The following is a 144,179-nucleotide window of genomic DNA, read 5'->3' as shown; positions in this document are numbered from 1 at the left end:
GTTGGTCCATGATGGTTACTGTACAGTGGGAGGTATGTCGGGCCGAGGTGGTCACTGTACAGTGGGAGGTATGTCGGGACGTGAGGGATACTGTAGAGTGGGAGGTATGTCAGGCTGTGACGGTTACTGTACATTGGGGGGTACGTTGGTCCGTGATGGTTACTGCACAGTGGGAGATAGCTTGGTCCCTGATGGTTTCTGTACAGTGGGAGATATGTCTGGCCTAAATGGTTACTGTACAGTGGGAGTTATGTCGGTCCGGGATGGTTACTGTACTTTGGGAGGTACGTTGGTCCATGATGGTTACTGTACAGTGGGACGTGTGTCGGGCCGTGATGGTTACTGTACTGCGGGAGGTATGTCGGTCAGTGATGGTTACTGTACAGTGGGAGGTATGTCGGTCCGTGATGGTTACTGTACTTTGGGAGGTATGTCGGGGCGTGATGGTTACTGTAAAGTGGGAGGTATGTTGGGCCGAGATCATAACTGTACGCTGTGAGGTGTGTCGGGCCGTGATGGTTACTGTACAATGGGAGGAATGTCGCGCCGTGATGGTCACTGTACTTTGGGAGGTATGTCATGCCGTGACCTTTACTGTACAGTGGGAGGTATGTCGGGCTGCGATGGTTACTGTACATTGGGAGGTATGTAGGGCCGTGGTGGTTACTGTGTAGTGGGAGGTATATCAGGCTGTGAAGGTTACTGTACAGAGGGAGGTATGTTGCGCCGTGATGGTTACTGTACAGTGGGAGGTATGTCATGCCGTGACATTTACTGTACAGTGGGAGGTATGTCGGGCTGCGATGGTTACAGTACATTGGGAGATATGTCGGGCCGTGGTGGTTACTGAGCAGTGGGAGGTATATCAGGCTGTGAAGGTTACTGTACAGAGGGAGGTATGTCGGGCTGTGGTGGTTACTGTGCAGTGGGAGGTATATCAGGCTGTGAAGGTTACTGTACAGAGGGAGGTATGTCGGGCCGTGATGGTTACTGTACCGTGGGAGGTATGTCATGCCGTGACATTAACTGTACAGTGTGAGGTATGTCGGGCTGCGATGGCGACAGTACATTGGGAGATATGTCGGTCCGTGGTGGTTACTGTGCAGTGGGAGGTATATCAGGCTGTGAAGGTTACTGTACAGAGGGAGGTATGTCGGGCCGTGATGGTTACGTACAGTGGGTGGTATGTCTGGCTGTTATGGTTACTGTACAGTGGGAGGTATGTCTGACCATGATGGTTACTGTACACTTGGCGGTATGTCGACCGTGATGTTTATTGAACAGTGGGTGGTAAGTCTGGCGGTGATGGTTACTGTACGGTGGGATGTCTGTCGGGCCATGACGGTTCTGTACAGTGGGAGGTATGTCTGGCTGTGATGGTTACTGTACAGTGGGAGGTAAGTCGGGCCGTGGTGGTCACTGTACAGTGGGAGGTATGTCGGGCCGTGAGGGATACTGCAGAGTGGGAGCTATGACAGGTTGTGACGGTTACAGTACAGTGGGGGTTACGTTGGTCCGTGATGGTTACTGCACAGTGGGAGATAGGTTGGTCCCTGATGGTTACTGTACAGTGGGAGATATGTCTGGCCTTGATGGTTACTGTACAGTGGGAGGTATGTCGGTCTGTGATGGTTACTGTACTTTGGGAGGTATGTTGGTCCGTGATGGTTACTGTGCAATGGGAGGTGTGTCGGGCCGTGATGGTTACTGTACTGTGGGAGGTATGACGGTCAGTGATGGTTACTGAACAGTGGGAGGTATGTCGGTCCGTGATGGGTACTGTACTTTGGGAGGTATGTCGGGCCGTGATGGTTACTGTAAAGTGGGAGGTATTTTGGGCCGTGATCGTTACTGTACGCTGTGACGTGTGTCGGGCCATGATGGTTTCTGTCCAGTGGGAGGAATGTCGGTCAGTAATGGCTACTGTACAGTGGGAGGTATGTCGGGCCGTGATGGTTAATTTACAGTAGGAGGTATGTCGGGCCGTGATGGGTACTGTAAAGAGGGAGGTATGTTGCGCCGTGATGGTTACTGAACAGTGGGAGGTATGTCATGCCGTGACATTTACTGTACAGTGTGAGGTTTGTCGGGCTGCGATGGTTTCAGTACATTGGGAGATATGTCGGGCCTTGCTGGTTACTGTGCAGTGGGAGGTATATCAGGCTGTGAAGGTTACTGTACAGAGGGAGGTATGTCGGGCTGTGGTGGTTACTGTACTGTGTGAGGTATGACGGGCCGTGATGGTTACTGTACAGTGGGAGGTATGTCGGGGTGTGATGTTTATTGTACAGTGGAAGGTATGTCGGGCCGTGATGGTTACTGTACAGTGGGAGGTATGTCAGGCTGTGACGATTACTGTACAGTGGGAGATATGTTGGTCCATGATGGTTACTGTACAGTGGGAGGTATGTTGGGCCGAGGTGGTCACTGTACAGTGGGAGGTATGTCGGGCTGCGATGATTACTGTACATTGGGAGGTATGTCGGGCCGTGGTGGTTACTGTGTAGTGGGAGGTATATCAGGCTGTGAAGGTTACTGTACAGAGGGAGGTATGTTGCGCCGTGATGGTTACTGTACAGTGGGAGGTATGTCATGCCGTGACATTTACTGTACAGTGGGAGGTATGTCGGGCTGCGATGGTGACAGTACATTGGGAGATATGTCAGGCCGTGCTGTTTACTGAGCAGTGGGAGGTATATCAGGCTGTGAAGGTTACTGTACAGAGGGAGGTATGTCGGGTTGTGATGGTTACTGTACTGTGTGAGGTATGTCGGGCCGTGATGATTACTGTACAGTGGGAGGTATGTCGGGGTGTGATGGTTATGGTACAGTGGGAGGTATGTTGGGCCGTGATGGTTACTGTACAGTGGGAGGTATGTCGGTCAGTAATGGTTACTGTACAGTGGGAGGTATGTCGGGTCGTGATGGTTAATGTACAGTAGGAGGTATGTCGGGCCGTGATGGTTCCTGTAGAGTTGGAGGTATGTTGCGCCGTGATGGTTGCTGTACAGTGGGAGGTATGTCATGCCTTGACATTTACTGTACAGTGCGAGGTATGTCGGGCTGCGATGGTTACAGTACATTGAGAGATATGTCGGGCCGTGGTGGTTACTGTGCAGTGGGAGGTATATCAGGCTGTGATGGTTACTGTACAGAGGGAGGTATGTCGGGCTGTGATGGTTACTGTACTGTGTGAGGTATGTCGGGCCGTGATGGTTACTGTACAGTGGGAGGTATGTCGGAGTTTGATGGTTATTGTACAGTGGGAGGTATGTCGCGCCGTAATGTTTACTGCACAGTGGGAGGTATGTCAGGCTGTGACGGTTACTGTACAGTGGGAGATATGTTGGTCCATGATGGTTACTGTACAGTGGGAGGAATGTCGGGCCGTTGTGGTCACTGTACAGTGGGAGGTATGCTCGGCTGTGATGTTTATTGAACAGTGGGAGGTAAGTCGGGCCTTGATGGTTACTGTACGGTGGGATGTCTGTCGGGCTATGGCGGTTACTGTACAGTGAGAAGTAAGTCGGGCCGTGATGGTTACTGTACTGTTTGAGACATGTCGGGTCGTGATGGTTACTGTACAGTTGGAGGTATGTCCGGCTGCACAGTGGGAGTTATGTCGGGCCATGACGGTTACTGTACAGTGGGAAGTATGTCGGGCCGTGATGGTTACTGTGCAATGGGGATATGTCGGGCCATGATGGTTACTGTACAGTGGGAAGTATGTCGAGCCGTGATGGTTGCTGTACAGTGGGAGGTATGTCGGGCCGTGATGTTTATTGAACAGTGGGAGGTATGTCGGGCCGTGATGGTTACTGTACGGTGGGATGTCTGGCGGGCCATGACGGTTACTGTACAGTGGGAGGTTTGTCTGGCTGTGATGGTTACTGTACAGTGGGAGGTATGTCAGGCTGTGTCGGTTACTGTACAGTGGGAGGTATGTCAGGCTGTGACGGTTACTGTATAGTGGGGTTACGTTGGTCCGTGATGGTTACTGCAAAGTGTGAGATATGTTGGTCCGTGATGGTTACTGTACAGTTGGAGGTATGTCTGGCTGTAATGGTTACTGTACAGTGTGAGGTATGTCGGGCCATGACGGTTACTGATCAGTGGGAAGTATGTCGGGCCGTGATGGTTACTGTACTATGGGGGGTATGTCGGGCCATGACGGTTACTGTACAGTGGGAGGTATGTCAGGCCGTGATGTTTATTGAACAGTGGGAGGTATGTCTGGCTGTGATGGTTACTGTACAGTGGGAGGTAAGTCGGGCCGTGGTGGTCACTGTACAGTGGGAGATATGTCGGCCCGTGATGGATGTTATACAGTGGGATGTATGTCAGGCTGTGACGGTCACTGTACAGTCGGAGGTATGTCAGGCTGTGACGGTTACTGTCCAGTGGGGGGTACGTTGGTCCGTGATGATTACTGCATAGTGGGAGATAGATTGATCCGTGATGGTTACTGTAGACTGGGAGGTATGTCTGGCCTTGATGGTTACTGTACAGTGGGAGTTATGTCGGGCCGTGGTGGTCACTGTACTGTGGGAGGTATGATGAGCCGTGATCTTTACTGTACAGTGGGAGATGTATCGGGCCGTGATGGTTACTGTACAGTGGGAGGTATGTCGGGCCATGATGGTTACTGTACAGTGGGAGGTATTTCGGTCCATGATAGTTACTGTGCAGAGGGAGGTATGTTGCGCCGTGATGGTTACTGTACAGTGGGATGGATGTCATGCCGTGACATTTACTGTACAGTGGAAGGTATGCCTGGCTGCGATGGTTACTGTGCAGTGGGAGGTATGTCGGGCCGTAGTGGTTACTGTACAGTGGGACGAATGTCGGTCAGTAATGGTTACTGTGCAGTGGGAGGTATGTCGGGCCGTGTTGGTTAATGTACAGTAGGTGGTATGTCGGGCCGTGATGGTTACTGTACAGTGGGAGGTATGTTGCGCAGTGATGGTTACTGTACAGTGGGAGGTATGTCATGCCGTGACATTTACTGTACAGTTTGAGGTATGTCGGGCTGCGATTGTTACAGTACATTGGGAGGTATGTCGGTCCGTGATGGTTACTGTACTTTGGGAGATATGTTGGTCCGTGATGGTTACTGTACTGTGGGAGGTGTGTCGTGCCGTGATCTTTACTGTACAGTGGGAGTTGTGTCGGGCCGTGATGGTTACTGTATAGTTGGAGTTATGTCGGTCAGTGATGGTTACTGTAAATTGGGAGTTATGTCGGGCCGTGATGGTTACTTAACAGTGGGAGGTATGTTGGGCCGTGATCGTTACTGTACGCTGTGACGTGTGTCGGGCCGTGATGGTTTCTGTACAGTGGGAGGAATGTCGGTCAGTAATGGCTACTGTACAGTGGGAGGTATGTCGGGCCGTGATGGTTAATTTACAATAGGAGGTATGTCGGGCCGTGATGGGTACTGTAAAGTTGGAGGTATGTTGCGCCGTGATGGTTACTGTACAGTGGGAGGTATGTCATGCCGTGACATTTACTGTACAGTGTGAGGTTTGTCGGGCTGCGATGGTTTCAGTACATTGGGAGATATGTCGGGCCTTGCTGGTTACTGTGCAGTGGGTGGTATATCAGGCTGTGAAGGTTACTGTACAGAGGGAGGTATGTCGGGCTGTGTTGGTTACTGTACTGTGTGAGGTATGTCGGGCCGTGATGGTTACTGTACAGTGGGAGGTATGTCGGGGTGTGATGTTTTTTGTACAGTGGAAGGTATGTCGGGCCGTGATGGTTACAGTACAGTGGAAGGTATGTCAGGCTGTGACGGTTATTGTACAGTGGGAGATATGTTGGTCCATGATGGTTACTGTACAGTGGGAGGTATGTCGGGCCGAGGTGGTCACTGTACAGTGGGAGGTATGTCGGGACGTGAGGGATACTGTAGAGTGGGAGGTATGTCAGGCTGTGACGGTTACTGTACATTGGGGGGTACGTTGGTCCGTGATGGTTACTGCACAGTGGGAGATAGCTTGGTCCCTGATGGTTTCTGTACAGTGGGAGATATGTCTGGCCTAAATGGTTACTGTACAGTGGGAGTTATGTCGGTCCGGGATGGTTACTGTACTTTGGGAGGTACGTTGGTCCATGATGGTTACTGTACAGTGGGACGTGTGTCGGGCCGTGATGGTTACTGTACTGCGGGAGGTATGTCGGTCAGTGATGGTTACTGTACAGTGGGAGGTATGTCGGTCCGTGATGGTTACTGTACTTTGGGAGGTATGTCGGGGCGTGATGGTTACTGTAAAGTGGGAGGTATGTTGGGCCGAGATCATAACTGTACGCTGTGAGGTGTGTCGGGCCGTGATGGTTACTGTACAATGGGAGGAATGTCGCGCCGTGATGGTCACTGTACTTTGGGAGGTATGTCATGCCGTGACCTTTACTGTACAGTGGGAGGTATGTCGGGCTGCGATGGTTACTGTACATTGGGAGGTATGTAGGGCCGTGGTGGTTACTGTGTAGTGGGAGGTATATCAGGCTGTGAAGGTTACTGTACAGAGGGAGGTATGTTGCGCCGTGATGGTTACTGTACAGTGGGAGGTATGTCATGCCGTGACATTTACTGTACAGTGGGAGGTATGTCGGGCTGCGATGGTTACAGTACATTGGGAGATATGTCGGGCCGTGGTGGTTACTGAGCAGTGGGAGGTATATCAGGCTGTGAAGGTTACTGTACAGAGGGAGGTATGTCGGGCTGTGGTGGTTACTGTGCAGTGGGAGGTATATCAGGCTGTGAAGGTTACTGTACAGAGGGAGGTATGTCGGGCCGTGATGGTTACTGTACCGTGGGAGGTATGTCATGCCGTGACATTAACTGTACAGTGTGAGGTATGTCGGGCTGCGATGGCGACAGTACATTGGGAGATATGTCGGTCCGTGGTGGTTACTGTGCAGTGGGAGGTATATCAGGCTGTGAAGGTTACTGTACAGAGGGAGGTATGTCGGGCCGTGATGGTTACGTACAGTGGGTGGTATGTCTGGCTGTTATGGTTACTGTACAGTGGGAGGTATGTCTGACCATGATGGTTACTGTACACTTGGCGGTATGTCGACCGTGATGTTTATTGAACAGTGGGTGGTAAGTCTGGCGGTGATGGTTACTGTACGGTGGGATGTCTGTCGGGCCATGACGGTTCTGTACAGTGGGAGGTATGTCTGGCTGTGATGGTTACTGTACAGTGGGAGGTAAGTCGGGCCGTGGTGGTCACTGTACAGTGGGAGGTATGTCGGGCCGTGAGGGATACTGCAGAGTGGGAGCTATGACAGGTTGTGACGGTTACAGTACAGTGGGGGTTACGTTGGTCCGTGATGGTTACTGCACAGTGGGAGATAGGTTGGTCCCTGATGGTTACTGTACAGTGGGAGATATGTCTGGCCTTGATGGTTACTGTACAGTGGGAGGTATGTCGGTCTGTGATGGTTACTGTACTTTGGGAGGTATGTTGGTCCGTGATGGTTACTGTGCAATGGGAGGTGTGTCGGGCCGTGATGGTTACTGTACTGTGGGAGGTATGACGGTCAGTGATGGTTACTGAACAGTGGGAGGTATGTCGGTCCGTGATGGGTACTGTACTTTGGGAGGTATGTCGGGCCGTGATGGTTACTGTAAAGTGGGAGGTATTTTGGGCCGTGATCGTTACTGTACGCTGTGACGTGTGTCGGGCCATGATGGTTTCTGTCCAGTGGGAGGAATGTCGGTCAGTAATGGCTACTGTACAGTGGGAGGTATGTCGGGCCGTGATGGTTAATTTACAGTAGGAGGTATGTCGGGCCGTGATGGGTACTGTAAAGAGGGAGGTATGTTGCGCCGTGATGGTTACTGAACAGTGGGAGGTATGTCATGCCGTGACATTTACTGTACAGTGTGAGGTTTGTCGGGCTGCGATGGTTTCAGTACATTGGGAGATATGTCGGGCCTTGCTGGTTACTGTGCAGTGGGAGGTATATCAGGCTGTGAAGGTTACTGTACAGAGGGAGGTATGTCGGGCTGTGGTGGTTACTGTACTGTGTGAGGTATGACGGGCCGTGATGGTTACTGTACAGTGGGAGGTATGTCGGGGTGTGATGTTTATTGTACAGTGGAAGGTATGTCGGGCCGTGATGGTTACTGTACAGTGGGAGGTATGTCAGGCTGTGACGATTACTGTACAGTGGGAGATATGTTGGTCCATGATGGTTACTGTACAGTGGGAGGTATGTTGGGCCGAGGTGGTCACTGTACAGTGGGAGGTATGTCGGGCTGCGATGATTACTGTACATTGGGAGGTATGTCGGGCCGTGGTGGTTACTGTGTAGTGGGAGGTATATCAGGCTGTGAAGGTTACTGTACAGAGGGAGGTATGTTGCGCCGTGATGGTTACTGTACAGTGGGAGGTATGTCATGCCGTGACATTTACTGTACAGTGGGAGGTATGTCGGGCTGCGATGGTGACAGTACATTGGGAGATATGTCAGGCCGTGCTGTTTACTGAGCAGTGGGAGGTATATCAGGCTGTGAAGGTTACTGTACAGAGGGAGGTATGTCGGGTTGTGATGGTTACTGTACTGTGTGAGGTATGTCGGGCCGTGATGATTACTGTACAGTGGGAGGTATGTCGGGGTGTGATGGTTATGGTACAGTGGGAGGTATGTTGGGCCGTGATGGTTACTGTACAGTGGGAGGTATGTCGGTCAGTAATGGTTACTGTACAGTGGGAGGTATGTCGGGTCGTGATGGTTAATGTACAGTAGGAGGTATGTCGGGCCGTGATGGTTCCTGTAGAGTTGGAGGTATGTTGCGCCGTGATGGTTGCTGTACAGTGGGAGGTATGTCATGCCTTGACATTTACTGTACAGTGCGAGGTATGTCGGGCTGCGATGGTTACAGTACATTGAGAGATATGTCGGGCCGTGGTGGTTACTGTGCAGTGGGAGGTATATCAGGCTGTGATGGTTACTGTACAGAGGGAGGTATGTCGGGCTGTGATGGTTACTGTACTGTGTGAGGTATGTCGGGCCGTGATGGTTACTGTACAGTGGGAGGTATGTCGGAGTTTGATGGTTATTGTACAGTGGGAGGTATGTCGCGCCGTAATGTTTACTGCACAGTGGGAGGTATGTCAGGCTGTGACGGTTACTGTACAGTGGGAGATATGTTGGTCCATGATGGTTACTGTACAGTGGGAGGAATGTCGGGCCGTGGTGGTCACTGTACAGTGGGAGGTATGCTCGGCTGTGATGTTTATTGAACAGTGGGAGGTAAGTCGGGCCTTGATGGTTACTGTACGGTGGGATGTCTGTCGGGCTATGGCGGTTACTGTACAGTGAGAAGTAAGTCGGGCCGTGATGGTTACTGTACTGTTTGAGACATGTCGGGTCGTGATGGTTACTGTACAGTTGGAGGTATGTCCGGCTGCACAGTGGGAGTTATGTCGGGCCATGACGGTTACTGTACAGTGGGAAGTATGTCGGGCCGTGATGGTTACTGTGCAATGGGGATATGTCGGGCCATGATGGTTACTGTACAGTGGGAAGTATGTCGAGCCGTGATGGTTGCTGTACAGTGGGAGGTATGTCGGGCCGTGATGTTTATTGAACAGTGGGAGGTATGTCGGGCCGTGATGGTTACTGTACGGTGGGATGTCTGGCGGGCCATGACGGTTACTGTACAGTGGGAGGTTTGTCTGGCTGTGATGGTTACTGTACAGTGGGAGGTATGTCAGGCTGTGTCGGTTACTGTACAGTGGGAGGTATGTCAGGCTGTGACGGTTACTGTATAGTGGGGTTACGTTGGTCCGTGATGGTTACTGCAAAGTGTGAGATATGTTGGTCCGTGATGGTTACTGTACAGTTGGAGGTATGTCTGGCTGTAATGGTTACTGTACAGTGTGAGGTATGTCGGGCCATGACGGTTACTGATCAGTGGGAAGTATGTCGGGCCGTGATGGTTACTGTACTATGGGGGGTATGTCGGGCCATGACGGTTACTGTACAGTGGGAGGTATGTCAGGCCGTGATGTTTATTGAACAGTGGGAGGTATGTCTGGCTGTGATGGTTACTGTACAGTGGGAGGTAAGTCGGGCCGTGGTGGTCACTGTACAGTGGGAGATATGTCGGCCCGTGATGGATGTTATACAGTGGGATGTATGTCAGGCTGTGACGGTCACTGTACAGTCGGAGGTATGTCAGGCTGTGACGGTTACTGTCCAGTGGGGGGTACGTTGGTCCGTGATGATTACTGCATAGTGGGAGATAGATTGATCCGTGATGGTTACTGTAGACTGGGAGGTATGTCTGGCCTTGATGGTTACTGTACAGTGGGAGTTATGTCGGGCCGTGGTGGTCACTGTACTGTGGGAGGTATGATGAGCCGTGATCTTTACTGTACAGTGGGAGATGTATCGGGCCGTGATGGTTACTGTACAGTGGGAGGTATGTCGGGCCATGATGGTTACTGTACAGTGGGAGGTATTTCGGTCCATGATAGTTACTGTGCAGAGGGAGGTATGTTGCGCCGTGATGGTTACTGTACAGTGGGATGGATGTCATGCCGTGACATTTACTGTACAGTGGAAGGTATGCCTGGCTGCGATGGTTACTGTGCAGTGGGAGGTATGTCGGGCCGTAGTGGTTACTGTACAGTGGGACGAATGTCGGTCAGTAATGGTTACTGTGCAGTGGGAGGTATGTCGGGCCGTGTTGGTTAATGTACAGTAGGTGGTATGTCGGGCCGTGATGGTTACTGTACAGTGGGAGGTATGTTGCGCAGTGATGGTTACTGTACAGTGGGAGGTATGTCATGCCGTGACATTTACTGTACAGTTTGAGGTATGTCGGGCTGCGATTGTTACAGTACATTGGGAGGTATGTCGGGCCGTGATGGTTACTGTACAGTGGGAGGTATGTCGGTCCGTCGTGGTCACTGTATAGTGGGAGGAATGTCGCGCCTTGATGGTTACTGTACAGTGGGAGGTATGTCGGACCGTGATGGTTACTGTACAGTTGGAGGTATGTTGCGCCGTGACATTTACTGTACAGTGGGAGGTTTGTCGGGCTGCGATGGTTACTGTACATTGGGAGGTATGTCGGGCCGTGGTGGTTACTGTGGAGTGGGAGGTATGTCAGGCTGTGATGGTTACTGTTCTGTGAGAGTTATGCCGGGCTCTGGTGGTTACAGTACGGAGGGATGTATGTCTGGCTGTATTGGTTACTGTACAGTGGGAGGTATGTCGGGCCGTGATGGTTACCGTACAGTGGTTGGTATGTCTGGCTGTTATGGTTACTGTACAGTGGGAGGTATGTCTGACCATGATGGTTACTGTACACAGGGCGGTATGTCGACCGTGATGTTTATTGAACAGTGGGTGGTAAGTCTGGCGGTGATGGTTACTGTACGGTGGGATGTCTGTCGGGACATGATGGTTCTGTACAGTGGGAGGTATGTCTGGCTGTGATGGTTACTGTCCAGTGGGACGTAAGTCGGGCCGTGAGGGATACTGCAGAGTGGGAGGTATGACAGGTTGTGACGGTTACTGTACAGTGGGGGGTACGTTGGTCCGTGATGGTTACTGCACAGTGGGAGATAGGTTGGTCCCTGATGGTCACTGTACAGTGGGAGACATGTCTGGCCTTGATGGTTACTGTACAGTGGGAGGTATGTCGGTCCGTGATGGTTACTGTACAGTGGGAGGTGTGTCGGGCCGTGATGGTTACTGTACTGTGGGAGGTATGACGGTCAGTGATGGTTACTGTACAGTGGGAGGTATGTCGGTCCGTGATGGTTACTGTACAGAGGGAGGTATGTCGGGCCGTGATGGTTACTTAAAAGTGGGAGGTATGTTGGGCCGTGATCGTTACTGTACGCTGTGACGTGTGTCGGGCCGTGATGGTTTCTGTACAGTGGGAGGAATGTCGGTCAGTAATGGCTACTGTACAGTGGGAGGTATGTCGGGCCGTGATGGTTAATTTACAGTAGGAGGTATGTCGGGCCGTGATGTGCACTGTAAAGTTGGAGGTATGTTGCGCCGTGATGGTTACTGTACATTTGGAGGTATGTCATGCCGTGACATTTACTGTACAGTGTGAGGTTTGTCGGGCTGCGATGGTTTCAGTACATTGGGAGATATGTCGGGCCTTGCTGGTTACTGTGCAGTGGGTGGTATATCAGGCTGTGAAGGTTACTGTACAGAGGGAGGTATGTCGGGCTGTGTTGGTTACTGTACTGTGTGAGGTATGTCGGGCCGTGATGGTTACAGTACAGTGGGAGGTATGTCAGGCTGTGACGGTTATTGTACAGTGGGAGATATGTTGGTCCATGATGGTTACTGAGCAGTGGGAGGTATGTCGGGCCGAGGTGGTCACTGTACAGTGGGAGGTATGTCGGGACGTGAGGGATACTGTAGAGTGGGAGGTATGTCAGGCTGTGACGGTTACTGTACATTGGGGGGTACGTTGGTCCGTGATGGTTACTGCACAGGGGGAGCTAGCTTGGTCCCTGATGGTTTCTGTACAGTGGGAGATATGTCTGGCCTAAATGGTTACTGTACAGTGGGAGTTATGTCGGTCCGGGATGGTTACTGTACTTTGGGAGGTACGTTGGTCCATGATGGTTACTGTACAGTGGGACGTGTGTCGGGCCGTGATGGTTACTGTACTGCGGGAGGTATGTCGGTCAGTGATGGTTACTGTACAGTGGGAGGTATGTCGGTCCGTGATGGTTACTGTACTTTGGGAGGTATGTCGGGGCGTGATGGTTACTGTAAAGTGGGAGGTATGTTGTGCCGAGATCATAACTGTACGCTGTGAGGTGTGTCGGGCCGTGATGGTTACTGTACTTTGGGAGGTATGTCATGCCGTGACCTTTACTGTACAGTGGGAGGTATGTCGGGCTGCGATGGTTACTGTACATTGGGAGGTATGTCGGGCCGTGGTGGTTACTGTGTAGTGGGAGGTATATCAGGCTGTGAAGGTTACTGTACAGAGGGAGGTATGTTGCGCCGTGATGGTTACTGTACAGTGGGAGGTATGTCATGCCGTGACATTTACTGTACAGTGGGAGGTATGTCGGCTGCGATTGTTACAGTACATTGGGAGATATGTCGGGCCGTGGTGGTTACTGAGCAGTGGGAGGTATATCAGGCTGTGAAGGTTACTGTACAGAGGGAGGTATGTCAGGCTGTGATGATTACTGTACAGTGGGAGGTATGTCGGGGTGTGATTGTTATTGTACAGTGGGAGGTATGTCGGGCCGTGCTGGTTACTGTACAGTGGGAGGTGTGTCAGGCTGTGACAGTTACTGAACAATGGGAGATATGTTGGTACATAATGGTTACTGTACAGTGGGAGGTATGTCGGTCCGTGGTGGTCACTGTATAGTGGGAGGTGTGCTGGGCCGTGATCTTTACTGTATAGTTGGAGTTATGTCGGTCAGTGATGGTTAATGTAAATTGGGAGTTATGTCGGGCCATGATGGTTACTGTACAGTGGGAGGAATGTCGGTCAGTAATGGTTACTGTACAGTGGGAGGTATGTCGGACCGTGATGGTTACTGTACAGTTGGAGGTATGTTGCGCCGTGATGGTCACTGTACAGTGAGAGGTATGTCATGCCGTGACATTTACTGTACAGTGGGAGGTTTGTCGGGCTGCGATGGTTACTGTACATTGGGAGGTATGTCGGGCCGTGGTGGTTACTGTGCAGTGGGAGGTATGTCAGGCTGTGAAGGTTACTGTACAGTGGGAGGTATGTCGGGCTGTGATGGTTTCTGTATTGTGAGAGTTATGCCGGGCCCTGATGGTTACAGTACGGAGGGATGTATGTCTGGCTGTATTGGTTACTGTACAGTGGGAGGTATGTCGGTCCGTGATGGTTACGTACAGTGGGTGGTATGTCTGACCATGATGGTTACTGTAAACCTGGCGGTATGTCGACCGTGATGTTTATTGAACAGTGGGTGGTAAGTCAGGCGGTGATGGTTACTGTACGGTGGGATGTCTGTCGGGCCATGACGGTTCTGTACACTGGGAGGTATGTCTGGCTGTGATGGTTACTGTACAGTGGGAGGTAAGTCGGGCCGTGGTGGTCACTGTACAGTGGGAGGTATGTCGGGCCGTGTGGGATACTGCAGAGTGGGAGGTATGACAGGTTGTGACGGTTACAGTACAGTGGGGGGTACGTTGGTCCGTGATGGTTACTGCTCAGTGGGAGATAGGTTGGTCCCTGATGGTTACTGTACAGTGTGAGATATGTCTGGCCTTGATGGTTACTGTACAGTGGGAGGTATGTCGGTCTGTGATGGTTACTGTGCTTTGGGAGGTATGTTGGTCCGTGATGGTTACTGTGCAGTGGGAGGTGTGTCGGGCCGTGATGGTTACTGTACTGTGGGAGGTATGACGGTCAGTGATGGTTACTGTACAGTGGGAGGTATGTCGGTCCGTGATGGGTACTGTACTTTGGGAGGTATGTCGGGCCGTGATGGTTACTGTAAAGTGGGAGATATGTTGGGCCGTGATCGTTACTGTACGCTGTGACGTGTGTCGGGCCGTGATGGTTTCTGTCCAGTGGGAGGAATGTCGGTCAGTAATGGCTACTGTACAGTGGGAGGTATGTCGGGCCGTGATGGTTAATTTACAGTAGGAGGTATGTCGGGCCGTGATGGGTACTGTAAAGAGGGAGGTATGTTGCGCCGTGATGGTTACTGTACAGTGGGAGGTATGTCATGCCGTGACATTTACTGTACAGTGTGAGGTTTGTCGGGCTGCGATGGTTTCAGTACATTGGGAGATATGTCGGGCCTTGCTGGTTACTGTGCAGTGGGAGGTATATCAGGCTGTGAAGGTTACTGTACAGAGGGAGGTATGTCGGGCTGTGGTGGTTACTGTACTGTGTGAGGTATGACGGGCCGTGATGGTTACTGTACAGTGGGAGGTATGTCGGGGTGTGATGTTTATTGTACAGTGGAAGGTATGTCGGGCCGTGATGGTTACTGTACAGTGGGAGGTATGTCAGGCTGTGACGATTACTGTACAGTGGGAGATATGTTGGTCCATGATGGTTACTGTACAGTGGGAGGTATGTCGGGCCGAGGTGGTCACTGTACAGTGGGAGGTATGTCGGGACGTGAGGGATACTGTAGAGTGGGAGGTATGTCAGGCTGTGACGGTTACTGTACAGTGGGGTGTACGTTGGTCCGTGATGGTTACTGCACAGTGGGAGATAGCTTGGTCCCTGATGGTTTCTGTACAGTGGGAGATATGTCTGGCCTAAATGGTTACTGTACAGTGGGAGTTATGTCGGTCCGTGATGGTTACTGTACTTTGGGAGGTACGTTGGTCCATGATGGTTACTGTACAGTGGGACGTGTGTCGGGCCGTGATGGTTACTGTACTGCGGGAGGTATGTCGGTCAGTGATGGTTACTGTACAGTGGGAGGTATGTCGGTCCGTGATGGTTACTGTACTTTGGGAGGTATGTCGGGTGTGATGGTGACTGTAAAGTGGGAGGTATGTTGGGCCGAGATCGTAACTATACGCTGTGAGGTGTGTCGGGCCGTGATGGTTACTGTACAATGGGAGGAATGTCGCGCCGTGATGGTCACTGTACTTTGGGAGGTATGTCATGCCGTGACATTTACTGTAGAGTGGGAGGTATGTCGGGCTGCGATGATTACTGTACATTGGGAGGTATGTCGGGCCGTGGTGGTTACTGTGTAGTGGGAGTTATATCAGGCTGTGAAGGTTACTGTACAGAGGGAGGTATGTTGCGCCGTGATGGTTACTGTACAGTGGGAGGTATGTCATGCCGTGACATTTACTGTACAGTGGGAGGTATGTCGGGCTGCGATGGTGACAGTACATTGGGAGATATGTCAGGCCGTGGTGGTTACTGAGCAGTGGGAGGTATATCAGGCTGAGAAGGTTACTGTACAGAGGGAGGTATGTCGGGCCGTGTGGGATACTGCAGAGTGGGAGGTATGCCAGGTTGTGACGGTTACAGTACAGTGGGGGGTACGTTGGTCCGTGATGGTTACTGCACAGTGGGAGATAGGTTGGTCCCTGATGGTTACTGTACAGTGTGAGATATGTCTGGCCTTGATGGTTACTGTACAGTGGGAGGTATGTCGGTCTGTGATGGTTACTGTACTTTGGGAGGTATGTTGGTCCGTGATGGTTACTGTGCAGTGGGAGGTGTGTCGGGCCGTGATGGTTACTGTACTGTGGGAGGTATGACGGTCAGTGATGGTTACTGTACAGTGGGAGGTATGTCGGTCCGTGATGGGTACTGTACTTTGGGAGGTATGTCGGGCCGTGATGGTTACTGTAAAGTGGGAGGTATGTTGGGCCGTGATCGTTACTGTACGCTGTGACGTGTGTCGGGCCGTGATGGTTTCTGTCCAGTGGGAGGAATGTCGGTCAGTAATGGCTACTGTACAGTGGGAGGTATGTCGGGCCGTGATGGTTAATTTACAGTAGGAGGTATGTCATGCCGTGACATTTACTGTACAGTGTGAGGTTTGTCGGGCTGCGATGGTTTCAGTACATTGGGAGATATGTCGGGCCTTGCTGGTTACTGTGCAGTGGGAGGTATATCAAGCTGTGAAGGTTACTGTACAGAGGGAGGTATGTCGGGCTGTGGTGGTTACTGTACTGTGTGAGGTATGACGGGCCGTGATGGTTACTGTACAGTGGGAGGTATGTCGGGGTGTGATGTTTATTGTACAGTGGAAGGTATGTCGGGCCGTGATGGTTACTGTACAGTGGGAGGTATGTCAGGCTGTGACGATTACTGTACAGTGGGAGCTATGTTGGTCCATGATGGTTACTGTACAGTGGGAGGTATGTCGGGCCGAGGTGGTCACTGTACAGTGGGAGGTATGTCGGGACGTGAGGGATACTGTAGAGTGGGAGGTATGTCAGGCTGTGACGGTTACTGTACAGTGGGGTGTACGTTGGTCCGTGATGGTTACTGCACAGTGGGAGATAGCTTGGTCCCTGATGGTTTCTGTACAGTGGGAGATATGTCTGGCCTAAATGGTTACTGTACAGTGGGAGTTATGTCGGTCCGTGATGGTTACTGTACTTTGGGAGGTACGTTGGTCCATGATGGTTACTGTACAGTGGGACGTGTGTCGGGCCGTGATGGTTACTGTACTGCGGGAGGTATGTCGGTCAGTGATGGTTACTGTACAGTGGGAGGTATGTCGGTCCGTGATGGTTACTGTACTTTGGGAGGTATGTCGGGCGTGATGGTGACTGTAAAGTGGGAGGTATGTTGGGCCGAGATCGTAACTATACGCTGTGAGGTGTGTCGGGCCGTGATGGTTACTGTACAATGGGAGGAATGTCGCGCCGTGATGGTCACTGTACTTTGGGAGGTATGTCATGCCGTGACATTTACTGTAGAGTGGGAGGTATGTCGGGCTGCGATGATTACTGTACATTGGGAGGTATGTCGGGCCGTGGTGGTTACTGTGTAGTGGGAGGTATATCAGGCTGTGAAGGTTACTGTACAGAGGGAGGTATGTTGCGCCGTGATGGTTACTGTACAGTGGGAGGTATGTCATGCCGTGACATTTACTGTACAGTGGGAGGTATGTCGGGCTGCGATGGTGACAGTACATTGGGAGATATGTCAGGCCGTGGTGGTTACTGAGCAGTGGGAGGTATATCAGGCTGAGAAGGTTACTGTACAGAGGGAGGTATGTCGGGCTGTGATGGTTACTGTACTGTGTGAGGTATGTCGGGCCGTGATGATTACTGTACAGTGGGAGGTATGTCGGGGTGTGATGGTTATGGTACAGTGGGAGGTATGTTGGGCCGTGATGGTTACTGTACAGTGGGAGGTATGTCGGTCAGTAATGGTTACTGTACAGTGGGAGGTATGTCGGGTCGTGATGGTTCCTGTAGAGTTGGAGGTATGTTGCGCCGTGATGGTTACTGTACAGTGGGAGGTATGTCATGCCTTGACATTTACTGTACAGTGCGAGGTATGTCGGGCTGCGATGGTTACAGTACATTGGGAGATATGTCGGGCCGTGGTGGTTACTATGCAGTGGGAGGTATATCAGGCTGTGATGGTTACTGTACAGAGGGAGGTATGTCGGGCTGTGATGGTTACTGTACTGTGTGAGGTATGCCGGGCCGTGATGGTTACTGTACAGTGGGAGGTATGTCGGAGTTTGATGGTTATTGTACAGTGGGAGGTATGTCGCGCCGTAATGGTTACTGTACAGTGGGAGGTATGTCAGACTGTGACGGTTACTGTACAGTGGGAGATATGTTGGTCCATGATGGTTACTGTACAGTGGGAGGAATGTCGGGCCGTGGTGGTCACTGTACAGTGGGAGGTATGCTCGGCTGTGATGTTTATTGAACAGTGGGAGGTAAGTCGGGCCGTGATGGTTACTGTACGGTGGGATGTCTGTCGGGCCATGGCGGTTACTGTACAGTGAGAAGTATGTCGGGCCGTGATGGTTACTGTACTGTTTGAGACATGTCGGGTCGCGATGGTTACTGTACAGTTGGAGGTATGTCCGGCTGTACAGTGGGAGTTATGTCGGGCCATGACGGTTACTGTACAGTGGGAAGTATGTCGAGCCGTGATGGTTGCTGTACAGTGGGAGGTATGTCGGGCCGTGATGTTTATTGAACAGTGGGAGGTAAGTCGGGCCGTGATGGTTACTGTACGGTGGGATGTCTGGCGGGCCATGACGGTTACTGTACAGTGGGAGGTTTGTCTGGCTGTGATGGTTACTGTACAGTGGGAGGTATGTCAGGCTGTGTCGGTTACTGTACAGTGGGAGGTATGTCAGGCTGTGACGGTTACTGTATAGTGGGGTTACGTTGGTCCGTGATGGTTACTGCAAAGTGGGAGATATGTTGGTCCGTGATTGTTACTGTACAGTGGGAGGTATGTCGGGCCGTGATGATTTCTGTAAAGTGGGAGGTATGTCAGGCTGTGACCGTTACTGTACAGTGGGAGGTACGTTGGTCCGTGATGGTTATTGCACAGTGGGAGATATGTTGTTCCGTGATGGTTACTGTACAGTGGGACATATGTCTGGCCTTGATGGTTACTGTACAGTGGGCGGTACGTCGGTGCGTGATGGTTACTGTACAGTGGGAGGTATGTCGGTCCGTGATGGTTACTGTACAGTGGGAGGTATGTCCGGCCGTGGTGGTCACTGTACAGTGGGAGGTATGCTGGGCAGTGATCTTTCCGGTACAGTGGGAGTTGTGTCGGGCTGGGATTGTTACTGTTCAGTGGGAGGTATGTCGGTCAGTAATGGTTACCGTACAGTGGAAGGTTTGTCGGACTGTGATGGTTACTGTACAGTGGGAGGTATGTCGGGCCGTGATGGCTACTGTGCAGTGGAAGGTTTGTTGCGCCGTGATGGTTACTGTAAATTGGGAGGTATGTCGGGCCGTAGTGGTTACTGTGCAGTGGGAGGTATGTCAGGCTGTGAAGGTTACTGTACAGTTGGAGGTATGTCGGGCTGTGATGGTTACTGTACTGTGTGAGTTATGTCGGGCCGTGATGGTTACAGTACAGAGGCATGTATGTCTGGCTGTATTGGTTACTGTACAGTGGGAGGTATGTCGGGCTGTGATGGATACTGTACAGTTGGAGGTATGTCTGGCTGTAATGGTTACTGTGCTGTGGGAGGTATGTCGGGCCATGATGGATATTGTACAGAGGGCGGTGTGTCGGGCCGTGATGTTTATTGAACAGTGGGAGGATGTCGGGCCATGATGGTTACTGTACGGTTGGATGTCTGTCCATCCATGACGTTTACTGTACAGTGAGATGTATGTATGGCTGTGATGGTTACTGTACAGTGGAAGCTAAGTCGGGCCGTGGCGGTCACTGTACAGTTAGAGATATGTCGGGCCGTGAGGGATACTGTACATTGGGAGGTATGTCAGGCTGTGACGGTTACTGTACAGTGGGATGTATGTCGGGCTGTGATGGTTACTGTACTGTGTGAGGTATGTCGGACCGTGATGGTTACAGTACAGATGATGTATGTCTGGCAGTATTGGTTACTGTACAGTGGGAGGCATGTCGGGCCGTGATGGTTACTGTACAGTTGGAGGTATGTCTGGCTGTAATGGTTACTGTACAGTGTGAGGTATGTCGGGCCATGACGGTTACTGATCAGTGGGAAGTATGTCGGGCCGAGATGGTTACTGTACTATGGGGGGTATGTCGGGCCATGACGGTTACTGTACAGTGGGAGGTATGTCAGGCCGTGATATTTATTGAACAGTGGGAGGTATGTCTGGCTGTGATGGTTACTGTACAGTGGGAGGTAAGTCGGGCCGTGGTGGTCACTGTACAGTGGGAGATATGTCGGCCCGTGATGGATGTTATACAGTGGGATGTATGTCAGGCTGTGACGGTCACTGTACAGTCGGAGGTATGTCAGGCTGTGACGGTTACTGTCCAGTGGGGGGTACGTTGGTCCGTGATGGTTACTGCATAGTGGGAGATAGATTGGTCCGTGATGGTTACTGTAGACTGGGAGGTATGTCTGGCCTTGATGGTTACTGTACAGTGGGAGTTATGTCGGGCCGTGGTGGTTACTGTACTGTGGGAGGTATGATGAGCCGTGATCTTTACTGTACAGTGGGAGATGTATCGGGCCGTGATGGTTACTGTACAGTGGGAGGTATGTCGGGCCATGATGGTTACTGTACAGTGGGAGGTATTTCGGTCCATGATAGTTACTGTGCAGAGGGAGGTATGTTGCGCCGTGATGGTTACTGTACAGTGGGATGTATGTCATGCCGTGACATTTACTGTACAGTGGAAGGTATGCCTGGCTGCGATGGTTACTGTGCATTGTGAGGTATGTCGGGCCGCAGTGGTTACTATACAGTGGGACGAATGTCGGTCAGTAATGGTTACTGTACAGTGGGAGGTATGTCGGGCCGTGTTGGTTAATGTACAGTAGGTGGTATGTCGGGCCGTGATGGTTACTGTACAGTGGGAGGTATGTCAGGCTGTGACGGTTACTGTACAGTGGGAGATATGTTGGTCCATGATGGTTACTGTACAGTGGGAGGTATGTCGGGCCCTGGTAGTCACTGTATAGTGGGAGGTATGCTGTGACGTGATCTTTACTGTACAGTGGGAGTTGTGTCGGGCCGTGATGATTACTGTATAGTGGGAGGTATGTCGGTCAGTGATGGTTACTGTACATTGGGAGGTGTGTCGGGCCGTGATGGTTACTGTGCAGTGGGAGGTATGTTGCCCCATAATGGTTACTGTACAGTGGGAGGTATGTCATGCCGTGACAGTTACTGCACAGTGGGAGGTATGTCTGGCTGCGGTGGTTACTGTACATTGGGAGGTATGTCTGGCCGTAGTGGTTACTGTGCAGTGGGTGGCATGTCGGGCCGTGATGGTTACTGTACAGTTGGAGGTATGTCTGGCTCTAATGTTTACTGTGCAGTGGGAGGTATGTGTGGCCATGATGGTTACTGTGCACAGGGCGGTATGTCGGGCCGTGATGTTTATTGAACAGTGGGAGGTTAGTCGGGCCGTGATTGTTTCCTGTACGGTGGAATGTCTGTCGGGCCATGACAGTTCTGTACAGTTGGAGGTATGTCTGGTTGTGATGGTTACTGTACAATGGGAGGTAAGTAGGGCCGTGTTGGTCACTGTACAGTGGGAGGTATGTCAGGCCATGAGGGATACTGTACAGTGGAATGTATGTCAGGCTGTGACGGTTACTGTACAGTGGGGGGTATGTCTGGCTGTATTGGTTACTGTACAGTGGGAGGCATGTCGGGCCGTGATGGTTACTGTACAGTTGGAAGTATGTCTGGCTGTAATGGTTACTGTACAGTGGGAGTTATGTCGGGCCATGACGGTTACTGTACAGTGGGAAGTATGTCGGGCCGTGATGGTTACTGTACAGTGGGGATATGTCGGGCCATGACGGTTACTGTACAGTGGGAAGTATGTCGGGCCGTGATGGTTACTGTACAGTGGGGATATGTCGGGCCATGACGGTTAGTTTACAGTGGGAAGTATGTCGGTCCGTGATGGTTGCTGTACAGTGGGAGGTATGTCGGGCCGTGATGTTTATTGAACAGTAGGAGGTAAGTCGGGCCGTGATGGTTACTGTACAGTGGGAGGTAAGTCGCGCCGTGGTGGTCACTGTCCAGTCGGAGGAATGTCGGGCCGTGATGGTTACTGTACAGTGGGAGGTAAGTCGCGCCGTGGTGGTCACTGTCCAGTCGGAGGAATGTCGGGCCGTGATGGTTACTGTAAAGTGGGAGGTATGTCAGGCTGTGTCGGTTACTGTACAATGGGAGGTATGTCAGGCTGTGACGGTTACTGTATAGTGGGGTTACGTTGGTCCGTGATAGTTACTGTACAGTGGGAGGTATGTCGGGCCGTGATGGTTACTGCACAGTGGGAGGTATGTCGGGCCGTGATGGTTACTGTAGAGTGGGAGGTATGTCAGGCTGTGACCGTTATTGTACAGTGGTAGGTACGTTGGTCCGTGATTGTTACTGCACAGTGGGAGATATGTTGTTCCGTGATGGTTACTGTACAGTGGGACGTATGTCTGGCCTTGATGGTTAGGGTACAGTGGGAGGTATGTCGGTGCGTGATGGTTACTGTATTTTGGGAGGTATGTCGGTCCGTGATGGTTACTGTACACTGGGAGGTATGTCGGGCCGTGGTTGTTACTGTACAGTGGGAGGTATGCTGGGCGGTGATCTTTCCTGTACAGTGGGAGTTGTGTCGGGCTGGGATTGTTACTGTACAGTGGGAGGTATGTCGGTCCGTGATGGTTACCGTACAATGGGATCTCTGTCGGGCTGTGATGGTTACTGTACAGTGGGTGGTATTTCGGGCCATGATGTTTACTGTACAGTGGGAGGTATGTCGGTCAGTGATGGTTACTCTACAGTGTGAGGTATGTCGTTCTGTGATGGATGCTGTACAGTGCAAGGTATGTCGGTCCGTGATGATTACTGTACAGTGTGAGGTGTGTCGGGATGTGATGGTTACTGTACAGTGGGAGTTATGTCGGGACATGATGGTGACTGTACAGTGGGAGGTATGTCGGGCTGCAATGGTTACTGTTAAGTGGGAGGTATGTCTGGCTGTGATGGTTACTGTACAGTGGGAGGTAAGTCGGGCCGTGGTGGTCACTGTACAGTGGGAGATATGTCGGCCCGTGATGGATGTTATACAGTGGGATGTATGTCAGGCTGTGACGGTCACTGTACAGTCGGAGGTATGTCAGGCTGTGACGGTTACTGTCCAGTGGGGGGTACGTTGGTCCGTGATGGTTACTGCATAGTGGGAGATAGATTGGTCCGTGATGGTTACTGTAGACTGGGAGGTATGTCTGGCCTTGATGGTTACTGTACAGTGGGAGTTATGTCGGGCCGTGGTGGTCACTGTACTGTGGGAGGTATGATGAGCCGTGATCTTTACTGTACAGTGGGAGATGTATCGGGCCGTGATGGTTACTGTACAGTGGGAGGTATGTCGGGCCATGATGGTTACTGTACAGTGGGAGGTATTTCGGTCCATGATAGTTACTGTGCAGAGGGAGGTATGTTGCGCCGTGATGGTTACTGTACAGTGGGATGTATGTCATGCCGTGACATTTACTGTACAGTGGAAGGTATGCCTGGCTGCGATGGTTACTGTGCATTGTGAGGTATGTCGGGCCGCAGTGGTTACTATACAGTGGGACGAATGTCGGTCAGTAATGGTTACTGTACAGTGGGAGGTATGTCGGGCCGTGTTGGTTAATGTACAGTAGGTGGTATGTCGGGCCGTGATGGTTACTGTACAGTGGGAGGTATGTTGCGCAGTGATGGTTACTGTACAGTGGGAGATATGTTGGTCCATGATGGTTACTGTACAGTGGGAGGTATGTCGGGCCCTGGTAGTCACTGTATAGTGGGAGGTATGCTGTGACGTGATCTTTACTGTACAGTGGGAGTTGTGTCGGGCCGTGATGGTTACTGTATAGTGGGAGGTATGTCGGTCAGTGATGGTTACTGTACATTGGGAGGTGTGTCGGGCCGTGATGGTTACTGTGCAGTGGGAGGTATGTTGCCCCATAATGATTACTGTACAGTGGGAGGTATGTCATGCCGTGACAGTTACTGCACAGTGGGAGGTATGTCTGGCTGCGGTGGTTACTGTACATTGGGAGGTATGTCTGGCCGTAGTGGTTACTGTGCAGTGGGTGGCATGTCGGGCCGTGATGGTTACTGTACAGTTGGAGGTATGTCTGGCTCTAATGTTTACTGTGCAGTGGGAGGTATGTGTGGCCATGATGGTTACTGTGCACAGGGCGGTATGTCGGGCCGTGATGTTTATTGAACAGTGGGAGGTTAGTCGGACCGTGATTGTTTCCTGTACGGTGGAATGTCTGTCGGGCCATGACAGTTCTGTACAGTTGGAGGTATGTCTGGTTGTGATGGTTACTGTACAATGGGAGGTAAGTAGGGCCGTGTTGGTCACTGTACAGTGGGAGGTATGTCAGGCCATGAGGGATACTGTACAGTGGAATGTATGTCAGGCTGTGACGGTTACTGTACAGTGGGGGGTATGTCTGGCTGTATTGGTTACTGTACAGTGGGAGGCATGTCGGGCCGTGATGGTTACTGTACAGTTGGAAGTATGTCTGGCTGTAATGGTTACTGTACAGTGGGAGTTATGTCGGGCCATGACGGTTACTGTACAGTGGGAAGTATGTCGGGCCGTGATGGTTACTGTACAGTGGGGATATGTCGGGCCATGACGGTTACTGTACAGTGGGAAGTATGTCGGGCCGTGATGGTTACTGTACAGTGGGGATATGTCGGGCCATGACGGTTAGTTTACAGTGGGAAGTATGTCGGTCCGTGATGGTTGCTGTACAGTGGGAGGTATGTCGGGCCGTGATGTTTATTGAACAGTAGGAGGTAAGTCGGGCCGTGATGGTTACTGTACAGTGGGAGGTAAGTCGCGCCGTGGTGGTCACTGTCCAGTCGGAGGAATGTCGGGCCGTGATGGTTACTGTAAAGTGGGAGGTATGTCAGGCTGTGTCGGTTACTGTACAATGGGAGGTATGTCAGGCTGTGACGGTTACTGTATTGTGGGGTTACGTTGGTCCGTGATGGTTACTGTACAATGGGAGGTATGTCGGGCCGTGATGGTTACTGCACAGTGGGAGGTATGTCGGGCCGTGATGGTTACTGTAGAGTGGGAGGTATGTTGTTCCGTGATGGTTACTGTACAGTGGGACGTATGTCTGGCCTTGATGGTTAGGGTACAGTGGGAGGTATGTCGGTGCGTGATGGTTACTGTATTTTGGGAGGTATGTCGGTCCGTGATGGTTACTGTACACTGGGAGGTATGTCGGGCCGTGGTGGTTACTGTACAGTGGGAGGTATGCTGGGCGGTGATCTTTCCTGTACAGTGGGAGTTGTGTCGGGCTGGGATTGTTACTGTACAGTGGGAGGTATGTCGGTCCGTGATGGTTACCGTACAATGGGATCTCTGTCGGGCTGTGATGGTTACTGTACAGTGGGTGGTATTTCGGGCCATGATGTTTACTGTACAGTGGGAGGTATGTCGGTCAGTGATGGTTACTCTACAGTGTGAGGTATGTCGTTCTGTGATGGATGCTGTACAGTGCAAGGTATGTCGGTCCGTGATGATTACTGTACAGTGTGAGGTGTGTCGGGATGTGATGGTTACTGTACAGTGGGAGTTATGTCGGGACATGATGGTGACTGTACAGTGGGAGGTATGTCGGGCTGCAATGGTTACTCTTAAGTGGGAGGTATGTCGGGCCATGATGGTTACTGTACAGTGGGAGGTATGTCGGTCCGTGATGGTTGCTGTACAGTGGGAGGTATGTCGGGCCGTGATGTTTATTTAACAGTAGGAGGTAAGTCGGGCCGTGATGGTTACTGTACGGTGGGAGGTAAGTCGGGCCGTGGTGGTCACTGTCCAGTCGGAGGAATGTCGGGCCGTGATGGTTACTGTAAAGTGGGAGGTATGTCAGGCTGTGTCGGTTACTGTACAGTGGGAGTTGTGTCGGGCTGGGATTGTTACTGTACAGTGGGAGGTATGTCGGTCCGTGATGGTTACCGTACAATGGGATCTCTGTCTGGCTGTGATGGTTATTGTACAGTGGGTGGTATTTCGGGCCATGATGTTTACAGTACAGTGGGAGGTATGTCGGTCAGTGATGGTTACTCTACAGTGTGAGGTATGTCGATCCGTGATGGTTACTGTACAGTGGGAGGTATGTCGGGCCGTGATGCTTTCTGTACAGTGGGAGGTATGTCGTGCCGTGAAATGTACAGCACAGTGGGAGGTATGTCGGGCCGTGATGGTTACTGTAGAGTGGGAGGTACGTTGGTCCGTGATGGTTATTGCACAGTGGGAGATATGTTGTTCCGTGATGGTTACTGTACAGTGGGACGTATGTCTGGCCTTGATGGTTACTGTACAGTGGGCGGTACGTCGGTGCGTGATGGTTACTGTACAGTGGGAGGTATGTCGGTCCGTGATGGTTACTGTACAGTGGGAGGTATGTCCGGCCGTGGTGGTCACTGTACAGTGGGAGGTATGCTGGGCAGTGATCTTTCCGGTACAGTGGGAGTTGTGTCGGGCTGGGATTGTTACTGTTCAGTGGGAGGTATGTCGGTCAGTAATGGTTACCGTACAGTGGAAGGTTTGTCGGACTGTGATGGTTACTGTACAGTGGGAGGTATGTCGGGCCGTGATGGCTACTGTGCAGTGGAAGGTTTGTTGCGCCGTGATGGTTACTGTACAGTGGGAGGTATGTCTGGCTGCGATGGTTACTGTAAATTGGGAGGTATGTCGGGCCGTAGTGGTTACTGTGCAGTGGGAGGTATGTCAGGCTGTGAAGGTTACTGTACAGTTGGAGGTATGTCGGGCTGTGATGGTTACTGTACTGTGTGAGTTATGTCGGACCGTGATGGTTACAGTACAGAGGCATGTATGTCTGGCTGTATTGGTTATTGTACAGTGGGAGGTATGTCGGGCTGTGATGGATACTGTACAGTTGGAGGTATGTCTGGCTGTAATGGTTACTGTGCTGTGGGAGGTATGTCGGGCCATGATGGATATTGTACAGAGGGCGGTGTGTCGGGCCGTGATGTTTATTGAACAGTGGGAGGATGTCGGGCCATGATGGTTACTGTACGGTTGGATGTCTGTCCATCCATGACGTTTACTGTACAGTGAGATGTATGTATGGCTGTGATGGTTACTGTACAGTGGAAGCTAAGTCGGGCCGTGGCGGTCACTGTACAGTTAGAGGTATGTCGGGCCGTGAGGGATACTGTACATTGGGAGGTATGTCAGGTTGTGACGGTTACTGTACAGTGGGATGTATGTCGGGCTGTGATGGTTACTGTATTGTGTGAGGTATGTCGGACCGTGATGGTTACAGTACAGATGATGTATGTCTGGCAGTATTGGTTACTGTACAGTGGGAGGTATGTCGGGCCGTGATGGTTACTGTACAGTTGGAGGTATGTCTGGCTGTAATGGTTACTGCACAGTGTGAGGTATGTCGGGCCATGACGGTTACTGATCAGTGGGAAGTATGTCGGGCCGTGATGGTTACTGTACTATGGGGGGTATGTCGGGCCATGACGGTTACTGTACAGTGGGAGGTATGTCAGGCCGTGATGTTTATTGAACAGTGGGAGGTATGTCTGGCTGTGATGGTTACTGTACAGTGGGAGGTAAGTCGGGCAGTGGTGGTCACTGTACAGTGGGAGATATGTCGGCCCGTGATGGATGTTATACAGTGGGATGTATGTCAGGCTGTGACGGTCACTGTACAGTCGGAGGTATGTCAGGCTGTGACGGTTACTGTCCAGTGGGGGGTACGTTGGTCCGTGATGGTTATTGCATAGTGGGAGATAGATTGGTCCGTGATGGTTACTGTAGACTGGGAGGTATGTCTGGCCTTGATGGTTACTGTACAGTGGGAGTTATGTCGGGCCGTGGTGGTCACTGTACTGTGGGAGGTATGATGAGCCGTGATCTTTACTGTACAGTGGGAGATGTATCGGGCCGTGATGGTTACTGTACAGTGGGAGGTATGTCGGGCCATGATGGTTACTGTACAGTGGGAGGTATTTCGGTCCATGATAGTTACTGTGCAGAGGGAGGTATGTTGCGCCGTGATGGTTACTGTACAGTGGGATGTATGTCATGCCGTGACATTTACTGTACAGTGGAAGGTATGCCTGGCTGCGATGGTTACTGTGCATTGTGAGGTATGTCGGGACGTAGTGGTTACTATACAGTGGGACGAATGTCGGTCAGTAATGGTTACTGTACAGTGGGAGGTATGTCGGGCCGTGTTGGTTAATGTACAGTAGGTGGTATGTCGGGCCGTGATGGTTACTGTACAGTGGGAGGTATGTTGCGCAGTGATGGTTACTGTACAGTGGGAGGTATGTCATGCCGTGACATTTACTGTACAGTTTGAGGTATGTCGGGCTGCGATTGTTACAGTACATTGGGAGATATGTCGGGGTGTGATGGTTATTGTACAGTGGGAGGTATGTCGGGCCGTGATGGTTACTGTACAGTGGGAGGTATGTCAGGCTGTGACGGTTACTGTACAGTGGGAGATATGTTGGTCCATGATGGTTACTGTACAGTGGGAGGTATGTCGGGCCCTAGTAGTCACTGTATAGTGGGAGGTATGCTGTGACGTGATCTTTACTGTACAGTGGGAGTTGTGTCGGGCCGTGATGGTTACTGTATAGTGGGAGGTGTGTCGGGCCGTGATGGTTACTGTGCAGTGGGAGGTATGTTGCCCCATAATGGTTACTGTACAGTGGGAGGTATGTCATGCCGTGACAGTTACTGCACAGTGGGAGGTATGTCTGGCTGCGGTGGTTACTGTACATTGGGAGGTATGTCTGGCCGTAGTGGTTACTGTGCAGTGGGTGGCATGTCGGGCCGTGATGGTTACTGTACAGTTGGAGGTATGTCTGGCTCTAATGTTTACTGTGCAGTGGGAGGTATGTGTGGCCATGATGGTTACTGTGCACAGGGCGGTATGTCGGGCCGTGGTGTTTATTGAACAGTGGGAGGTTAGTCGGGCCGTGATTGTTTCCTGTACGGTGGAATGTCTGTCGGGCCATGACAGTTCTGTACAGTTGGAGGTATGTCTGGTTGTGATGGTTACTGTACAATGGGAGGTAAGTAGGGCCGTGTTGGTCACTGTACAGTGGGAGGTATGTCAGGCCATGAGGGATACTGTACAGTGGAATGTATGTCAGGCTGTGACGGTTACTGTACAGTGGGGGGTATGTCTGGCTGTATTGGTTACTGTACAGTGGGAGGCATGTCGGGCCGTGATGGTTACTGTACAGTTGGAAGTATGTCTGGCTGTAATGGTTACTGTACAGTGGGAGTTATGTCGGGCCATGACGGTTACTGTACAGTGGGAAGTATGTCGGGCCGTGATGGTTACTGTACAGTGGGGATATGTCGGGCCATGACGGTTACTGTACAGTGGGAAGTATGTCGGGCCGTGATGGTTACTGTACAGTGGGGATATGTCGGGCCATGACGGTTAGTTTACAGTGGGAAGTATGTCGGTCCGTGATGGTTGCTGTACAGTGGGAGGTATGTCGGGCCGTGATGTTTATTGAACAGTAGGAGGTAAGTCGGGCCGTGATGGTTACTGTACAGTGGGAGGTAAGTCGCGCCGTGGTGGTCACTGTCCAGTCGGAGGAATGTCGGGCCGTGATGGTTACTGTAAAGTGGGAGGTATGTCAGGCTGTGTCGGTTACTGTACAGTGGGAGGTATGTCAGGCTGTGACGGTTACTGTATAGTGGGGTTACGTTGGTCCGTGATGGTTACTGTACAGTGGGACGTATGTCTGGCCTTGATGGTTAGGGTACAGTGGGAGGTATGTCGGTGCGTGATGGTTACTGTATTTTGGGAGGTATGTCGGTCCGTGATGGTTACTGTACACTGGGAGGTATGTCGGGCCGTGGTGGTTACTGTACAGTGGGAGGTATGCTGGGCGGTGATCTTTCCTGTACAGTGGGAGTTGTGTCGGGCTGGGATTGTTACTGTACAGTGGGAGGTATGTCGGTCCGTGATGGTTACCGTACAATGGGATCTCTGTCGGGCTGTGATGGTTACTGTACAGTGGGTGGTATTTCGGGCCATGATGTTTACTGTACAGTGGGAGGTATGTCGGTCAGTGATGGTTACTCTACAGTGTGAGGTATGTCGTTCTGTGATGGATGCTGTACAGTGCAAGGTATGTCGGTCCGTGATGATTACTGTACAGTGTGAGGTATGTCGGGACATGATGGTGACTGTACAGTGGGAGGTATGTCGGGCTGCAATGGTTACTGTTAAGTGGGAGGTATGTCGGGCCATGATGGTTACTGTACAGTGGGAGGTATGTCGGGCCGTGATGTTTATTTAACAGTAGGAGGTAAGTCGGGCCGTGATGGTTACTGTACGGTGGGAGGTAAGTCGGGCCGTGGTGGTCACTGTCCAGTCGGAGGAATGTCGGGCCGTGATGGTTACTGTAAAGTGGGAGGTATGTCAGGCTGTGTCGGTTACTGTACAGTGGGAGTTGTGTCGGGCTGGGATTGTTACTGTACAGTGGGAGGTATGTCGGTCCGTGATGGTTACCGTACAATGGGATCTCTGTCTGGCTGTGATGGTTATTGTACAGTGGGTGGTATTTCGGGCCATGATGTTTACTGTACAGTGGGAGGTATGTCGGTCAGTGATGGTTACTATACAGTGTGAGGTATGTCGATCCGTGATGGTTACTGTACAGTGGGAGGTATGTCGGGCCGTGATGCTTACTGTACAGTGGGAGGTATGTCGTGCCGTGAAATGTACAGCACAGTGGGAGGTATGTCGGGCCGTGGTGGTTACTGTAGAGTGGGAGGTATGGCGGGCCGTGTTGGTTACTGTACAGTGCGAGGTATGTCGTGCCGTGATGTTTACTGAACAGCGGGAGTTATGTCGGGCCGTGATGGTTACAGAACAGTGGGAGGTATGTCGGGCCGTGTTGGTTACTGTACAGTGTGAGGTGTGTCGGGATGTGATGGTTACTGTACAGTGGGAGTTTTGTCGGGACATGATGGTGACTGTACAGTGGGAGGTATGTCGGGCCGCAATGGTTACTGTTAAGTGGGAGGTATGTCGGGCCGTGATGGTTACCGTACAGTGGGATGTATGTCGGGCCGTGATGTTTACTGTACAGTGGGAGGTATGTCGGTCAGTAATGGTTACTGTACAGTGGGAGGTATGGCGTTCTGTGATGGTTGCTGTACAGTGGGAGGTATGTCAATCCGTGATGGTTACTCTACAGTGTGAGGTATGTCGATCCGTGATGGTTACTGTACAGTGGGAGGTATGTCGGGCCGTGATGCTTACTGTACAGTGGGAGGTAAGTCGTGCCGTGAAATGTACAGCACAGTGGGAGGTATGTCGGGCCGTCGTGGTTACTGTACAGTGGGAGGTATGGCGGGCCGTGATGTTTACTGAACAGCGGGAGTTATGTCGGGCCGTGATGGTTACAGAACAGTGGGAGGTATGTCAGGCCGTGTTGGTTACTGTACAGTGTGAGGTGTGTCGGGATGTGATGGTTACTGTACAGTGGGAGTTTTGTCGGGACATGATGGTGACTGTACAGTGGGAGGTATGTCGGGCCGCAATGGTTACTGTTAAGTGGGAGGTATGTCGGGCCGTGATGGTTACCGTACAGTGGGATGTATGTCGGGCCGTGATGTTTACTGTACAGTGGGAGGTATGTCGGTCAGTAATGGTTACTGTACAGTGGGAGGTATGGCGTTCTGTGATGGTTGCTGTACAGTGGGAGGTATGTCGATCCGTGATGGTTACTGTACAGTGGGAGGTTTGTCGGGACGTGATGCTTACTGTAGAGTGAGAGGTATGTCCGGCCGTGATGGTTTCTGCACAGTGGGATGTGTGTCGGGCCGTGATGGTTACTGTACAGTGGGAGGTATGTTGGGCCGTGATGGTAACTGTACAGTGGGAGGTATATCGGGCCGTGATGGTTACTGTACAGTGGGAGGTTTGTCGATCCGTGATGGTTACTGTACAGTGGGAGGTATGTCTGGCCGTCATGGTTACTGTACAGTGGAATGTATGTCGGGCTGTGATGGTTACTGTACAGTGGGTGGTATGTCGGGCCGTAATGTTTACTGTACAGTGGGAGGTATGTCGGTCAGTGATGTTTACTGTACAGTGTTGGTATGTCGTTCTATGATGGGTGCTGTACAGTGGGAGGTATGTCGATCCGTGATGGTTACTGTACAATGGGAGGTGTGTTGGGGCGTGATGGTTACTGTAGAGTGGGAGGTACGTCTGGCCGTGATGTTTAATGAACAGTGGGATGTATGTCGTGCCGTGATGGTTACTGTACAGTGCAAGGTATGTCGGTCCGTGATGATTACTGTACAGTGGGAGGTATGTCGTGCTGTGACGGTTACTGTACAGTGGGAGATATGTCCGACCATGATGGTTACTGTCCAGTGGGAGGTATGTCGTGACTTCATGGTTACTGTATAGTGGGAGGTATATCGGGCGTGATGGTTACTGTACAGTGGGAAGTATATCGGGCCATGATCGTTACTTAACTGTTGGAGGTATGTTGTACCGTGATGGTTACTGTGCAGTGGGAGCTATATCAGGCTGTCACGGTTTCTGTACAAGTGGTATGTCGGGCCGTGATGGTTGCTGTCCAGTGGGAGGTTTGTCTGGGGTGGATTGTTACTGTACAGTGGGAGGTACGTTATGCCGTGACGGTTACTGTACAGTGAGAGGTAAGTTGTGCCATGATGTTTACTGTACAGTTGTGTGTATGTCGGGTGTGAATGTTCAAACTGTATGAGTGGTACAGCGACTAATTCTGCTGCTCCCGATGGCCCATTGCACCTCATGGAAGTATCGTTAATCGTTGCTCAATCCGTTTAAATTCTGTCCTATTCATTACCTAGCCGGATACATATCATGGTGAGGATGGTCGGTAAAATGTGAGGAAAACCCTTGCTCTCCATAAGGACTGTGCCGTGACCATTCTTACCGATATATGAAATGGAGAGGTGTATCTTCAGCATGCAGATCAGTGATGGTGTGGTCAATTAAATGTTTCCCTTTTATTGATTCACCATAATCTGCTGCAGATCAGTCTAACAACATCAGAATTCAGCATCAATGCTGAGCACTGAACTGACTATACACCAAAGAGCTGTCCCCCTCTGCCTGGCTGTGTCCTGTCAGTGGGACAGACTCTACCAGAGAAGATGGTGATGTTGCCTGGGACATCGCTCTCAATCCTGCTTTACAGACAATATCTGACTGTTGCTTGATTCGTCCGTGGGAAATATACAGGTCACTTTTACGTTTTGTATTATGAAGAGTTAATATCACTTTATTTCTTACATATATTAAAATAAACCAAATATCTTTGTTTTTCAGTTCAAAATAATTGAAGTGAACAATAATTGTATTACCAGAGTACACTGCTAACAAATTCAGTAACTGTAGTAAACAGCCGATTCATGTTCAGGTCAGTGAACACACCAACTTGCGGGCAGCAATGCTGTTGAAAATGACTTTGAGGAAAAGCCTGAATTCAGACACAGTGTTACTGGCCCTAACCACGACCTCCAAAACACTGGCCATCTTCAAAATCTGTCTAGCGAGCTTCCACACTGGAGCTGGGCAGTAACTCACACAATCCCGCACAATAGACTGGTTAGAGACATACTGGAACAATAGGGAGATGAGTGTGGGGCAGGCTGGTCAATGCACTAGCCACGCGTTCAACATTTGTACAATGACCTGTAAACAACCATGTCTTGCAAGTATATCACTTCTTGTGTGCCACCTAAACTCTGTCATTCTGCACCTTGGACCCGATCCTGAATGAAGGTGTTATAAAGGTGATGGGTTCCTGCAGCACATGACATTTTACATTGAATCCCTCATAACCATATCCAGTGAATGTTAGCTCCACAATGTCAGTGTCCAAACAGAATTGTACAGCTCCATTGATGGCCAGTATGATCCATGCCCAATGTCTTTGTGAGTGACTTGAGCTGGAAATTTGCTAAGTAAATGTTTGCAGCATTGTTCTAACCATTAACAGCAAAGTCTCTTCACTGAAGTTCCGACAGCCTTTCATAATACCAACGTTTAGATTGTCCAATAAGCACAAAATCCCTCATTTATTCCATTCACCTTTGTAACAACAACATGATGAAAACAGTGCACAACTCACAGTAAGGAGCATTGAAATGACGAGTCTCATGCCCACACCCAAGACCACATTATTATTAAGACCAAGGACTTTGAAAATATAGAATTATTTTCCTATTTATTAATATTGTGAACTAATAGTCGACTCTCGTGCTCCTCAGATGCTGCCTGACCGGCTGTGCTTTTCCAGATCCACATTTTTTGACTCTGATCTCCAGCATCTGCAGTCCTCCCTTTCTCCCTGTTAATGCTGACTCATAATAATTTTCATGGAAACGATATCACTTTGTGTTTAAACATGTTCCAGTCAGATATGAGTACAATTTGAATTGCTTCTGTCTATCTCAGAGCTCAGTAATGTGGGATGTGAATGTCAATATCTATGTGATGCTCGGTATGTAGGCCATGCCTCTGAAAGACTGACAGGTTATCCCTTCAGCAGTTCACAGCAAGCAAGTTACGGAATGAACCGAGCCAGCCTGAGCTCACAAAACACAAAGTATAGTGTCCAGCATTGGGCATGTTTGGACAATATTTTTCATTTTAATTTATTCATAGAATATGATTGGGCCAGTATTTATTGTCCATCCCTTGTTGCCCTTGAGGCGGTAGGGATGGGCTGCTGCACTGAACCACTGCAGTTAGACTTCAAATACCATTCGGGAAGGACCTTGAAATAGTGACACTGAAGAAACAGCAATATACTTCCCAATCAGGATAGTGGGTGGCTTGGATCGGAACGTGAACATGGTGGGGGTCCCATATATCTGCTTCCCTTGTCCATCCTGATGGTTGTGGTTTCGGAGGTACGTTGTAAGGAACCTTGTCAAATTTCTGCAGAGCACCGTGTAGATGGCAGGCATTGCTGCTACTGAGTGCCAGTGGATGAGGAGTGAAGGTGCACTCACACAGCCAAATGGGGCGTATTTCATCACACACACACATTCAACATGTGTTTTATAGTTGGTGGGCAGGCTTTCAAAAATCATGAGGTATGTTATTGATTACTTACAGAGTGGAAACAGGCCCTGCGCCCAACAAGTCCACACTGACCCTTCGAACAGCAGCACATCCAGACTCATCACCTACACCTAACACTACGGGCAATTTAGCATGGCCAATTCACCTAACTTCACATCTTTGGACTGTGGGAGGAAACCCACACAGACACAATGAGAATGTGCAAACTTCACACAGACAGTTGCCTGACGCTGAAATTGAACCCGGGTCTCCGGAGTTGTAAGGCAGCAGTGCTAACTGCTGTGCCACCGTATTCATAGCTCCTGACATATTCTTGTAGCCATTTAATTTACATAGGTCGAAAAGTGTAGCGCTGGAAAAGCACAACAAGTCAGGCAGCATCTGAGGTACAGGATAATCGACGTTTTAGCATAAGCCCTTCACAGGAATGGTTAATGAAATAATACGGTCAGTCCAGTTCTGGATAACAGTAATCCCCGGGATATTGCTAGTTGGGTGTTCAGTGATGGTGGTGGCATTGACCGTTAGAGGATACGGTTCAGTTCTCTGTTGTTAGAGGTAATTGTTTTCTGGCACGTGTGTAATGGAATTGATATTGTCACTGTTAAGCACACACCTGCATATTTCCAGGTCCTGTTGCATTTAGATAAGGATTACTTCATTATCTGAGTAAATCACGAATGGTGTTGAACATTGTCCAATCATTGGCAGGCATCCCCACTTGTGACTTTAATGGATACGGAGGGCCAATTATGATTGGGCCTAAGGTAGAGAACACACTTATAAATCACTGATACTGTCCTAAGTGCTAAGATGCTGGCTACTAGTTCCACCTGCTTCAGAGTGTTTAACAACGTATCTGAACAGAATAATGTTACAGTTTCTTCCCCAATGAGCTGAGCGAGGACTTGGTTAGCTCAATCAGTTGGACAACTAGTTATTAATGCCATCAGTGTGGGTTGATTTCCTTCACTGACTGGTGTGACTAAAGGACTGTCCTACTCAACCTCTCCCTTACTTGAGGCATGATGATTGTCCAGTTGAACTACCACCAGTCGTCTCTGTCTAAGGAGAGAGCAGCCCTATCATCCTGTAGGAGTATGGTGTATTACATTTCCATGTTTGATCTACGGGCTTACGCAAACATCAACACAGGGGGACTGCTGTGGAGCTGAGATAGCTGCTCTCCACCAACCCCAGCCACCTTCCTTCGTACCAGGTATAATTTCAGCCAGTGCAAATGATTCCTATTTGCTCCAATTTTGCCGTTAATCCTGGATAAGACACTTGGTCAAGTGCAGTTATGATGGTGGTAAAAGTGCAGTCACTGTCGCCTTACCTCGAGAATTCAGCTGTGTATTTCCTTGTTGTACATCGTTAAACCAAGGCTTCAATGTGCCCCAGGGATGAGAGGCCCTGGCAGAGCCCAAGCTGAATTTGAGTGAGCAGGTTGGTGCGAAGGAAGTGCTGCTTGATCCTACGGTAGATTCCAATAACATTGCAACACTTTATTAATATTAGGCATTAGAGTAATGGGGCAGTCATTGATTGTCTGATGATTTGTCTGTGTGTATAAAGAACACATCCGGATAATTTCCCACATTGTCAGGTAGATCTCAGTGCTGTATCCCAGCAGGAACCGCTTGAATGGAATGTTCTCAGGGCCCACAGCCACTTGGAGATACCACACAGAATGAATTCAATTAGCTGAAGACTGACATCTGGAGGAAACTAAAATAAATAATCCCATCCATCCTTCTGTCTGAACATTGTTGTGGACGTTTCACCCTTATCTTTTCTATTGTTGTGCTGGGCCCTTCCATCACTGAAGAAGGTGATATTTGTGGATCCTCCTCCTTCTGTGAGTTGTTTGATGGACCACACAATTCACGCTGACTGCATGTGACAGGATTGCAGAGGTGAGGTCGGATGTGTTGTTTAGATCTGTCTGTCACTAGCTGTTTATGATATTTGGTGAGTAAATAGTCCTGTTTGGTAATGTGACCTCATTGTGAGGTGTACCTGGTGCTGCCCTTGGCAGACCCTCTTGTAGTCTCCATTGAACAAAGGTTTATCCACAGGCCTGATGGTCAGGGTAAAGTGGAGCATATACCAAGCAGTGACAGTGAAAATTGTGCTGGAGTACAATTCTTCTGCTGTTAGTAATGACCCGAATCACCTCACACAGGCCAGTGCTGAGTTCTGGATCTCTTCAAAATCTGTTCCGTGTAGCATGGTGATAGTATCTCTCACATGTGCGCTCATGCGTACACACACACACACACACACACACACACACACACACACACACACACACACACACACACACACACACACACACACACACACACACACACACACACACACACACACACACACACACACACACACACACACACACACACACACACACACACACACACAAAAGTGGGACTTTGTGTCCAGAAATACTGTGTGCAGAGTCACCATTCACAATATGGTCATCGATCACTGTGTCTGCCACCAGTAGATTTCTTCCTCTCAGTTCTTCCCACCCCCCCGACCCAGTGCAGACCCAGTCTCGCAGCTATGTCCTTTTTTGACCTGACCATCTTTATCAGCAATTCTGCTGTGGAACCCATCTTGGTGGTGGTTTTGAAATGGCCCATCCCGTATGCATTCTCCAGCTCTGTTACTCTCTCAGGGCTTCCTGCAAGTGTTGTTCAATGTGGGGGGTGGGAGGCACTGATCCACCAGCTGAGATAAGGGAGTCAGCAGGAGGTTTCCGTGTCAGTGTTTGATCTGACACTGTGAGGCTGAGGGAGGAGAGTCAGCAGGAGGTTTCCGTGTGAGTGTTTAATCTGATACCGTCTGATTTTGTTATGTCATATTGTTGCTTGAGCAGTCTGTAGGACACCTCTCCCAAGTCTAGCTCTAGCCCCAGATATAATGAAGGAGGGGTTTCCAGGGTCTGTAGGGCTTTTTGTTTTTGTCACTGTCAATTGAAGGGTCTCTTCTGTCTGTATGACTCTCTATGACTCTTGTGATTGGACGCTCCAAGGTCTCACTCCTTCATTTCCTCCCAGTGCGTTGTCTATTCCACAGATTTCTACAATATTTTGTCTGTTAAGTCATTGCCTAATACTGTTTGTAAACGATCTACGTGTATCTCTGTATCTTTCCCTGTCATCTCCATCAGCCGCTACATCCATCTGTATCTCAGTCACCCTCCGTATCTCCACAATTTATATCTCATACTCCAGCCTCATCTATCACTGTGAATTCCACCTGCCCCTACACCCCTCCCTATCTCTCTAATCTCCACCGGCTACTATCTCCCCATATCTTGTGAATGAATTTAACAATATCTCACAAACCTCTTCTAGCATACACAGGCCACGCTATCTCTTGACCACCTCTAGCCTTGCTTTCCCATCTCTGCAACATCTCCAGCTTTGCTTTCCCATCTCTGTAACATTTCCAGCCTTGCTTTCCCATCTCTGTAACATTTCCAGCCTTGCTTTCCCATCTCCGTAACATTTCCAGCCTTGCTTTCCTATTTCTGTAACATCCCCAGCCTTGCTTTCCTATTTCTGTAACATCTCCAGCCTTGCTTTCCTATTTCTGTAACATCTCCAGCCTTGCTAACCTATCTCTGTAACATCATCAGCCTTGCCTTCCTATTTCTGTAACATCTCCAGCCTTGCTGTCCTATCTCTGTAACATCTCCAGACTTGCTTTCCTCTCTCTGTAACATCGCCAGCGTTCCTTTCCGACACATCTCATTAAATTGATTATATATCTGCTTCTGTTTTTTGTCTCGTTCTGTGGGCGGCACTTTGGCACAGTGGTTAGCACTTCTGCCTCACAACGCCAGAGACCCGGGTCAAATTCCCGCCTCAGGAAACTGTCAGTGTGGAGTTTGCACATTCTCCCCGTGTCTGCGTGGGTTTGCTCCCACAATCCAAAGATGTGCAGGTTAGGTGATTTGGCCATGCTTAATTGCCCATAGTGTTAGCTGAAGGGGTAAATGTAGAGGAATTAGTCTGTGTAGGTTACTCTTGGGAGGGTCTGTGTGGACCTTTTGGGCCGAAGTGCTTTTTTCCACACTGTGAGCTAAAATTTCCTCAGCAGTGTGTCTGTCATTGTTTTGATCCGAACCTCGACTCACAAAGCCTCATTTGAAGACCCTTCCAAGAGATCAGAGTCGAAAAGTAGTGCTTGGAAAGCACAACAGGCCAGGCAGCATCCGAGGGGCAGAAGACTCGATGTTTGGGCCATAAGCTCTTCAGCTGGAAGGCATTGGTACATTCCTTTATTTTTTCATTCCATGATTCACAGAATGTTGGAAACCGTTCTTACTCAGGAAGGCAGCACTGTATATTGCACTGAAATGGAAAACAGTCAATCAGTTGGTTGGACAGGGTGCAGACAAGTTGAAGGGAAGTATACACTGACTGAAAGAATTACAAACATAAGGATAGATAAATCCCCTGGCCAGATGGGTTTATCCTAAGTTACTCCAGGAAGTAACGGGATAGATTCGTGGGCGGCACGGTGGCACAGTGGCACAGTGGTTAACGCTGCTACCTCACAGTGCCAGAGACCCGGGTTCGATTCCTGCCTCAGAAGACTGACTGTGTGGAGTTTGCACGTTCTCCCCGTGTCTGCGTGGGTTGCCTCTGGGCGCTCCGGTTTCCTCCCACAGTCCAAAAATGTGATTTGCCATGCTAAATGGGCTGTAGTGTTAAATGTAGGTGAATGGGTCTGGGTGGGTGCACGTCGGCGGGTCAGTGTGGACTTGTTGGGCCGAAGGTCCTGATTCCACACTGTAAGTAATCTAAAAAAATTGGCGTGCCTTTGCTGATGATCTTTGCGTCCTCAGTATCCACTGGAGCAATCCCAGCTAGATGATTGGAGGGTGACAAATGTTATTCCCTTGTTCAGGAAAGGGAATAGGGATAACTCTGGGAATGACCGAACAGTCAGTCTTACGTCAGTAGTGGGCAAAATATTGCAGATGGTTCTGAGAGACAGGATTTAGAATTACTTTTAAAAAAATGATAGTCTGATAAGAGATAGTCAGCATGGCTTTGTGAGGGGCAGATCATCCCTCAGAAACCTTATTGAATTCTTTGAAGATGTAAAAAAAAACATGTTGATGAATGTAGACCAGTAGATGTGGTGAACAAGAATTTTACCAAGGCGTTTGATAAGGTTCCCCATTGTAGGCTCATTCAGAAGGTGCGGAAGCATGGGGCGCAGGGAAATTTGGCTGTCTGGATACAGGCGTGGCTGTCCCATAGAAGACAGAAGATGGAAAGTATACATCCTGGAACTCAGTGAGCAGTCGTGTTACACAGGGATCGGCTCTGGGACTTGTGGTCTTCGTGATTTTTATAAATGACTTTGATGAGGAAGTGGACGAGTAGGTTAGTACGTTTGCCGATGACACAAAGGTTGGTGGGGTTGTGGATAGTGTGGAAGGCAATTGTAGGTTGCAACAGGATATTGACAGGATGCAGAGTTGGGCTAATGAGTGGCAGATAGAGTTCAAACTTAAAAAGTGTGAACGATTTATATTGGAAGGTTGCATTTGCATAAAGAATACAGGTTTAAAGGCAGAACTCTTGGCAGCATGAAGTGACAGAGGGATCTTTGTGTCATTGTCCGTCGATCTCTCAAAGTTGCCACACAAGTTGATAGGGTTGCTCAGAAGGAGTACGGTGTGTTGTATTTCATTATCAGGGGGATTGAGTTTAAGAGCAGCGAGGTTATTTCTTAGCTCTATAAAGCTGTGGTTCAACCACACTTGGAATATTGTGTTCAGTTCTGGTTGCCTCATTATAGGAAACAAGTGGAAGCCTCAGAGAGTGTGCCGAGGAGACTTACCAAGGTGCTGCCTGGACTGGAGGGCATGTCTTACAAAGAAAGGTTAAGCGGCTAGGACTTTCCTCCAGTGGTGGTAGTAGAGTCAGATACATTAGGGATATTTAAGAAGACTCTTGGATAGGCACACAAAAGGTAGCGCATTGAAGGTTATGTAGGTTAGTCTGACTTTAGAGTGGGATAAAAGGCTGGCAAAACATTGAGGGCTGAAGTGCCTGCTGTACTGTTCAGTTTTCCAAGTTTCACTCAGCTTGTGGATTCTCATCATTTGGTGAATGTATTGAGGGAGTGAGGTGTGTGAGGTCAGGAAGCTGGGGAGGGGCGTTAGACCAACATTTCCAGTTTTAGGGTAATTGTTACATTCACCTGAGTGTCAGCACAATATGTGTGGTTAGCAAGACCAGACAAAGTCCATCAAGTTCAGTTATCAAAACGATTTTTGGTTTGCCGTTTGCTCCTGTTTTCTTCAGATACATTCTTCTGGGTGACCTATGAATTAGTATCTGGCCATCCACAGACGTGTATAATTTTATTTTGATACTGTTGAATGTGAAGGTACATTTATTGGATATAGTTTCAGAGGGATCACTGTGAGACACAAAATGCTGCAATAGACTGTCAATTGTGAGTATTTTCACCCAGAGTCTTGGCAAATGTATGGAGTCTGGGGCAAATATATGGAGTCTGGGGGACATGCCAGATGTCATCACCATAAGTAACCTGTGCGGTGTGATTCTGACACTCCATGTCCATACATCTGCCCCATGGGCCAGGCTCTGACTGAGGATGGATTTGTTACACCTGGTTTCTGTTCAGTCATGGGTATCTAATTTAGACAGCATTTGTAGCTACACTGAGAGCAGTGATAGCCTGCTGGCTAGTTTCCTCCTGCTCAGGGTGGATTCCAAATGATTCTCTGTGAGGGAATTTTTGAATGACTGCCCTGACCCCGGTTGGAAACTCTCTTCACAGATTCAGGGCCAGGCCAGTGTCTCACTGAGTGCTACATGCAACTGTGAGGTCCACTTGCACTGTACCCGGATTCACCCCTTTGAAATCCTTTTTTATTCATGTTCATGATGTAAAGTGATGGGTTTACTATCGCGAACAATGATCAGGAGTTTGTCATGATTGTAAATTGGGTAATAATAAGATATGTGCTGCAATTATTCAACTGAACAATAACTGCATCATCTCTGAAAACAATACAATTGATTCTATATTGATGGAACTAAAATATAAACACTGAACAACCTTTTCTGATACAAAAGTAAAGAATGCAGATTTTGTTTTGTATCTAAAAAGAACACCTTGTCTGACTATTTTGCTGATCACAATTACACTTTGAATCTCAGTATTCAAATGCATACATTGGCGCTGTATCATTTGCAAAGTGGTTGACCTCTGACTGATTGAATATTCAGAGTGAGCAAATGATTGAACAATCAAATAGAATTATAACTCTTACACATTTAAATATAATCACTCGATTTAATTTCTCACCTGAAATGTGTGAGTTTCAGCTACTTGCCAACAATTCTATTAGTTTTAAAATAATGATGGAAAAGGATAGACTAGATCTAAATGTTGAAGTTCTAAGTTGGAAAAGAACAATTTTGACGGTATTAGGTAAGATCTTTCAAAAGCTGATGCGGCAAATGTTCGTAGGTAAGTGGACGGCTAGAAAATGGGAAGCCTTCAGAAATTAGATAGCCGGAGTCCAGAGACAGTATATTCTTGTTATGGTGAAAGGAAAGGCTGATAGGTATAGAGAATGCTGAATGACTAAAGAAATTGAGGTCTGGTTAAGAATAAAAAGGAAGCATATGACAAATACAGGCAGGGCAGACTGAGTGAATCCTTAGGAGAGTATAAAGGCAGGAGGAGTATACTAAAGAGGGAAATCAGGAATGGAAAAAGGGGACATGAGATAGCTTTGGCAAATAGTTAAGGAGAATCCAAAAGAATTTTACAAGTACATTGAGAACAAAAGTGTCAATAGGGAGAGAATAGAGCCCTCAAAGGTCAGCAAGGTGCCTTTGTGTGGAGCCGCAGGAGATGGGAGAGACACTAAACGAGTATTTTGTATCAGTGTTAACTTAGGAGAAGGACATGGGAGATGTAGATATACAGAGAAATAGATGGTGATATCTTGAAAAATGTTCAGATTACAGAGGAAGAAGTGCTGGAAGTTTTGAAACGCATGAACGTAGAAAAATCCCCAGGACCTGATCGATCAGGTGAAACTTGAAAAGGTTCAGAAAAGATTTACATGCATGTTGCCAAGGTTGAAGGGTTTGAGCTATAGCTGGAGGTTGAACAAGCTGGGGCTGTTTTCCCTGGAACGTTGGAGAGTTATGGGTGACCTTATAGAGGTTTATAAAATCACGAGGGGCGTGGATAGGGTAAATAGACAAGGTCTTTTCCCTGGGGTGGGGGAGTCCAGAACTAGAGGGCATCTGTTTCGGTTGGGAAGGGAAAAATGTAAAAAAGATGTAAGGGGCAACGTTTTCACTCAGAGAGTTGTACGTGTGTGGAATGAACTGCCAGAGGAAGTGGTGGCAGTTAGTACAATTACAACATTTAGACGGCACCTGGATGGTTATATGAAAGTGTTTAGAGGGATATGCGCTGAGTGCTGGCAGGTGGGACTAGATTGGGTTGGGATATCTGGTCGGCATGGACAAGTTGGACCGAAGGTCTGTTTCCATGCTCTTTGACCCCGTGAATGTAATTTATAAATGTCAATAATTTGACATGCACTATCAAATAAATAAATCGTTCATATTAGTAAATTGTAGCATGCAATAAGTTGAAAACTTGTATTTTTAGAATGAATGATAAAGAACAAAGAACATTCCAACACAGGAACAGACCCTTCGGCCGTCCTGGACTGTGCTGATCCATATCTTCCTATTTTCTATGCCTGCCACCTATTTTCTAAGGGTCTGTATCCCTCTGCTCCCTGCCCATTCATATTTCTGTCTAAATACATCTTAGATAACACTATCGTTCCTGCCTTTACCATCTCTGCTGACCACACGTTCCAGGCTGCCACCGCACTGTGTGTAAAGATCTTCCCCATATATCTGCCCTAAACCTTCCCCCTCTCACTTTGGACTCATGACCCCGAGTAATTGAGTTCCTCAATCTGGGGGAAAAGCTTCTTACTATCCACCCTGTGTATATCCGTCTTGATTTTGTAGACCTCAATCTTCATCTTTCTAATGAAAGTAGTCCTAATCTACTCAAACTTTCTTCATAACCAGCACCGTCCAACCCAGGCAGGATCCTGCTGAACCTACACTGTACCCTATTCAACGCATCCACATCCTTTTGTTAATGTGGTGACCAGAACTATATGCAGTATTCCAAATGCGGCCAAACCAAAATCCTATGCAACTGTAACATGACCTGCCAGCCCTTGTACTCAACACCTGATCCAATGAAGGAAAGCATGCCATATGCCGCCTTGACCACTTTACTGACCTGTGTTGGCATCTTCAGGAAACAATGGACCCAACCACCCAGATCTTGCTGTACGTCAATTTTCCCTAGGACTTTTCCTTTTACTGTATAACCCACTCTTGAACTGGATCTTTCAAAATGCATCACCTCGCATTTGCACAGATTGTACCTCCATCTGCCATTTCTGTGCCCATCTCTCCAATCGATCTATATTCTGCTGTATTCTCTGACAGTCCCCTTCACTATCTGCTACTCCAACAATCTTGGTGTCACCTGCAAACTTGTTAATCAGGCAACCAATACCTTCTTCCAAATCATTGATTATATATCACAAACTACAGTGGTCCCAACACAGATAACTGTTGCACACCACTGGTCATAGGTCTCCATTTTGAGAAATACCCTTCCACTACTATTCTCTGTCTCCTGTTGCACAGCCAGTTCTCTATCCATCTAGATAGAACACCCTGGACCCCATGCGACTTCACCTTCTCCATCAGCCGACCTTGGGGAACCTAATAAAATGCCTTTCTCAAGTCCCTCAGTATCTTCTCCAGCAGCTTCCCTACCACTGATGTCAGGCGCGCCGGTTGACAATTACCTGGATTATCCCCGCTATCCTTCTTAAACAAGGGGACAGTATAAGCAATTCTCCAGTCCTCCGGGACCTCACCCATGTTCAATCATCCTGCAAAGATGTATGTTAAAGCCCCAGTTATTTCCACAATCCCTCAGCTACTGTGGTTGATCCCATCCGCATTTGAGGGCTTATCTACCTGAATGCCTTTCAAAGTATCCAAACCTTCCTCCCTCTTTATGTCGACTTGACGCAGAGTACTCAGACATCTATCCCTAACCTCAACATCCGTCATGTCCCTCTCCTTGGTGAATACAGATGCAAAGTACTCGCTAAGAATCTCACCCATTGTCTCTGACTCCATGCATAACTTTCTTCCTTTGTCCTTGTGTGGGCCAAACATTTCTCTCGTTATCCTGTTGCTCCTTATATATGAAAATAACTCTTTGGGATTTTCCTCAACCCTGTTTGCTAAAGATATCTCACGACGACTTTTGGCCCTCTTATATCCTCGATATTTACTGTGAAATGTGGCTAGTGAAAAGAAAATAAACATTTGTTCGTACAAGTGGGAACTCAAAGCTTTTCAAAGTGTTTTGAGACAAAGTATGTTTGAAATCTGTCTCAGTGCAAATAAAAAGCAAGAGAAGAAACCTCTTGGGAAGGGTAATTTTCAGCCACTGTCCCCACAAAGTACTTCTGAGGTAGAAAAGAGTTGGGGGTTGTAACAAGGGCACAACAGTAACTATGGGTGGTTTGAACATACAAATTGGGTCAATTAATCAACTTGATAGTGATATCCTTGAATAAAGATCCACAGAGTGTATGAGAGATTATTTCTGAGAGCAGGACGTCTTGGAACCAACCAGGGAATGGGACGACACTGTGGATCAGTGGTTAGCACAGCACCAGGGTCCCAGGTTCGATTCCAGCCTCGGGAGACTGTCTGCACGTAGTTTGCACATTCTCCCCCTGTCTGCGTGGGTTTCCTCTCACAGTCCAAAGATGTTCAGGTCAGGCGAATTGGCCATACTAAATTACCCATAGAGTTAGGTACATTACTCAGAGGGAAATGGGACTAGGTGGGTTACTCTTTGATGTGGACTTGTTGGGCCGAATGGCCTGTTTCCATACTATAGGACATCTAATCTAATATACATTTGATATTATGTAACAAGGAAGGATTGGTGGATGAGCTTTGCCTTGGAAGGAGTAACCACAACATGCTGGAGTTTCACATTCAGATTGAAAGTGTGAAGACTGAGTCATACATGAGAGTTTTAGTGTTAGGTAATGATAATTATACTGGCCTAAGGAAGGATTTGGCTGTGGTGGTCTGGGGGGAGAAAAGAACAGACAAAGGCAGGACAGCTGAAGAAATTTGGCAAATGATTAGGGAGATACTAAAGACCGAAGAGGAATTGCATTACGGAGAAAAAACATCCATATCTTGACAAGGAAGTCAAGGATAACATGAAGGCAAATCCCAGGGCATATCGTACTGCACAAATTAGTCACCCTGTGGAGGATTGGGCAAGTCAATGGCCTCGTGGTATTATTCTTATGTGATAAACCCCAGATAATGTTCGAGTGACTTGGGTTCAAATCCTGCCACAGCAAGTGGTGGAGCATGACTTCAAATCTGGAATTAAGAGACCGATGGTGGTTATGAATCGATTGCCAAGAAAAACTCACCTGGTTCACTTATGTCCTTTTGGGAAGGAAACTGCCATTCTACCATAGATTCACAACTCTCAGGCTGAAGACGTTTCTCCTTATCTCCGTTCTAAAGATGTTCTCTTGACTCTCAGGCTATGTCCTTGAGTCTTTTCTCTCCTAACAGTGGAACTATCTTCCCAACGTCTACTCTGGCCAGGCAACCAGTATTCTGTATGCTTCAATTAGATCCACCTTCACCCTTAAAAACTGCAGCGAGTATAGACCCAGAGACCTCATATGTTGAGCTTGTAATTCCTAGGACCATTCTTATGAAGCTCCTCTGAACACGTTCTGGGGTGGTACATCCTTCCTGGGTTATGGGGTCCAAAACGATACACAATGCACCAAATGTGGTCTGACCAGTGTCTTCTTGAGCCGCGGAAATCCATCCATTCAAGTGATCGCAAAAGAAATGTCATCACTGTATTTGCCTTTCTGACTAGGCAGGCCACCTGAAATAATAATCTTACGATGGACAATAATAAATTTACCATGGAGTTACAAAATGAACAATGATTAAAGCATGCTAAGAAGTAGAACCCAGCCTTGACCAAAGTTGCTGTGCTCATCCACATGCTGCAGAATCCAGACAGGCTGCAGCTGCCCAGAGATGGTTTGCAAACAAGCCTGACAGCTACAGACTCTTTAATACACACCTGAAGTTTGACCTGAATGGGACAATGGATTGCTGCCTTTGAGCCATCAATGTGACAACCCCAGGTTGCCTCTGATTGATCAGGTAAATGAACCTGATCATTCCATTGGCACATTCTCCACACCCTCCAAAAAGGCGTAAAGACTTGGGAGGATCAGAGTCACCGAAATACCGCTTAGAGAATGGTAACTCGAGAATAACCACTGGAAGAGAAGACACCTACAAGACCATCAGACTAACAAGAAGACTTCACCATGTGGAATCCGGTCAACTTCTGGTGGGGTGTTATGTGATTATCCAAAGTTAAGTTAAACAATAAGATAGATTTCAGTGTCTTTCATTACATTATAATACGTTTTATTGTTCTAATATTAATTGTGTTCAATAAACAAATATCATTGTTCATAAGAGTTGACTCAGTTCTTTTGCTGAATATACGATTTCAAATACATTGTGTGGCAGATACCGCACTTTCCTAAGTACTGACACAACCTGCACATTTACGTTGAGACAATCCTGACTGGAACTCGCAAAACTCTGCACTTCAGACTTCTGAAGTTTCTCCCCAGTTATAAAGTAGTCCATGCCTCTCTTCTTCCTACTAAAGTGCATCACCTCGCACTTGACAAAGGGTAATCCATCTGCCACGTCTTTGCCCACTCTCCTACCCTGTCTAACTCCTTCTGCAGCCTCCCTGCCATCTAAATGATACCTGTCCCTCTATCTACCTTTGCATCATTTAACCTCAGTTCCTTCATCTAATTGTTAATGTACAAAGTAAAAAGTTGTGGTTCCCTTGCAGAATACCAGCTGTCATTGGCTGCTATGCTGAGAAGGACCCTTTTATTCCCACTCTCTACCTTCTGCCAGACAGTCAAGCTTCTGTACACACTAGTCTCTTGTCTCTGATACCATGGGCCCTTATCTTACTCAGCAGCCTCCTGTGAAGCACCTGGACAACGTCCTTCTTGAAGTCCAGGCACATAGTATCCATTAGCTCTCCTTGGTCTAACCTGCTTGTTACATCCTCAAAGCATTCTAACAGCTTCATTAGCAAGACCTCCCCTTGATGAAACCATACTGACCTCGCCCTACTTTACCATGCACTGGCAATTATTCAGAAATCTCATCCTTCACAATGGATTCCAGGAACTTACCCACGACCGAGGTTAGGCTAATCGGTTTGAAATTTTCTGTCTTTTGCCTTATTCCCCTTTTAAACAAGATGTCAGCGAGATCCAAGACGGCGGTGACCCAGTAGGTTTGAGTCTGCAGAACTCTGCCCAAGACTCAGGCAAAGTGGGATACCCACCCTCATCTCACCTGCTAAATTGCTAAAATAGTTTTTGCCCAGCATTCTTGGCCATTCTACATCAAACTTTAGCAGTCTGATTCTTTTTAAAATGACCAAAGGTGAAGGCTCTTGCAGTTCACAACAGCCAGGGACTTCTCCCCCACTACCCCTTAGCATCAGAGAGGGGGGCGTGACCTGCAGAGGTGATCCTAATCTCGGAGTTTCTTCAAATCTGAGAGAAGATTGATGAGTCCATTGAAGAGACCAGTCCAGGTGGGACTCGATCTCGGTCATGTTGCAGAAACATAACGGAGAGATCGAGAAACTCGGGCAGCATGTCGGGGTGGGGCGAGGCGACGGGCCGCAGCCTCCGACACCACTGCTGAGTCATCCATGGGTCCGGTCTGGGCTCTGGAACATTGAGTCCCGACCTTAGATGAACATATTGATGACCTCGAAAATCGAGGTCATCGGAAAAATGTTCGGTTGCTGGGCCTTCCCGAACGGGAGGAGGAAAGGCAGCTTGTTGATTTCCTGGAGCAATGGCTCCCACAGTTGCTGAAACTGGAGTCGGAGCTGGGCTGGTTGCCGGTTGAGCGGGCCCGTCGGGTTGCTGTGCGCCAGCCCGTGTCGGACCAGCGCCCCCGCCAGGTCTTAGTTCAATTTCAACATTAGCGGGAAAGACAGATGCTGCTAGAGTCCACCAGCGGGTTGGGGAAGGATCCCCATGCCAAGATATACAGGGGCTCCAGGATAATGTTGTTCTCTGCCTGTGGTCCGCAAGAGGAAGGCATTTCAATAGACGAAGAAGCGTCTGAGGGATTTAAATATTCAATATTCTATGCGATATCTGGCAATGCTATGCTGCAGTCATGGAGGATCTGTAGATGACTTCAGATCACCGGAAAAAGTAAAAGAATTCCTGGATGCTCTCAAATAGACTGCAGGATTTGAACTGTATGGATAATGACTTTATTTTGCCCCTCTTTTCTTCTTTTTTTTTCCCTCCTGCTTTCTTCCTTTTTTCTCTTCTCTATCTTTCCGTGGTGGTGGGGGAGGGGGAGTGCTAATTCCTTATCCTTTCTATGGACTCTTATCTATAGCTCGTGCAGTTTATTTGATTATTGGGGGACGTTTCTGAGTGCTTTTTTATTTGTTTGAGTATTACTTGCATGGATTGTAATTTTACATATTTTCATCTTGTGTTGTTTTGCTAAGTGTATCGAGGTGTTGGTGTGGGGGGTCGCCCACCTTTAACTTCTGTCTTATAAGATGTTGGAATTTATTTACTCTACTTTGTAATGCCTGAGCCGAGGGCAGGCCTCTGGCTGAGAGATGTTATGGTGGGATTATTGGAAGGTAGTAATGCCCCTTGTGAACAATGGGGAAAGTCTCCTTTCAAATATGTTTTATGTTATTTGTTTTTAGGAATGGTTCTTAGTTGTGTTGATTTAGCTGTTTTAAAGAGTGTTTTATGTGTAAATCATTTTTGGTTTTATCCATTGTCTTTTGGTGGGGTTCTACCTCCTGGGGGGTCTTGGACTTGCTTGGACGATTATGGCGAGTCATTCGTTTAGGTGGTGCACCTGGAATGTCAAGGCGAGGCTCTCACCAATCGAAAGGAAAAAGATATTGTCAAATCTTAAAAAAAGAAAGGGTGGATGTAACCCTTCTACAGGAGACACATCTACTTGATAAGGAGCATTCGAAGCTTCAGGAGGGTGGACTTGGCCAGGTGTTCTTTTCATCTTTCAGCTCAAAACGTAGGGCAGTTTCCAATCTTACTGGGAAGAATCTTCCCTTCCAAATGGTAAGCCAGATAAAAGATGAGTCTGGTTGATATATATTAAGTAAAGCCCTAATATATGGGGAGGAATATGGGATTTTGAATCTCGATTGCCCGCCGGTGCACCATTTAAATTTGTAATGGAAGTGATCTCTAAATCGATGGCTCTTGGGGTGCGCCACACAATTATAGGGGGAGATTTTAATTGTATCATCGACCCAGGGGTGGACAGAATAGTTAAGAGCTCTGTGGGCATATCTATGAGACTTAGGCAGTTGGTGGATCTGAGTAGGGAGTTGGGACTGGTAGATGTGTGGAGGTGTCTTCACCTTGAGGGTAGGGACTTTACTTTTTATTCTAACCCACACAAGTGCCATACCAGAATCGATATGTGTCTGTCCACCCGACACTTTTGAACTCAATATTGTTTTGTAAAGTAGGTAATATAACTATTTCCAACCATGCTGCAATATATATGGAGGTTAAGAATCGTGATGATGAGATAGCTTCCCTGCATTGGCGTATGGACCCTTTCCTATTGAAGGATAGTAAGTTCATAAAATATTTCTGGCAGGAATTTAAAACGTTCTGGGATATCAACTCAGGCACGTCCAGTAACCCTACCGTGATGTGGGAGGCTGGTAACGCGTACGTGCGAGACTTGGTTATCTCATATTCTGTGACCCCGAAAAGACAAAAGGGAGAACAGCATCTGCTCGAGGCTCGCCTGAAGGCGGGTGAGACAGCGTATGTGGATAGACCCTCCATTACTAAACTACAGCTGATCACAGCCCTTAGGGCAACTTTGCATACCACACTTACTCAAACAGCAAAGAGGGAGATATTATTTGCGAAGCAGAGATTATTTGAATACGGTGACAAGCCTGGCAGGTATTTTGCATACCTTGCCAGAAAGAAAAAGGCTCCCCAAGCCATTACGTCTATTAGAAAGAGTGCTGGTACCATGACTTGTGATCGTGAAATGAGCAATGCAGCCTTTAGAAAATTCTGTTTCAAATTGTATAGGTCAAAGGGCTGTGAGGATAGAACGTGGAAGATAGAGTCTTTTTTAAAAAGGGATCTGGCCTTCCCGGGCCTAACCTCACAGCGGGTGTTGTTCTTGAATGTCCACCAGCAACCCAGGAAATACAGGAGGCGGGAAGGCAGCTCCAGAGTGGCAAAGCGCCCGGACCAGATGGATTCTAGGCTGAGTTCTTTAAAGAATTTATTGGAGAATTGGCCGGGCCACTTATAAATATATATAATTATTTACATGTTCTGGACTGCGTCTTCCCTTCTCTGAGAGAAGCAAATATTTCTCTCATTCTTAAGAAGGGAAAGGCCCCAGATGACTGCTCTTCATATAGACCTATATCCTTGTTGAATGTGGATTTTAAAGTTCTCACAAAAATGTTGGCATTAAGACTTGAGAGGGTTTTACCATTCGTTATAAAAGAGAACCTGATGGAGTTTATGAAGAGTCGCAGATCAACTAATAACATTAGAAGTGTCTTAAATATGAGATAAGCCTGCCAGCAGGGAGCGATACTGGGATTAGTTATCTTCCTAGAGGCAGAGAAGGCATTTTATTGGGTAGAATGGTCATATCTCTTTTAAGCGCTGGAACGGTTTCGTGTTGGAGAGGTCTTTACTAAATGGGTTACAGTATTATATAACGATCCCAAAGCAGCGGTTTAAATTCGGATAGCGTTAGCGTTGGGAGAGGTTGTCGACAGGGATGCCCTCTCTCACCATTATTATTTACGCTAGTGATTGAGCTGTTGGCAGAAACTATATGAGCCGACCCTAATACAATGGTTCCTAAGATTAAATCGGGTAAGCAAAACATTACTCTCTTTATAGATGGTGTCCTCCTTTTCTTAAATGATCCATTGACACCTGTGCCGTGCTTAATTCAAGTGGTCAACTTATTTGGTATGTTCTCAGGTTATAAAATCAATTTAATGAAATCGGAGGCCATACTGCTGTGAGTTCTTGCCAGTATATCAAATTTTACGGATGGATGCCGTTTCCCCTTTCGGTGGTCACTGGGAATTTTTTTTTACTTCGGTATTTTTAATACTCCGGCATTTGGTCAGCTATATAAAGCCAATTATACACATTTATTTGAGAAAAATATGATAGGACCTTCAACGCTGGGAAGATCTCCCGATATCCTGGTTCGATAGAATAGCTTTGGTCAACATGAACATCCTACCTGGCCTTTTATACGCTATGAGAATGCTCCCCTTCATGCTGCCAAAACAGGCGCTGCGTAAGCTTTATGGTTGGCTCGGCTCCTTTATTTGGAGTCATAGACGGCCCTTTATTAAATTAGAAAAGCTACAGCTTCCACAAGTAAGGGGGGGGGGGGGGGGCGGCTGGATTTTCCTGATTTTAGGAGGTACCAATTGAGCGCTCTATTATCTTACATAGCTGATTGGGTCTCTTGTGAACTACAATCAATCTGGTTACATATTGAAGCCTCCCTAGCAAAATATTCCCTGATCAATCTACTATTTATGGACAAGAGGAGAGTTATTACGGATCATTGTAAACATTCTATTGTATTAAATCCAATCAAAGCCTAGAGGATAATGCGACAGGATGAGGGTAAACTACAAAAAACCTCCCTTATACTCCTATCGAGGGAACGTTGGCATTCCATCCAGGGCTGAGTGATGCTGTATTCAGAACCTGGGAGCCCAGAGGTATCTACTGTTTGGGAGACCTGTTCGATGGGGATGTCATGATGTCCTTCGAATAGCTGCGTCAGAAGTTTGGGCTGCATAGGAAAGATCTTTTTCGATATTTTCAAACAAGAGATTTTTAACAAAAGAAGACCATATTGATAATTAATCCTTATAAATCGAATAGGGAAAGGAGAGTGCTTCGGCCGATGGGTCCGCCCGCGGTCAGTACTCTCTACCACTAACTATTTAATAAGGTATCGAAGGACATGGAACATTTATATAAAACCTAGAGTCAAGAATTGGGGATGGAAATTTCCTTAGACGTGTGGGAGGGCATCTGGGAAAACGCCAGGAAGATCTCTGTCTGTAACAGAACTCACAATATCCAATTGAAGATACTTCATTGGCCTCAGATGGCACCTGAGTGACTTGCAAAGTTCAATGCAGAAGCATCTTCAATGTGTCCCATATGCAAAATAGTAGTTGGTAATCTCACGCATTGTCTGTGGACCGGCCATAAGATCTGCAGGTAGTGGAGCAGGGTAGCGAATGCCTTGGCAAAGATTTTGGTTACCGAAATTGGGTTGGACCCAGTGTCTCTACTTTTGAGCTCCCCAAATTTCCCCTCTTTGGAAGTACACGGGAGGAAATTATTCACTATCCTTTCCTTTTGTTCGACGAAAGATATTTTATTGAATTGGGTATCCGAAGGTTCCCCAGGAGCTTCAAATTGGCACAGGATAGTCATGAAATATATTCCCCTCGACTTCCTTGTGAATATGATGCACGAAAAAACGTAATTATTTCATACAACATGAACTACATGTTGTATAAAATATTTTGAACTACATTTACAGATATATAAGCCACATTGTTCAGGGCCTTTGCTTAGCCATGGGAATGGTTCTGGCTGGTTCAGGGGCTCCCGGGAGGAGGAATCCCATGTAACTACGGGTTCTGGTACGACTTAATATAAATTGATTTTGAATATGTATCTAGTTATGTATTTACTAATTTATTTGCTTTTCTCTGCTTGTCTATTGTTAGTAATGCAGGCTATCCTATTCCATGTTTTGATAGTTTGTAGAATGGATTAATAGTTTTTTACAAATTCTATATTGGGGTTGTTATTATATTGTAAAGCAGAATACACTAATTTGTACTGTTTTTGTAATTTTGTAAAATATTTCAAAAGTCTTCTGTTTTCAATAAAAATATCTACTAAAAAACAGGGTGTCACGTTCGCAATTTTCTCATCTTCTGGGACCCTCCCTGATTCTAGAATTAAAAGATCACTATTAATGCCTCCATCCAGTTTATTTATTCATTTAGTTTTTCGAGCAATTTCTCCTAATCTGCTCTGCCTCCTCACTCTCTTGAATATTTGGGATATCATTCATATCATCCGCCATGAAATCTGACGTGAAATAATTATTTAGTTTCTCATCTATTATTTGTTCCACATAACTATCTCTCCCGCGTCATTTTCCAGTGCCTCAATAACCACTTGTACTTCTCTCTTTTGCCCTTTATATATCTAAAGAAACTCTTACAGTCGCCCTTTCTATCATTGACTAGCTTAATCTCATATTTAATCTTCCCCCTCCTTATTTCTTATTTTGTTGCCCTCGGTTCGTTCTTGAAAGCTTCCCAATCCTTTGGTTTCCCACTGCCATTTGCCATGTTATCTACTTTCTCTTTATCTTTTACCCGAGCCATCAATTCCCCAGTCATCCATGATTGCCTCATCCTCCCTGTACAATGCATCTTTTACCTCGGGATGCTGTGACTCCTAAATTGCTCCGAGAAACTTCCGCCATTACTATTCCAGTGTTATTCCTGCTAGATTCCTCTCCCAGTCAATTCTACTCAGATCCTCCCTCATGCCTTTGCAGTTGCCTTTATTCAGCGGTAATATTAACTCCGGTTCTGCCTTCTCCCTCTCAAATTGAAGATTAGGTTCAATATTATTATGATCACTGCCTTCAAAGAGTTCCTTCACCTTAAGCTTCCTTATCAAGCCTGCCTCATTGCACAACACTAAATCCAGTATTAGCCGTTCCCTTGTTGCCTGCACCATAATCTGGATTAGTGGTGCTGGAAGAGCACAGCAGTTCAGGCAGCATCCAAGGAGCCTGCACCATAAGCTGCTCCAAAAGTCCATCTAGTAGACATTCCACAAATTCCTTTTTCTTTCAAACCACTACCAGTGATTTTCCCAGTCCACCTGCATATTGAAATCCCCCCAATCCCTGTAACTTTGCCGTTCCCACACGTTTTTTTTTCATCTCGTGTTCTGTCTTGCGCCCCGGCTGCTTACTACGATTCGTGGGCCTGTACATAACTCCAACTACGGTTTTGCACCTTTGTGGTTCCTCAATTCTGCCCACACACATTCCACACTATCAGATTATATTTCGAGTAATGGGAACTGAGTGATGGGACTGCAAAATACTTCAGCATTGCCACAAATTTATAGCTAAGGCATTGAGTAAAAATATTTCATTGTCATTTTCTTTGAAATGTCACGACAGTGTATTTCTTTGGCCAAATATTCTGTCTGTATTATGGAAGAATATAAACCATTGAAAATGTGACAGAGGGAAGATATGACGAGGACATGAGTTTATAAAGAGATTAAGGTGGGTCAAGAGAACAGCAAAATATTGGTGTATGGAGCACAGTTGGAAAATATGCCTGTGCTCAAACTGGTTTGAGGATTGAATGGAAACGCCGGGTATTATTTCAATGGAGAGATTGGCTTGAGGTACAGAGGAACTGAGGAACCGGCACCTGAATTACAAAATGAAACCTTTAGGTGTACATCAATTTTTTAGTTAGGTAAGTTAAATGTTGAAAGTTTCGGAATCAGAATACATATAAAAGTAGGGAATATTTTCTACAGATCTACAAGGTAGTAGTTTAACCACATTGAAAGTGCTATGACCACAATGATATGAAATTCAACCCCGAGAAGATTCATTCAGCTGGCTCTTGTGAGGAGCGTGAACTTCAGGAGGAAATCTTGAACTGACGGGGCCTGGATCTGCTGGGGTTTAGGTGAACAACATGCGATCTTGTTTAACGCCAGAGTATTCTAAGTAGTCTTTACAAGTTGAATTCTGAAACAATATTTCAGCTTGTGGGAGAGATTACCATGAGTGGATGGATTATGAAACTGAAGAATATCTCAGAATATTTGGTGTAATCGTCTCAAAGTGTTGTGACTTTGTGGAACTCTCTTCACAGAGAGCGATGGCGGATAAGACATTGAATATTCCTAAGGCAGAGGCAGGCAGATTCTTGAGTAAGATTGACGCACTAACATTGTAAGACCAAAGGAGGAATGTGTGATTGAGGTCACAATCAGATCATCCACGACCTTATCGCATTTCTGTTGTCTTTAGATACTGAAAAAAAGTTTTGCACGTTTCTCATGAACATGTAGATTTTTCCTTTCAGATTATTGGGCACAGCTTTCCATATGTGACTCTTAAACGGCACTCAAAAGCACTCAGGAAAGATTTATGATGCAGTAGAGCAGTCAGGAAAATAGGGCAAAGGAAAAGCCTCGCTTGAAACTGCTTTAGAAATCAGATTGGGTCGAATGGATAACTTTAATAATGCAGATTCCTTTCAGTTGTTCTTGTGAGGTGCGTTTCATTGGCAAGGCCAGCATTCTGTTGCCTGAGTTTAGTTTCTGATCAGAATATGGTGATAGACTCCAGGGGATCTTGTGGTGCAGGAACACTCACAAGAATGTTACAAAGAGTGAAGTGGGTTTCTTAACAATTTGATCGTGAAGGGAGAATAATATAGCTTCAAATCCTGTGTGCCTTTGGAGATTGTATTTCTCACTATTTACTGCTCACAAGCTATGGAAATAGTGAGGCCACATTCTCTGTTTCCAACAATTAAAGTGATAGAGTCATACAGCATACAAACCAGCCCTTCAGCCCAAAACAAATACATCAGCCAGAAAATACCAAACTACATTATTCCCAGTTACCTGAAGATCTATAGACTACTATTCCCTGGCATTTTGCGTTTAAATGTAGCGTTACCTTCTATCTGCCACCTGCGCTTTTTTGTTCTTCCAAAATATGCACGAAATGATTGCATGGAAATAGATCACACAACTTCAAAGGCAGCGACAAACTCATCAGATCAATAAAATGTCCTTGTTGTTTAATAATTATTAGAAAATCGGATTGTCTTTTTAGTCATTTGGGATTTTAATGGAGCTAGACCAACATTAATTGCCCTTGACAAGTTCCAGTCCAGTTGACATTGGTCCATCCAAGTGGCTGGTGGGATGGAGTACCAGCAGTGCATCTCATGTGCTGGTTTAGCTGGGAGTAAATATTACTGGTAGTGGATGGAATATTAAACAAGCCGCCACGCTGTGATAAACAGCTCTCAGGATAACAGACCCTTTGTCAATACGAATATATGGGAAGGAATTTATTAGTCTTCAGAGAAATAACAACCTTACACGAGAAGTCTATATAATGATGAAGCAAAGTGTGTTTCTATGTTATTGGTGATCTTAAAATAATCGCGTCAAACAGCTGGAATAATGTTGATGCTGTGTTGGACGATTCTTGCACTGAGCATGTGAATTATCCTGGATGATTTCAGAGATGGCTGGGCTGTCCTAGGTTGAGTAAGTGCTGATACTCCATGGGATGATGCTTGTTTGTGGTCTCGCCACTTACTGAGCGCAATTTGATGGAATAAACCAACAAGTCCAATTGATTGCTGCTTCAGAATATATCTGAGCTTTCATGGCTGCCACCACATGGAATCATGTAATAAAGACAAGGCCCATCGATTCTGCATCATGCAGTTTTGTTACAAGTGTTTTATAAAGTTTGTGAGCTTTCCTTCCTTATCCACCTTCCCAGGCAATGCATTTTGACACATATCATGCTCTGGGTTCAAAACAGATTTCACAAATCCTCTCTTAGTATCTTCTCTTTCACTTCAAACATATTTCCCTTATTTTTGACCCTTTGACTAAGGGGAATAGCTGTTGTCTGTTCACTCATCCCATACTTCTCATATTATAATACACCTCTGTCAGGTTCACCCCTCATCCTTCTTTGCTGCAAAAGCAAATCTCACCTATCTTCATGGTTTGAATTCTCTCTTGTCTTTTTACATCTTCCAAAGGGCAACGTATCACATAATTCAGTGTTACCTTTTATCAGTCATTGATATGACCATCTGACAATCTGTTTGTACCCTCCTGTAACCAACACGTCCATGCCCACTGTGATCCACGCGGCTAATCATTGTGTCATCTACAACATTGTTTATCATCCTCCAACATCCCACCCCACCATCTCCCACATTTTTATCATCAAAATTTCTGAATTTCTGAAACAAACCTTGATTTTCTTCATGTTCTACAGATGTTGTTGCAGAATTTGGAATTCCAGTCTTTTGTTTTTTCCTATTTTGGTAAATTACAGCGTGAATCAGTTGTGGTCTTTTGTGAGGGAGCCACAAACAGTATTTTGGACATGGAGCTGAATTCTGCTTTTATACTCCGACCCTCTACATGTATTTTTCTTGGCCATCATTAAACTTGGACTAGCTTTTGGAACCTTGGCCTGCAACATTTCTATTTTACGTGGGTCTATAGTTTATTCTTTCCAACATTCGCTGCAATAGTCAGAGCTGAAAGAACTTTTTAATCTGCAGAATGAACACAGGCTCATTCATTAATTTTGTTTCAAAGAACTAGAGCAATGATGATAAAGATTGAATTAAATTCTGGATTATAAACACACTATCGAAGATCAATTCACGTTCTCATTTCTACGTTGAATTGGAAGCAAATTAAAAGAACAAACACCCACTGTTCCGAATATTGTTTGAAAAGTGATGTCATGTTGATATAATGCATTAAAGAAGAGCACGCATCAATTTTCTATTGAATATTGCAAGAACATTGTTCAAACAAACAGTGTTCTTGTCTTTTGCTCCTTATTCTTTCAACTGATCTTCCTGTGTAATTCGAGGTGAGATCAGAGTGACTTCTCTTTCAATCGAAGCAGGACTTGTCTCAGGGTGGAATCAAGGACCCTGAGCTATACTGTGATTAATGGTAATTAGAGAACATTCTGCCCTGGGAATGGGAACAGTAGAAAAATCAATCTCTGCAGGGTATCTTCCAAGTTGCATGGCATCCTGACTAGGGACTAATTTGCTGTTCCTTCAGAATATTTGTTAAAAATCTTGGAGTGCCCCTGCAAACAGCTCTGTCTGGATCTGCATCACTTCGGATTGAAGAGGTAAAACATGGCAACTCTGTGTCGTTTATTGCAGAGCCATTGGGGATGACAAATAAAGTCTGCCATTGCTAATGCCTTCCCAAACCCTGAATGAATATGTCTTGTTAAAAATACAAAGATATTTTATGTTTTCATAATTATATGTAAACTCTCAGAAAGGTAAGAACTTGCTGGATGAGTACGATGCCAGTGACATCAGGAGCATGATAAGACAGTGATAACAATTCGGATCAGTACTTCAATCAGTTACTTTCAGTGGATTGATCATGTGATGTCATGACCACCAAGTTCAACATTTTGATAATCCATTATGACAGAGGCAATAAATTATCGGTATTTAGAGAGCTGTCAAGCACAGAGTTTTTCATTTTTCATTCATAAACCATAACCAAATATTTGAGTGTCAACAGAAATGGCAGCTTCACTTTTCCCTTTCAGATCAGACAAATATCCAAAGACCAAAAGAGTAACTAAGTTGAAAGTGCAGGAAAACATTTGCAGGTTCTGAGAAGAGAGAAAACATAATTAACTTTTTGAGTCTAATGTGAGTTTTTCAGAAGAGGATCATATCAGACTCAATGTGCTGCATCTGTGTCTACCTTCAGATCCTGACTCATCTGTGAGGATTTGTCACTGTTTACTGTTTGTGTTTCAAATTTACATTTTCCCCAGCATTCCCAAGCACAATGACTCATTCATGGGACATGGGTGTTGTTGGCTCGGCCAACATTTATTTCTCTTTCCGAGTTGCTCTTGTGAAGGTGTTGGGGAACTGCCTTTCTGAACCCATGCACTTCGATGTGCGTCGGCTGCCAGTGCTCAGGTCTGTCTGGTTTCACTTCTTTGAGAACTTGTAGTATTATAACTGAATGGCTGTCTTGGCCATTGCAAAGGGCTTTTGAGAGTCTGCCATTGCTGACGGCCTGGAATCACATGTAAGTCAGACCAGTGAAGATAGCATATTTCCTTCTCTGATGGACACTAGTGAGCCAGGGCTCTTTTTAGTTTTGACAACCATCAATCTTTCAATAGATTGATAATTCCAAATATTTTATTGATTCCAAGTTCCACCATCTGCTGTGGTGGGTTTGAAGTCCGGGTTTGAGTCATTGTGTGATGTACTTAGCAGGCTGAATGACATCAATCTATTCCTGCGAAAATCCTTAGAGGGCAGAATGGTGTCATTATAACGATGCTGACTGGCTGAATGGGATCTTCCTTTATCTCTGTAATATTACTGAGTGCCTGAGAGAACAACACATGGGTTAGAAGCAACAGGTGGCCATTCAGACCCATCGATCCTGCTGCACCATTCAGAATGTGTATTGTTGATGTGATTGTAACTAAACAACCCTCCCCTGTCTGTTCACAATAAACATGGATTGTCTTGTTCATCAAAGTTCTATGGAAATCAACCTTGAGTGTTTTCAGTAACCCAGTCTTTATATGCTACTTCGGCATGAGAACACCACAGATCACAGAAAGGAGCATCCCTGTCTCAGTCTGTGATGAGAAGGTCCTTATTCTTAAAATGTGTTACCCTCAAACCAATCAACACAAGAAGATGATAATTAGGAACAAATATTGACCATTCAGTCCCCCAAACCTGTCCACATTCCCAAAACCTCTCCTAAATCACTTACCAATTTGGGTCTCCACTGAACTTGTGGGAAGACAATCCCAGGCACCAAAAGATCATATCAGCATGAGACACTGGTGCAGAATTAGGCAATTCAGCCAATCTACTCTGCCATGGCATTTGAGCACGGCTGAAACGTTTATCAACCCCATTCTCCTATCTTCTCCGACTGACCATTGATCGCTTATAAATAAAAAATATATTAATAAAAAAAACAAAAAACATTTTAAAAATATAAAAAATATATTAATAAAAAATATAAAAATATATATATAACGTGGGGGGGGGGGGTGTTCGTCTGTTTGTGTGCAAATGTCTATCCACGTGGTATCTCTGTGTGCATGTGTTATGTGTGTTAGTGTCAGTATCTAAGTTTGTGTGCAACTCTGTCTGCATCTTTTTGCAATGTTTTTGAAAAAAATATTGAAATTGGAATCAGTCTTCTTCCTCCTCTCTCTCTCTCTGTCCCTGTTGTTCATAAATTTCATGGAATCCCTACAGTGTGGAAACAGGCCCTGCGGCCTAACACACCCACACTGACCCTTCGAAGAGAAACGCACCCAGACCCATCCCCCTACTATCCTACGTTTATGCATGACTAATGTCCCTAATCTACACATCTCCCGGCACTGTGGGCAATTTAGCTTGGCCAATTCACCTAACCTGCACTTCTTTGGACTGTGGGAGGAAACCGGAGCACCCAGAGAAAGCCCACGTAGACACGGGGATAATGGGCAAACTCCACACAGTTCCCGAGGGTTAAGTTGAACCTGGGTACCTGGCGCTGTGTGATAGCAGTGAGAACCAATGAGTTTTATGATGAGATTCATCCAATAGTACCCTCAGTTGGCCTTCCCGCAACACTACATCAGTGGTAGAGTTTTTTTTAAACTCTCTGATAAGATAACAAATTATTTCCTGTCGATCTCTGAAGTTGCATTGCTGTTTGTTTTTCAAATGATATCTTTGGACACACAGATCTGTTTCATTAATACTGAGCGATATTACTGCTCGGCCTTTTCAATACTTTCTCACATAATTTTTAAGCATTGCAAGACACAGAATGAGAAAAAAGTTCTTCTTATCTCCGGACAAAATGGTTCACTCAGAGGTGAGCATTTCCATTCTGACAGTCCCAATCGTATTTTCAACCCTCCACCTACCAGCATTGTGTGTGTGTGTGTGTGTGTGTGTGTGTGTGTGTTGATGGTGCTGTGAGCTGCTGCCCTCTCTCCCGCCCACACTGAATCCTCGAGGGTCATCACATTTTGCCACTGTCACTGCAGTTGGGTGCAGAGGTCAGATTGTGCCATTCTAAGCACCACAGAGTCTGTCAGACCTGCACCCACATTTAGATACTCACAGAGTTGTGTGTGTTGATTGAAAAGCACAGCTGTTCGGGCAGCATCCAAATGTCAGAAAATCGCGGTTTCGGGCCAGAGCCCTTCATCAGGAAGTGTAAATCCTGGAAATGTGGTCTTACCAGAGCCTTAGAAAGCCTCAAAATCCCCACCTTTACATTGTAGTCCTCTCGAGATGAATGATAACATCGTATTTGCCTTCTTAACTAATGACTCAACTTGCAAGTTTATCTTCGGCGAATCCTGGAATTGGAATCCCAAGTCTCTTTGAATTCAGATTTCTGAATTTTCTTCCCATTTGGTAAATAGTCCATGCCAGTATTCTTCATACCATAGTGCATGACCCCACACTCTCCCACATTGTATTCCATCTGCTACTTCTTTTCCCATTCTTATAAACTGTCTAAATCTTCATGCAGGCTCCCTGGCTCCTCAATACTCCATGTCCTTCCACCTATCTTTGCATCATCTGCAAACGTCGCCAGATTGCCCTCAGTTCTGCCGTCCACATCATTAACCTACAAAATGAAATGTTGTGGGCCCAACACTGACCCTTGTGGAACACTACTAGTCACCAGCTGCCATTCTGAGAAGGACCATTTTATCCCCACTGCGCCTCCTGCCAGAAAGCCAACCTTTTATCCATGTTAGTACCTTGGCCGCTAACATCATGGGTCCTTATCTTATTCTGCAGCCTCCTGTGTCGTACCTTCTTAGAGGCCTACTGGATGTCTACATTGTTAACTCCATTGGATTCCCTTGATCTAAACTGCTTGTTACCTCATCAAAGAATTCTCATTAGCTTGAGGGCAAGGTGGTTATTGAAATAGGGAGCAATCAGAAGATCAGGGTTATTCCTACACAGTGGAAGTGTTCCTCAAAGCAGTCTCTGGTCTCCCCAGTGTAAAGTAGACTAAATATTGATCAGCAATGACAGGAGACTGGATTGAAAGAGTACAAGTGAAGTGTTGCTTCACCTGGGAGTTGTGTTTGGGGCCTTAGACAGTGCGGAGGGAAGAGGTGAATGTGCAAGTGTTGCAGCTTCTGCAATTGCATGGGAAGGTGCCATGCGGGATTGGGCAAGTGTTCGGGTGATGGAGCGTGTCACAGAGGGAATTGTCCCTGTGAAATGCTGACAGTGGATGGGAGGGGAAGTTGTGTTTGAAGGTGCTCTCTTGCTGGAAGTGGTGGAAGTGGTGGAGGATGATTCTGTGAATGTGGATTCCAGTACAGTAGGAAGTGAGGACAAGGGGAAGTCAATCTTTGTTCTGGGAAGGAGGGGAAGGAATGAGGGCAGAAGTGAGCGAGATAGGGCAGTCATAGCTCAAGGATCAGTCCATCAGAGTGAGGGAATTTCTTATTTGAGTGAAAAGGTGGTCATGAAGGAAGCTTCCCACTGGAATATGGCATCACCAAACAGAAATGACAGAACCAGAGAAACTGGGAGAATAGCGTCACTCTCAGCTGGTCATATGTTCAACCGCATACGGAGGTTCCTCCTGAATGATTGAAAACAGCCAAGCATTTCAATTGCAGATGTATGTCTGGTGTAAAACGGCATGTGAAAATGGACCCAGGTGAATGTCAGTAGATGTGTGGGGGAGACATTTAAGTGGATATTTCATAACTCTCAGCAATGATTGACTCTGGTCAAATAGAAGATGATATGAAGATGTGAAGAAGAATGCAACCCCCCATCCCCCGTCTCCCACCCACCCACCCCCCTCCCCCACGCCCCCACCATAATGCACAAAGCTTGTGAAGGAAACTTATCAATCACAAATAAAACAATTTAGATTGGGGAGCTTTAGCTTCGTCCAGATTTGAGAAGTTTATTTTAAGAATCAGAAGCAGTTTGGATAAAGTAAAATATAAAGAACAATATTGCAAACACTGGCAGAAATATGAAAAACGGTCATGAGGTGTGTGTGTGAGACCCTTGAAGAAAGGCAGGAAGGTATATATGGGACACCTGGAGGATGTGACTGGGGAACTGGTTTCAGGGAACAGGCGGAGATTTTAAAACAATATTTTACATTGTTCCTCAGAGTAAGTCAATAATATAATCAAAACCATAGTCGGATGAAAGTTATTGAACTGTCTCTAACAAAATAATTTTTTTTAACAAACAGATAAGAAAAAGGATAGACATATCATCAGTAATTCGTAGCTGGTTTTAAAAGAAGTGGTAACAGAATGACTGGGGGCACTGTGCGAAATATTCCATAACTCTCTGGATTACAGGAATGTTCCAGTGAAACAGGCGAAACTCCAATGTGGCGCCTGTCTTCAAGAAAGGAGGGAGTCTTCAAGTGTTTAGGTACTCCCTTTGTCTGAATGGTGCGGTATGTTTGAGGGGATGAATGGTCTCATGATGTACTTTCATTTGAGGGATTTAAAAAAAAAATCTTGTCCTTCCACTGATGTATTACAAACTGGGGGACAAACATTTGCCTGAACCTGGAAATTATTTGGGAAATTATCTGAAACATTGTAAAAAATGACGTTATCCAGAGAATTCTAATTACAGCATTTTCCAGAAGAATTTATAACCATGTAGGAGTATTGCATGAGCGAGAGAGTGAGTAGGTGCTGCATGCCGTAGTGAGAGTGGTGGAGCGTGAACAGATATACAGTGGGTGTGAGGGAGCAGAAAGAATATGGTTACCCTTATACCTATGGGGGAAGGGGGGATATTATTGATGCTTGTCCTGCTTTGCTTCAGACCACAGATACTGCACTGAGCTGGGTGGTGAGCTCAGGCCATGCTCGGTTTGCCTGGTGGTGTGGCCCACTCTGAAAAGGGAATGGTCCTCTTCTGTACCAGCCCATCCACCAGGACCTCCGAGTCCCTGTCGACAAACCGTCGTGTAATTGCACCTTAAATGCCATGCTCAGGGGGAATTGTGCAGGGCAGCTCTGAACTGAGAAAGCTCAAACCTGTGCTTATTAGCCTTTTAGAAATGTCACCAGTGCTCACTTGATAAACTCTGAACATTGTTCTATCCTGGATGGATTGCTGAGCAGTAGACTAGCAGTATACTGGTCTACGCAGTGTTTATGATCAACAGATATCTCATTTTGCCTTGTATGTGTCCAGGCAGGATCTGCGAGGAGAAATGAGTATCCTATATAACTCCTGACATAACTATCACTCCTCCAGCTCTGCCAATTCTGTAGTCAAACCCCATATTTCTGTAACATGTCGTCCATTAAGTAATTGCCCAAGCAAAACACGAACATCTGTCCCTCTGTTATGGACCAGAGCAGATCCCCTCAAAGTACATGGAGAAGGTAGTCTCGACCCGAATGTTTTTTTTTATTGTAAAGCTAAATGTCAGGTACAGTGTTTCAGATACAAATAGATTGGTCAAAATATTCAACGTTAAGCAAAACATAATCTATTCAAACACAGTAGACAAATTATAACGAAAACAAGAGGATCTTGGAATAGCATAATTCTTTTGCAAAACTAAACAGAATAATAGGTTATTTAACTAACAGTACCTGATCGAATATAATAACATCCTAGAAACACACATTTGTCTAAAAACAAATTCAGGAAACAGATTGTCTCACATGCAGTTCTCCAATCCAGGAGGAAAGAACATAAAAAAAAACAATTTGAAAGAAATCTCATCGAGAGAGTGTCACAGCGGGAGAGATTTACTGCCTTCCAACCCTGCTGAGACATCATCAATAACTGGCGAAGTGGAAAACTAAGAATCGCGGCTGCAAGGACCACAAGGAATGGGCTGTTTCTCCACCGTCTATGGCACTGTAGGGGCCTCTCAAAAGTGCCTAACTCCACTTAAGACGTTAAATGATGGTCAGATAAATGTCAAAGTTAAACATAAATAAATAAACCGAAAGACCTGCTGATCAGACACAGACAGCGTTACATGCCCAGAAATTCTTACCCTGCCAAAAGAAAGTAGAATCATTGAGCTTGTGAAGAGAAAGCATCATCTCCCTCCCTCACCTCAAACTTTACAACTGGAGATGTACCATTCACCCAACAATCATCGATGTCAACAATCCATCCAGTCCACGTATTATTGCGGTATGTCAGGGTTGTCATGAAATGGGTTAACTGGAGCTGTTTGTTCAGTGACTGTGATTAATACCAGACTTCCTGGATCTAACTGGGTCACTGGAGGCTTTCCCCCTTCCATAATTAGGGCCTTCTTTCAACTTGTTATGCTATAGTATTTGGGGCAGAATCAACCTCAACAAGATTTGAATCAGCAGCTGCAGGGAGAGGGAGAGATCAGAAGCTGAGAACATTAGGCTGGAATGATCCAACAATGGATCAGAATTTGAGATCATTAGACTGGAATGTTCCAACAAAGGATCAGGATCTGGGAACATTAGACTGGAATGTTCCAACAATTGACATGAGTTTATCCTATGCTCTGCCCTCGTTTTCTATGGATTGGGCATGGTTCGAGTTGCAGAAAGAAGAAGTACTGTTGATTATTCAGGCAGGTTACTATCCCATCCTCGCTGTCGTTGGTGTTTTGGTAAGCCTATCTCAGACAATTCTACAAATGATGGTGAAGACTATTGTTACTTCGGTTATTTATATTTAGCAAATGTATAAACTTTCAGTCATAAACTCCACTTCCTTTTCATGCATTTCAAAATCTTTATGAACATCTAAGAAGGAACTACACTGTTCAGAACTTTGAGTCCCCTTTTTACTAGAAACTGTTTTACCATTCTGGATTCTCTCTTTCATTAATACGGTCACAATCCACCTCTATAATATCCCCAGTCTCCACCTCTGCCTCAATGCTGTTGCTGAATAAGCTTGTCATCTACCCCTTTGTTAACTTCAGACTTTATGGCTTTACTTCTCTTCTGACCTCCCTTCCCCATTATAAATATTTTGACCACAAACTTGTTCTTGTCTCCACAGTTACTTCACAGCAGGACACTGTATCTGAGTAATAATATCACTGACTGTGTGATTCAGAGGCACAGGCTATGACTCTAAAAGCATTGTTTCAAATCCTACCACAGCTGATGACAGAACATAAATTCGAATGACAAAAATTGGAATGAAACCTAAATTCACTCATGGCAACTATAAACCGCCATACTACTTTTTCCTCATTTTCCTGATAATCTTTGGTAAAGAACCTTAAGATTTTTTCCCAGTCTGGACTAAGTGCGAATTCAGACCCACAACAATGTGGTTGGCTCCATATTTTCTTGACAAATGGCCTCACAGTCAAGAACAATTAGTGATGGACAACAAATGCTGCGTTACCAGTAATGCTGGCATCCTGAGAAACGACAACAGTAAAAGTGAAATAAACAAAGGAACTATGGATACTGGAGATCTGACATAAAATTCTTCAGCATCTGGAAGTGTTGGAGAATCTCAACAGGCATGTCTCTCTGTCGGAATAAACACAGAAAACGTTTCGAGTTCAGTGACCCAATCAAAACTTAATGCAACTGGGAAATAATATTATTTATAACAGGGATGGTTAGAACGGTGAGTGGGAGGTTTGTGTTGAATGGATGGTGAAACGTTCAGCAAAAGTGAGATAGAGCAAGAGAGAGGTAAAGCAAGCAGAAGGATTGCTGATGATGAGCTGGAAGGAAAATAGAATGGGAAGTTATTCTAACATTTCGCCTTTTCCGATATTCCTGAATATCACGTCACTTCGGGATGTCCCTGTTTAAAATGAGTTATGTTGCCTCTATCTCTCTTCTCTGAGTGGGGTGATCAAATTCATCAGCAATACTAGTTGCTGAGTTACAGAGAAACCTCTGTCAAGTGCAGCATTGTCAACTGCTTCTTTAGACAGATGAACTGTTACTATGGGACTGTGTGGAGACGTAACAGCTTTCTTAGCTCGGAAGAGAAACTGAGGAGACGGAGGCATTTTCAACACTGAATAGGCGCACCATGGGTATGGGGAATTGACTTGCTGCTGTCATTAGAAAGTCAGTGGAGTTTCTGTGGATTGGTTTCTCGGGTTTGTATCGTCAGCTGCTGCGTTCATTCAGACAGGCCCGATTGTCTGGTGACCCCACTCTGGACATTGCATTTACAGAGTGTTTGGATGCATGGAAAACAAATGGAGCCGAGGCTACACAGAAGGGAAGCTCTGTAAACAGGATCGGGCTGGGCACTGCACTATCCTCCATGGGATTTCCAGGAACATTTTTCTAAGCTGGACCCAATCCGAGCGTAAAGGGCGAAACCAGTTTGTTTCAAAAATGAAGTGGTCACTGAGCTGTACCCCCTCATTCAGTATAACCTGTAGCTTCACACCAGGTACAGGACTGTGCTGACTCTCACCATGAAGTGTACTGGATTGATTCTGAAACTTTCCAGGCTGGAGTGGGTAATATATCCACCATCTCTGAAGTGCCGTCCTCCGATGTATTGCTAGCTGTCAGAAACCATCTGCCTGCTGAGCGGAATACATTGTTTCCATCACTACAGGGGAAGGTACAGAAACTAACTTTCAGAATTACTAGTGAACGGGGAAACTGGTAAAAATGAGAAACTGCAGGAAATTAGAATTAATGAAGTGTATGTTTTTTGAAAATCTAATTGAATTGAAGTTTCATAAGTTGCTGAATCTGATGAGCTGCATCCCAGAGTATTGCGGAGGTCGCAACAGAGCTCGTGAAAGAACTGCTCTCTTTCCAGTTTTCAAAATGTCCACATTTTTATATTGTCTTACTGGTTCGATGTTGGAAAAACAATAAATTCAGACTCAATTTGCTTTCAGTGACAGAGAGAGTGAAGGAAAGAGAGAGTTGCGTGCAATTGTGAGAGTGGTGGAGCATGCGCCTTGTTCGGGGGTAGGTGCTATGACAGATATGGCAAAAGTGAGGACTGTAGATGCTGGAAACAAGATTTTCATCAGAGTGGTGATGGAAAAGCACAGCTGGTCAGGCAGCATCCGAGGAGCAGGAAAATCGGCGTTTCAGGCATAAGCCCTTCATCAGGAATATAACAGATATACAGTGAGTGTGAGGGAGTAGAGAGAATTTGGACACACTTGTCCTGGCAGAGCGGGGAAGGTTATTAATGCTTGTCTTGTATTGATGGGCATTTCTTCTTATCATCTCAGCGTCGGGTTGAGCCTCCCCAATGTCTTGTCCACGTCTATCACTAATAACACCACAGAGCACATCCCTCAGCTTCTTCAGAATCAGTTTGCGTCGATCTTGTAAACAACGAGGAACACACATTGGTGCCTTACATATCTAAACCAAAACTGGTGTGCAAATTTTGATCATCCTATGCTCTGGAAATTAGATATGCAAATATTGTCGGTGTTGCAGTAATACTGGATGATCGAAAATTGCATCTAAACTGCGTTAACTAAATGATTGCTAATGCTGTGAAAAATAAGTTTCATAAGTGTATATGAGGTAGGATGAAGAATATGTTGTGAATCAAAATGAGAGCAGGTGATTTCGGGCGTGGTGTTGTGTAGTCGCAAGGGCTAATTAATAATCTTGCTCTTAAGCAGCTTTTGAGGAATAGTGACATTAATATGTTGCATTTTACACGGCGTCTGCATGCAATATATAATTTTTGAACATTACACTCAATTATCAAGGAAGCCTGGATACGAGAGGGTCAAGTGAATTAGAAAAATACAATATGACATTTAGTGTGAGCCAAATAATGGTTGTTATTGATAGAAATACTGCAATGTCTGAAAAATAACCCTGTCACGAACTTACAAACCTCAAAGAAAGGGAAGTTGACTCAATGATGGTGAATGTAAGAAATTAAAGATTGCATTAAATCAAAGAAAGCAGTTTCAGGAGAATTCCAGGTATTGTGGAAACCTGAACATTCTGAGAGATTTAGGTTTCCGAAAATAAGGAAGGAGAAAGTGTTAGGGAAATCAAAAAGAACATGAATACAAACAAACAGGAAACACACAGACTGCTTACACTTACAATTCATATACTAAAGAAAACAAAAGCAAGGTCAAATGTAGAAATTTGTAAGGTATAGGAGAATTTATTGTGGGGAAAAAGGAAAAGGGCAGGGACACTAACCAGTTACTTCACATCTGTCTTCATGGAGAAAGCTCCAGGAAATCTCTGAGGTACAGCAAGTTGTCACATGGGAATTGTGGAACTAAAGACATAAAGTCAATTCATATCAGCAACAAGGTAGTACTTGAAAGTGTAACTAGATTGATCATTGCTAAGTCTGATAGGCCAGATATTCTTCATATCAAAATGTCAGAAATAAAGCAGCATATTAATTGAACTGTTGGTGACTGTGTTTTCTTTTCCTGTAGATCCTGTACAGGCCATACGCCATTGTAGATAACAGGGCCATTGTAAACATGATCCAACTATATACGCAGGCAAGCAGAGATAATGCAGATGACTGCAAACCAATTAATTTTACATCTGTAGGGAAACAGTTGGAATCTACTATATAAGATGTGATATTGGGCATTTAGAAATGAACAGCAACATTGCAAAGAATCACTATTTATTTCTGACAGAGAAATTATACCCGACAAACTTCGAAATTGTTTGAAGTTGTTTCTAGCAGCAGAGACAATGGACAATCAGTGCAAGAGATGCATTTGGATTTTCAGACGTCTTTCTGTAAGAACTCACACACTGAGTTCGTAAATACAATTAACGTGAATAGTATTTGGAAGAATACATGTAATTAGAAAATTAAAGTTAGGTTGGCCTTCGTTTAAGGGAATCTGAATATAGATGTAAAGACATCATTAAGCAGTTGCATGGAGTGTTGGTGAGAGTATACTTGGACAATTATGTACAGTTTTGGTGAACCACCGTAAGAAAGAGTATACTAATCACAGAGGACGTGCAATGGATATTCTTAATGTGGCAGGTTAGGTGAATTGGCGATACTAAATTGCCCGTAGTGTTAGTTGAAGGGGTAAAATGTCGGAGGATTGGACAGGGTCGGTGTGGACTTGTTGGGCTGAACGGCCTGTTTCCACACTGTAAGTAATCTCAGCTCATCAAAGATGGGCTCAGAGAGGGTCATCACCAGAAGAAGAGACAGAGCGCTACGGGAAGACAGGAGGGCAGAACCTCTCAAACAGGAAACCACGAACCCTCTCAGGTGACTGGTTAAAGGCCACCCACCACCAGATGAAAACTAGGAGGTACCCACCATCCCACAGCTACAGGTAACTGGGAGCATCAACCCTCTTCTGATCTGAGCTGAGGATGAAGGAAACTATTGTCCTCTCATGTCAAAGCCAGATTTGAGGAAGATCCTTTGGTTCTCTCCCTGCAATAAACAGTTTTTGATTGAATTACAGTACACTCCGTGCCTGTGTCCAGTCTGCCTCCAGAGTCTTTGTCCCTCGCTGGGAAATCTCGCTCCTACAATAAGCAAAGACATACAGATCAGAGGGCAAATTAAAAACAGACTGAGGCGTACAGGCTACACTGTTGTGGTTCTGTTCGCCGAGCTGGGAATTTGTGTTGCAGACGTTTCGTCCCCTGTCTAGGTGACATCCTCAGTGCTTGGGAGCCTCCTGTGAAGCGCTTCTGTGATCTTTCCTCCGGCATTTATAGTGATTTGTATCTGCCGCTTCCGGTTGTCAGTTCCAGCTGTCCGCTGCAGTGGCCGGTATATTGGGTCCAGGTCGATGCACTTATTGATTAAATCTGTGGATGAGTGCCATGCCTCAAGGAATTCCCTGGGTGTTCTCTGTTTGGTTTGTCCTATAATAGTAGTGTTATCCCAGTCGAACTCATGTTGCCTGTCATCTGCATGTGTGGCTACTATGGATAGCTGGTCGTGTCGATTCGTGGCTAGTTGGTGTTCACTGATACGGATCTTAAGCTGTCTTCCTGTTTATCCTATTTAGTGCTTAGTGCAGTCCTTGCATGGGATTTTGTACACTACATTGGTTTTGCTCATGCTGGGTATCGGGTCCTTCGTCCTGGTGAGTTGTTGTCTGAGAGTGGCTGTTGGTTTGTGTGCTGTTATGAGTCCTAGTGGTCGCAGTAGACTGGCTGTCAGTTCGGAAATGCTCTTGATGTATGGTAGTGTGGCAAGTCCTTTGGCATGTCCTCGTTCCATTGTCTTTCCCTTAGGCATCTGCTGATGAAATTGTGCGGTTATCCGTTTTTGGTGAATACATTGTAGAGGTGTTCTTCTTACTCTTTTTGCAGTTCTGGTGTACTGCAGTGTGTTGTGGCCCTTTTGAATAGTGTCTTGATGCAACATATTTTGTGTGTGTTGGGGTGGTTGCTTTCGTAGTTTAGAACTTGGTCTGTGTGTGTGGCTTTCCTGTATACCTTTGTGGTGAATTCTCCATTAGGTGTTCTCTGTACCATCATGTCTATGAATGGGAGTTGGTTGTCCTTTTCTTCCTCTCCAGTGAATAGGATTCCTGTGAGTGTGGCATTGATGAACCGGTGTGAGTTCTCTATTTCTTATTTTTATTGATTACAAAGGTGTCATCCACATATCTGACCCAGAGTTTGGGTTGAATTTACAGTAAGACTGTTTGTTCTAATCTTTGCATTACCGCTTCTGCTATGAGTCCAGAGATGGGTGAGCCCATGGGTGTGCCTACAAAAGGCGAAAAGACAAATGGCATGCAATAGGCAAGATCAACGTGATTAGGATCAGCACTGTCTGAAGTCAGAGATTCCATTCCTCAGTTTAATAATGGTTGGGAAGATTCTGTTCATGAGCCGCTAGTTTGTGAGTTTAATCTTCTGTACTGTCTGCCTGATGGAAGAAATTTGTAGGTGATCCAGTCAGCGATGAGTCTTTGGTTGCCAGTCTTTCGTGGCAGCGAGCCGTGTAGATGGAGTCAATGGACGTGAGGTTGGCTTCCTTCATGGCAAGGTCTGTGCACACAATCTTCTGTCATTTCTCTTACTGTCCTGGGCTGGGCTGTTGCCACACAAGGCCAATATGCACCCGGATGGTTTGCTCTCAGTGGTGCATTTGTAGAAATTGGTGAGGATCCTTGTGGGCATTCCAAATGTCCTGAGCTGACAGAGAACGAAGAGGCGTTGTTGTGCCATCTCGACTGTCACAACTAACTGGGAAGTCCAGGACAGGATGTCGGTTATCGTCACTCTGAGGAACTTAATGCTGTCCACGAGATGGGGGCATGTTCTCCTCCTTTCTTTCTGAAGTCATTGATCAGTTGGTGAGTTCTGTCGATGTTGAAGGAGAGGTTGGTCTCAGTGCAGCACATCACAAAGTCCTCTATTTCCGTTCTGTATTTTGACTTGCCATCATTACATATCTGTCCTTATGGTGTCATCAGTGAACATGTAGATGGCGTTCGTTCAAAATTTGGCAATACATTCGAGGGTGTACAGGGAGTATAGTAGGGGGCGGAGGAAACATCCTTTGGGATTTCAGTGTTGAATGTTATCATGGAAGAGACACACTTACCTATTTTCACTGATTGTGCACTGTGGGTCAGAAAGCTGAGGAGCCAATTTCAGAGGGCGGAGCCGAGACTAATGTCAGGGAGTTTTGTGATCAGTCTGAAGGGAATAATGGTGTTGAACGTGAACCTATAGTCAATGAGCAGGAATCTGACGTGGGTGTCCTTGTTGTCCAGATGTTCCAGGGATATGGCACCCGCTATGGACCCATTCCACTGGTAGGAAAATTGTAAGGGATCGAGGCAGGCTGGGAGACTGGAACTGATGTGGGCCATGACTAGACTCTCGAAGCACGTCATGCCCCCGCCCCTCAGTCTCCTGCACTCTAAAGAGAAATGTCCCAGCTTATCCAACCTCTCCCCATGACTCAGACTATTGAGTCCTGGCTACATCCCTGTAAAGTTCCAGTTTAATACCATCCTTCCTATAGCAAGGTGACCAAAACTGAATGCAATGTTGAACTTGGAATTATTTGCAACCATAAGTTTTACTCTGCTGCCAATGTTTATGCTGCTGTGATATTGTTTTATTATTTGTGTTATTCTGAAATCATATTGTTCATTAAATCTTCTGATGGCAATCCCCTCGTGCGAACGTCCTCCTGACTGCTTGAATTTGAATCAATCTATTTTGTTTGGGCAGATATTTTGAGGCCGCTGCATATTAGAGAACAGGATGAGATGATGGATGTTTGTGCACTGTGTATCCTTTACTGGACCAGCTTGTCTCTCCAGACACCTAAAGCTTTTATTGTGGGTCAGAGTACCTCAGAATTGTTGCATCACAGAAGGAAGCTATTCAGCCATTGTCCGTCCGTGAACATAGAACATTACAGCTCAGTACCTGCAACATCCTTCAGCACTACCCATAGCTCCACTGACTTTACTGCGAACCGTAAATTTACTAACTCATCGTTCCATTCCCTCATTAAGGTCATTTTCAAAAAGACAAACAACAGTCGCTCCCAAACAGACTTTTACAGTATACCACGAGTGACTGAACTCGAAGATGAACATTCCCCATCAACTACCGCCCTCTGTCTTCTGTCAGCTAGCCATTTTCTGATCCAAACAGCTAAATCACCCTCAATTCCAAGTCTCCGTATTTTCTGGGATAAAGTAAGGACTACAGATGTCTGAGATCAGAGTCGAAAGTGTGGAGCTGGAAAATCCTAGCAGTTCAGGCAGCATCCGAGGAGCTAGGAGAAAGTGCAGACTGCAGATGATGGAGATCAGAACACTGTTTCCTGATGAAAGGCTTACAAATGAAGCATCGACTCTCCTACTCCTTGGACGCTGCCTCACCTGTTCTGCTTTTCCAACACCACGCTCGCCATATTTTCTGCAATAGCCTAACATGGGGGACTTATCAAATGTTTTACTGAAATGCTTATAACCCACTTTACCCTCGTCCACCTGTTTGGTCACTTTCTCAATGAACTCAGTAAGATTTGTCAAGCATGACATACCCTTCACAAAACCTTGTTGATTATTCCAAATCAATTGATTCCTTACTAGTTGATAATAAATCCTATCTCTTATAATCCTTTCCAACAATTTTCCCATAACCAAAGTAAGCCTGGTATATAATTACCAGAGTTGGCTCTTCTCCATTTCTTGAACAAAGGGACAACATTTGCTATCGTCCAGTCTTCTGGCACTATTTCTGTAGACAATGGCGATATAAAGATTCAAACCAATGTTCTGTAACCTCCTCCCTAATTTCTCAGAGAATCCTAGAATTAATTCCATCTGGCCAAGGGGACTTATCTATCTTCACACTCTCCAGAATTGCTAACATCTCCACCTCAATCCCATCTACTCTAATAGCCTTTACTCCATACAGGCCTCGACAGCATTGTATTTCCATTGTGAATACTGATTCAAATACTTATTTAGTGCCTGTCCTATCTCCTTGGACTCTACACACAACTTCACACTACTGTCCTTGATTGGCCCTAATCTTAATTTGGTCATTCGTGACATACTGATAGAAAGCTTGAGGGTTTCCCTGGTTCCTACTTGCCAAAGACTTCTCATGCTCTCTCTTGGCGATTCTTATCTCTTTCTTTCTGTCCTTCCAGGATAACTTGTAACCCTCAAGCATCCGATCTGAGCCTTCACGTTTCATCTTTATATCAACTTCCTTCTTCCTCTTGACAAGAGATTCAACGTCTTCAGCAAACCACAGCAGTCTCACTCGACCACTTCCTTCCTTCCTGACTTGCATTAATTTATCAAAGACACACAGTAGCTCCACATTTAAATTGTGCCCATCTCCTGCAGTTTCCTTCCCATCCTATGTATCCTAAAACCTTTCCTAATCGCATCATTTTTGCCTTTCCCCCAGATATAACTCCTGCCCTGTGGTATACGCCTGTCCCTTTCCATCGCTAAGATAAACATAACTGAATTGTGGTCACTATCAGCCAAGTATTCATCTACCTACAAATCTAATACCTGGTCTGGTTCATTACCCAGTACCAAATCCAATTTGGCCTTGTACCTTGTTGGCCTATGTCCATATTGTGTCAAGAAACCATTCTGCATACATTGGACAAAAATTGACCATATAAAGTAATTGAGCTGTAGCGTTTCCAGTCAAAATTTGGAAAGTTAAACTCCTCCATAACAACTACTGATATTTTCGCTCCTATCCAGTATCATTTTTGTAATCCTTACTCTACATCTCTGGAACTTTTCAGAGGGCAGTAAAGAACTTACAACAGGGTGACCTCTCCATCTTTGTTTCTAACCTCTTCCCATACTAACTCAGTAGATGAGTCCTTATTGAACATCCTTTCTGCCAAAGTAATATTGTATTTGATTAACAATGCCACCCTCCCCCCAGGCCACTTTTAGTACCTTCCTTGTTCTTAATGAAGCATCTAAACCCCGGACCCTGCAACGATCAGTCCTTTCCCTGCTCTATCCATTTCTCCAAAATGGCCACAACATTTGAGAAAAGATTTGTAGCTCGGGTGCTCGTTGTTGTGGTTCTGTTCGCCGAGCTGGGAATTAGTGTTGCAGACGTTTCGTCCCCTGTTCTAGATGACATCCTCAGAGCTTGGGAGCCTCCGGTGAAGCGCTTCCGTGATGTTTCCTCCGGCATTTATAGTGGTTTGTCTCTGCCGCTTCCGGTTGTCAGTTCAAGCTGTCAGCTGCAGTGACCGGTATATTGGGTCCAGGTCGATGTGCTTATTGATTGAATCTGTGGATGAGTGCCATGCCTCGAGGAATTCCCTGGCTGTTCTTTGTTTGGCTTGTCCTATAATAGTTGTGTTGTCCTAGTCGAAAATCATGCTGTACAACTGCACAATTTGGAAACAGAGAGTGATTGTAAGGATGATAAACGAGGGTGAGTTGGATACATCAGAGGACAGCATGAGGGGAGATAGACAGAAACAGACAGAAAATGCAAGTTTTATTTAGAAATTCTCACGGACGGCAAGGCCTTTGTCTAGTGCCATTCCCTGTGAGCACTGTGCGGGTATTGGCTGTGCTCCCAGAGCATTTATCTTCGATAATATCACAGAGCTGAGTTGCTGACAGTTAAACAGAGTCCGAAAGGCAAAGTGATTTTTTTTTTACAGTGAGAAGGTAGTTTAATTTAAACAGACTGGGTGAACAGCAGAAGGAACTGAGAATCCTGCTTGATACTGAGATACTGCCCCAGAGAATCTCAATGAGATGGATCCCTGACAGAGGGGAAATCAGCATCTCAGCTGTGGGCAAAATAATGATTGATAAAGATTGCATACTACTTCCGTGGTTTTAAAATACACATTTCAATTTATGTAGCTCAATATCATGAGTGTATCTAATCTCTTTGTACTTTCCATCGTTTGGTATGGACAGAACATCATTTTGACCTGTATTTTGTGTTCAATTCCTTACTCCTCATTCCTTACTTTAAATGTATCTTTGAATTTGTTCTTCATAAGAGTTATAAAGAGTAACATTCCAATACTGATGATTGGAGAACATTATTGTCCCTCCCTCCAGTCTGAACTGCCATGTCCCCAATTCACTCTGTTTTCTATGTCATCCACAATGCCATAATCACACTGTAATTAAACTCCAGTAAATGATACTTCGTCACATTTCACTAACATAGATAACATCAATAGCACAGGCCTCATCTATCCCTCAGAACCTGGAATAACAATCTGAATTGCATTAGTCACGTACAATTCTCTGTTAACATATCCATGCCGTTTGTCTGTTATAACCCCACGTTTCTCAGACACACATTCCCTTCAGATCATGCACTATAAAAATTGTCGCCATGTTTTATTGAAATTATAATGCTCGGTCAGTAGTTCCAAGATGTATGTTTCCATTTATAAACAGAGAAGCATGTTTACGTTCTGATAAACTTATGGCATTACTCCTGCATCCAAGGAATATTGATCGTTATTCTCAATTGATCTACCAGCCTCAAGATTTGTTCCATCAGTCACCCACACAAATCCCATCCAGAATGCAAAAGTTTGATTCATTGTTTTGAATTTTAATAAAACAATATTGAATTAAAAAGCGTTGGCTGGAGTTATTTGTTCAGTGACTGTGATTGATGTCCGTCTCCGTGGATCAAAAATGTGTCACTGGAGGGTTTGCCTCTTCTATTAATTAAGGATTCGGTTCAATGTGTTATCCCAGTATGGGCGGGAGAATCAACGACTGGATTAACAGGGATCAGCAGCTCGAGAGCAGGGGGAGGAGAGATCAGAATCTGAGAACATTAGACTGGAATGTACCAACAGACAGAAGTTTATCCTTGGGTCTTTACTTCCTTTCACCAATCAAAGGTATCCTTTGGACTATTCAAGGTGGTTACTATCCCATCCTCGTTGTAGTTGGTGTTCCTGGTAAGTCATTCTATCTGACCATTAAACTGAGTTGAACTGAATTGCTGTTCACATTCAAATTTTAGAATTTGTAAGTCATCATTTTCCGATACAGTCAAAAATGTTTTTCCTTACAAATTATAACGAGCAAATTACTATTCCCAACTTACTCAACAATCTGCGAGGAGAAACCAGACTGTTCTGAAACTCAATGATCGTTTTTTCTCCATTCAGACTTACATTTCTACATATTCTCCCCACTCACCAAACCTGCCTAAGACCACTGTCAGGATGTTTCAGTCTCCTTCTCAGCCTCAATGCAACTGCTGAATAATTCACCATTTGTGCCTTTGGTAAATCCAGATTTAACTGTTTCAAGTCCCTTCTGACTATGCTAACATTACAAAATATTTGCATTTGAGATGGTTAATTTGTCCTCTCCACAGAAACTGTCAGACAGACAGACAGTGCTTGGTGGTCAAGTCATTGACTTATAATCGGCACAGAATAATAATCTTTTGGTGGCTCGTGAAGGAAGTTGATGAAATGCAAATAAAATCATCACCACTTGTTTTAAACAGAAGCCTATCTGTTTGCCTCATGTCCTGTAGAGAAGGCAATGGGTCATCCTTCCCTGGTCAGGTCTCTGTGTGCTGCAAACCCACTTCGGTGTGTTTTACTCTGTACTGTCCTGTGGAACAGCTGAACTAGCTACTCAGTTCAGGATCAGCATAACATACTGGTCTGACCAGGGCTGCACACATCCCGTGAGGGCAGAACAAAAGAAAAGATCGCTCCCTTCCTCTGCCTGATTTCCATGTCCCTGCAAGTCATTTCCACTCAGGTAGGTGAGCATTCCCTGTTTCGAGTGAATTCTTTCTCATATAGTCTCCCTCCGAGACTGATATTCTTTGGCGATGGCTTTATTGATGCTGACGTACAGACGTAAGGAAGGTCTAAATTCCACATTATTGGCAGTGTAGAGAGAAGTAATGGCTTTTTACAGCACAGGCAACAAGCTTAGACAGCTAAGTAAGGAAACAGAATTATTGTGATCAACCCTGAGAGAGTTGTTGAGATAGTATTTGGGGTATTGCGAACAGACTTTCTCTCTTTTATAAGGAATAATCTTCTTGGCAGAAAGAGTATAAAGGAGTTTCACCAGACTAATTGTTGGATGATTGTACCATCGAGATTGCATGAGGATTAATCTGTAGCGCTTTGAGGGAATAAGTGGTCATTGCATTGAACCATCAGGGGATGTACAGTCACTCATTATTTTCCAAACAGACACGGATACGGTGATAAATTCCATGGCTTATTTATTACTACGTTTGCATGATCGTCGATAATTTAAAAGCCCCTGGGAACGTCCCTCTCACCCACGCCACTCCCAATTTCGATTGAGAGAAAGAGAGAGGGTAATGGCTTTTTACAACACAGGAAACAAGCTGAGACAGCAAAGTAAGGGAACAGTCTTTGAGTAATCTCTCCCCACATTACTAACGTCATGTAACTCATAATCACGACAGGAGCCAAAATACCTTCATGCTAAAACATTTAACAATTACCATCAGCTTCTGACCTCCATGGAGAACATGGGTCTGTCTTCAGAGATAGAAGATCCTCTTTGAGACTTGGTACAAAACATTTGGCTTCCTTCCTCACTGCCGGCAAAACATATTAAAGTATCATGTGTTCCACAGACAATGGAGCCACGAGGAATATCGTGAGCCGTCTATGTGTGCATTCTCTGCTCCATTGGTTTTTCACGGTGGAGCATCAATGACACCCATATGTTTCTGTATAAATGTCTTAAGGGCTGAATGGCCCCCTCCTGCTCCCATAGGACAGTATCAAGGGTCTGATTGGGCTCTGCCTGTTCCTGTTTAACAGCTCAATGTAAAGACCAGAGCCCTCCTCTTCCTGGGGAACAGGCAGCACGATTGAATAGACTGTCTCTTCCTGTTCAGTCGTTTCGATGGGCTGAATGGCTTCCACATATCCATGTAACCAGCTTGAGGTGCTGAATGAGCTCCTCTTTTAACTGTGGAAATGTGCAGTGTCTGACCCTGCTGTTACATAAATGTTACCGACACTTTAACAGCACAAACCCTACTGTTGTCCAGGTCTTGCTGCACATGGATTCAGAGATTTATTCAGGAGCTGAGGAGGGACAAAATGTTCTGAGCATTGTGTGATCTTCAGTGATCACCCTGCCTCTGATCTTATGATGGATGGGGAATGAGTGGTGCCAGGGGTGTGGGCGCGTAGACGTTGACGAAGGAGCCGAAGATGTTTCTGCTGAGGAAGTGAACCTGAGGATCTCCTGAACAGATGTCCTGGGACTGACAGGATTGTCAGCCAACCGCCCACAAACATCTTCTTTTGTGCTCTGAAAGACCCCAACCAGTAGGGAGGGAACACCTCATTCCCATTAAAGTCAAATAAGTAGATGGTCCCGTTGACACCCTCAGTCAACTACTGCCTTGATATTAAGGCCATTCACTCTTTCCTGAGCCCCTGTGTTCACCTCTTGTTCATATCAATAGGTGCCGGGGTCTGTGTGGGGAGTCTTTTCCTCTCACAGAGGGATATCAATGTCTGAAATTATCTGGACTTAGAGAGTGAAGGGAGCTTAATCATAAAAGTAGTTAAAGAGGAAGTAGATGTATTTTTGACCTGTCAGAGAGCTGGCGGGTGTGATGGATTGGGTATTAAAGAGGGGTTAATGTTAACAGTAGATCAGCCATGATCGTATACAATGGCTTGACCGTCCGAATTACCTGAGCCTGTTCCTTATGTTTATATTTTCTTTAATTACAATGTTAATAGTTGTAATGTTCCTCGACGTTCTGTGATTGAATGTTGCAATCAGAGAGAGCAACGCAGTTTTGAGTCATCTCTGGATGAGGTTAGGGGATTTATTCATAATGAATCTTGGTCTAGACAATTAGCAACAAATGAAGCACAAGTTGCAGAGAGGAGGCACTTTGTGAAGAGACCAGAGGCGTCTTTCGAACCCAGACTAGATTTCCAAATAACATTTTACAACACTCACCAAACCGTGTGTGACAGTCTGGAGGGATTGAATGAGATCCTGTGTTACTGTGGACCAAGTATTTGGAGGACGTGGCCTCCATCTGCTCCTGTACAGAGGCTGTGAGGGACTGAATACAAGATAGTAACATGGGATGTGGAGCAAGAGTGGGTCATCAGACACTGTGTCACTGCTCCACCACGCAGTATGATCTGATTATGGTCTGAGCAGCACTTTTCTGTCTGTGTACCATTTTCCTACTCTCATTTATCTATCAAATTTTGAAGATAAACAATTTTGAATAAATGGAAATATCCCGTCATCACAAACATCCGAGAGCGGCGGGAGCTGGGCGGAAGTGAAGGCATAGCGCAAAGCCGGTCGGGAAGGTAAGTAATTGGTATTTCACAACTTACCTCGATGCCAATGGTCTTTGGCTATTTTAGTGGGTTTGTTCTAGACCCCAGGTCCTACAAAGTAGGGCCTCCCTCCCTCCCTCCCTCCTCCTCTAACCTAAATTAAAAGTCCACAGACTTGCTCCAAAAAGAGGACCCAAGGAAGTTCCAGTGGATTGAAGTGTGAGGATTTAGCTCAGGAGTCTTTGACAAGGAGGTTGAGTGAAGTGAATACGCCACAGTTGAAGAGGGTGAGACCTGACTGCCCAGCTGGTTCAGTGTGCTACGTGCTTGATGTGGGAGGTCAACGACTCTGGTGTGTCTGGCTCATATAGTGTGGAAAGTGTGTGCACGTTCAGCGACTGACAGAGCATATTGCAGCACAGATGAAAGAACTCGAGAACCTTATGCTCATCCGAGAGAACGAGATCTTTCTGGACAAGACCTTCAACGAGGTTATTACACCAATCGTACCAGAGAAGAGCAGACAATGAGGAAGGCAGAGAGGAGACAGGTGCAAGAGACCCCGGGGGAAGTACCTGTCAGGAACAAGTTGAATCTTTTGGAAAGAGTAGAGATAGATGACACTGCCAGTCCGCGAGGCAGCTAGGTCTGTCAATCAAAAGTTGGCGTGGAGGCAGAGCAGAAGAGTCGGACATCGCACAGAGCGATGGTAATGGAGGACTTCATAGTGAGAGGAACTGACCGGGGTTTTGTGGCAGCAGACGGCACATAAGGATTGTGTGCTGCCTTCCTGGTGCCAGGGTTAATGGCATCACTGACAGAGTGCAGGAAATCCTCAAGGATGAGGGTGAAGAGCCAGAGGTGGTGGTACATGTCGGCACAAATAATGTCGGGAAGAAGAGGAGGAACATACTACAGCGGGACTTCGGAGAACTAGGGAGAAGGCTGAAAAGCAGGACGTCCAAGGTGGTTATCTCCGGTTTGCTTCCAGTTCCTCGGGCTGGTGAGGCCAGAAACAGGGAGATAATAGACTTGAACGTGTGGCTGGTGAACTGGTGCAGGAAGCAAAGATTTAAATTCTTGGTTCACTGAGGTGTTTTTTGGTAAGACTAAATTCTAAAAGAGAGACGGTTTGCACCTTAATAGGTTCGGGACCAGCATTCTGGCAGGCAGGTTTGCTACTGCAACACAGCTACGTTTAAACTAGGTAGCGGGGGTGAGGGGACACACTGGATGTTTAAGAAGGAAATTGGAGGGAAAGTTAGAACCAGTGAAGTCAAGAAAGATAACTGTATCAATGAGGCAGAAAACTCGGAAATGGATCATGCTGTAAGGTTGAGTGAAATAAGAGTTGATGGGACGGGTGAGGCCAGTAGCAAATTAAAACTACTATATATGAATGCACGAAGCATGGATGGATGAGCTTGAGGGTCTTTTGGAAATTGGCATCTACGGCATTGTGGGGATAACTGAGAAGCGGCTTCAAGTAGATAGGGCCTGGGAAATGAATATTCAAGGCTACACGTGCTATCGTAAGGACAGACAGACGGGCAGAGGGGGTGGCGTGGCCATGTTGGTAATGGATGATATTCTGTCCCTTGCGCGAGGGGACCTAGAATCAGGGGATGTAGAGTCAGTGTGGATAGAGCTGAGAAATACTAAGGCTAAAAAAGAACCTCTTGGGAATTTTCTACAGACCTCCAAACAGTAGTGCGGATGTCAGATGCAAGTTAAGTCAGGAGCTGAAATTGGCCTGTCGCAAAGATGTTACTACATTTGTTATGGGGGATTTCAACATGCAGATAGACTGGAAGAATCAGGATGGTATTGGACCTCAAGAAAGAGACATTGTGGAGTGCCTCAGAGATGGATTCTTAGAACAGCTGTTGCTGGAGCCGACCAGGGAGAAGGCAATTCTAGATCTGGTATTGTGCAACGAACCAGAATTGATCAGGGACCTCGAAGTGAAGGAGCCATTGGGAAGTAGTGACCATAATACAATAAGCGTGGGCCGGCACGGTAGCACAGTGGTTAGCACTGCTGCCTCACAGCGCCAGAGACCCGGGTACAATTCCCGCCTCAGGTGACTGACTGTGTGGATTTTGCATGTTCTCCCCGTGTCTGCGTGGGTTTCCTCCGGGTGCTCCGGTTTGCTCCCACAGTCCAAAGATGTGTTGGTCAGGTGAATTGGCCATGCTAAATTGCCCGTAGTGTTAGGTAAGGGGTAAATGTAGGGACATGGGTGGGTTACGCTTCGGCGAGTCGGTGTGGACTTGTTGGGCCGAAGAGCCTGTATCCACACTGTAATGTAATGTAATCCAATCTAATCTAATCAAAAAGCTTCAATCTGCAATTTGAGCAGGAGAGGGTACAATCGGAAGTGACAATATTTCTGTTGAATAAAGGGAACTATGGAGCTATGAGGGAGGAGCTGGCCAAAGTTCAATGGTGAAATACCTTAGCAGGGATGACAGTGGAGGAACAATGGCGGATATTTCGGTGTATAATGCAGAAGTTGCAGAAACAGTTCATTCCAAAAAGGAAAAAAAAGATCCTAGGAGGAGGCATGGGTGGCCTGGCTGACGAGGGAAGTTAAGAAACATATAAAGTTAAAAGAGAAAAAGTATAACATAACAAAGATAAGTGGGAAAACGGAGGACTGGGAAGCTTTTAAAAAACAACAGAGCATTAGTAAGAAGGAAATAAGCAGAGAAAACATGAGCTACGAAGGTAAACTGGCCAATGTTATAAAGGAGGATAGTAAAAGTTTTTTTTTTAGGTGTGTGAAAGGCAAAAACAAAATGGTTAAATCTAAAATTGGGCCCTTGAAGACAGAAACAGGGGAATATATTACGGGTAACAAAGAAATGACAGAAGAATTGAATTGGTACTTCAGATCTGTGTTCACTGGGGAAAATACAAGAAATCTCCCTGAGGTAACAGTGGCTGAAGGAGCTGAACTGAAGGGAATTTATATTTGCCAGGAATTGGTGTTGGGGAGACTGTCAGGCCTGAAGGTTGATAAGTCCCCGGGGCCTGATGGTCTACATCCCAGGGTACTGAAGGAAGTGGCTCGAAAAATCGTGGATGCGTTGGTGATTATTTTCCAGAGTTCGATAGATTCGGGATCAGTTCCTGCGGATTGGAGGGTGGCTAATGTTGTACCACTTTTTAAGAAAGGTGGAAGAGAGAAAACAGGAAATTATAGACCAGTTAGTCTGACCTCAGTGGTGGGAACGATTATGGAGTCTATTATAAAGGCTGAAATTTGAGGATGTAACTCTGAAGCTGGATGAGGGAGATCCAGTAGATTTAGTGTACCAGGACTTTCAGAAAGCTTTTGATAAAGTCACACATAGGAGGTTAGTGAGCAAAATTAGGGCGCATGGTATTGGGTGCAAAGTACTAACTTGGATTGAAAATTGGTTGGCTGACAGGAAACAAAGAGTAGTGATAAACGGTTCCATTTCAGAATGGCAGACAATGACCAGTGGCGTACTGCAGGGATCAGTACTGGGACCGCAGCTTTTTACAATATATGTTAATGATATAGAAGATGGTATTAGTAACAACATTAGTTGTGGGCGGCACGGTGGCACAGTGGTTAGCACTGCTGCCTCACACCGCCTGAGACACGGGTTCAATTCCCGCCTTAGGCGACTGACTGTGTGGAGTTTGCACGTTCTCCCCATGTCTGCGTGGGTCTTCCGGTTTCCTCCCACAGTCCAAAGATGTGCAGGTCAGGTGAATTGGGCATGCTAAATTGCCCGTAGTGTTAGGTAAGGGGTAAATGTAGGGGTATGGGTGGGTTACGCTTCGGCGGGTCGGTGTAGACTTGTTGGGCAGAAGGGCCTGTTTCCACACTGTTATGTAATGTAATCTAGCAAATTTGCTGATGGTACTGAGCTGGGTGGCAGGGTGAAATGTGATGAGGATGTTAGGAGATTACAGGGTGACCTGGACAGGTTAGGTGAGTGGGCAGAGGCATGGCAGATGCAGTTTAATGTGGATAAATGTATGGTTATCAACTTTGGTGGCAAGAGCAGGAAGGCAGATTACTACCTAAATGGAATCACTTTAGGTTAATGGGCAGTACAGAGAGATCTGGGTGTTCTTGTACACCAGTCAATGAAGGTAATCATGCAGGTATAGCAGATAGTGAAGAAGGCTAATAGTATGCCGGCCTTCATAACAAGAGGGATTGAGTATAGAAGCAAAGAGGTTCTTCTGCAGCTGTACAGGGCCGTGCTGAGACCATACCTGGAGTACTGTGTGCAGATCTGGTCTCCAATATTGAGGAAAGACATTTTGGCTATTGAGGGAGTGCAGCGTAGGTTCACAAGGTCAATTCCTGGAATGGTGGGATTACATTACACTGAAAGACTGGAGCGACTGGGCGTGTATATCCTTGAGTTTAGAAGACTGAGAGGGGATCTGATTGAGACATATAAGATTATTAAAGGATTGGACACTCTGGAGGCAGGAAACATGTTTCCACTGATGGGTGAGTGCCGAACCAGAGGACACAGCTTAAAATTCGGGTTAGACCATTTAGTACAGAGATGAGGAGAAACTTCTTCACCCAGAGAGTGGTGGCTGTGTGGAATGCTCTGCCCCAGAGGGCAGTGGAGGCCCAGTCTCTGGATTCATTTAAGAAAGAGTTGGATAGAGCTCTCAAGGATTGTGGAATCAAGGGTTATGGAGATAAGGCAGGAACAGAATACTGATTAAGGATGATCAGCCATGATCATATTGAATAGTGGTGCAGGCTCGAAGGGCATAATGACCTACTCCTGCACCTATTGTCTATTGTATTGCCTATTGATTGTATTCTGACCAATGTTCGAGGGTCACTAATGTATTTTCCCACGCCTGTACTGTTGAAAGCAAATTTTAAATGCAACCAGTTGAGTGCTGCAGCCAATGAAATAGGTATCAGACTGGGTAATTTTCTAGAAAAATGTGACACACAGAAAGTTGAACTCTGAAGGAACCGTAAAATGATCGAGTGTCCCAAATGTTTCTCTCTTTTGAAGTTATTCTGCTCACACAAATGTCTGGGAATGCGGATTTCGTCCCGGAACTCTTGGATGTGGCTGAACTCCCTTTCCTTCGGGCAGTGGAAAGATTCCTATGAATCCTCATCAGGAATCCACCACGAGTCGTAAAGATGACTCAGGGATTTTCTGCTCATACACCTTGTTTTCAGGCAGAACAAAGAAAGAGAGAGAGAGAGACCAATTGGCTGCTGCTTCTGAGGCAGGGAATATTTTTCTCCCTTTCTGTGTGAAAAAAATACTATAATGTCAACTGAATACCAAACTGGACCATGTGCGATCTACATGAACATTCTCTGGAATAGATGATAATAGACTGTATGCTGTATGCAGCATCATTGCTGTGGTTGTGCACAGTGCCTTTCATTAGCAAATGAAAACGTGCCCGCTTTATAATTTGATGACGTCTTTACATGTTTATGCGTAATTTTTATAAATGGGTTGATATCTTCATAATATCTGTGTTTCTATCAACAAATCACATTCATTAAAAATTCTCTAACTTTAGTCTCCTGAACAAGAGAAAATATGTATCCAGCTGAAACACTTCTCCGAAAATCATGCTTCAATAAGATTTCTCATCTAAGACCTTAGCAGATAATCCCCGATAACAAAAGGCATTCATTTCAGGAATTAGTAAAGGGAAGCATCTTTGAACACCTTCGAAAGGAATTACATCTTTTTTTTTAGTTTAGAGGATCAAAACTGCACCCAGTGTATCTGAAGTGGTCACAGCAATGCCCTGTACAGATGCAGTAAACCATTCCTGATTAAACTCAATACCTGTTGCTACAAACAGCATCATTCCACTTCCCTTTCAAATCACTTGCTACATCTGCGACATGCTTCATATGATTCAAGTACCAGGAATATGAAAAACATCTGCATCACAGAGTTCTGCGATCTCTCTCCATTTAAATTGTTTCCTACTGTTCTATCCTTCCTACCACAATAGATAACTCACGTTATATTATTTCTTCTGAAGGTTTGCTCACTAACCTTCCCTGTCTATAATCACAATGCAGATTCACTACATTCATTTGAAGATATGTTGAATGATCATCTTGGTGTACAAGGCAATTCAGCTTTCATCCATTCAGTCCCTTCATCCAGATATTTGACATAGATTATTGATCATTGATGACCCCAAAGTGATCTCTGAGGCAAAACTAGTTACAGTTTTGTAAAAAATATGCATTTATCTCTACTGTCTATTATCTGTTAGCGACAACATCCCTGTTCCTATGCAGCAGTTCAGGCGGGTTGAATGGCCTCCTCCTGGGCTGCGTAATGTACTCAACGAGCTTCTTTCTATATTCCTGTGTAACTCCTTTGAGGGGCAGAATGGTCTCCTCCCATCTCATTGTAACGATCCTGTGTGGCTGAATGGGGTGGTCCCCTACCCTGTAACAGACTCGAGGGGTGGATTAAGGAAACTGCACATAGGGTAGGGGCAACAGTTTATCTCTGTAACAGCATCGAGGGCTGGATTGAAGGAACAACATGTTGGTTAGGGGCGGCAGTTGCCCATTCGGCTGCACATTCAGAGTGGTCATGCCTGATCCGAGTTTGCCTGACCATCCGTCTCCTGTCTGTTCTCAATAAACGTTGACTCCTTTTTTCCAGCAAACATCAGTCGAGCTCAGCCTTGAATATCTTTAATAACCGAGTCTTCACTGCTCCCTGAGAATGAGTATACCACAGGTAGCACAACACTTAAAGGGAAAGTGACATCCTTATTTCATTGTGGGACCAATTATTTTAAAACTGTGTTAACCTCACATCAACTCACTGCCCCATTACGGATATAAGGATACAAAACTAGGAATAGACAGAAACCATTCCGCCCTCCAACTCTGTCCCACATTACCACTGACTCTTTCTAATCAAATATGTATCAAATCCAGCCTCTGCTGCTGTCTCAGGAAGAGAATACCTGATAGCATTACACCACACAAGCGTTAAAGAAAGAAACACAATTAGGCCATTTGGCCCATCAAGTCTGACATGCCATTCAATCATTTCTTATAAGTTCCTCAACATCAATCCCTTACTTTCTCCCGAGAATCCTTGATCTCCTCATAAATCAAAAACTTCTTTATTTGTGTCTTAATGATACTAGTATCTGTCTTTGTGTGTGTGTATGTCCATGTGCTTGTTATCTGTGTATTTTTGTGACTACGTCTGTCTCTCTGTGTATCAGACTGTGTGGTTCTATCTGTGTTTCTGTCTATTTGTATGTGACGGTATATGTCTCTGTGTGATTCATTGTGTGTGTATGCCTATTTCCTTTTATGCATTATGCATGTTAGTATATTGTGGTGTTTCCCAATACTTCTGTGTATTTCAATGCCTACATCTCTGTGCAATGGGATATCTGATTTTTTTTTGCGAGTGAGAGAGATGAGGTTGGAACTGACAGTGGGTTTAAATTGAGAATTGCTCTTTACTGTATATTGCTCCTTACTCGGTTGGTGGGACGTGGATGTTTCAGAACCTCCACACAAAACCTCCTGGTCCTCTCTAGCTCTTTCCAGGATGCTCCCCACATGTCAGGGTAAGGGGATGAGGGAACGGATATCGGGCACTCCCCCACCCGGCTTGGTCCTTGCTGTCCAATTCCAGGCTGTTTCTCCTGGAATGGGAGAAGAGGATGGAAGCAATGAGGGTGGTAGTGGGTGTCTCTGGTGTTAGTGCTGGAAGGTAAGGGTGAGGTGTCCGGAGGGAGTCTGACCAGTGTTGTATCCATGCAGTGTTTTTAGTGTGCGGGGCTATTGTGTCAGTGACAGAAATAGTGGGGGAAGGAAGGTGCTGAATGCAATAGTGACAGTGGTCGTGCCTGAGCCTTATTTGGAGATAGAGTGTGAACCTTGTTCGGGAGGTAGGTGCTATTACAGATATACAGTGAGTGTGAGGGAGCAGAGAGAATACGATGACTCTTATCCTGGCAGAGCGGAGAGGATATTGATGCTTGCTGACCAATTCTTCAGAACATCTAAGCGTCGAGGTGAGCCTCCCCAAACGTCTTGTCCAAGTCTATCACAAATAACTTCTCAGACCCTGTCCCTCAGATTCCACAGAACCAGTTTGGTGGATCTTACAAATATCAAGGCGAAGTAAACATTAGTGTATTATATATCGAGACCAAAACTGTGACGCAAATACTTAGCATCATATGCTCTTGAAATTGGATATGCACGTATATGCAAGACGAAGCAATGACATAGTGATATTATTGCTGGTATCTTAGCCCAAAGACCCAGCTAATGTTCTGAGTACCCGAGTTCGAATCCTGCCATGGCAGATGATGAAATGTGAATTCAATAAGTATCTTGGATCAAGGGTTTATGATGACCAGGAATCCATTATCGATTGTTGGAAAATCTCATCTGGTTCACTGATGTCCTTTAGGGAAGGATACAGATTTTCTTACCTGGTCTGGCTTGCATGTGACTCCAGACACAAAGCAACGCTGTTCACTCTTAACTTTCTCTGCAATGGGCAATAAATGTTGGTTATAAATGGGATACCCTCATCCTGTGAATGAGTAACAAATAATCGTGGGTGCTGCAGTAATACTGGATGGTGTCAAGTTGCATCGAAACTGCGTTCCCTAAGTGACTGCTCATGTTGTGAAAAATAAATTCCATAAGTGTATATCAGGTAGTTGGAGAGTATGTTGTGAAACAAACTAGAGAGCAGGTTATTTCGGATTTGGTGTTGTGTGGACAGGAGAACTAATTACTAACCGTGCGCTGAAGCAGCTTTGAGGAATTGTGACGCAATATAGAAATTTTGAACATTATAGTTAAACATCGAGGAAGCCTGGAGGCTAGAGGTTCAAGTTAGTCCCATTGACTTGTAAAAGTAAAATATAACATTCAGTGAGAGACAAGCAATGGTTGTTTGAGGCATAGAGTTCTTTAGCACAAAGGTATTCCCTTCGGCTCAACGTCCATTCCGAACAAAATATTCATTCACACTAATTTCATTTTATTTTCATGATATTTCCCGGTATCCTTCCAATCCTTTCCTACCCAAGTATTTGTCCAAATGCCTCTTAAATGTTGTTAATGTACGCACCTCAACCACTTTCACTGGCAGCTCATTCCATATGCGTACTACCCTGTGTGTAATAAAAATGCTCCTCAGGTTCCCTTTTATTCTTTCTCCTCTGACCTTAAGCTGATGCCCTCGAGTCTGGGATTGCACAACCCTGGGGAGAAAAGACTGAGTGCATTCACTCTGCTCATGCCTCCCATGATCTTATACATTCTATCAGACCCCCATCAGTCTCATACACCCTAAAGTTAAAAATTTCTAGCTTGTCCAACCTCTCCTTAAAATCCAGACCATAGAGTCCTTGGGAACATCCGTGTAAATTTGTTGTGCACTCTTTCCAGTTTAATAACACCCTTTCTACAGCAAAGTGAACAAATCTGAGCACAACGCTACAAGTATGGCCTCACCACCATCCTGTATAACTGCAACATAACTCCACAACTTCGATATTCAATGCCCAGACTGATGAAGGTCAGTGTGCCAAAAGCCTTCTTCACAGCTCTATCTATCTCTGAATCAACTTTCAGAGAACAGTGCATCTGAATTCCAGGGTCCGTCTGTTCCACTACAACCCTTAAGGCCCAACCATTCACCATGAAACTCCGACCTTTAATTGACTTTTCAAAATGCAAGATCTCACATTTGCCCACATTCAACTCCATTTTCCATTTCTTGGCGCACGTCCCAACTGATCAAGGTCCTGCTGCAATTTCTGATAATTTTCCTTACTGTCCACGAGACCACATTATTTCGTGTCATCTGCAATCTTACTAATCATGCCTTGTACATTTAAAACTAAATCATTATACATATAACAAGCAGTAATGGTCCCAGTCCCGACCACTGAGGCACACCATTAGTGACAGGCCTTCAGTCCGACAAGAATCCTTTCCACTATTACTCTCTGCTCCCTACCATCAAGACAATTTTGTGTCTAATTTGCTATGTTCCCACTCCATTCCACGCAATCTACCCTTCCAGGGAAGCCTTCTTGAAGGCCTTACTAAAATCAATTTGACCACGTTTCCCACCCTGCCTTCGTCAACATTGCTGCCCACTTCATCAAAGAACGCTAATAAATTTGTCAGCCATTATCTCCCACAAAGCCGTGCTGACTGCTACTAATCACACCCTGCCTTTCCAAATGTATGTTTATCTGATCTCTCAGAATCTTCTCAAGTATCTTGCCCACTACAGATGTCCGGTTTACTGGCCTATAGTTCCCAGGTTTTGTCTTTGTAGCCCTTCATGAATAAGGGCACAGCATTCCCTGTCCTCCAGTCATCTGGGACCTCCCCATATCCTGCGATGATGTAAAGATATCTGCCAGACCCCCACAATTTCTTCTCTATCCTCTTACAATGTTCTTCGATATATCTGGTTTATAGAAATACTGCAAAGTCTGAAACAAAAGTCAATTTCTTTAAGGTACAAACACCCAAGAGTGAGAAAGTGACTTAATGATGGTTAACATAAAAAAGTAAAGATTATATTAATCATAAGAAGTGACTTCAGAAGAAGTCCAGACATTGTGGAAACCTGAGAAATCTGAGAAATTTACAATCCAGAAAAGGAGGGACATGAAACTGATAAGGAAATCAAAAAGCAAACATGCACGCTAACAAACAGGAACTCAAAGACTGCTTCAATCTACGATCTATATTTCAAAGGAAACAAAATAAAAGGAAGGTCAAATGTGGAAATCCGTAATCGGGAGATGAGATATTATTGTGAAGAACAGGGAAATGGCCGAGAAATGATCAGTTACTTTGCATCTGTCTTCATGCTGGAAGAGCCAGAAAATACCCAGAAATACGAAGTAATCATTTCGGCCTTCAGGAGCAAAAGGCATAAAGTCAATTCATATCAGTAACAAGGTAGTACTGGAACATGGAGCTAGATTGGACATTGCTAAGTCTGACGAAACATATGTACTTCCTATCAAAATGTCAGAAATAAATTAGCAATAGAAATATTAATTGCACTGTCGATGATTGTGTTCTAATTTCCTATACATTCCAAACAGGCTGGAAAGCCATTGTAGATAAATGGAAGATAATAAATGTGATCCAAGCATGGTAGGTAGATGAATGGAATGGATACAGGCGTCTAGAAAGGGAAAAAGTGATAGTGTGAATAAATGCAGCGCAATTAACTTGACATCTGTAGAGACTCTTTTGGAATCTATGAGACAGGATGCGATATTGGATATTTAGAAACTAACAGCAACATTGGAGAGAATCAGTATACATTTTTGAAACGAAATCATACTTAATAGCTTTGGAATTATGTAATTGGAAAGTTGAAGGTGGGTTCACCATCAATTAATGGCGTCAGAATATCGATGCAATAAAAGGCTGAAGTAGTTTCATAGTGTAATGGTGAGACTGTACCTGGAAAATTGTGTACAGAGTTGGTGAGACTGTACCTAGGTGATTGTTTACAGGGTTGGTGAGACTGTACCTAGACTATTGTGCACAGGGTTGGTGAGACTGTACCTGGAGTATTGTGTACAGGGTTGGTGAGACTGTACCTGGACTATTGTGTACAGGGTTGTTGAGACTGCGCCTGGACTATTGTGTACAGGGTGGGTGAGACTGTCCTTAGAGTATTGTGTACAGGGTTGGTGAGACTGTCCTTAGAGTATTGTGTACAGGGTTGGTGAGACTGTAGCTGGACCATTGTGTACCGCGCTGGTGAGACTGTCCCTGGAGTATTGCGTACAGAGTTGGTGAGACTGTAACTGGGCGATTGTTTACAGGGTTGGTGAGACTGTCCCTGGACTATTGTGTACAGGGTTGGTGAGACTGTACCTGGAGTATTGTGCACAGGTTTTGTGAGACTGCACCTGGACTATTGTGTACAGGGTTGGTGAGACTGTCCCTGGAGTATTGTGTAGGGTTGGTGAGACTGTACCTGGACTATTGTGTACAGGGTTGGTGAGACTGTACCTGGACTATTGTGTACAGGGTTGATGAGACTGTACCTGGACTATTGTGTACAAAGTTGGTAAACCTGTACGGAGAGTATTGTGCACAGTTTTGGTGACCTAATCTGAGAAAGAATATAATGACCACAGAGGAAGTGCAATGGACATTCTCCAGGTTCGTCCCTCAGATGGTGAGATTGTCTGATGCAGCAACTCGGCCTGTGTACTCTTCGGTTTCAAAGAATGAGAGGTGATCACAGTGAAATTTTGGATACTTACGAAACGTATGACAAGGAGGAAATAAATAGAATGGTTCTCTGGCTGTCTACTGTACATTTAAGGCAAAAAATAGCAGGATAAGGGACAGGCCATTTAAGACTGCAATAAGGAAGAAATTCATCACTCGGAGAGGACTGACTAATACAGGGGCATGGAAACCTGCTGGCTGGCAAGGTTAGGGAGAATCCCTAGGTAATCAACAAGTGTGTCAAGTGGAACAGAATAGCCAGGGAATAGGTAGGAGTCATTAGTGACTTGCCAAGTTGCATCTAAATCAACTTTAGTGGTGGGAGTAAGAGGGTGGTGGTAGAAGCCTGTTGGTGTGACTGGAGACCCGTGGCTAATGGTGCACCACAGGGATCAATGTTGTGTCCCTTTTCATTTGTGATTCGGAGATGCCAGTGTTGGACTGGAGTGGACAAAGTTAAAAATCACACACTACCAGGTTTATTCCGAGGCACGAGCTTTCAAAGCGCACAACTACCTGATGAAGTAGCAGCGCTTCGAAATCTGGTGCCTCCAAATAAACCTGTTGGGCTATAACCTGGTGTTGTGTGATCTATAACCTTATTATTTGTCATATTCATAAATGGTGTATCTGCAAATATGGACGAGGAGTGGGGAGAGTGTGATAACTAAGTTTGTGTTTGATACAACGATTGACCGGTTGGTTGGCAGTGAGGAGAAAGGTCTTATGTTCCAGGAAGATACAGATGGACAGATCAGTAGCAGATGGAATGAACCCTGATAAATATGAGGTGATGCACTTTGGAAGAAGGAAGCAGACAGCGGAATACTCAGTGAATGGCAGCGCACTAGGGAGCTCAGAGGGAGCTTCTCCACACATCGCTGAATGTGACTGGACAGGTTAATACACAAGTTGACAAAGCAAAGGGTAGCGTAAGCATATCATTTAATCATCGAGGCACAGATTATAAGAGCTATGCAGAACTTTGTTTAGGCCAAGATGGAATACTGTGTGTAGTTCTGGGAGCCACATTACAGGAAGGATGTGATTGCACTGGAGGGTATTGCAGAGGAGATTCACCAGAATGTTCCCTGGGATGGAGCATATCAGCTATGGACGGAGGCTGGATAAGCTCGGGTTGTTTAGTTTGGAGCAGAGAAGGCTGAGAGGGATGTGATTCAGAAGGAAACGATTATGAGGAACATGGACAGGGAGAACAAGGGGGAGCACATTCTGTAGGGGACTTGAGAATCGTTTTTTACCGAGGTGGATTTGGGCTCTGGAATGTACGACCGGAGGGAGTTGTCACGGGTAACCTCACAGCTATTACAAAGTACTTGGACGACCTCTTGAAGTGTCATAACATTCCCAGCTATGGGGCTCGTGGGACGAATATAGACCGTGCTGTATTTATGACGGTGCAGAGTCTATGCTTCTATGAGTGCATGGTTGTGCAAGGTCAATCATTGAAAAGCTTAAGGCAGGAATCGATGGGTTTCAGAACACTCTATATGCACAAGGGTGATAAGAGTGAACTTGTAATAACTTCATAAAGTACGTCAATGGCAAAATTAAGGGGAAAAAACGTTCAGCTTCTTTCCAGTCTGAATCCAGAGAATGGAGAATGTAGAAGAGGGAAATGGCAGAACTATGCAGCAAATATTTTAGTTATGTCCTCACAGAAGAAAACAACGAGGAAAGTTTAATCTGGTGAGAGAGAAAAAGGGGATAGAATAAAATTAGCAAATAAACGTTATGGAGAATGTATTTTAACTGAGAGTAATGGGCTGAGACAAATACAACAGGGATTTATCAAATGGGAAACATATTTGAGAAACAGACTTTTAGCAAAACTATGGAGAAGCAATCAATGCAATACGATTGGATTTTCAGAAAGAGTTTTGACAAAGCCCCAAGCGTACTATGCAAATTCGAATCCTATGGGACTGGGGCTAACAGAAGGGCATGGTTTTACAATTGTAGACCTAACAGAAAATAGTGAGCAGGAATAAATCAAGTTTTGTTTAGAGCAGAGTACTCGGGCATATAGTAGGATTCAGTACTTGGATCCTAGCCATTTTAAATACACACCAAACGTTTGTTAGAGGGAATCAAATGCAATCAGAATTTTTCATCATCCCTCTTATAGAATCAGAGTGTCGTGAAGAACGGAAACAGACCCGTTCGTCCAATCTGTTCACTCCGATCAGATATCAAATCTGATCCAGTCCCATTTGCCAGCATTTGGCCAATATCCCTCCTCTTTCAGATACTTTTTAGATGTGTGATTTTTCCCGCCTTGACCACTTCCTCTGATAGCACTTTCTGGACACACACCACTCTCTGTGTGAAACATTTACCTTCAGGTCCCTTCTAAATCATTCGCCCTCTCCCCTCCAACCTATGCTCTCCTGTTCTGTACCCGCCCTATCCTGGAGAGCAGAGCGTGGCTGTTCAGAATATCCATGCCCCTGATGATTTTATAAACCTCTATAATGTCACCCCTCAACCTCTGACACTCCACGTGGAAGCACTCAACCTAATCAACCTCTCCCTAAAGCTCAAACCTCCAGTCCTGGAAAATCCGTGTAAGTCATTTCTACAGAAAACCGATTTGTACACAGTATTCTTAAAGTGTCCTCACCAACATCCTGTACAGATACAACATGCCACCACAACTCCTATACTCAATGCTCTGACTGATTAAGGCAAATGTGCCAAATGTGTTCTGTCCCACTCTGTCTACCTGCGACTCCACATTCAAGGAACAATGCACCGGCAGTCCAAGGTCCCTTTGTTCCACAACTCTCCCCAGGACCTTACCATTAAGTACATAATTTCTGCCCTGATTTGCCTTCCCAAAATGCAAAACCTCGTATTTATCTAAATTAAACTTCATCTCTCACTCCTTGCCCCTTTGTCCCATCTATTTGTGGTCTCGTTGTACTCTGAGATAATTGACAACACCACCTTTCTGATGTCATCTGTAACCTTACTAACTATGGCCCCAATATTCACATCTAAATCCTTTACATAAATGATGAAATGCAGTGAACTCAGTCCTGATTCTTGCAGCACACTGCTGCTCACAAGCCTCCAGTCTGAAAAATATTCCTCTTCCTTCAAGCCATTTATTACTAGCTCATTCTGTATCCCATGTGACTGAAACTTACTAATCTGTCTACCAATCAGAATGAAATACTAGCTATGAAGAGAGACTGAGCAGATTAGGTTTATTGTCACTAGAAAAAAGGAGATTGAGGTGGGGACCTGATTAAGGTTTGCAAAATCAAGAAGGGTATAGACAGGGTGGACAGAGACAAGCTTTTTTCCCAGGGTGAAGGATTCAATAACGAGAGTTCGTGCTTTCAAACTGAGAGGTGGAAAGTTTAAGGGGATACACGCTGTAAGTACTTCACACAGAGGGTGGTGGACGTTTGGAACACGTTGCTAGCAGAGGTGGTAGAGGCAGGCACGGTAGATTCATTTAACATGCGTCTGGACAGATGCATGATTGGGGGGGGGGGAGCAGAGGGATACAAATGCTTTGGAATTGACTGACAGATTTAGATAGTACATTTGGATCGGCTCAGGCTTGGAGGGCGACGGGCCTGTTCCTGGGCTGTAAATTTTCTTTGTTCTTTATTCTTTAAGTGAACACCTTGCTGAAGACCATATAGACAATGTCTACCAAACTGCCTTCATCAATCTTCTTTGTTACCTCTTCAAAAAACTTAACCAAATTGATGAGACATGATTTCCCATGCAGAAAGCCACGTTGTCTACCCCGATCAGCCCTTGCCTTCCCAAATATATGTAAATGCTATCCCTCAGAATCCCCTCCAATAACTTACCCACCACTGACATCAGGCTCACCCGTCTATAGTTCCCCGGCTTTTGGGGTCACTGTTTCCTTTTCTAGTCCCACCCCTCCATTGCTCACAACAAAAGTTAAATGTAACCAGGTTTGTGATATGGCCGATGATATCTGTCTCAGACTGGATCAGGGTCAGTTTTAGGAACAAGTCCGGCTCGTTTCTTTAATCTGCTAAAACAACACGTTTATGATTCAGAGCAATGTCACTCAATCTATGATGGAAAGATGGCAAACTGTTTGGGTATTGCAAATAGAAAATCAATATTTCCCTTTCTAAAAACACACACACATTCACACACACACACACACACACACACACACACACACACACACACACACACACACACACACACACACACACACACACACACACACACACACACACACACACACACACACACACACACACACACACACACACACACACACACACACACACACACACACACAATCTCTGCAATTTTAACTTGAAAGAAATTTGTCCAGATATTATTGGAACTCATGACAAAAGGAAAGATTGTGAGATTGTCCAAAATGTTATTCTGCTTCTGAAGATATTGCTAGCAATGGGATTTCATCCTGGGAGAGTTTGGATTTGGTTGAATTCTCTTTGCTTTAGGCAGTGAGTAGATTCCAGTGAATTCTAGTCAGGGATAACCCAAAGGGTAGCACGACGGTTAGCACTGCTGCCTCACAGCAGCAGGGACTTAGGGTCGATTCCAGCCTTGGGTGACTGTCTATGTGGAGTTTGCACATTCTCCCTTGTCTGTGTGAGCTTCTAATGGGTGATCCAGTTTCCTCCCACAGCTCAAACTGTGTAGGTTCGCTGGAGAGGTCATGCTAATTTGTCTGTAGTGTTCAGGGATTTCTAGGTTAGGTGCATTAGTCAGGGGTAAACATAGGGGAATGGGTTGGGAAGGTTGGTATGGACTTGTTGGGCCGAAGGGCCTGTTTCAACACTGTAGGGATTCTATAAAAATAAGAATGGTAACGATGACTGTAGAGGTTTTTTTTAGCTCGCACACATTGCTGTGATGAGGAACAATGAAGGAGAGAGAGTGTAATAGGCCATTCCTTCTCGGGCAGATTACATTTTCAACCTCTCTGAGCTGAATCACACAATAATGTCATCCTCTCCCAAACTGGATCATGTGAGGTCTCCTTGTACATTGTCCAAACTACGTCTCTATCGCATTCCCTGTTCCATGTAGGTGCATCATTGCTGTGTCATACACAGAGCCATACCCTTAGCAGAAAATGGTCTCGATTTGAAATATGTTTACATGGCCCTGTGTCATTAAAAATTAAAATGTTTCATTTATTCAAAACACTTATGTTAAAATGAATGCATTTTTTAAAGAAATACAGAAATTGCTGTAAAATCTAGGCAGGTTTGTCAGTACCCAGATTCCTTTTACATGCTGTAGTTGTACCAGCCTCCACCAGTTTCTCTGGCAGCTCATTCCATATGCACACCACCCTTTGTGTGAAAAGGTGCCCTTTAGGCCTCATCAAAACCTTTCCCCTCTCACTTTCAAACAATGCCCTCTTGTTTTGGATGCCCCTAACCTAGGGAAAAAACACTGACTACTCACCCTATCCATGACCATTCTGATTTTGTAAACTTTTATTGCTGCAAAATGTGACCCCAATCAACACGAATAGCTGTGCTTTCACTCATCCTGGGCCTAAATTCTGAACCTCAATGCTGACACTTCTTCCTTCTCCATCAAGTCACAATTCAAAATCCATTTTAATCAGTTTGTTCAGATGTATCACGAGATACATCTGTGAGCTTTACACCAAGACCTTTGTGCCCGGAGGTAGGGACACTAGCACCACTCAGCAATACCCATAAATCTGTAATAGTATACTTCTGTGTGTTTGTTCATCAGCCTGTTCTGACACATGATGTGATATACCTCTGCAACAGGCAGGACTTGAATCCAGGCGTTCCAGTCCAGAGCTTGGAACACTATCACACAAGTTTAGGAATTGGAATCAAATCCAGAGATCTGGCTCAGAGGCAGGGACAGTACCCACCACACTTCCATACCCAGATTTTGAGTCATACTTTAGTGCCCACTTTCAGCTCGGTGTGGATTTATTATAATCAGGTTACTATTATTGAATTACAAAAAACACTTTGTATTATTAAACAAATGCAAGATATTTGTCTCAACTGTGGGATATTGAGTGTGCGTGCTATTCTATCGAAATTAACTATGACCATCTTTAATTGCTATTATCTGTAGTCTGCAATATTAGGGAAAGAAATCCTGCAGATACACTCTGCTCAATGAAGGGTCTCAAATAGACATTTTTTACTGAACACCATTGACGAAGGAAGAGCTTAATTTCTGGTCCCAAAACACCGATCATTCTTACCCACCTCTAACGTGTGACTGCCTCTTCCTAAAACCATGAAATGATACCAAGCCGCTGATTACAGTCCAGCCTCTCCTCCCCATGACTGTGTCTGCAATTTGTCCCACCTCCCCCTTACCACACAAGACAAACCAAGCTCAGGGTCTTTGTGAAAATCAAGGCCGGAGTGTGCAGGCCTTCTGGAGAGGGGGAGGGAATTTTTAAACTGAAGGGGGAGGGGGAGGTTGCACTAATATCACACACTGGGCTGAGGGGTGGCAGATGGAGTTTAGTTTGGATTAATGTGAGGTATGGGATTTGGTAAATCAAACAAGAGCAGGACCTATATAATTAAAAGTAGGACCTTTGGCAGTGTTGTACAACAGAGACCTAGGCCGTCAGGTATAATTCTTTAAAATTTGCATCTCATATAGCTAGTGTGGTTAAGAGGGTGTTTAACACTCTTGTCTTCATTGATCAGACCTTTGAGTATCGGAATTGGGACGTCATGTTGTGGTTGTACAGGACATTGGAATGCTGTGTCCAGTCTGGTCACCTTGCCTGCTCATTCCATAGGCACACCACTCTCTGGGTGAAAAAGCTACCACTTATGTCGCTTTTAAATGTTCCCCTCTCACATTAAGCCTATTTCCTATAGTTGTGGTCTCCATTATCCTCATAATATACCTTGACTATTCACTTTGATATTATTGACCTTGATATTATTAAGCTGGAGAGGGTCCAGAAGAGATTATCCAGGATGTTGCTGGGAATGTAGGGAGTGAGCTATGAGGAGAGGCTGGGTAGGCTGGAACTTTTTTCACTGGAGAGCATGAGATTAAGGGGAAACCTTACAGAGGTTTATAAAATAATGAGGGGTATAGATAAGCTGAAGGGCTGATGTCTTTTCCCTAGAGGTAGGGATTCAAAACTGAGGGATATTTAAAGGTGCGAGGAAAAAGATTTACAAAAGTCAGGAGAGGTAATCATTTTAGACAGAATCTGGCTTGTGTGTGGAATAAACTTCCAGAGGAAGTGGTGAAAGCAGGGACAGTTACAACGTTTAAAGGACATTTAGATCAGTACATGGATAAGACATCAGTTTGGATGGTGCTGTGAGCAGCTGCCGTCTCCCTCCCCCTCTCTGAATGAATCCCTGTTGGTTTTCACCCTCTGCCAATGCCTGTGCAGTGGCGTGTGGAGGCCAGCAGAGGGTAGCAATGCAGTGTAATTGATGTGAGGGGTAAAGTGTACAGGGTGACAGAGAGAGAGAGAGAGAGAGAGAGAGAAACAGAGAGACAGAGACAGAGACAGCGAGAGACAGAGAGAGAGAGAGGCAGAGACAGAGTGAAGGTGCTGCATGCCACAGTGAGAGTGGTGGAGTATGAGCCTTGCTCAGGGTTAGGGGTGCTATAACAGATATACAGTGAGTGTGAGTGAGCAGAGAGAATACAGTGAGCCTTATCCTGACAGAGTGGGGAAGGTTATTGATACTTGTCCTGTATTGATGGACATTTCTTCAGACCATAGATACTGCACTGAGCTGGGTGGGGAGCTCAGACCATGCTCGGTGGGTCTGGTGGTGTGGCACCCTCTGGGAAGAGAATGGTTCCTCTCTGTACTAGCCCATCCACCAGGATCTCCGTGCCATGTCGTCAAACTGTGATGCAATTGCCCCTTATCTGCCATGCTTGGGATAAATTGTGCAGGGCAGCTCCAAACTGAGAAAGTTCAACTGTGTGCCCATTGGCCTTTTAAAGATAGCACCAGTGTCATGGATCATGGAATATCCAGGGGTATCCGGGCAATGGTGTGGATGATCCCTCTGTCACGGTCAATGAAAATGGCACTGAGACAAATTATTGTTAGATTTAGCCCAATGAGTCAAAGACTCTGCTGACCCTACGCCTGGATACAAAGCTGCAGAATAAATGCTCATCCAAAATTCTGCATCATCTGAACTCCCACCAATATCCTGTTCACCTACCATTCCTGGAAACACTGGCTTATGTTACAGGATGCTGTTAAAATGTTTTCATTTCAGCGTTCTGAAACCTGGGAACACATCCTTCCATAACCCTGTCTCTCAGTCTCCACCTCCCTGTCTATTTCCCATAGCCCTCCCATTTGTTATTGTTTAAACTGATTCCCCCTCCATCTCTGTCTCTCTATGGCAGTGATGTTCACACCCACAGCACCCCCTTGTCAGGGCACAATGGAGAGATGGAGCTGGAAATGGATGGGAGGGTAACTGCTACTGGGTTACAGATCAATGCACTGGGATGGTGTACACAGTCCTACATGCAGGGAGGTTAACTGCTCCTCAGTTACAGATCAATGCACTGGGGTGGGGTTCACAGCTCTACATGCAGGGAGGATAACTGCTCGTGGTTTACAGTTCAATGTAGTGGGGCGGTGTAGACAGTCCTACATGCTGGGAGGGTAACTGCTTCTGGTTGACAGATTAATTCACGGATGATCACTGCATAGTTTGCTGTGCTGTTCAGATTGTATGGTTAAGGTTTATAGACACTGCAATGATGTGATCTGAGCAGCTCCCCATGCTGGATGGATATTTGTTTCAGGTTCACACATTAGTGCCCTGCTGTGGTCTGCACAGCTCTCAGTGATGGACAGATATGTCGCCTGTGCACAGTACATCATGTCGGTGGGGTGGATGGGGGGGTTGAAGGAAATCCCCGGAACGTTCTGTCTCCAACATTCTATAACTGACTCCCACCAGAACGTTCTGTCTCCAACCTTGTATAACTGACACCCACCGGAACGTTCTGTCCCCGACATTCTATAACTGACATTCCCCGGAGGGTTCTGTCCCCGACATTCTATAACTGACATTCCCCGGAACGTTCTGTCCCCAACATTCTATAACTGACACCCACCAGAACGTTCTGTCCCCGACATTCTATAACTGCCATTCCCTGGAATGTTCTGTCCCCGACATTCTATAACTGACATTCCCCGGAGCGTTCTGTCCCCAACATTCTATAACTGACACCCACCAGAACGTTCTGTCCCCGACATTCTATAACTGCCATTCCCTGGAATGTTCTGTTCCCGACATTCTATAACTGACATTCCCCGGAGCGTTCTGTCCCTGACATTCTATAACTGGCATTCCCCGGAACGTTCTGTCCCCAACATTCTATAACTGACATCCCCCGGAACGTTCTGTCCCGGACATTCTATAACTGCCATTCCCCGGAACGTTCTGTCCCAGACATTCTATAACTGACATTCCCTGGAACGTTCTGTCCCCAACATTCTATAACTGACACCCAACGGAACGTTGTGTCCCCAACATTCCAAAACTGACATTTCTGTCAGTAATTCCAACCTTCCCATTTGTGATTCCTGCTCCAATTATTTTAATAAATCCCTGAATACAGGGACACATTTGAAAATCTAACTGGGTCCCCAATCAAACGGGTCCCTTTGCCTCCAGGCTGATGGATAATGGGTTTGTTTTCCTTCCTCACAGTTAACGTAGTGACCATCTACGTCCTGCTTTATAAAGATTGTGGACTGTCTCCATGTGTCAGACGTTACCTGGGGGCCATGGCAGCAGCGGGTCTCCTGGTCATTATCCTCGATCAGATCCTGAGACACATTCCCATTGTTTATCCGGAACAGTTTTATTTCCTGAGGGACTCCATCCCCGTGTGCAATATCCACGCCATCCTGCTTTATGCAGCCACTGACTGCTCTGTCTGGTTCACCGTCACTTTCACCTTTGATCGGTTTGTGGCCATTTGTTGCCAGAAGCTGAAAAGTAAATATTGCAGTGAGAAAACAGCGGCTGTGGTTCTGGAAGCAGTGACTGTGCTGAGCTGGTTAAAGAACATTTCCTGGTATTTTATGCTCACGGCTCGGTATTGGGTGGCGAACTTCCCCTGGTTTTGTGATGTAACAGATGCTGTTGTATCCTCCATTGTCTGGGTCACAATCGAGTCCCTCCACCACACTCTAACCCCGGGGGTCCCATTTCTCCTGATTCTGCTGCTCAATGTTCTCACCGTCAGACACATTGTAATGACCAGCAGAGCCCGCAGGAGACTCCGCGCTTACACCAGTGGGGGCGCTCAGTCTGACACTGAAATGAGAAACCGAAAAAAAATCCATCATTTTACTGTTTGTGATCTCGGTCAATTTCATCCTGTTATGGTCAATGTTCATGCTGTATTCTATATGGTACCGGATGGATGATATTGTGTATACCCCTCTGTATCTCCATCCCTTTGTGCAGGAATTGGGCTTCATGCTGCAGCTCCTCAGTTGTTGCACAAACACCGTGATTTATGCCGTGACCCAGACTAAGTTCAGGAAGCAGCTGAAGAATGTGCTGAAATATCCCTTCACCCAAAATCCATCCATCAATCAAATTCCCTCATTAATCAGTCCATCCTGAATTTTCTCATTTCCGTTCAGTGTTTCAGCGATGGAGCAGCCTGTCGCTGTGGTAACAGACTGAGGGTAGCTCTGGGTTGTCCATCCTTATCCCACATGGGGGTTACAGGGAAACATTTCAATGTTTCTCACAACTCAGAGGCCAGTGAGAAAAGGCACCATCCCACCGACTGTATCAATCATTTCCATTTGTAACCAATAAAAATGTTGATTAACGCGTGCCGAGCAGCAGAGTGACTGATGTTGTTGTGTGTCTTTGTGTTGGAGAACCTGAGCTGCAGAGAGACAGACTCAGCCCCAAGTCCTGGTCTTCAGGGAAGGGGAGGGCACCGCGCCCTGAGCTCAGGTGCTGGGTTTATCTCCCTCTGCACCCCTCCTACTCCAACCTGGCCTCCCCATTTCCTCTCCCCGACTCTTTCTCATCACTTCTCCCCCTCTCCCTCACTTTCTGCACACTGTCTCTTTCTCACCACCTCTTCCTTTCACGCTCTCGTCCCCACTCAGAGTCCCCACAACCCCGATTTCTCCACCATGCCTCCACTATTGTTTCTCCTTTACCCGCCCCCTCTCCCTCTCACACCACCAACACGAGATTCTCCAACTGCCTCCACTCTTCCCTCTCCCCTTCACCCTTACTCTCTCTCTCTCCTGCTGTCGCTGTCTCCCTCCCGCAATTCCGTCTCCACCCCATTTTCCCCTCCTCCCATTTCCCACAGCTCTCTATCATCTCACCCCACACGCAGACTCACTACCAATTCCCAGTCTCTGGGTTAGAGGGAGAGGGAAGGACCAGGGAGACAGAGAGTGTCAGAGAGAGAGTTAGGGACCGGAGGAAGAGAGATTCAGTCAGACAGACACGGTGGGACGTGGGGAGAGAGAGACACTGAGGGAGGGGGTTCAACTGTGAGAGAACGTGGAGAGAGAGTGAAGGAGCAGAGGGAGAGAGCAGGGGGCAAGAGAGAGAAAGGGTGAAGTAGGGAGAGAGAGAGAGAGAGACGGGGAGAAGATAATGAGAGACAGAGGCGAGAGAGAGAGAGAGATACGAGGGAGGGAGCGAGAGAGAAAGGGGGCAAGTCTTAGAGAGAGAGGGAAAAGGAGAGAGAAAGTGGACGAGAGAGATGTGGAGGCGAGAGAAAGAGAGAGAGAGAGAGAGAAGAGGAGAGAAGGAATAGAGAGAGAGAATGAGGGTTGAGAGAATGAGAGAGAGGCAAGGGTGAGAGATAGAGGGAGGGGCAAAAAAGCGGGACGTCGAGAGATATAGAGGCGGCAAGAGAGAGAGGGGTTCGAGAGAGAGAGAGAAGGGGGGATCGAGAGAGAGGGGCAAGGAAGCAGGCGGGAGAGTGAGTGAGAGGGCGAGTAAGAGAGAGTTTGTGAGGGCGAGAAAGACTGGGCAAGAGAGAGTTAGAGTGGGTGAGAGAGTGATGAGTTGAGTGAGAGAGAGAAAAACGGGATGAGAGAGACAGAGAGGTGAGAGAGAGCGAGTGAGAGAGGGGAGGGCAAGACAGAGAGAAGGAGGGGCAAGGAGAGAGGGGGGTGAGAGAAAGAAGAAGCGAGAGAGGGAGGCGTTAAGAGAGCAAGAAAGAGAGATGGGTAAGAGAGATTGAGGGGCGAGAGAGGGAGAGGGAGCAAGAGAGACAGAAGGAGCAAGAGAGAGAGAAACGGGGTTCGAGAGAGATGGAGGCAGAAGAGAGATAGAGGGGATGAGAGAGAGGGGGCGATGGAGAGAGAAAGGGGTCGAGAGAGAGAGCGCAAGGGCAAAAATGAGAGTGAGGACGAGAGAGAGTGAGAGGATGAGAGAGAGTGTTGTGTTGGGAGAGAACGAGGGCGAAAGAGACGAGAGAGAGAGGAAGATCAAGAAGGAGAGAAGGCTCCGTGAGAGGGGGTTTGACAGAGATGGGGTGGGAGAGAGACAGGGTGACAGCGAGAGCGCAGGGGCAATACAGGCCGAGACAGAACGAGAGAAAGAGAGAGAGAGAGAGACAGAGTGAGAGGGAGGGAGAAAAGAAACTGGAGAGAGAGAATAAGGGGACCGAAGAGAGTCAGCGAGAGCAAGGTAGAGAGAGAGAGCGATAGGGGAGAAATAAAGAGACTGGGCGAGTGAGAGCGCGATGGAGCGTTGGTGAGAGAGAGGAAAGAGAGAGGATGACTGAGAAGTAGAGAAGTCTGTGAAAGGGTTGTCGAGAGTGAGCGAGAAGGGACGAGGGGGGCAGCGGAAGAGAGAGGATGAGAGCGAGGGAGCGAAAGAGTGGGGCGAGAGAGTGTGGGTGAGAGAGGGAGATAGCGAGAGAGAGAGACATATGAGGAGAGAGAGAAAGGACAGACAGAAGGCGAGCAGTAGAGAGAGAGAGGGTGAGAGAGAGGATGATAGAGACAGATTGAGAGAGAGAGGCTGAGCGAGAGAAAGAGAGGAGCTGAGCAATACAGAGAGAGAGGGGGCAAGAGAGGGAAGTGATGGTGGCAAGAGAAAGCGAGACAGGGGGCGATAACGTGAGAGAGAAGGGGAGAGAGAGAGAGAGATGAGGCGATCGTGACTTGAGAGAGAGAGTGAGCAAGGGGGGAGATGGGTGCAGAGAGAGAGAGAAACTAAGAGAGAAAGAGAGAGAGAGTGACAGAGAGAGAGAGAGAGAGACAGACAGAGGGACGAGATGGTGGGTAGAGAGCAACAGAGCGAGAGTGGGCGGGAGGGAGAGAAACTGCAGGGAGAGTGAATGAGCAGGGAGAGAGAGGGTGGGCGGGAGAGAGGGGGGCGGAAGAGAGAGGGGGGCAGAGAGAGAGGTGGGCGAGAGAGACGGGGGTGAGAGAGAGAGAGGGGGCGAGAGAGAGGGGGCGAGAGAGCTGGGGCAAGGACTGGCGAAAGAGACGGGTTAGAAAGAGTGGGGCAAAAGAGGGGAAGGGAAGAGAGAGGGGCGCGAAAGAGAGAGGGATTGAAAGAGAGAGTGGGCGAAAGGAGGGGCGAAAGAGGGTGTGGTGAAAGGGAGGGGTGCGAAAGGAGGGGCATAAGAGGGGGATAAAAGAAGGTGGCAAAAGTGGGGCGAAGGTGGGGGGCGAGTGAGAGAGAGAGTGAGGGCGAGAGAGAGGGGGAGTTGAGAGAGAGGGAGAGGGAGTGGAGAGAGAGGGGGTTGAGAGAGAGAGGGGAGCGAGGGGGGCGAGAGAGAGTGGGCAAGAGAGAAAGTGGGGTCGAGAGAGGTGGGTGAGAGAGAGGGGGCGAGAGAGTGAGGGGGAGAGAGAGTGAGGGGAGAAAGAGGGGAAGAGAGAGATGGGAGAGCGAGAGGGGGAGAGACGGGGAGGGGAGAGGGAGTGTGAGAGAGGGGGTTGAAGCAGGGATGGTGTTGGATGGGTTGGGGAGAGGGCGGTGTTGGACAGGGTTGGGGAGGGCATGGTGTTGGACGGGGTTGGGGAGGGGGCGGTGTTGGACAGGGTTCGGGAGGGGGCGCTGTAGGATGGGGTTAGGGAGGGGGCAGTGTTGGACGGGGTTGGGGAGGGGGTGGTGTTGGACGGGATTGTGGGAGGGGGCCGTGTTGGATTGGGTTGGGGGATGGTGTGACGTTGGACGGAGTTGGGAGAAGGGGTCGGTTTTGGACGGGGTAGGGGAAGGGGGCGGTGTTGGATTGGGCTGGGGGATGGTGTGACGTTGGACGGAGTTGGGAGAAGGGGTCGGTTTTGGACGGGGTAGGGGAAGGGGGGGGTGTTGGATGGGGTTGGGGGAAGGGGACGGTTTTGGACGGGGTTGGGGGAAGGGGGCGGTGTTGGATTGGGCTGGGGGATGGTGTGACGTTGGACGGAGTTGGGAGAAGGGGTCGGTTTTGGATGGATTTGGGGAGGAAGCGGTGTTGGACGGGGTAGGGAAAGGGAGCGGTGTTGGACGGGGTTGGGGAATGGGGCAGTGTTGGACGGGGTTGGGGGAGGGGGGTGTTGGACCGGGTTGTGGGAGGGGGCGGTGTTGAATGGGGTTGGGGGAGGGGCTGTGTTGGACGGGTTTGGGGTAGGGGGCGGTGTTGGACAGGATTGTGGGAGGGGGCGGTGTTGGATTGGGCTGGGGGAAGGGGGCGGTGTTGGACGGGGTTGGGGGAAGAGGGCGGTGTTGGACGGGGTTGGGGGAAAGGGGCGGTGTTGGATGGGTTTGAGGAGAGAGTGGTGTTGAACGGGGTTGGGGAATGGGGCAGTGTTGGACGGGGTTGGGTGAGGGGGGTGTTGGACAGAGTTGTGGGAGGGGGCGGTGTTGGACGGGGTAGGGGAGGTGGCGATGTTGGACAGGATTGGGGAGGGATCGGTGTCGGATTGCATTGGGGAGGGGGCGGTGTTGGACGGGATTGGGGTGGGGGCAGTGTTGGACGGGGAAGGGGAGGTGGAGGTATTGGACGGGGTTAGGGAGGGGATGGTGTTTGGGAGGGGGAGGTGTTGTACGGGGTTGGGGTGGGAGCGGTGTTGGACAGGGTTGTGGGAGGGGACGGTGTTGTACGGGTTGGGGGCGGGGGCAGTGTCGGATGGCGTAGGGGAATGTGGCGGTGTTGGGGAGGGGGAGGTGTTGGGGAGGGGGTGGTGTTGGACGGGGTTGTGGAGGGGGCGGTGTAGGACAGGATTGGGGAGGGGGCGGTGTTGGATGGGGTTAGGGAGGGGATAGTGTTGGGGAGGGGGAGGTGTTGGACAGGGTTGGGGGAGCGGGAGATTTTGGAAACGGTTGGGGAGTGGTTTCATGGCGGGGTAGCAGTGTTGGATTGGAGCAGTGGGCATGGGTTTGGGTGTGGGGTGTGGTGCATGTTGGACGGCAGTGAGGGTCAGTCTGTGTTGTGTGTGGACGGTGGTGAGAGTAAGGCTGTGGGCAGTGTGTGGATGGCGGTGAGGGTCAGGCTGGGGGTTGTGTGTGGAGGGCAGTGAGGGGCAGGCTGGGGGTGCTCTGTGGACGGTGGTGAGGGTCAGGCTGGGGGCGGTGTGTGGATGGCAGTGAGGGTCAGGCTGGGTCAGTTTGTGGATGGTGGTGAGGGTCAGGCTGGGAGCGTTGTGTGGATGGCGGTGAGGGTCAGGCTGGGGCAGTGTGTGGATGGTGGTGAGGGTCAGGCTGGGAGCGGTGTTGAATGCTGGTGAGGGTCAGGCAGGTGGCGGTGTTGAATGCTGGTGAGGGTCAGGCTGGGTGCAGGTGTGGACGGTGGTGGGTGTCCGGCTGTGGGCAGTGTGTGGAGGGGCAGTGAGGTTCATGCTGTGGATGGTGTTGGACAGCGTTAAAGATCAGGATGGGGGCAGTGCGTGGTCAGTGGTGAGGGTCAGGCTGGGGGCGTAGTGTGGACCATGGTGAGGGTTAGGCTGGTAGAGGTATGTGACGGCAGTGAGAGTCAGGCTAGGGGCGGTGTGTGGACGGCAGTGAGGGTGAGGCCTGGGGCGGTGTGTGGACGGCAATAAGGGACAGGCTGCGGGCGGTGTGTGGACAGCGATGAGTTTCATGCTAGGGGCGGTGTGTGAACGGCAGTGAGGGACAGTGAGGGCGGTGTTTTGTGGTGGTGGGGGTCAGGCTCTCGGCGTTGTTGGAAGGCAGTGAGGGTCAGGCTGGGGGCGGTGTTTGTGGTGGTGGGGGTCAGGCTGGGGGCGTTGTTGGAAGGCAGTGAGGGTCAGGCTTGGGGCGGAGTTGGACGGCAGTGTGGGTCAGGTTGGGGGCAGTGTGTGGATGGTGGTGCGGGTCAGGCTGGAGGTGGTATGTGAGCGGTGGTGAGGGTAAGGCTGGGGATGGTGTTGAACAGTGGTGAGGGTCAGGCTCCGGACGTGTTGTGCAGTGGTGGGCTCAGTTTGGGGGAGATGTGTGGGCGGCAATGAGGGTCAGGCTGGGAGCGGTGTGTGGGCATCGGTGAGGGTCAGGCTGTTAACGGTGTGTGAAAGGCAGTAAGGGTCAGGCTGGGGCGGTGTGTGGGCATCAGTGAGGGTCAGGCTGTTAACGGTGTATGGACGGCAGTAAGGGTCAGGCTGGGGGCGGTGTGTGGGCGGTAGTGAGGGTCAAGCTGTTAACGGTGTGTGGACGGCAGTGAGTGACAGGCTGAGGGCGCTGTTATGTGGCGGTGAGGGTCAGGCTGGAGGCAGATTGGGACAGCGGCGAGTGCCAGGCTGGGGGCGTTGTGTGGACGGCAGTGAGTATCAGGCTGGGGGCGGTGCGCGGGTGGTGGTGAGGGTCAGGCTGGGGACGGTGTTGAACAGTGGCGAAGGTCAGGTTTGGGGCGGTGAGGGTCAGGCTGGGGGTGTTGTATGGATGGCGGTGAGGATCAGGCTGGTTGCGGTGTATAGGCGGGCTGACAGGCAGGCTGGGGACAGTGTGTGGGCGGTTGTGAGTGTCAGGCTGGGGATGGTGTGTGGGCGGTTGTGAGGGTCAGGCTGGGAATGGTGTGTGGACGGTTGTGAGGGTCAGGCTGGGGATGGTGTTGAACGGTGGTGAGGGTCAGGCTGTGGGCGGTGTTGCGCAGTGGTGGGGTCAGTCTGGAGGCGGTGTGTGGATGGCAGAAAGTGTCAGGATTGGGGAGAAGTGTGAGCGGCAGTGAGTATCAGGCTGGGGGCGGTGCGCGGGTGGTGGTGAGGGTCAGGCTGGGGACGGTGTTGAACAGTGGCGAAGGTCAGGTTTGGGGCGGTGAGGGTCAGGCTGGGGGTGTTGTATGGATGGCGGTGAGGATCAGGCTGGTTGCGGTGTAGAGGCGGGCTGACAGGCAGGCTGGGGACAGTGTGTGGGCGGTTGTGAGTGTCAGGCTGGGGATGGTGTGTGGGCGGTTGTGAGGGTCAGGCTGGGAATGGTGTGTGGACGGTTGTGAGGGTCAGGCTGGGGATGGTGTTGAACGGTGGTGAGGGTCAGGCTGTGGGCGGTGTTGCGCAGTGGTGGGGTCAGTCTGGAGGCGGTGTGTGGATGGCAGAAAGTGCCAGGCTGGGGGCGTTGTGTGGACGGCAGTGAGTATCAGGCTGGGGGCGGTGCGCGGGTGGTGGTGAGGGTCAGGCTGGGGACGGTGTTGAACAGTGGCGAAGGTCAGGTTTGGGGCGGTGAGGATCAGGCCGGGTGCAGTGTATGGGCGGTGGTGACAGTCAGGCTGGGGACGGAGTGTGGACAGGGTGATGGTCAGGCTGGGGACAGTGTGTGGGCGGTTGTGAGGGTCAGGCTGGGGATGGTGTTGAACGGTGGTGAGGGTCAGGCTGTTGGCAGAGTTGTGCCGTGGTGGGGTCAGTCTGGAGGCAGTGAGTGGATGACAGAAAGGGTCAGGATGGAGAAGAAGTATGGGCGGCAGTGAGGGTCAAGCTGGGGGCGGTGTGTGGGCGTCGGTGAGAGTCAGGCTGGGGACGGTGTGTGGATGACCAGTAAGGGTCAGGCTGGGGACGGTGTGTGGACGGCAGTAAGGGTCAGGCTGGGGCGGTGTGTGGACGGCAGTGAGGTTCATGCTGGGGGCGGTGTGTGGACGGCAGTGAGTAACAGGCTGGGGGCAGTGTTTTGTGGCAGTGAGGGTCAGGCTGGAGGCAGATTCGGACGGCAGTGAGTGTAAGGCTGAGGCGCACTGTTGGACGGCCGTGTGGGTCAGGCTGGGGGCGTTGTGTGGACGGCGTTGAGTATCAGGCTGGGGTCCATGTGCAGGTGGTGGTGAGGGTCAGACTGGGGGCGGTGTTTGGACAGCAGTGAGGGCAAGGCTGGGGGCGGTGTGTGTATGGCGATGAGGGCAAGGCTGGGGGCAGTGTGTGGACAGCGGTGGTGGGCAGACTGTGGGTGGTGTTGGACAGTGGTGATGGTCAGGCTGGGGGCGGTTTTGTGCAGTGGTGGGGGTCAGGCTGGGGGCGGTGAGTGGGCGACGGTGAGGGTCAGGCTGTGGGTGGTGTTGGACGGCGGTGAGGGTCAGGGTGGGGACAGTGTGAGATAGCGGTGTGATTCATGCTGGGGCCGGTGTTGTATGGCGGTGAGGGTCAGGCTGGGGTGGTGTGTGGATGCCTGTGAGGGACAGGCTGGGGATGGTGTTGAACGGTGGTGGGGGTCAGGCTAAGGGTGTTGTTGGAAGGCAGTGAGGGTCAGGGTGGGTGCAGTGTGTGGACGGCGGTGTGGTTCATGCTGGGGCTGGAGTTGTACGGCGGTGAGGGGCAGGCTGGCGACGGTGTTGAACGGTTGTTGAGGGTCAGGCTGTGGGCGGTGTGTGGAGGGGCATTGAGGTTCATTCTGGGGCGGTGTTGGACAGCGATTAGTGTCAGCGTGAGGGCGGTGTTGTGTGGTGGTGGGGGTCAGTCTGAGGTTGGTGTGCGGACGGCAGTGAGGATCAGGTTGTGGACGGTGTTGAACGGTGTTGAGAGTCAGGTTGGGGGCGGTGAGGATCAGGCTGGTGGCGGTGAGGTTCATGCTTGGGGCAGTGTTGTACGGCAGTGAGGGTCAGGCTGTGGCGGTGTTGGACGGAGGTGTGGGTCAGGATGGGGGCGTCGTGTGGACAGCGGTGAGTGTCAGGCTGGTGACGATGTGTGTGCAGTTGTGAGGGTCAAGCTGGGGGTGGTGTGTGTATGCGGTGAGGTTCAGGCTGGGGGCAGTGTTGGACGACGGTGGGGGTCAGTCTCTGGGCGGTGTGTGGATGGCGGTGAGTGTCAGGATGCGGGCAGTGTGTGGGCAGAGGTGAGGGTGGTGTATGCAGGGAGGTGAGTGTCAGGTTTGTGGTAGTGTTTGATGGCGTTTGGGGTCCGGCCTCTGGCGGTGGGTGGACGGTGGTGGGGGTCAGCCTGGGGCAGTTGGTGGACGGCGGTGAGGGTCAGGCTGTGAGCAGTGTCTTCGACGTCGATGAGGGTCACGCTGGGGATGGTGTGTGGACATCAGTGAGTGTCAGGCTGGAGGTAGTGTATGGATGGTGGTGAGGGTCAGGCTGGCTGCAGTCGGTAGAGGGTCAGGATGGAGGCGCTGTGTTCAACGTCAATGAGGTACAGGCTGGGGGTGGTGTGTGGTCGGCAGTGAGGATCAGGCTGGGAGCATTGTATGGACATCAGTGAGGGTCACTCTGGGGACAGTGTGTGGGAGGTGGTGAGCGCCAGACTGGGAGGGGTGGGTTGACGGCGTTGAGCGTCAGTCTGGGAACGGTGTGTTGATGATGGGGAGGATCAGGCTGTGGGCGGTGGGTTGGCCATGGTGAGGGTCAGGCTGGGCGCGGTGTCTGGGCAGTGGTGAGGGTCAGGCTGGGGTGGTGTGTGGATAGCGGTGAAGGTAAGGCTAGGGGCGGTGTGTGGGCGGCAGTGATGGTCAGGCTGGGACGGTGTTGGATGGCTGTGAGGGTCAGGCTTGTGGCAGTGTTGGACAACGATGGGGGTCAGGCTGGGGCAGTTGGTGGATGGCGGTGGGGGTCAGGCTGGGAGCGGTTGGTGGACAGCGGCGAGAGTCAGGCTGAGGGTGGTGTGTTCGATGTCGATGAGGGTCAGACTGGAGGTGGTGTATGGACGGTGGTGAGGGTCAGTCTGGGGGCGGTGTGTGGGTGATGGTGTGGGCGGGGTCAGGCTAGGGGCAGTTGGTGTACGGAGGTGGTTGTCAGGCTGGGGCAAGTTGGTGGACAGTGGTGAGGGTCACGCTGTAGATGGTGTGTTTGACATCGATCAGGGTCAGGCTGGGGCAGCGTGTGGACTGCGGTGAAGGTCAGGCTAGGGGCGGTGTGTAGACAGCGGGGAGGGTCAGGCTGGGGACGGTGTGTGGACGGTGGTGAGGGTCAGGCTGTGGGCAGTGTTGGACGGTGGTGTGGGTCAAACAAGGGGTCGTGTGTGGACGGTGGTGAGGATCAGGCTGAGGGCGGTGTGTTGACAGCGGTGAGGGTCAGGCTGGAGTCGGTGTGTAGATGGCGGTGACGGTCAGACTGGGGCTGTGCTGGATGGCTGTGAGGGTCAGGCTGGGGGCGTGTGAGAATAGCAGTGAGGGACAGGCTGAGGGACAGTGTGTGGACGGCAGTAAGGGACAGGCTGGGGACGGGGTGTGGATGGCTGTGAACGTCAGGCTGGGGGCGTGTGAGGATAGCAGTGAAGGACAGGCTGGGGGCGGTGTGTGGACGGCAGTGACGGACAGGCTGGGAGCTGTTTATAGATGGCGGTGAGGGTCATACTGGGGCGGTGCGGGACGGCCGTGAGAGTTAGGCTGGGGGCGGGGTGTGGATGGCTGTGAGCGTCAGGCTGGGGGCGTGTGAGGATAGCAGTGAGGGACAGGCTGGGGGCAGTGTGTGGACGGCAGTGAGGGACAGGCTGGGGGCGGTGTGTGGACGGCTGTGAGCGTCAGGCTGGAGGTGGTGTGTGTATGGTGGTGAGGGTCAGCCTGGGGGCAGTTGGTGGATAGAGGTGTTTATCAGGCTGGAGGCGTTGGTGGACGGCGGTGTTTGTCAGGCTGGGGGCGGTGGTGGATGGCGGTGAGGATCACGATGTGGACGGTGTGTTTGACGTCGATGAGGGTCAGGCTGGTGGCAGTGTGTGCACAGCGGTGAGGGTCAGGCAGGGTGCAGTGTGTGGACGGCAGTGAGGGTCAGGGTGGGTGATGTGTGCGGACGGCGGTGAGGGTCAGGCTAGATCAGTGTTGGATGGAGTTGTGGGTCAGGTTAGGGACGGTGTCTGGATTGCGGTGGAGTTCAGGCTGGGGGTGGTGTGTGGACAGCGGTGGAATTCAGGCTGGGAGTGGTGTGTGGCCGGGGGTGAGCATCATACTGGGAGTGGTGTGTGGATGGCAGTGAGGGTCGTCGGGGGACGGTGTGTGGATAATGGTGCGGATCAGGCTGGGGGTGGTGTGCGGATGGCAGTAAGGGTCAGGCTGGCCGCAGTGTGTGGGCAGAGATGAGTTTCAGGATATGGGTGGTGTGTGGTCCGTGGTGAGGTTCAGGCTGGGGGGTGTGTGTGGACTGCTGTGAGGGTCAGTCTGGGGACAGTGTGTGGACGGTGGTGTGGGTCAGGCTGGGGGCGGTGTGTAGGCAGTGGTGAGGGTCAGGCTGGGGGTCGTGTGTGGACTGTGGTGAGGTTCAGGCTGGGGGCGGTGTGTTGACAATGTTGAGAATCAGGCTGGGGGCATGTGAGAATAGCAGTGAGGGACAGGCTAGGGACGGGGTGTGGACTGCTGTGAGCATCAGGCTGGGGGCATGTGAGGATGGCAGTGAGGGACAGGTTGGGGGTGGCGTGTGGACGGCAGTATGGTTCAGGCTTGCTGCGGTGTGTGGACGGCAGTAAGGGACAGGCTGTGGGCGTGTGAGGATAGCAGTGAAAGACAGGCTGGGGACGGGGTGTGGATGGCTGTGAGGGTCAGGCTGGGGGCGTGTGAGGAAAGCAGTGAGGGACAGGCTGGGGACGGGGTGTGGATGGCTGTGAGGGTCAGGCTGGGGGCGTGTGAGGATAGCAGTGAGGGACAGGCTGAGGACGGGGTGTGGATGGTTGTGAGTGTCAGGCTGGGGGTGTGTGAGGATAGCAGTGAGGGACAGGCTGGGGGCAGCGTGTGGACGGCAGTAGAGATCAGGCTTGCTGCGGTGTGTGGACGGCAGTGAGGGACAGGCTGAGGGCGGTGTTGGACGGCGGTCAGGGTCAGGCTGGGGTCAGTGTGTGGACGGCAGTGATGGTGAGGTTTGTGGTATTGTTTGACGACGGTTGGGGTTCAGGCTGGGGGAGGTGGGCGGACGGTGGTGGGGGTCAGCCTGGGGGCAGTTGGTGGACGGCGGTGAGGGTCAGGATGTGAGCAGTGTTTGACGTCATTGAGGGTCGCGCTGGGGGTGGTGCGTGGACGTGAGTGAGGGTCAGGCTGGGGGTGGTGTGTGGAGGGTGGTGGGTGTCAGGCTGAGGGCTGTGGTGGACGGCGGTGAGGGTCACGCTATGGACAGTGTGTTTGACGTTGATGAGGGTTAGGCTGGGGGCAGCGTGTGGACAGCGGTGAGTGTCAGGCAGGGTGCAGTGTGTGGGCAGCAGTGAAGGTCAGGGTGGGTGCGGTTTGCGGATGGCGTTGAGGGTCAGGCTGGCTCATTGTTATATGGCGTTGAGTGTCAGACTTAAGGCGGTGTGTGGATGGTGGTGCGCGTCAGGCTGGGAGCGGTGTGTGGGCAACGATGAAGTTCAGGCTATGGGTGACGTGTGGTCGGCGGTGAGGATCAGGCTGGGGGAAGTTGCTGGCGCTATGTGGATGGCGGTGGGAGTCAGGCTGTGTGCAGTTGGTGGTCAGGGGTGGGAGTCAGGCTGTGGGCGGTGTGTTTGATGTCGATGAGGGTCAGGCTGGAGGTGTTGTGTGGATGGTGGAGAGGGTCAGACTGGGGCATCGTGTGGTCGGCGGTGAGGGTCAGGCTAGGAGCAGTGTGTAAACAGCAGTGAGGGTCAGGCAGGGTGCGGTGTGTGGACGGAACTGAGGGACAGGCTTGGATCAGTGTTGGATGGCATTGAGGGTCAGGCAGGGGGCGGTGGAAGGACGATGGTGGGGGTCAGGCTAGGAATGGTGTGTGGACGGCGTTGAGGGTCAAGCTGGGGGTGGTGTCTGGAGGGAGATGGGTGTTAGGCTAGGGGTGGTGTGTAGACAGCAATGAGGGTCAGGCAGGGTGTAGTTGGTGGAAGGCGGTGAGGGTCAGGCTGTGGGTGATGCGTGGATGTCAGTGGGTGTCAGGCTGGAGGTGGTGTGTGGACGGTGGTGAGGGTCAGGTTGGAGGTGGTGTGTGGACGGTGGTGAGGGTCAGGCAAGGTGCATTTGGTGGACGGAGGTGGTTGTCAGGCTGGGGGCTGTGGTGGATGGTGGTGAGGGTCACACTGTGGACATTGTGTTTGACGTCGATTGGGGTCAGGCTGGGGGCAGCGTGTGAGCAGCGGTGAGGGTCAGGCTAGGGGCGGTGTGTGGACAGCGGTGAGGGTCAGGCAGGGTGCAGTGTGTGGGCAGCAATGAGGTTCAGGTTATGGTGGTGTGTGGTCGGCGGTGAGGATCAGGCTGGGGGACGTTGCTGGTGGTATGTGGACGATGGAGGGGGTCAGGCTGGGGCCAGCGTGTGGACAGCGGTGAGGGTCAGTGTGGGTCAGTGTTGGATGGCGTTGATGATCAGGCTGGGGGCGGTGTGTGGACGGTGGTGCACGTCAGACTGGGAGCGGTGTGTGGATGATGGTGAGGGTCAGGCAGGTGCTGGTGTGTGGATGATGGTGAGGGTCAGGCTGGGCGCAGTGTGTGGTCGGCGGTGAGGGTCAGGCTAGGAGCAGTGTGTAGACAGCGATGAGGGTCAGGCAGGGTGCGGTGTGTGGACGGCACTGAGGGTCAGGCTTGGATCAGTGTTGGATGGCGTTGAGGGTCAGGCAGGGGGCGGTGTGAGGACGATGGTGGGGGTCAGGCTGGGAATGGCGTGTGGACGGCGTTGAGGGTCAAGCTGGGGGTGGTGTTGACAGCGATGAGGTTCAGGTTTGGATCAGAGTTGGAGGGTGGTGAGTGCCAAGCTGGGGTGGTGTGTGGGCAGCGGTGAGGGTCAGACTGGCGGTGGTGTGTGGTTGGCAGTGAGGGTCAAGCTGGGGGTGGTGTGTGGCGGCGGTGAGGATCAGGATGGGGTTGGTTGGTGGACGGCGGTGGGAGTCAGGCTGTGAGCGGTGTGTTCGATGTCGATGAGGGTCAGGCTGGAGGTGGTGTGTGGTCGGTGGTGAGGGTCAGGCTAGGAGCGGTGTGTAGACACTGGTGAGGGTCAGGCTGGGTGCGGTGTGTGGACGGCAGTGAGGGTCAGGATGGGTCAGTGTCGGACGGTGGTGAGCGTCAGGCTTGCGTCAGTGTTGGATGGCGTTGACGGTCAGGCTGAGGGCGGTATGTGGACGATGGTGGGGGTCAGGCTGGGAGTGGTGCGTGGAGGGAGGTGGGTGTCAGGCTAGGGGTGGTGTGTAGACATCGGTGAGGGTCAGGCAGGGTGCAGTTGGTGGACGGCGGTGAGGTCAGGTTGGGTGCGGTGTGTGGGTGGCGGTGAGGGTCAGGCTGTGGGCGGCATGTGGATGGCGGTGAGATTAAGGCTGGGTGCGGTGTGTGGACGGCAGTGAGGGTCAGGCTGGGGAAGGTGTGTAGACGAAGATGAGGTTCAGGGTTGTATCAATGTTGGAGGGTGGTGAGCATTAGGCTGGGGGCGGTGTGTCGGCAGTGTGAGGCTCAGGCTGGGGGTGGTGCGTGGACTGTGGTGAACAGCGGTGGGTGTCAGGCTTGGGGCGGTGTGTTCGACCTCAATGAGGGTCAGGCTGGAGTTGGTGTGTGGACGGCGGTGAGGGCCAGCCTGTGGATGGTGTGTGAACGGCAGTGAGGGTCAATCTAGGGACGGTGCGTGGGCGATGATGAGGGTCAGGCTGGAGACGGTGTGAGGAAGGTGGTGAGGGTCATGCTGTGGGTGAAGTGTGGGTGGAGGTGAGAGTCCGGCTGTGGCTGGTGTGTGGACGGTGGTGAGGTTCAGGCTGGGAGCAGTGTGTTGACGGCGGTGAGGGTCAGACTGGGGCTGGTATTGGACAGCGGTGTGAGACAGTCTGGTGGTGGTGTGTGGACGGCGGTGACAGTCAAACAGAGACGGTGCTGGATAGCAGTGAGCGTCCGGCTGGGGGCGTGTGAGAATAGCAGTGAGGGACAGGCTGGGGTGGCGTGTGGACAGTGGTGAGGGTCACGTTTGTTGCAGTTTTGGTCGGCGGTGGGGGTCAGGCTGAGAGCGGTGTGTTCGACGTCGATGAGGGTCAGGCGGAGGGTGGTGTGTAGACGGTGGAGAGCATCAGGCTGGGACAGCGTGTGGTCGGAGATGGGTGTCAGGCTGTGTGCGGGTGGTGAACGGAGTTGGGCGTCAGGCTGGGGGCAGTTGGTGGATGGAGGTTAGGGTCAGGCTGCGGGCAGTGTGTTCGACGTCGATGAGGGTCAGGCTGCGGGTGGTGTGTGGATGGTGGTGAGGTTCAGGCTGAGGGTGGTGTGTGGATGGTGGTAAGGTTCCAGCTGAGGGTGGTGTGTAGACGGTGGTGACGGTCAGGCTGGGGTGGTGCTGGACGGCGGTGAGAGTCAGATTGGGGAGGGTGTGAGGGCGGTGGTGAGGGTCAGAATGGGGGCAGTCTGTGGATGGCAGTGAGGGGCAGGATGGGGGCTTCGTATGGACGGGGGTGAGGGTCAGGCTGGGTGTGATGCGTGGACATCAGTGAATGTCAGGCTGGGGGTGTGTGTGGACGGTGGTGAGGGTCAGGCTGGGGACAGTGTGTGGGCGGTGGTGAGGGTCAGGCTGGGGATGGTGTGTGGGCGGTGGTGAGGCTCAGGCTGGGGATGGTGTGTGGACGGTGGTGAGGGTCTGGCTGGGGATGGTGTGTGGAGGGAGGTCGGCGTCAGGCTTGGGGCAGTGGTTCACGGCAGTGAGGGTCATGCTGTGGATGGTGTGTTTGACATCGATGAGGGTCAGGCTGGGGATGGTGCGTGGACATGAGTAAGTGTCTGGGGGCGGTGTGTAGACGGGGGGAGGGTCAGGGTGCGTGCGGTGTGGAAATGGGGATGAGAGTCAGGCTGGGTCAGTGTTGGATGGCGTTGAGGGTCGGGCTGGGGGCGGTGTATGGATGGCAGGGGATTTCAAGCTGGGAGTCGTGTGTAAACGGTGGTGAGCATGAGGCTGGGAGCGGTGTGTGGACGGCATTGATGGTCAGTCTGGGGACTATGTGTGTGGATGATAGTGAGGTTCAGGCTGTGGGCGGTGTGTGGGCATTGGTGAGGTTCTGGCTGTGGGCGGTGTGTGTGCAGTGGTGCGGGTCAGGCTGCGGGTGGTGTGGGGATAGCGGTGAGGATCAGGCTAAGGACAGTGTGTGGGCAGAGTTGAGGGTCCGGCTGGGGCGGTATTGGATGCTGGTGATGTCGATGAGGGTCAGGCTGGGGGCTGTGTGTAGACAGCGGTGAGGGTCAGGCAGGGTGCACTGTGTGGACGGCAGTGAGGGTCAGGGTGGGTGCGGTGTGCGGATGGCGGTGAGAGTCATGCTGGGTCAGTGTTGGATGGCATTGAGGGTCAGGCTGGGGGCGTTGTGTGGATGGCGTTGGAGTTCAGGCTGTGGGCGGTGTGTGGATGGCGGTGGAGTTCAGGCTGGGATTGGTGTGTGGACGATGGTGAGCATCAGGCTGGGAGCGGTGTGTGGACGGCATTGATGGTCAGTCTGGGGATGGTGTGTGGATGATGGTGAGGGTCAGGCTGTGGGCGGTGTGTGTGCGGTGGTGCGGGTCAGGCTGCGGGTGGTGTGGGGATAGCGGTGAGGGTCAGGCTAAGGACTGTGTGTGGGCGGCGTTGAGGGTCCGGCTGGGGCGGTATTGGATGGTGGTGAGGGTCAGGGAGGGGGCGGTTGGTGGTCAGCGGTGAGGGTCAGGCTGGTGGCGGCGTGTGGACGGTGGTGAAGGTCAGGCTGGCTGCGGTTGGTGGACTGCAGTGAGGGTCAGGCTGGAGGCGATGTGTTCGACATCAATGAGGGTCTGTCTGGGGGCGGTGTGTTGACGGCAATGGGTGTCAGGCTTGTGGCTGTGTGTGGGTGGTGTGAGGTTCAGGTTGGCGGTGGTGTTGGGCAGCGGTGGCGGTCAGTTTGGGGCCTGTGTGTGAACGATAGTGGGGGTCAGGCTGGTGGCGGTGTGTGGATGGTGGTGACGATCAGGCTGGGGTCGGTGTGTGAATGTCGGTGAGGGTCAGGCTGGGGTCTTTATGTGGACGGTGGTGAGTGTCAGGCTGGGGATGGTGTGTCGACGGCTGTGAGGGGCAGGCTGGGGGCGGTGCTGGACGGCCGTGAGAGTCAGGTTGGGGACAGGGTGTGGATGGCGTGTGGACGGTGGTGACTTTCAGGCTTGGGGTAGTGTGTGGTCAGTGGTGAGGGTTAGGCTGGTGCGGTATTAGACGGCGGTGAGGGTCAGGTTTGTGGCAGCGTTGGATGGCAGTGGGCGTCAGGCTGGGGACAGTTGGTGGACGGCAGTGAGGGTCAGGCTGTGAGTGGTGTGTTCGACGTCGATGAGGGTCAGTCTGGGGATGGTGCGTGGGCGATGGTGGGGGTCAGGCTGAGGGTGGTGTGTAGACTGCGGTGAGGGTCATGCTGGGGGTGGTGTTTAGAGGCGGTGAAGGTCAGGCTGGGGGCATCGTGTTAATGGCGATGAGGGTCAGACTGCAGGTGGTGTGTGGATGGCAGTGAGGGTCAGGCTGTGGGCAGTGTGTGGATGGTGGTGAGGGTCAGACTGGGGGCGGGTGTGTGGGCGGTAGTGAGGGTCATTCTGGGTGTAGTGTGTGGGCGATGATGAGGGTCAGGCTGCTGGCTGTGTGTGGACGACAGTGGGTGTCAGGCTGGAGCGGTGCTGGATGGTGGTGAGTGTCAGTCTGGGGACGGCGTGTGGATGGCAGTGAGGGTCAGGATGGGGCGGTTTGCGGAGGGCAGTGAGGGTCAGGCTGGGGGTGGTGTGTGGACGGTGGTGATGGTCAGGCTGTGGACGGCGTGTTTGACGTCATGACGGTCAGGCTCGGGGTGGTGTGTGGATGGTGGTGAGGGTCAGGCTCAGGGCGGTGTGTTCGACGTCAATGAGCGTCAGTCTGTGGACGGTGTGTGGACGATGGAGAGGGTCAGGCTGGGTGCGGTGTGTTGGAGGTGGTGAGGATCAGGCTGGTGGCAGTATGTGGATGGCGGTGAGGGTCAGGCTTGGGGCGGTGTGTGAACAGCGATGAAGGTCAGGCTTGGGTTAGTGTTGGACGGCGGTGAGCGTCAGGTTTGGGGCGGTGTGTGGGTGGCGGTGAGTGTCAGGCTGGAGGTGGGGTGTGCACGGCAGTGAGGGACATTTTGGGGGTGGTGAGCGGGCAGCAGTGAGAGTTTAGCTGGCGGGCTTGAGTGGGTGGTGGTGAAGGTCAGGCTAGGGGCGGTGTGTAGACGGCAGTGAGGGTCAGGCTGGAGGTGGTGAGTGGAGGACGGTGAGGGTCAGGCTGGGTGCAGAGTGTGGACGGGAGTGGGAGTCAGGCTGGTGGCAGAGTGTAGACGGCAGTGGGAGTCAGGCTGGGTGCGGTGTGTGGACGGTAGTGAGGGTCCATCTAGAGGCGGTGTGTGACGGCAGTGAGGGTCCAGCCAGCGGGGCGTGAGGACAGCAGTGAGGGTCAGTCTGGGTGCGGTGTGTGGATGGCAGTGAGGGTCAGTCTGGTGCAGTGTGTGGATGGCAGTGAGGGTCCGGCTGGGGGTGGCGTGTGGACGGTGGCGAGGGTCTAGTCAGGGGCAGTGTGTGTGTGGCGGTGAGGGTCTGGCTGGGGCGGTATTGGGCGGCGGTGGGGTTCAGGCCGGGGCGGTTGGTGGACGGTGGTGGGGGTCAGGCTGGGGGCGGTTGGTGGACCGCGGTGAGGGTCAGAATGTGGGTGGTGTGTTTGACGTCGATGAGGGTCAGTTTGGGGACGGTGTGTCAGCGATGGTGAGGGTCAGGCTGGGGGCAGTGTGTTGACGGAGGTGAGGGTTATGCTGGGTGCGGTGTGTGGGCACTGGTGAGGGTCAGCTAGGGACGGTGTGTAGTCGGCGGTGAGGGGCAGGCTGGGGATGGTGTGTGGATGGCGGTGAGTGTCTGGTCAGGGGCAGTGTGTGCGCGGCAGTGAGGGTCAGGCTGGTGAGGGTCAGGCATGTGGCAGTATTGGACGCCGGTGGGGTTCAGGCTGGGGTGGTTGGTGGACGGCGGTGAGGTTCAGAATGTGGGTGATGTGGTAGTGTGTTTGACATCGATGAGGGTCAGTTTGGGGACGGTGTGTCGGCGATGGTGAGGGTCAGGCTGGGGGCGGTGTGTGGGCGGAGGTGAGGGTCAGGCTGGGCGTGGTGTGTGGACTGTGGTGAGTGTCAGGCTGGTGGCGGTGTGTGGACAGCAATGAGGGAAAGGTTGGGGACGGTGTTGGATGGTAGTGAGGGACAGGCTGTTGGCGGTATGTGGACAGTGGTGAGCTTCAGGCTGGGGTGGTGTTGGACTGCGGGGGGGGGTAAAGCTGTGAGCGGTGTGTGTTCAGAGGAGTCGGACAGGCTGGGGTCGGTGTGCAAATGATGGTGGGGGTCACGCTGGGGGCGATGGGTGGACGGTGGTGAGGGTCAGGCAGGGGACGGTATTGGACGGTGGTGAGGGTCAGTTTTGTGGCAGTGTTGGACGGCAGTGGGGGTCAGACTGGGACAGTTGGTGGATGACAGTGAGGGTCAGACTGGGGGCGGTGTGTACGACGTTGATGAGAGTTAGTCGGGTGGTGTGTGGGCCTAGGGGAGGGTCAGGCTCTGGGCGGTATGTGGTCGGTGGTGACGTTCAGGCTGGGGGCTGTGATGGACAGCGTTGGGGTTCAGGCTGTGGGTGGAGTGTATTTGGAGGAGAGGGTATGGCTGAGTTTGGTGTGTGAAAGACGGTAGTGGTCAGGCTGCGGGTGGTGTGTGGACGGTGATGAGTGTCAGGCTGGGGTCATTGGTGGACGGCGGTGCGGGTCAGGCTGGGGTCGCTGTGTAGATGGCACTGAGGATAGGCTGGGAGCGGTGTGTGGGTGGCAGTGAGGGTCAGGCTGGGGGCGGTGTGTGGATGGCACTGAGGGTCAGTCTGGGGTCGGTGTGTAGATCGTAGTGAGGGTCAGGCTCGGTGCGGTCTGTGGGTGGCAGTGAGGGTCAGGCTGGGGGAGGTTTGTGTATGGCAGTGTGGGTCAGGCTGGCGTTGGTGTGTGGATGACAGTGAGGGTCAGGCTGTGAGCGGTGTATGGATGGCTGTGAGGATCAGGCTGGGGTCGCTGTGTCGATGGTAGTGGGGGTCAGGCTCGGGGCGGTGTGTGGATGGTCGTGAGGTTTAGGCTGGGAGCAGTGTGTGGATGGCAGTGTGGGTCAGGCTGGGGGCGGTGTGTGGATGGCAGTGAGGGTTAGGCTGGTGGCGGTGTGTGCGTGGCAGTGAGGGTCAGGCTGGGGGCCGTGTGTGGATGGCGGTGAGGGTCAGGCTGGGGCCGGTATGTAGATGGTAGTGAGGGTCAGGCTCGGGACGGTGTATGGGTGGCAGTGAGGGTCAGGATGGGGGCGGTTTGTGGATGACAGTGCGGGTCAGGCTGTGGGCGGTTTGTGGATGACAGTGCGGGTCAGGCTGTGGGCAGTGTGTGGATGGCAGTGAGGGTAAGGCTGGGGGCGTTGTGTCGAAGGCAGTGAGGGTCAGGCTGTGAGGGGTGTGTGGATGGCAGTGAGGGTCAGGCTGGGGTCGGTGTGTGGATGGCAGTGAGGGTCAGGCTGGTGCGGTGTATGGGCGGTGGTGAGGGTAAGGCTGGGGATGAGGTGGGGATGGCGGTGAGGATCAGGCTGGGAAGGTGTTGGACGGCGGTCAGGGACAGGATTGTGGCGGTGTGTGTGGGCAGTGGTGAGGTTCAGCTAGGGACAGTGTGTGGTCGGCGGTGAGGGGCAGGCTCGGGGTGGTGTGTGGAAGGCGGTGAGGATAAGGCTTGGGGCGGTGTATGGGCGGCGGTGAGAGTCAGGCTGGGAAGTTGTTGGACGGCGGTGAGATACAGGCTGGGGCAGTGCTGGACGCTGGTGGCAGTCAGTCTGGGGACGGTGTGTGGATGGCACTGAGTGTCAGGATGGGGACGGTGTGTGGATGGCAGTGAGGATCAGGCTGTGGGTGGCGTGTGGGCGGCAGTGAGGTTCAGGCTGGCGGCGGTGTGTGGGTGGCAGTGTGGGTCAGGCTGGGGCGGTATTGGGCGGCTGTGAGGGTTAGCCTTGTGGCAGTGTTGGAATGTAGTGGGGTTCAGGCGGGGCAGTTGGTGGATGGCGATGGGGATGAGGCTGGGGGCGGTTGTTGGATGGCTGTGAGGGTCAGGCAGTGGGCAGTGTGTTTGATGTCGATGACGGTCAGGCTGGGGTTGGTGTGTGGACGGTGGTGAGTGTCAGGCTGAGGTCATTGGTGGACGGTGGTGAGGGTCAGGCTGGGGGCAGTGTGTTTGACGTCAATGAGGGTCAGTCTGGAGACGGTGTGTGGGCGATTGTGAGGGTCAGGCCGGGGTGTGTGTGTGGGCAGTGGTGAGGGTCAGACTGGGGGCGGTGTGTGGATGGCGGTGGCTGTCAGTCTGGGGGTGGTGTGTGGACGGCGGTGAGGGTCAGGCAGGGCCGGTGCTGGACAGCGGTGAGAGTCAGTCTGGGGGTAGCGTGTGGACAGAATTGAGGGGCAGGCTGGGGGCGTTGTGTTTGATGTCGATGACGGTCAGTCAGGGATTAGTGTGTGGACGGTGGGGAGTGTCAGGCTGGTGTCGTTGGTGGACAGCGGTGAGGGTCAGGCTGGGTACGGTGTGTGGGCGGTAGTGAGGATCAGATAGGGATGGTGTGTGGTCGGCGGTGATGGGCTAGCTGGGGATGGCGTATGGATGGCGGTGAGGGTCAGGCTGGGAAGATGTTGGACGGCGGTGTGAGACAGGCTGGTGGCGGTGTGTGGATGGCGGTGAGGGACAGGCTGGGGCGGTGCTGCACGGCAGTGAGAGTCAGTCTGGGGACGCCGTGTGGATGGCACTGAGTGACAGGATGGGGGCGGTGTGTGGATGAGATTAAGGATCAGGCTGTGGGTGCGTGTGGATGGCAGTGAGGATCAGGCTGGGGGTGGTGGGTGGGTGGCAGTGAGGGTCAGGCTGGGGCGGTATTGGCCGGCGGTGAGGGGTAGCATTGTGGCAGTGTTGGACGGTGGTGGGGTTCAGGCTGCGGCGGTTGGTGGACGGCGGTGGGGGTGAGGTTGGGGGTGGTTGTTGGACGGTGGGTAGGGTCAGGCAATGGGCAGTGTGTTTGATGTCAATGACGGTCAAGCTGGGGTTGGGGGATGGACGGTGGTGAGTGTCAGGCAGGGGTCATGGGGGACCGTGGTGAGGGGGTCAGGCTGGGGGCGGTCTGTGGACGGTGGTGAAAGTCAGTTTTGTGGCAGTGTTGAACGGCAGTGGGTGTCAGGCTGGGGGAGGTTGGTGGACGGCGGTGAGGGTCAGGCTGCAGGTGGTGTGTCTGCATGGTGTTGAGGGTCAGGCTGGGGTCACTGGTGGACGGCAGTGAGTGTCAGGCTGGGGACGGTGTATGGATGACAGTGAGGGTCAGGCTGGCGGCAGTGTGTGGATGGCGGTGAGGGACAGGCTAGGTGCGGTGTGTGGGCAGTGGTGAGGGTCAGCTAGGGACGGTATGTGGTCGGCGGTGAGGGGCAAGCTGGGGGTGGTGTGTGGATGGCAGTGAGGGTAAGGCTGTGAGCGGTGTATGTACAGCGGTGAGCGTCAGGCTTTAGGCAGTGTGTGGTCAGGGCGGGGGTGGTGTGTGCACGACGGTGAGGGTCAGGCTGGGGCGGTATTGGGCGGTAGTGAGGGTCAGGCTTGTGGCAGTGTTGGACGGCAGTGGGGTTCAGGCCCGGGCGGTTGGTGGACAGCGGTGGGAATCACGCTGGGGGCGGTTGGTGGACGGCGGGGAGGGTCAGGCTGAGGGTGGTGTGTGGTTTGCGGTGGGGGTCAGGCTGGGGGTGTATTGGGCGACGGTGAGGGTCAGGCTTGTGGCGGTGTTGGACGGCAGTGGGGTTCAGGCCCGGGCGGTTGGTGGACAGCGGTGGGAATCACGCTGGGGGCGGTTGGTGGACGGCGGGGAGGGTCAGGCTGAGGGTGGTGTGTGGTTTGCGGTGGGGGTCAGGCTGGGGGTGTATTGGGCGACGGTGAGGGTCAGGCTTGTGGCAGTGTTGGACGGCGGTTAGGTTCAGTTCCGGGCGGTTGGTGGACGGCGGTGAGGGTCAGGCTGAGGGCGGTGTGTTTCACGTCGATGACGGTCAGTTTGGGGACGGTGTGTGGGTGATGGTGAGGGTCAGGCTGTTGACGGTGTGTGGATTGTGGTGAGGGTTAGGCTGGGGGCAGTATGTGGATGGCCGTGAGGGAAAGGCTGGGGACAGTGTTGGATGGTGGTGAGGGTCAGGCTGGTGGCGGTGTGTGGACAGTGGTGGGGGTCAGGCTGCGGACAGTGAGTGGAATGCGATGGGACTTAGGCTGGGTGGTGATTTCGCGAAGGGGAGGGTCAGGCTGGGGGCGGTGTGTGGGCAGCGATGAGGGTCGGACTGGGGGCGGTCTTTGGACGGCAGTGAGGGTCAGGCAGGGGGCATTATTGGACGGCGGTGAGGGTCAGTTTTGTGGCAGTGTTGGATGGCAGTGGGTGTCAGGCATGGCACGGGTTGGTTGTCGGCGGTGAGGGTCCGGCTGGGACGGAATTGGGCGGCGTTGATGGTCAGGTTGGTGCGTTACTGAACAGCGGTGAGTGTCAAGCTGCAGGTGGTGTGTGTGCACGGTGATGAGGGTGAGGCTGGAGTCATTGGTGGACGGTGGTGAGGGTCAGGCTGGGGTCGGTGTGTGGATGGCAGTGAGGGTCAGGCTGTGAGTGGTGTATGTACAGCGGTGAGCGTCAGGCTTTAGGCAGTGTGTGGTCAGGGCGGGGGTGGTGTGTGCACGACGGTGAGGGTCAGGCTGGGGCGGTATTGGGCGGTAGTGAGGGTCAGGCTTGTGGCAGTGTTGGACGGCAGTGGGGTTCAGGCCCGGGCGGTTGGTGGACAGCGGTGGGAATCACGCTGGGGGCGGTTGGTGGACGGCAGGGAGGGTCAGGCTGAGGGTGGTGTGTGGTTTGCGGTGGGGGTCAGGCTGGGTGTGTATTGGGCGACGGTGAGGGTCAGGCTTGTGGCGGTGTTGGACGGCAGTGGGGTTCAGGCCCGGGCGGTTGGTGGACAGCGGTGGGAATCACGCTGGGGGCGGTTGGTGGACGGCGGGGAGGGTCAGGCTGAGGGTGGTGTGTGGTTTGCGGTGGGGGTCAGGCTGGGGGTGTATTGGGCGTCGGTGAGGGTCAGGCTTGTGGCAGTGTTGGACGGCGGTTAGGTTCAGTTCCGGGCGGTTGGTGGACGGCGGTGAGGGTCAGGCTGAGGGCGGTGTGTTTCACGTCGATGACGGTCAGTTTGGGGACGGTGTGTGGGTGATGGTGAGGGTCAGGCTGTTGACGGTGTGTGGATTGTGGTGAGGGTTAGGCTGGGGGCAGTATGTGGATGGCCGTGAGGGAAAGGCTGGGGACAGTGTTGGATGGTGGTGAGGGTCAGGCTGGTGGCGGTGTGTGGACAGTGGTGGGGGTCAGGCTGCGGACAGTGAGTGGAATGCGATGGGACTTAGGCTGGGTGGTGATTTCGCGAAGGGGAGGGTCAGGCTGGGGGCGGTGTGTGGGCAGCGATGAGGGTCGGACTGGGGGCGGTCTTTGGACGGCAGTGAGGGTCAGGCAGGGGGCATTATTGGACGGCGGTGAGGGTCAGTTTTGTGGCAGTGTTGGATGGCAGTGGGTGTCAGGCATGGCACGGGTTGGTTGTCGGCGGTGAGGGTCCGGCTGGGACGGAATTGGGCGGCGTTGATGGTCAGGTTGGTGCGTTACTGAACAGCGGTGAGTGTCAAGCTGCAGGTGGTGTGTGTGCACGGTGATGAGGGTGAGGCTGGAGTCATTGGTGGACGGTGGTGAGGGTCAGGCTGGGGTCAGTGTGTGGATGGCAGTGAGGGTCAGGCTGGGGATAGTGTGTTAATGGCGGTGAGGGAAAGGCTGGGGATATTGTTCGAATGTGGTGAGGGTCAGGATGGGGACAGAGTGTGGACTGCAGTGGGGGTTATGCTGGGCGGTGATTTCGTGAAGCGGAGGGTCAGGCTGGGGGCAGTGTGTGGGCAGCGGTGAGCTTCAGGCAGGGTCGGTGTTGGACTCCGATGGGGGTAAGGCTGTGAGCAGTGTGTGTTTGGAGGGGACGATCAGGTTGGGGTCAGTGTGTGAACGATGGTGGGGGTCAGGCTGTGGGCGGTGTGTGGACAGTGGTGAGGGTCAGGCTGCGGGTGGTCTGTGGATGGCGTTGAGGGTCAGGCAAGGGGCAGTATTGGACGGCGGTGAGGGTCAGTTTTGTGGCAGTGTTGGATGGCAGTGGGTGTTAGGCAGGGCGCGGTTGGTGGCCGGCGGTGAGGGTCAGGCTTGGGCTGTATTGGGCGGTTGTGAAGGTCAGGTCTGGGCTTGATTGGACGGCAGTGCGGGTCAGGCTAGGGCGTTATTGGACGGCGGTGAAGGTCAAGCTGCAGGTAGTGTGTGTGCACGGTGATGAGGGTCAGGTTGAGGGCGGTGTGTGGATGGCAGTGAGGGACAGGCTGGTGGCAGTGTGTGGACGGTGGTGAGGGTCAGGCTGGGGCAATGCTGGATGGCGGTGAGAGTCAGTCTGGGGGGGGGGTATGTGGATGGCACTGACGGTCAGGATGGGGCGGTTTGCGGATGGCAGTGAGGGTCAGGCTGGTGCGGTGTATGGGCGGTGGTGAGGGTAAGGCTGGGGATGGTGTGGGGATGGCGGTGAGGATCAGGCTGGGAAGGTGTTGGACGGCGGTCAGGGACACGATTGTGGCGGTGTGTGTGGGCAGTGGTGAGGTTCAGCTAGGGACAGTGTGTGGTCGGCGGTGAGGGGCAGGCTCGGGGTGGTGTGGAAGGCGGTGAGGATAAGGCTTGGGGCGGTGTATGGGCGGCGGTGAGAGTCAGGCTGGGAAGTTGTTGGACGGCGGTGAGATACAGGCTGGGGCAGTGCTGGACGCTGGTGGCAGTCAGTCTGGGGACGGTGTGTGGATGGCAGTGAGGATCAGGCTGTGGGTGGCGTGTGGGCGGCAGTGAGGTTCAGGCTGGGGTGGTGTGTGGGTGGCAGTGTGGATCAGGCTGGGGCGGTATTGGGCGGCTGTGAGGGTTAGCCTTGTGGCAGTGTTGGAATGTGGTGGGGTTCAGGCGGGGCAGTTGGTGGATGGCGATGGGGATGAGGCTGGGGCGGTTTTGGATGGCTGAGAGGGTCAGGCAGTGGGCAGTGTGTTTGATGTCGATGACGGTCAGGCTGGGGTTGGTGTGTGGACGGTGGTGAGTGTCAGGCTGGGGTCATTGGTGGACGGTGGTGAGGGTCAGGCTGGGGGCAGTGTGTTTGACGTCAATGAGGGTCAGTCTGGAGACGGTGAGTGGGCGATGGTGAGGGTCAGGCCGCGGTGTGTGTGTGGGCAGTGGTGAGGGTCAGACTGGGGGTGGTGTGTGGATGGCGGTGGCTGTCAGTCCGGGGGTGGTGTGTGGACGGCGGTGAGGGTCAGGCAGGGGCGGTGCTGGACAGCGGTGAGAGTCAGTCTGGGGGCAGCGTGTGGACAGAATTGAGGGGCAGGCTGGGGGCGTTGTGTTTGATGTCGATGACGGTCAGTCAGGGATTAGTGTGTGGACAGCGGTGAGGGTCAGGCTGGGTACGGTGTGTGGGCGGTAGTGAGGATCAGATAGGGACGGTGTGTGGTCGGCGGTGATGGGCTAGCTGGGGATGGCGTATGGATGGCGGTGAGGGTCAGGCTGGGAAGGTGTTGGACGGCAGTGAGAGTCAGTCTGGGTCGCCGTGTGGATGGCACTGAGTGACAGGATGGGGGCGGTGTGTGGATGAGATTAAGGATCAGGCTGTGGGTGCGTGTGGATGGCAGTGAGGATCAGGCTGGGGGTGGTGTGTGGGTGGCAGTGAGGGTCAGGCTGGGGCGGTATTGGCCGGCGGTGAGGGGTAGCATTGTGGCAGTGTTGGACGGTGGTGGGGTTCAGGCTGCGGCGGTTGGTGGACGGCGGTGGGGGTGAGGTTGGGGGTGGTTGTTGGACGGTGGGTAGGGTCAGGCAATGGGCAGTGTGTTTGATGTCAATGACGGTCAGGCTGGGGTTGGGGGATGGACGGTGGTGAGTGTCAGGCAGGGGTCATTGGGGGACCGTGGTGAGGGGGTCAGGCTGGGGGCGGTCTGTGGACGGTGGTGAAAGTCAGTTTTGTGGCAGTGTTGAACGGCAGTGGGTGTCAGGCTGGGGGAGGTTGGTGGACGGCGGTGAAGGTCAGGCTGCAGGTGGTGTGTCTGCATGGTGTTGAGGGTCAGGCTGGGGTCACTGGTGGACGGCAGTGAGTTTCAGGCTGGGGGCGGTGTATGGATGACTGTGAGGGTCAGGCTGGCGGCAGTGTGTGGATGGCGGTGAGGGACAGGCTGGGTGCGGTGTGGGGGCAGTGGTGAGGGTCAGCTAGGGACGGTATGTGGTCGGCGGTGAGGGGCAAGCTGGGGGTGGTGTGTGGATGGTAGTGAGGGTAAGGCTGTGGGCGGTGTATGGACAGCGGTGAGCGTCAGGCTTTAGGCGGTGTGTGGTCAGGGCGGGGGTGGTCTGTGCACGACGGTGAGGGTCAGGCTGGGGTGGTATTGGGCGGTAGTGAGGGTCAGGCTTGTGGCAGTGTTGGACGGCAGTGGGGTTCAGGCCCGGGCGGTTGGTGGACAGCGGTGGGGATCACGCTGGGGGCGGTTGGTGGACGGCGGGGAGGGTCAGGCTGAGGGTGGTGTGTGGTTTGCGGTGGAGTTCAGGCTGGGGGTGGTGTGTGGACGGCAGTGAGGGTCTAGCTAAGGGGCGGTGTGTGCGCAGCGGTGGGGGTCAGGCTGGGGGTGTATTGGGCGACAGTGAGCGTCAGGCTTGTGGCAGTGTTGGACGGCGGTTAGGTTCAGGTCCGGGCGGTTGGTGGACGGCGTGAGGGTCAGGCTGAGGGCGGTGTGTTTCACGTCGATGACGGTCAGTTTGGGGACGGTGTGTGGGTGATGGTGAGGGTCAGGCTGTTGACGGTGTGTGGATTGTGGTGAGGGTTAGGCTGGGGGCAGTATGTGGATGGCCGTGAGGGAAATGCTGGGGACAGTGTTGGATGGTGGTGAGGGTCAGGCTGGTGGCGGTGTGTGGACAGTGGTGGGGGTCAGGCTGGGGACAGTGAGTGGACTGCGATGGGAGTTAGGCTGGGCGGTGATTTCGCGAAGGGGAGGGTCAGGCTGGGGGCGGTGTGTGGGCAGCGATGAGGGTCGGACTGGGGGCGGTCTTTGGACGGCAGTGAGGGTCAGGCAGGGGGCATTATTGGACGGCGGTGAGGGTCAGTTTTGTGGCAGTGTTGGATGGCAGTGGGTGTCATGTATGGCACGGGTTGGTTGTCGGCGGTGAGGGTCCGGCTGGGACGGAAATGGGCGGCGTTGATGGTCAGGTTGGTGCGTTATTGAACAGCGGTGAGTGTCAAGCTGCAGGTGGTGTGTGTGCACGGTGATGAGGGTGAGGCTGGAGTCATTGGTGGACGGTGGTGAGGGTCAGGCTGGGGTCGGTGTGTGGATGGCAGTGGGGGTCAGGCTGAGTATAGTGTGTTAATGGCGGTGAGGGAAAGGCTGGGGATATTGTTCGAATGTGGTGAGGGTCAGGATGGGGACAGAGTGTGGACTGCAGTGGGGGTTATGCTGGCCGGTGATTTCGTGGAATGGAGGGTCAGGCTGGGGGCAGTGTGTGGGCAGCGGTGAGCTTCAGGCAGGGTCGGTGTTGGACTCCGGTGGGGGTAAGGCTGTGAGCAGTGTGTGTTTGGAGGTGACGATCAGGTTGGGGTCAGTGTGTGAATGATGGTGGGGGTCAGGCTGTGGGTGGTGTGTGGACGGTGGTGAGGGTCAGGCTGCGGGCGGTCTGTGGATGGCGTTGAGGGTCAGGCAAGGGGCAGTATTGGACGGCGGTGAGGGTCAGTTTTGTGGCAGTGTTGGATGGCAGTGGGTGTTAGGCAGGGCGCGGTTGGTGGCCGGCGGTGAGGGTCAGGCTTGGACTGTATTAGGCGGTTGTGAAGGTCAGGTCTGGGCTTGATTGGACGGCAGTGCGGGTCAGGCTAGGGCGTTATTGGACGGCGGTGAAGGTCAAGCTGCAGGTAGTGTGTGTGCACGGTGATGAGGGTCAGGTTGAGGGCAGTGTGTGGATGGCAGTGAGGGTCAGACTGGGTGCGGTGTGTGGGCGGTGGTGCGGGTCAGGCTGGGGCGGTGCAGGACGGTGGTGAGAGTGTGGGGACGGCGTGTGGATGGCACTGACGGTCAGGATGCAAGCGGTGTGTGGATGGCAGAGAGGGTCAGGCTGTGGGTGGCGTATGGATGGCAGTGAGCGTCAGGCTGGGGGCAGTGTGTGGGCGGTGGTGAGGGTCAGCTAGGGATGGTGTGTGGTCGGCAGTGAAGGTCAAGCTGCAGGTAGTGTGTGCGCACAGTGATGCAGGTCAGGTTGAGGGCGGTGTGTGGATGGCAGTGTGGGTCAGGCGGGGAAAGTGTGTGGACGGCGGTGAGGGCCAGGCTGGAGTGGTTCTGGACGGCGGTGAGAGTCAGCCTGGGGACGGTGTGTGGACGGCAGTGAGGGACAAGCTGAGGGCGACGTGTAGATGGCAGTGAGGACCAGGCTGTGTGCGGAGTGTGTGGACGGCAGTGATGGATATGCTGGTGGCATGTGTGGACGGAAGTGAGGGACAGGCTGGGGGCAGTGTGTGGACGGCAGTGAGGGACAGGCTGGTGGCAGAGTGTGGACGGTGGTGAGGGTCAGGCTGGGGCAATGCTGGATTGCGGTGAGAGTCAGTCTGGGGGCGGCATGTGGATGGCACTGACGGTCAGGATGGGGGCAGTTTGCGGATGGCAGTGAGGGTCCGGCTGTGGGCGGCCTGTGGACAGCGGTGACCGTCAGGCTGGGGGCGGCGTGTGGGTGGCAGTGAGGGTCAGGCTGTTGCGTTATTGGGCGGTGGTGAGGGCTAGCCTTGTGGCAGTGTTGAACGGCAGTGGGGTTCAGGCTGGAGCGGTTGGTGGACAGCGGTGGGGGTGAGGCTGGGGGCTGTAGATGGACGGCAGTGAGTGTCAGGCTGTGGGCAGTGTGTTTGATGTCAATGACGGTCAGGCTGGGGGTGGTGTGTGGACAGTGGAGAGGGTCAGGTTGGGGTCATTGGTCGACGGTGGTGATGGCCAGGCTGGGGGCAGTGTGTTCGACGTCAATGAGGGTCAGTCTGGGGATGGAGTGGGTCAGACAGAGGGCAGTTTGTGGGCGGTGGTGAGTGTCAGGCTGGTGGCAGTGTGTGGACGGCGGTGAAGGTCAGACTGGGGCAGTGCTGGACTGCGGTGAGAGTCAGTCTGGGGACGGCGTGTGGATGGCATTGAGGGGCAGGCTGAGGGCAGTGTGCGGATGGCAGTGAGGGTCAGGCTGTGGGGGCAGTGTGTGGGCAGCGGTGAGGGTCAAGCTGTGTGCGGTGTTTGGACGGCAGTGAGGGTCAGGCTGGGGGTGGTGTGTGAACTGCGGTGAGGGTCAGGCTGCGGATGGTGTGTGGACTTTGGTGAGGGTCAGGCTTGGATCATTGGTGGACGGCGGTGAGGGTCAGGCTGGGGTCAGTGTGTGCATGACAGTGAGAATAAGGCTAGGTGCGGTGTGTGAACAGTGGTGAGGGTCAGGCAGGGAAGGTTTTGGATGGCGGTGAGGGATAGGCTGGTGGCGGAGTGTGTACCGTGGTGAGGGTCAGGCTGGTGGCGGTGTGCAGATGGCAGTGACGGTCAGGCTGTGGGTGGCATGTCGATGGCGGTGAGCGTCAGGCTGGGGACGGCGTGTGTACGGCCATGAGGGTCAGGCTGGGAAGGTGTTGGACGGCGGTGAGGGACAGGCTGGGTGTGCTGTGTGGGCGGAACTGAGGGTCAGCTAGGGACGGTGTGTGGTCAGTGGTGAGGGGCAGGCTGGGTTTGGTGTGTGGATGGCAGTGAGGATAATGCTAGGGACGGTGTGTGGATGGCGGTGAGGGACAGGCTGGTGGCGGGGTGTGTCCGGTGGTGAGGGTCAGGTTGGTGGCGGTGTGGGGATGGTAGTGAGGGTCAGGCTGTGGATGGCGGTGAGCATCAGACAGGGGACAGCGTGTGGACGGCAGTGAGGGTCAGGCTGGGGCCGGTGTACAGATGGTAGTGAGGGTCAGATTGTGGGCGGTGTGTGGATGGCAGTGAGCGTCAGGCTGGGGGCTGCGTGTGGGTGGTGGTGAGGGTCAGACGTTAGACGGTCTGTGGTCGGCGGTGAGGGTCAGACTGGGGGCGGTGTGTGGACAGTGGTGAGCTTCAGGCTGGGGGCACTGTTGGACTGTGGTGGGGGTAAGGCTGTGGGCGCTGTGTGCTCGGAGGGAACGGTCAGGCTGGGGTCGGTGTGTGAACGACGGTCGGGGTCAGGTTGGGGGCGGTCTGTGGATGGCGGTGAGGTTCAGGCAGAGGGCAGTATTGGATGAGGGCCACTTTTGTGGCAGTGTTGGACGGCAATGGGTGTCAGGCAGGGCGCGGTTAGTGGACAGCAGTGAGCGTCAGGTTGAGGGCGGTTGGTGGACTGCGGTGGGGGTCAGGCTGGTGACCGTGTGTTTGACGTCGATGACGGTCAGGCTGGGGTAGTGTGTGGACGGTGGAGATGGTCAGGCTTGGATCATTGGTGGACGGTGGTGATGGTCAGGCTGGGGCGGTATTGGGCAGCGGTGAGGGTAGGTTTGTGGCAGTGTAGGACGGCGGTATGTTTCAGGCCGGTGTGTTTGGTGACGGCGGTGGGGGTGAGGCTGGGGCAGTTGGTGGATGGCGGTCAGGGTCAGGCTGTGGGTGGTGTGTTTGATGTCGATGACGGTCAGGCTGGGGGTGGTGTGTGGACGGAGGTGAGGGACAGGCTGGGGGTGGTGTGAGGGTGGTGGTGAGGGTCAGGCTGCTGTCAGCATGTGGATGGCAGAGAGGGTCAGGATGGGTGCGGTGTGTGGGCGGCGGTGTGGGACATTGTGGGGGTGGTGTGTGGGCGGCGGTGAGAGTTCGGCTGGGGGGCTTGTGTGGGCGGTGGTGAGGGTCAGGCTGGGGTGTTGTGTGGGCGGTGCTGCGGGTCAGGCTGGGGGTAGCGTGTGGACGGTGGTGAGTGTCAGGCTGGGGGCGGTGTGTGGATGGTGGTGAGGGCCACACTTAGGCAGTGTGTAGATAGCGGTGCGGGTCAAGCTAGGAGCGGTTTGCAGATGGTGGTGATGGTCAGGCTAGGGCAGTGTGTGGACGGCAGTGAGGGTCAGTCTGGGTGCGGTGTGTGCATAGCAGTGAGGGTCAGTCTGGGGGCGGTGTGAGGTCGGCGGTGAGGGTCAGGCTTGTTGCAGTTTTGGTCAGTGGTGGGGTTCAGGCTGGGGACGGTAGGTGGTCGGCAGTGAGGGTCAGGCTGGGGGCAGTGTGTTTGACGTCAATGAGGGTCAGGCTGGGGGGTTGTGGACAGCGGTGATGGTAAGGCTGTGGATGGTGCATGGACGGCAGAGGGGTCAGGATTGGGGTGATGTGCGGGCGGCAGTGAGGGTCAGGCTGGGGGTGGTGTGTGGATGGTAGTGAGCGCCAGGCTGTGGGAAGCATGTGGAAGGTGGTGAGCGTCTGGCCGGGTGCAGTGTATGGGCAGAGGAGGGTCAGGCTGGGGGCGGTGTGTAGGCGGCGGTCAGGGTCAGGCTTGCTGCAGTGTGTGGACGGTAATGAGGGTCAGTCTTGGTGCGGTGTGCGGATGGCAGTGAGGGTCAGTCTGATTGCGGTGAGTGGACAGTAATGAGGGTCAGTCTTGGTGCGGTGTGCGGATAGCATGGAGGGTCAGTCTTGGTACGGTGTGCGGATGGCAGTGAAGGTCAGTCTGGGTGTCGTGTGTGGACGGTTTTGAGGGTCAGTCTCGGTGCCGTGTGCGGATGGCAGTGAGGGTCAGTCTCGGTGCAGTGTGTGGTCAGTGGTGACGGTCGGGCTTGTTGCAGTTTTGGACAGTGGTGGGAATCAGGCTGGGGATGGTTGATGGACAGTGGTGAGGGTCAGATTGGGGTTTTTGGTGGACGGCGGTGAGGGTCAGTCTGGGGACACTGTGTTTGACATCAATAAGGGTCAGGCTGGGGATGGTGTGTGGACGGAGGTGATGTTCAGGTTGTGGGTGGTTTGTGAGCGGCATTGAGAGTCAGGCTAGAGGCCGTGTGTGGTCACTGGTGAGGGTCAGGCTGGGGGCAGTGTGTGGACAGCAGTGGGGGTCAGGCTGGGAGCGGTATGTGGACGGTGGTGATGGTCAGTCTGGGGACGGTGTGTGGGCGAAGGTGAGGGTCAGGTTGGAGGCGGTGAGGAGGGTCAGGATGGGGTGGTGTTCGAGCGGCAGTGAGGGTCAGGATGGAGTGGAAGGGATGGCAGTGAGGGTCAGGCTTGTTGCATTGTTGGACGTTGGTGCGGGTCAGGCTGAGGGAGGTTAGTGGACGGCAGTGGGGGTCTAGCTGGGGGCGGTTGGTGGACGGCGGTGAGGGTCAGGCTGGGCGCGGTGTGTTCGAAGGCGATGAGGGACAGGCTGGCGGTGGTGTGTTGATGGTGGCGAGGGTCAGGCTGGAGGTGGTGTGTTGATGGTGGTGAGGATCAGGCTGGAGGTGGTGAGTTGATGGTAGTGAGGATCAGGCTGGAGGTGGTGTGTTGACAGTGGTGAGGGTCAGGCTGGAGGTGTGGTGTTGATGGCTGTGAGGGTCAGGCTGGGGGCAGTGTGTGGATGGCGGTGAGGGTCATTCTTGGGGCAGTGCATGGACGGCGGTGAGGGTCAGGCTGGGGGCATTGTGTACACGGTGGTGAGGGGCAGGCTGAGCGTGGTGTGTGGATGGTGCAGAGGGACAGGCTGGGGGTGGTGTGTGGATGGTGTAGAGCTACAGGCTGGGGGCGGTGTGTGGGCGGAGGGGAGCGTGAGGCCTGGGGTGGTGTGTGGGCGGCGGTGAGGTTAAGGCTGGGGGTGATGTTGGACGGCGGTGTGGTCACGCTAAAGGCGGAGTGTGGATGACAGTGAGGATCAGGCTGGGGGCGGCGTGTGGACGGCGGTGATGGTCAGGCTGGGCTGATGTGTGGACGATGATGTGGGCCAGGCATGGGTCAGTGTTGGACAGCGGTGAGCATCAGGCTGTGGCCCGAGTGTGGGCAGCGATGAAGGTCAGGCTGGGGATTGTGTGAGGATCGCGGCGAGGATAAGACTAGGGGCGGTGTATGAGGGTCAGGCTGGGGACGTTGTGTGGTAGGTGGTGAGGGTCAGGCTGGGTGCTACCTTTGGACATCAGTCAGAGTCAGGCTGGGGGGTGTGTTCGACAATATTAAGGGTCAGTCTGGGGATGGTGTGTGGGCGATGTTGAGGGTCAGGCTGGGGGCGGTGTTTGGGCGGTGGTGAGGGTCAGGCTGGAGACGGTGTGTGGGTGGCAGTGAGGGTCAGACTGGGGCGGTATGTGGGCAGTGGTGACAGTCAGGCTGGGGGCGGTGTGAGGATGGCAGTGAGGGTCAGGCTGGGGGCAGCATGTGGACGGTGCTGATGGTCAGGCTTGTGTCAGTGTTGGACGGCGGTGAGCGTCAGTCTAGGGGCGGTGTGTGAGCAGCGGTGAGGGTCAGGCTAGGGGCAGTGTGTGCTCGGCATTGGAGGTCAGGTTGGGCGCAGAGTGTGAACGGCAGTTGGGGTCAGGCTGGGGCTGTGTGTGTTCGGAGGGGAGGGTCAGGATGTGGTCGGTGTGTGGATAGCAGTGAGCAACAGGCTGGGGGCGGAGTGTGGACGGCACTGAGGGTCAGGCTGGGGTCATTGTTGGCGGGCGGTGGCGGTTTGGCTGAGGGCGATGTGTGGATGGTAGTCAGGGTCATTCTGGGGGTGGTGTGTAGACGGCAGTGAGGCTCAGGCTGGGGATGGTGTGTGGACAGCGGTGAGATTCAGGCTTGGGGCAGTGTGTGGGCGGCGGTGATGGTCAGGCTGGAGGCGGTGTGTGGACGGCGGTGAAGGTCGGGCTGGGAATGGTGTGTGGACAGTGGAAGGTGTCAGGCTGGGGGCGGTGTGTAGACAGCGGTGAGGGTCAGGCTGTGTGCGATGTGTGGGTGGTGGTGAGGTTCAGGCTGGGGGCGTTGTTGGGTGCTGTTGGGTGTCAGGCAGGGCGTGGTGTTTGTTCAGAGGCGACGGTCAGGCTGAGGTCGTTGTGTGAATGACGGTGAGGGTCAGGCTGGGGGCAGTGTGTGGACGGCGGTGAGGGAAAGGCAGGTGACGGAGTTGGACGGCGGTGAGGGACAGGCTGGTGGCGGTGTGTGGACGGCAGTGAGGGTCAGGCTTGGGTGAGTGTTAGACGGCGGTGAGCATGAGGCTGGGGGCGGTGGTGAGGGTCAGGCTCGGGGCTTTGTGTGGTCTCGGTGAGGGTCATGCTGGGGATGGTGTGTGGACGGTAGTGAGGGTCATTCTGGGGGCATTGTGTGGGTGGTTGTGAGGGTCATGTTGGGGGTAGTGTGTGGATGGTGGAGAGTGTCAGGTTGGGGGCTGTGTGTAGACAGCGGTGGGGTTCAGGCTGGGGCGGGTGTGTGGGCGGCAGTGAGGTTCAGGCTGAGGGCAGTGTTGGGTGGTGTTGGGTGTCAGGCTGGGGGTGGTGTGTGTTCGGAGGGGACTGTCAGGCTGAGGTCGATGCGTGAATGATTGTTCGGGTCAAGTTGGGGGCAGTGTGTGGATGGCGGTGAGGGACAGGTTGGTGATAGTGTGTGGACGAAGGTGAGGGACACGCTGGGGGTGGTGTATGGACAGCTGTGATGGTCAGGCTGGGGGCGGTGTGTGGACGGCTGTGAGGGTCAGGCTGGGGGCGGTGATTGGACAGTGGTGAGGGTGAGGGTCATACTCAGAACGGTGTTGGACCGCGGTGAGGGTCAGGCTGGGGGCGATGTGCGGATGACAGTAAGGGACAGGCTGGGGACGCCGTGTAGATGGCAGTGAGGGTCAGGCTGAGGTGGTGTGTGGACGGCAGAGAGGGTCAGGCTGGGGGTGGTGTGTGAACGTCTGTGATGATAAGGCTAGGGTCGGTGTGTGGGCGGCAGTGAGGGTCAGGCTAGGGCAGTATTGGACCGCAGTGAGGGTCAGGCTTATGGCAGTGTTGGACTGTGGTGGGGGTAAGGCCGGGGGTGCTTGGTGGACGGCGGTGGAGATCAGGCCGGGGGCGGTTGGGTGACGGCGGTCAGGGTCAGACTCAGGGCTTTGTGTGGTCTCGGTGAGGGTCACGCTGGGATGGTGTGTGGACAGCTGTGAGGATAAGGCTAGGGGCGGTGTGTTGGTGGCGGTGAGGGTCAGGCTTGTGGGAGTGTTGGACGGCGGTGGGGGTCAGGCTGGGGGCAGTTGGTGGACAGTGGTGGGGTCAGGCTTGGGGTGGTTGGTGGACGCTGGTGAGGGTCAGGCTGGAGGCGGTGAATAGATGGTGGTGAGGGTCAGGCTGGGGACGGTGTGTGCACGATGGTGAGGGTCAGGCTGGGGGCGGTGTTGGACAGCGGTGATGGTCAGGTTGGTGGCGGAGTGTGCACGGTGTTAAGGGTCAGGCTGGGGCATAGCTGGATGGCGGTGAGAGTCAGGCTGTGGATGGTGTGTGGACGGTGGTGAGGGTCAGGTTGGAGACGGTGTGTGGGCGGTGGTAAGGGTCAGGCTCTGGATTTTGTGTGGTCTCGGTGAGGGTCAGGCAGGGAGCGGTGTGTGGACGGCGGTGAGGGTCAGACTCAGGACGGTGTAGGACAGCGGTGATGGTCAGGTTGGTGGTGGAGACTGCACGGCGGTGAGGGTCAGGCTGGGGCGTAGCTGGATGGCGGTGAGAGTCAGGCTGGAGATGGTGTGTGGGTGGCGGTGAGGGTCAGGCTGGGGGCGGTGTGTGGGTGGCAGTGAGGGTCAGGCTGGAGATGGTGTGTGGACGGTGGTGAGGGTCAGGCTGGGGGCGGTGTGTGGGTGACGGTGAGGGTCAGGCTGGAGACGGTGTGTGGGTGGCAGTGAGTGTCAGGATGGAGATTGTGTGTGGGTGATGGTGAGGATCAGGCTGGGGCGTTGTATGGGCAGTGGTGAGGGTCAGACTTGGGGTGTTGTGTGACTGCGGTGAGGGTCAGGCTGGTGGCGGAGTGTGGACGGTGAAGTGTGTCAGTCTGGGGGCGGTGTGTAGACAGTGGTGAGGGTGAGGCTGGATGCAGCTTGTGGACGGCGGTGGAGTTCAGGCTGGAGACGGTGTGTGGACGGCAGTGAGGGTCAGGCTGTGTGCAGTATGTGGACGGTAGTGAGGGTTATTCTGGGGGCATTGTGTGGGTGGCGGTGAGGGTCAGGTTAGGGGTAGTGTGTGGATGGTGGAGAGTGTCAGGCTAGGGGCTGTGTGTAGACAGCGGCGGGGTTCAGGCTGGGGCGGGTGTGTGGGCGGCAGTGATGTTCAGGCTGAGGGCGGTGTTGGGTGGCGTTGGGTGTCAGGCTGGGGTTGGTGTGTGTTCAGAGGGGACGGTCAGGCTGAGGTCGATGCGTGAATGATTGTGCGGGTCAAGATGGGGGCAGTGTGTGGATGGCGGTGAGGGACAGGTTGGTGATGGTGTGTGGACGAAGGTGAGGGACACGCTGGGGGTGGTGTATGGACAGCTGTAATGGTCAGGCTGGGTCGGTGTGTGGACGGCTGTGAGGGTCAGGCTGGGGGCGGTATGTGGACAGTGGTGAGGGTGAGGCCGGTGACGGTGTTGGACGGCAGTGAGGGTCAGGCTGGGGGCGATGTGCAGATGACAGTGAGGGACAGACTGGGGGTGGCGTGTGGACGGCAGTGAGGGTCAGGCTGGCGCGGTGTGTGGACGGCAGTGAGTGTCAGGCTGGGGATGGTGTGTGAACGTCTGTGAGGATAAGGCTTGGGTCGGTGTGTGGCCGGCAGTGAGGGTCAGGCGAGAGCAGTATTGGACCGCAGTGAGGGTCAGGCTTATGGCAGTGTTGGACTGTGGTGGGGGTCAGGCCGGGGGCGCTTAGTGGACGACGGTGGAGATCAGGCCGGGGGCAGTTGTGTGACGGCGGTGAGGGTCAGGCTGTGGGTGGTGTGTGCAACGTCGATGGGGATCAGGCTGGAGATGGTGTGTGGGTGGCGGTGAGGGTCAGGTTGGGGGCAGTATGTGGGTGGTGGTGAGGGTCAGGCTCGGGGCTTTGTGTGGTCTCGGTGAGAGTCATGCTGGGGATGATGGGTGGACGACTGTGAGGATAAGGCTAGGGGCAGTGTGTGGGCGGCGGTGAAAGTCAAGCTAGAGCGGTATTGGAAGGCAGTGAGGGTCAGGATTGTGGCAGTGTTGGACAGTGGTGGGGGTCAGGCCGGGGGCGGTAGTTTGACGGTGGTGAGGGTCAGGCTGGGGGCGGTTGTTAGATGGCGGTGAAGGTCCGGCTGGGGCGGCGTGTTCGACGTCGATGAGGGTCAGGCTGAAATCATTGTTGGACGGCAGTGAGGGTCTGGCTGGAGAGAGTGTGTGGGTGGTGGTAAGGGTCAGGCTGGGGGCGGTGTGTGGGTGGCAGTGAGGGTCAGGCTGGGGGTGCTGTGTGGACGGTGGAGAGGGTCAGGCTGGGAGTGGTGTATGGGTGCCGGTGAGGGTTAGGTTGGAGATGGTGTGTGGGTGCCAGTGAGGGTCAGGGTGGAGATGGGGTGTGGGTGGTGGTGAGACCGCCTTCCACCAAGCGCCCCCGGACTGACCATACCACAGTCCAACACTGGCATAAGCCTGACCCTCACTGCGGTCCAATACTGCTCTAGCCTGACCCTCACTGCCACCCACACACCGACCTTAGCATTATCCTCACAGACGTTGACACACCACCCCGAGCCTGACCCTCACTGCCGTCCACACACCATCCACAGCCTAACTCTCACCGCTGTGCACACTCCGCCACCAACCTGACCACAACTGCTGTCCAATACCGTCCTGAGTCTGACCCTCACTGCGGTCCAATACTGCTCTAGCCTGACCCTCACTGCCACCCACACACCGACCTTAGCATTATCCTCACAGACGTTGACACACGACCCCGAGCCTGATCCTCACCGCCATCTACACAGCAACCCCAGCCTGACCCTCACCGCCACCTACACACCGCCCCCATCCTGACCCTCACCACCGTCCACCAACCACCCCCAGCCTGACCTCACCGCTGTCCATCAACTGCCCCCAGCCTGACCCTCACCACCGTTCAACACTGCCACAAGCCTGACCCTCACTGCTGCCCACACATCGCCCCTAGCCTTATTTTCACTGCCATCCACACACCATCCCCAGCATGACCCTCACCGAGACCACACAAAGCCCCGAGCCTGACCACCACCGCAGTTCACACAACACCCCAAGGCTGACCCTCACCTCTGCCCATACAATGCCCCAACCTGACCCTCACCACCACCCACACACAG

The sequence above is a fragment of the Chiloscyllium plagiosum genome, unplaced genomic scaffold (genome assembly GCF_037043375.1).
Source record: "Chiloscyllium plagiosum isolate Xiang-an unplaced genomic scaffold, Cpla_swu_hap1 HiC_scaffold_44, whole genome shotgun sequence".
Taxonomy (NCBI): Eukaryota; Metazoa; Chordata; class Chondrichthyes; order Orectolobiformes; family Hemiscylliidae; genus Chiloscyllium; species Chiloscyllium plagiosum.
The sequence above is the reverse complement of the archived record's forward strand: the minus strand, read 5'-3'. Positions refer to the sequence as shown.